At 47.0% G+C, this 104,103-nt stretch overlaps 1 protein-coding gene across 1 annotated transcript; it reads left to right on the top strand.

Annotated features, from left to right (window-relative positions):
* Positions 1 to 17,627: 17,627 nt before the first annotated feature.
* Positions 17,628 to 81,640, top strand: LOC142558474 (lysosomal alpha-mannosidase-like). Its single transcript, XM_075670606.1, has 23 exons — positions 17,628 to 17,699; positions 18,241 to 18,343; positions 19,537 to 19,686; positions 21,109 to 21,305; positions 21,667 to 21,752; positions 28,408 to 28,461; positions 30,128 to 30,179; positions 30,969 to 31,154; positions 33,673 to 33,735; positions 34,551 to 34,733; positions 36,722 to 36,868; positions 41,810 to 42,038; positions 44,211 to 44,250; positions 44,359 to 44,428; positions 45,688 to 45,819; positions 47,607 to 47,741; positions 53,085 to 53,276; positions 70,583 to 70,798; positions 73,859 to 73,977; positions 76,021 to 76,140; positions 76,746 to 76,818; positions 77,287 to 77,373; positions 81,401 to 81,640. Exons 1-23 carry the CDS (start codon positions 17,628 to 17,630, stop codon positions 81,638 to 81,640), a joined length of 2,946 nt encoding a protein of 981 aa, XP_075526721.1.
* The last annotated feature ends 22,463 nt before the right edge of the window (positions 81,641 to 104,103 follow it).

A 104,103-nucleotide genomic window follows, 5' to 3' on the forward strand; every position in this document is an offset into this window, starting at 1 on the left:
GTTTCACGGTGAGTCCAGTGCTCCGATGTACTTCTGCCGCCTTTTCTTAACATTGCGCATTCTCACTTCACTGCAAGAATGCGCAGGCAATGACCGGCAGCACACTTCACACACATCGCGGCCTATGTCTAGCCCATCTGCATTTTATGAGAACAAACAAGTATGCTGGCCATGGCTTTAAAGGAATCGTTTTGCTTATTGAACAAGTATCGCGAGGTCACGCGCCCCGGAGATACGACTAGCCCCAGTGCGCCAATGAAGAGGCCAGCTGAGGAGAACGTCGTCACGCGTTTAAATACACTGCCTACGCCCTCAGGTGTATTGTTCTCAATGTTAAGTGAAGCTTCACGGAAACAAAGTTATTCGGTATCCTTCGCGTGGGGGTGGCAAACTGTAAGAGCGTATGCCTGCGGCCAGCGCGTGGACCAGGCCTACGTGCGACCATAATCCGTTTGAAGTGCGCGCAGGAGCACGTTCCGTCGACCCGCGTTCACACTTGCACCGCATCCACCAACCTTCACTTCCCTGCTCCCCTCAAGCTCACAGATTAAGATATATGCGGTAAGGAGGGGCAGTCCCTTAATTACTCATAGCAGGCGCTTCCTTCCCATCCTTCCGCAGGGCTGTTTTTGTGTAACAAATGCATCGCGAAGTGTCAAAAAGCACGAACAATGCCCAGCTGTCAGTGACCTTTTCACCGAAAGAATATTTTAGATATTCGACTTGTCATGCTTAACAGTAAACAATGTGCACTATCTTACTTTTAAAGAGTTTTGAGAGATGGCTGAATTCATTAATGTAAACAAGGAAAAGTGATAGGAAATCATTCGCCATTAGTTATGAAATTGCCTCACTCACACTAAGCTATCATAAAGATTCCTGTTAGGGTTCTCTATGTTTTTTTTAGTGGGACTGTCGACCTAAAGGAATGCTCCCATTCTGGTACCCGTGAAAGTTTCGCCCTTCGAAACAACTCAGGATTCCAAGGCTGTACAAAGAATCAGCCAATCAGCACCTTGAGGGGGTACTGAAACGCTTATCTAAGCAATCATAAAATGACCTCACTATTAAAGGATGTCCGCTCAAGAATCTCCTTCCCCAATTTTTTTTATTCTTCAAGTAGAAGTGTTAGAGGTAGCTATCGTACCTATGCGAGACTCCCGCTCCCATTTCATCTCCACTAGCGCGCTGGGAGCTACACAGGAGGGATGGCAGGGGCACAGGACCCCACGCTAAAATTGGGCTTTTTTTTTCACAGCAAAATTGTTAGCTTCTAGTTGATCGGGATTTTACAACGTAAGTTTTTAGGGGCTCATTCCAATAACCGTTTTGGTTGGCGATGGTGTCCGCCGGAACCGCCGGTCGCAGCTGTCGCCGGGAATGAGAAAAATATGTGCAGTTCCTGCTGGAATTGAACACGGGCCCGCCTGCACAGGAGTCAGCAACTCTACCACTGAGCCACGCCAGCGCTTGTTAGCTTGCAGCTGAAGAATTTCTTGTAAACGCGTTTTAGCACGCGAGGAGACACGCGATATGACATGCGTGCCGTATGGCATCGATGCGTCCACAATATACGAGTACATTGCAGGTACATTACAGTTACCAGGTGGCACGCTGCGTAGCAGATGGATAAGTAGAGGTAAAATGTAGTTAGAGAAGATCTGAGGAAGAAGAGCTTATGGAGATGTATGCAACAATGCTAGAATAAATACATACTGTGTACCTGAATAAATAAAACTGGCTAGGTAACTATGTCCACGCCGCGTTTCAAAGAGTATGCCGATAAATGATCACCATGATCCTCATCATTAGCATCGTACTGTGACACTTGCCACGCGATCTGAGATGCGCACCGCGTATACGTGCACACTTTGCATTGCAGTTGCATACTATTACACCAGGTGGCACGCGAGGTAGTAGTTGCATAGGTAGCTGTACAAAGGTAGATAGAGAAGGTTTGAGGAAGTAAAAGAATATTAAGGAGATGTATACAAAAATGCCAGACTCATAAGCATCTATAACTCACCTAGTTAAATCAAGCAGACTAGGTGACTGTCACCGTCCCATTTCAAATGGAATGCCATAAAATCATCATCGTCATCATTATCATCATTAGCCATTTATCGTGCCATTAGTCAAGATATGTGACATGCGCGCCGCATAGCGTCTATACGCCCAAACTTTGCATTACAGTTTCGTTATATTTCACCAGGTGTGCCGACATGTAGCAGTTGCATATAGAAGTTGTACGCTGCATGTAGGTGGGCCTGGTTAACTCAAGCAGGCTAGACGACTATTTGTCGCCACCCCGTTTCGAAGGGGATGCCAATAAACTGCAATCATCATCAGCAGCATCATATCGGGCCACGGGGCAAGAAATGTGACATGTGCGCCACGTATTCTGGGTGCCTGTGCTTACTCTTCCGTACACGTTATAGTGCCTCCTCGTAAGGCAAGAGGTGCTGAGGAAGCGAGTCGTAGAACTGCGCGCGCGGCTGGAATCGGGCAGCGTCGGACTCAGCGGAGCGCTGCACAGAGGGCAGCGCAAGCCGCAGTTCCCCGTCGACTACGGTGGGAGAGTCCATTTTGTTTTCGCGAAAACGTCGCAAGTAGAGTTTGCCACGAAATTTCAGCCTTACCTTTACAGTCGACATTTCGACGTCGTCGCAGATCATCGTGCTTTTTGCTGGTTGTCGTCCCTCAAAGACCCCGTCTGGCCGCCTCGCGCGATTGGACCTGCGTTTACAGGAATACGTCATCAGGGTTGGCTACCGCTCCGGACGCAAACATTGCGACGCCGACGCTTGATCACGTTCACAAATTCCCCCCGACGTCGACAACGCTTTGCCCCTGACGTCCGCTCTGTTACCTTTGGACATCACCGACCTGGCTTCAGAGTAGCAACAGGACCCGCGGATAGCCACTCTTCTGAACCTTCTAGAGAATCAGAAGAACTTCAGTTTGGCCTAGTTGGTGTTTACTGCATATCATCTCCTAGAGAATCCTGTCGGACTACCGGTGTCTCGTCCGCTCCGCCGTCAAGCATTACACTTCGCAATTACTCTACCACTGAAATTACCATTGCACTGGCCGCAAGCGGCTTGTAGTGGTCCCGCGCCAACTACGTAGCGATATCTTCGCTTTATTTCACGCCTACCCGCAATGTGGCCACGGCGTTGTGTCCAAGACCTGTAAGGCGGAACAACGACACTGGAAAGTCCTGTCTCCATTGCGTGTCGCGCGGTGAGTTCGGCGATCTTGCTGAGCGAACGTTGTTGCCACCGTGTTTCTGGCTGACGCTTGGCAAGTACAATAAGCCTCGGAAGAAAGTGCGGTAGCCTGTGATTGATCATCTCTTCAAATAGCTTACGAAGATGGCTTGGCTTGTTAGCGCCATGGGCCGGTAATTTGCCGCTGAGGATGGCTCTTTCCCCGGTTTCAAAAAAGCGGCTGTAATAGTCTCTTTCCCTAATAATGGAATGTATCCCGTTCCGCACATTTAAACACGATCAGCCTCCATTCCACCGTATGAAAGTGCATGTAGAGCGAGGCTGGTGAACAGAGAAGTACGGCCACCGCCACGCAAGTGCCACCACCACACACAACGTATGTCGCGCGCGCACGCATGGGTGCGGAAGTGCACCATACATCCTCATTCGTCTAGGCCTTACGATAAGCGCAAGTGTGTTATTGAACCAAATTAATGTTTAAAAGCAAATTGCATCAGAAAATGCGTAAAATCTGACATACGTCACAGTCTGCAGACACGATAGCATCGGATTGTAATGCAAATATACGAGAAAACATAACTCTCTTACACGGAGCTAAAAGACAAAACCCTTTTCCATCTGCAGTTTGGAGTCTGTCTGAGTGGCCGCAGCTTGATGGCGGTACCGCTGTTGGACAGTGTTCGCCACAATATCAATTACGGTCGCAGCACACGCTATGCGACAGGAGCAATGGACATAGCGCCCGCGCGTCAAGGACGGACCCATTGTGCGCGCACGTTCGTCACGCGCGAGCGCACGTGCCTAGAAGTGCCGCACACATATTCTTGTAGGCCCTCAGTCTGGCACAAGTGCGTCATTGAAACAACGGAATTCCTCCACGTAAATTGCGTAAGCAAATTCGTAAAGTACGATTTACACACAACCTATGGACGAGATACCATCGGATTGTAATTCAAAATACGAGAAAACATAATTCTCTTACGCGGCGGAAATTCAAGCACAGACCTCTTGTCCAGCTGCCGTTTGAGGTCTGTCTGAGTGGCCATGGCCACCTGTGTTTTGATTTAGCACCCCATGATAATCCCGACCAACTAGAGGCTGACAGCTTCGCCGTAAAAAAAAAAAAAAAAAAAGGAACACCAGTACTATCTCCGTGTTAGGGTGAAGACGTCTTAGCACTAATTCTATCATATCCCAGTACAGATGTCCCACAGGCCCTCAAGGAAGCTCTGAATTCCACTACATCAAAGGGAATATTGTGCCTTCTATTTCTACTGCACCTGCTATTCAGTACACCACTTTCTACTATTTTCTTGTGCTTCAGAAATGCTTCGATGTAATTGATTCAACTTGACACAAGCTCGAAATGTTGCCCAAGAACGCTGGCTTGCTCTTAAAGGGAATTACCTTGATCATCCATCAAAGGAAGAAAGTAAGACGGCCGATCTAATTTTCTCAACCTGTTCCATACTTTTCCTTCTATAAGCATTTATACTCTAGACGAATGCTTCCTAGTTTTCTCTTCTTGTGATACGTCGCGTTCTTTTTCCTTGCGACTTGCCATGTTTGAAATTTACGAGGTCTCGTGCGGCGAGGAACTCGCGTAGTAGAGGCCCTGGGCTTTGTTTTGTTTCTTACGTACATGCCTACTGTTTTGTTTCCACCATGGTAGGTGCCATTTCATTGGTGCGCCATTCCTTTGTGAAATACATTCTAAGACAGCCTTAATTGTAAAAGTCTTAATATAGGCCATCGCATCGTTTATACTAAACTTATTCAGAGCGTTTCGAGGGAGACGGTTTATTTGCTTAGCCCTTCCCTAGGCTGCAGATCGTTCTTGCCCTTGAGGGGCGTCTGGTGGAGGATCCCGTTCCTTTGTAGTTTTGAGGTAGATATGGAAGTCATCACTGCCATAAGGGTTTATAATGGCTTTCCAATCTAAGCTGGGCACTAATGCCGCGGATGTCATGCCTAAGTATACGGAGCTGTGTGTTTTGATCGCAAGGCCGTAAAATGTCGTCTCTTTCTTGTTTAACAGGCGTGCGCATAAAAATCAAAGGAATTTTTCAATTAACCACTCTCTTGCATCGCACCGAGAATCTCCCGCAAGATCATTGTGGGCATTAAAATAGACAACCAGTATGCGCGGTTCAGGCAGTTCTTTAAATATTCCCTGATTATGTTCCACGAGGTCGATAACTAGGCGCGTTCGAACGAGCTGCGTCATTCCTTCGACGTCGGCGACGCTGGTGCAACTATAGACCATCACCTCCAACGAGGCGCTAGATGCCCCCTCGCGGTCTACATTCGATAGTGTTTCAGGTCGTCCAGCGTGAATAGAGGCCCCAGAGCCCGCATGTCCAGAGGCCTTCAGGTACCATTCCAGGTGGCGGAGCGGTACTAGCAACGTTCACCTCTGGGCTGGCGGCTACCTTGTGGGCCTACTGTACGTATAATCCGAACGGCCGCAAAAGGCCGCTTTGATGCCGCCGCCTGACGTGCACGCCACCGCGGCATGAACGGATTCTTGCGACAAGGAGAGACGTTCCCGCGTCTCTTTGAAGGAGATGTCCTCTTTTTGAATTTCTACGCAATATGTTTTTTTTTTTTTCAGGATGAACAAGACGAAGAGGGCGTAAAATGTTCCCTTTGGAAGTTTGCCGAGTGAGGTCTGTTGGCACAGTTGCTGGAAGGGTGATCTTCGGAAGGACATTTCGCACAGATTCGCAGCTTTCTGAGCCAGGACCGAATCTTTGACAGTTGAAGCTTGGGCGAGAGTTCGCAATGTATGACCTCACACAGATGTTTGTGTATCCGCTTGGAGTGTTTCAGGGGGTGTACTGGAGGCAAAGGTCAAGATTAGACGTTCAGAGGGGGGGGGGGGGGGGGGGGGGTTCGGTGTTTTTTCATCTTATTTTGATTCGTTGTACATTAATGACGTATCTGTCTTTCCATCCTTCAAGGTACTCAGCTTCGCTCCGCTGTATTAGATCTTCTCCAGACATGACATGACGGACCGTGTTTAGGGAGCGATGTTTAGTTGCAGTAACAGGGATGTCTTCCAACGTCACAAGTTTTGAGAGGTTTCCAACCAAAGTAAAGCTTGTGTCTCACGTCGAAAGGGGTTTGCCACTTGCCATTTCTTGTAGCCCTATAGTTAGTCCTATAGTGTCACTTAAGCACTGAGCCCGAGAAACGCTAACAGGGTTCTTACTGTCTTGCCAGAAATTTCACTGTGGATTACATGGAATGTCGGGCCGGTTTCTTTTATTCGGTAAATGAAAGCAAATGTTTCGCCGGTGCGTCCTCTTCTTGATATGCAATAGTCAGGTAGTGCAGGTAAAGATGCCATAAAGGCTCATGTTTATTCGGTAGTGACAGCAGCCACTCACCACATAGCATAACAAGATACGCTAAAATGCCTTTGTAAAGGAATTGCATGCGCCAACCGTACATCCCCACTATAACCTCAACTGAATGAATCAAGGTGGGACACATCACACCAGTTTAACCCTAGCCACGGGAAATTAAGAGAAAAAGAGATGAGGGAAGAAGGAGCCAGGAAAAATTAAAGAATAGAAAAAGCAAAGCTGCTGGGAGGGGTAAATGAAAAGGCGGCTGTCGATTTCCTTTCGTTTTTTCTTTCTTCTTCAATATTTCCATTTCAGAAACTCTCTCGCGCTGTATTCAGGTTTGTAACACGATCATAGCACGGTGTTTCTTTTATTGTTGTTCTTTTTGTTCCTCCCCTTCTCGATTTTTTGCCATAATTGCAACCTTGAGCAAGGCGATCTGCGCTGTTGTGCAGGTGCGTCAAACTAGCGATCTTCGAAGTCGTGCGGTGGCCCTCGTGAATGGCTTTGCGGTGCGTTTGATTGCGTCGCGCGCATTTCTAAAGCCCCGCCTCTGTAGTAACCTTGGCTGCTGTCACGGAAGACGTCGCCGTTTCCGTCGACAGTGACGTCAGCATTCGTCATCTCGCTTTCTTTTGCGAGATGACGCAGCAGTTCGTCATGACAATGATTAAAACTCTACGGACGTCCGCTCTTACACCTCGTTTCCTGTTTCTTTGCGGCGTCACTTCGCGTTTGATCATGATAGAAGTTATTCTTCTTTTCCCGAGAGACTGAAAATCCATCTAACGCTAACGTGCTGCATGAGTTCGCAGTTTCGTCTTGTGGTTTGCCTGGAACGCTACGTGGCCCCATTGTAGAAAAGTTACTGCATCTTGCCCTGTCGCTAGTCGAGCATTCTCCTTACGAGTCTCCAAGTGGACTGGACCATAATATTTAGAAAATGGTGTTTGAGCAGGTACACTCGAGAACAACGATCTCCAGATATAAAAGCAGATATCAAATATCGTCTAATTTGTAAACAAAGATCTATGTCAAGCTTGCAGGCAGTCAATTTGGCAAAACAAGAAAACCTTATTTACGTTATTTGATACGTGAATGTAATGCCGTTAGCCGCAGGACGTCTATTCAATTCAGATGCTTCTAATAAGGTGCGACTGGTTCCAATAACATGTACAGTCGCCCAAATCTTTAACTGGTGTGCGGAAGCGGCGACTTTTCCGTGCGTCAGCGCCGTTTGACGGGGCGAGGCTGGAAACAGTCTGAGGCTAAGCGCATGCGGACAAAGCGCGCTCAGCTGGGCCCATCGTCTACTAGGCTGTTTCCAGCCTCGCCGCGTCATACGGCGCTGACGCCCGGAAAACGCCCGGAAAAGTCGCCGCTCCCGCACACCAGTTAAAGATTTGGGTGACTGTACAGTTCAGTGTTTTCGGTTTAAACTGAATAAGAAAAAGAAAATGCTAACACAGGTGCCGGAATCCATCGACCGTTTTTATTATCGTGTCGGCGGTTTTCTACTGTACGAAAAGGATGTTTGGAAATTACGCTTCGTAATCTAGGACTTACTCTCTGCAATGCAGTTATACGTTCACTTAGAGCAACGGCATGAGGATACAGCCGCAGGAACGTTTGCTGAGCCATTTATAATTTCCCCTGTGATACAAAAAGGTTTTGTTATTGCTTCTCATTTTCCATCATTGATTTATTTCGCCTTCAATAAGTTATCAATTTAGAACATTCACACTGCAATGACAAAGATTTAGTTATAATATTATTAATGTAATTATTCAAAATTCCTTTTCCTCTTTTTTACGCTTTCACCTTTATTTTACGTATTTTTAATATCAAGTTCATGTTAGTATTCATATCTATGCAAGGTTGAATCCAATTATGGTGATTTACGCGCCAAAAATACGATTTGATTATGAGGCACGCTGTAGTAGGGGACTCGGGATTAATGTTGCCCACCAGGGGGGATCTTTCAAGCGCCCCAATTCACGAGACACCGGCGTTTTTGCATTTCGCCCCCACTGAAATTTGGCCGCCGCGGCCGGGATCTATGCAAGCTTGGCCAACTTATTGTGCATTGTTTAATTTCGTTTAATTTCTGCTTCTTTATCATGCTCGATTATTCATTTACATTCCTTTATTTTTCTAAATAATTTTACCATCCGGTTCGTGGTCCATCCTTGTTTTGATGAAGCACGGGACGAAAGATCAATGATTTTGCTGTGTTTTAAATTATTTTTTGATGAACGTTTGTGCCACTGAATAAGACGTCATCATCATCATCGTCATTGTTGTTGTCGTCGCAGTCACCACGCACAGCTGTTTCCTGAATTCCTTGGTGTTACTCTACACACTGATACTCACAGTGTCATCCGATATAAATATAAATTCGGGCAGTTATTCTTTTCAAATATTTGTATCTACAAGTTCCCAAGTCGAAAAAAAAGCCATCCCAATGCAACCTGAACTATATACTTTTGCAGGTATAAGATAATTCACCTATTAGTACGCCGCGTTGCCACGTCGATCGTGTTTGATAACACCTGCCGAACTTTGGGCGAATGAAAGAGCCCTGATTGCCCGCGAAAATATGCAGCTTGGTAGTGAAGGCCTCCGATTAATTTTGATCAGCAGGTGTGGTTTCTATCTTTCTTTCTTTCTTTCTTTCTTTCTTTCTTTCTTTCTTTCTTTCTTTCTTTCTTTCTTTCTTTCTTTCTTTCTTTCTTTCTCTTTCTTTCGTTCTTTCTTTCTTTCTTTCTTTCTTTCTTTCTTTCTTTCTTTCTTTCTTTCTTACGCCTGCCTAGCCTCTTACGCCTGCCCAGTGGCCTAAGTTGTCAAACTGTTTGGTCCTCTAGGCAGGCGCTCGTGGTGGTTATGCCATCGTGGTCGCTGCGTCCTCGTTGTTCCAGCTTTGTCACGCGACTCTCGTCATGCCGTCATCGTCACGTCATCGTCTTCATACTGTCGTCATGTGTTCACTGATATACCGTCATCGTGATGCGGTCGCGCTCACTCCACCGTCGTCACTCCACCTTCGTCATCAGGCTCTCGTCATGCCGTCGTCGTCATACAGTCTTCGTGCTACAGTCCTCTTCATGCCGTTGTTGTCATAAACTCGTCGTCATCCTATTATCATCATACAGTGGTCACATCATCGTAGCTATTAAGGTATCGTCACACAGTTGTCACGCATTGTTGTCGTCATGGATTCGTTATCGTGGAGTCGTCGTCACGTCACTATGGTCATTCTATGATCGTCATTCCACCGTCGTCCCACAGACTCCGTTCTTCCCTAAGTGTCATTCTTTTCTGATGATTCTGTTGCAATCATGCTGTCATTTAATGATGATTATGATATCGTTGCTATTCCATCGTCGCTATAGCATTGTCTTCAGAGAGTCGCTATTATGTATCCGTTGTCATACCGTTGTCGACACGCTGTAGTGGACGTGCCATCATCGTCATTCCAAGCTTCGTCATCCACTTGCTATCATACCGCTGTCGGGCCAGCGTTGTCATGCACACGTTGTCATTTCAATGTCATCAAGCCGTGGTCATCACGCGGTGGTCGCTATACCATGTCATCATTTCAGAACTGTCATGTCATTATCATGCAGTTGTCCTCATACCACCTTCGTCGTTCGATCGACATCACTCATTTGTCATTCCATCGTGGTCACTGCGTTGGGGCCACACAATCGTCGTCAATGCGCCGTGCTGATGAGCGACCTCGGTAAGCGAGTGCCACAGCAAAGTGTGTTGGTGCCAGAAACGGTGCATGTCGCATACAACAGAAGCGACCGAAATCTCGGAATTACCACTTCAGCTTTCAAATAAACGGCAAGCTAAGCAATAGGGCGTATCGCCCCATTGTCTGAATACTAAGCGCATTACCGACGAAACTCATCGTGAGATGGGTTCTGCTATAACTTTTGTTTCCGTTTAGTCTCAGACCGGTACCATAGTGCTCAAGTAGGGCGGAAACAAAAAAAAAGAGCAGACAGAAGCACACTGCGAATGTCTTTGGTCGCTAGAAGCCAGAACCACTTATCGTGAGACATATAAGCAAGAAAACTATCAAGCTTGCAAGATAGCAAAGCGTCGATTTCCTTTTCAGCAAAAGTACTAGCATTTTGAAGTACACTACCACACGTGTCGGATAAGGTTGAGTGCTGTTACTAATTTTTCAATGCAATAAAAGAGTCTCAAAAGTTGTGCATGTTGCTGTCGTTGCTTGGTGTGCGCAGTTTGGTATAAAAAGCCATTGTCTGTTCTAAAAAAGAAAGGTCACAGTCTTCACAATAACGTTTGAGCAGCGCGCCAAGTTCGCGCTCTCACATCTATGTTCCTCCACGTCCATGCTACGTCTACTGCTTGTAACGGATCACCAACGAGCCCAAAATGCTTAATAGCACATGTCCCGCTTTTCCATCCATGTCCGCATTCGTTAAGCGATATGATACTAGTCAGAAGAATCAAAGGAACTTCGACACTGGCAGAAACCAACGTGAGCTGGCGCCCTTTGCCTCCTCGCTTTCCAACACCTCTCTTTTTCTATTCTTCTCGCATAGGCCCTCCGGTGCCTAGCACGTACAGGCAGCGCAATACAGAACACTGCTCGCGGTATCGCATGAACGTATGGAAGTGAGCCCGCCAAGTCCTATCGGCTTTCTTCGTTCCGAGCGAAGTGATGAATGCGGTGGGCCTGGCGTGTCTGCGGCGACCGCTGTGGCTTTTGTGGCCGTTTGTCCTGCTGCTGATGGTATGGCAAGTTCCTGGGAGAGCCCGAGCAGCCAACCAGTGCGAACTAAGGGTAAGAACGAAAAAAACATTATGAGCCTTACAGTTCCGGACCTGCACAGCAGTTTATAAGGGCCACCGTATAGTGAAGGGGTTCTGGTTAAATTTTATTACTTGAGGGGCTCCTTTAACGTGCACCCATCCTTTGCCACACGAGCGTTTTTGCATTCCGCATCAAGCGAAATGTGCACCCCCCCCCGCCCCCTTGGCCGGGAACCGAAACCGCGACTTCGGGCTTAGTAGTGAAACGCCAGTTTCCGAACCACCTCGGCAGGTTGCAGATATAATAACCCACTTACGGCTAACTTGCCCGACAAAAGACTGCGCATTAGTGATTGTATACTCAAGCAAGCCCTCGCTTTGGGCTTCTCAGCAGCCTTCAGCGGTTTGGTTGTTGACAATCTTCTAATCACAGGCTTATTCGCAAAAGCTCTAGCTTCAAGTTGACCTAAAGTTCACGAAGTGGTTTGTTCGAGATTTCTTTTTACCAACGGGACTTCTCAGATTACACTTAAATGTGATCCTCACGTTCAATGCGAAACTTTTCAGCTGTGGCAAAGCTTCGACGGCCTACTTGAATACACAGAAGCCATAACCACTAAAACATGTGTCCAATGCGAAACTTCAAGGAGCACGGACAGATAATTTTAATGCTACGGAATTGCTACCTTATGCTTCTCGCCAGTAAGACACCTGGCAAGACCTGGAAAGTTGAGAACCACCAGACGGATGCTTCTGAAGGACAAGAAAAACATTCACAACAGTGGCACCAATTTTCAACTGTCAAACTTTCTTCGTACTTAGTCGAGCACCGCTACAGTTGTGAGAGAGAATGGAGTGAAGTGCTAAAGGAGACCACTTCGCAGAAGGCACTACCTTGTTTTCTCGTAGAGCCTACAGTCAATGCTTAACTCTCACGTGTACTTTCGGTAGGTGAACAAACATTTTTATGAAAGAACAAAACGTATATTACTGCGCGCTAAACCGATATTTCATCATTCCAATAACGAAAACCCGCTCGAAAGTGCGCAAAGCATCATCTACCATAGCGACTATCTTTCAGCTGCGTCGGCAACGCATCGGGATAAGACTACGTATGTGACGTAGTAGTTCTGCGGAAACCCGCAAGGTGGAGAGAAGTAATGAATAAAGGGAAAATCCGACATCCACCCGTTCGTAGCAGTTGCTACAAAGGAAACGCATGCGGGTTCCTCGAAAGAAAATCCTCAGAGTTGAAAAAAAACACTTCCCTTTGCTTCGTGTTGTCGACAAATTCGACTTCGCCCTGCGATCTGCTAGCCGCCTGGTTAGCTCAGATGGTAGAGCGGCTGCCCCGGAAAGGCGGTGGACCCGGGTTCGAGTCCTGGACCAGGTTGAATTTTTCTTCAACTCTGAGGCTTCTCTTTCGAGGAACCCGTATGGGTTTCCTTTGTAGCAACTGCTACGAACGGGTGGATGTCTGATTTCCCCTTTATTCAGACTACGTATATTCGACACATTTATCGACTGTCCATCTCTGGCTTCTACATTAAAGTGGACGGTACGGGTACCGCATTAAACTCTCTTTTTAGTAGTGCCGCGCAGCAGAGCTAAGGTTACGAGACCTGCGAGCGCAGGTTCTTGAGCAGCCACATGTAATGGCATAGTTCGGAACCCTATGCTTGAATAAATGGCCTTGACAAGTGGCTTTGTCGGCAGATGTTTACTTGGAAGCTTTTTTGCGAGCCGCAGCTGGTGTTTATTGCACGATGTTGCTTTGCTCCTTATGAAAATATTTATTGAGGCTGTATGGTACTGAAGACAGAGTTCTCCGTTTGTTCGAATGAAATCCTACACATTATTTACAATTTAAAAAGTACAAACAATTAATTGATTTGACAGTGGTTAGATTCATACGTGTAGTCGGCACAGCCCCAACACCGCGGAGGACTTCCGCCTGGCTAGCGTCGCGTCCTTAGCGAAAATGGCGTCCGCCGATACACTTCTGCGGTATCGTTTAAAGCTGCTCTTTGACGCGAAAGGAACGAATAGATGGGCGTTGAACATGACTGGAACAGTGCGAAATGAGTGCGGCAGACGTGCACGAAGTCTGAGAAAACGGCTGCAGCAAACGAATGTCAGCGAGAGCACCGTGCGCAAGTGTATGCTGCAAGGGGGATCAAGAGATGGCGTCTCCATCCCGTGCGACAATTGCCCAGTGCTTCTTCTGCATTGTCCACTTCCGTTGTCTCTGCAACCCCCCTTCTCCACGGTATCTCATAATATCCTGAAGATGCATGCCTTTTCGGTGTCAGAGAGGATATGGAGCGAATGTTCGGCCACTGCTATCACAGCAGCTGATCTCGGTACGCAGTTGCACTCAGTTCGTAGATGCTGCCACCGCGTACGCTGCAGAGCTCACCGCTAGCAGACGACAGGGCCCGGGAGAACACCGTTAAGATGTGTTCGCCTTCCTGATTGGTTGAAGAAGCCTGTAGCTTCCACAATTGTGCACCGAACCACGTAAAGAGAGTATCGTTTTCAGGGCTCTTTCGCTTGACATTTGACACGCGAAGCCAAACGGTCCGAACAAACACATATTCCCTGGATTTCCAGTGGATATCAGCACAGTATTTCCAATGATGTTCCAAATATATAGTACCAAGCAAGGCATTCACGCCTCTTTTCAGCGTAACTTAGATGAGCAGTCGTTGCAGCATCTTTTGTTATGGCGTTGCAGTAACTTTTCACTCAGTAATTCAAATTGAACAAAAGGAAAATGTTCGTTGTTCATTTACTCCGACGGCGCGGGAATGACAGCTACACAGGCGTCGCCATGCCGAAATCGTAGGTACAACAATAATAAAAGACATTATATGAGATAATAATTTAGGCTAAATAATGAAATAATCTAAGCCTTAAGCAATCGCTTACAATAAAAACAAACACTCAGTATCATCATCTTACTATGTAGACTAGGTAGCGCCAGAAGTATAGATCTAACAACTAAGATGGCTTTGTATTTTGCCAGTGTACACGTTGCATTGAACTAAAGTACGTGTACCTAGGCAAATTGTTCTAGCGCTTAGAGGAATCGGATAAGTGTACAATTATTGTTAGGTACATTGATGATTTCATTGTGCTCTTAGATAGTCCCTTCGAGTGCTTACAAAATGCGTGTAATTACATTTCATCATTAATACGCAATCGCCTTCGTCTCTTTACAATAATACTGTGAAATGCCAGCAGATGGAACCATTAGATTAATTGATGTGGGATCTATGTTTACTGGTCACCTTACTTGTTGGTCTTATAAACCAAAGGTAAGTAAGCCACCTCCCTACTTTCACTCCGGCCATTCTAAGTTTAGAGGAGCATAGCAAATATTCGCTTTACTAATGGACTTATGAAATCATGCCCGTATTTATTGTAAGAAGGTTTCCAGCAGCAAGCTTCCCGGCTCATAAAAACAGGCTTTGCTACCCACGCGATGGTGTCGGTGGCATAAGTCTTACTCCGGTGAGTACAAGTGAGTAAGCGAGTAAGTGAGTATGCGTAATACCGTAACTTGGTCAGCGTTTCAGAAGAAAAATGTAGCGATTCTTTCCTACATCCTCCAAATGTCTCACAAGTTAAGGAAGGTAAAGCAGGAGGAGGGAATGTACAAGTCGATTTTTGGGCATCCAGTAAACTGGGAAGCTTGCGTTAAAGAAAACGAGATCCCGCAATAAATGTCAAGGAGGGATGTAAAAAAAAAAGCACAGAAAAGAATTTTTGACTGCAATACGTGGGTGACCTACCGCATACCGTTGTCTTGCAACCGCCATTACATCGGGCAAACAAGGAGTTGCAGAAACGAACGGCTTATGAAACGTAACGTAACCTAACGTAACTTTGGATGGATGCATGGATGGATGGATGGATGGATGGATGGATGGATGGATGGATGGATGGATGGATGGATGGACGGACGGACGGACGGACGGACGGACGGACGGACGGACGGACGGACGGACGGACGGACGGACGGACGGACGGATGCATGGATGGATGGACGGACGGACGGACGGACGGACGGATGGATGGATGGATGGATGGATGGGGACGGACGGATGGATGTTATGAGCGTCCCTTTTGGAGCGGGCGGTGGGTCGCACCACCAAGCTCTTGCTATTATGCTGCCTAATTTCCTACCTAGATTAAAAAAGAAAAAAAACGCTATGAACTCCCACAACCAAATCTTCTGACCCCCTATTGCGAACTTTGCTTTTCTACGTCTCCGTTTTTGTCGCTCCCCTACTTTTCTTCCACCAATCTTCCAATCACCTCTTACTAATCTCTACTGCGGACATGTTTATTTTTCCGCTGCTCTCGCTGAACCCAAGGGCTTCAAGGAAGCCAGTGGTGCCGAAATCGACCGCTGGGCAGATGTCTTCACATTCGAATCAGACATGCTCCAACGTTTCCCTAGTTTTACCGCAGCAAGCACATGCTTCTTCTTCCTTCTTATATCTCGCTTTATAGGTGCATGTCCTAAGGTGTCCCGATCTCGCTTTTCTCTTCGGCTTTCTTCCAGTTGAAGTTTGTCAGCACCAGCTCCTTTCCACCTGGTTCTCTTTCATGCTCTTTTTGTCTTCAAATAAAACCTCGTCACTGCCTTGGAAAGATTAGGCTGTTATTTTTTTATGTAATTTAATGCCGCTTCCCCTTCCAAGTTGTTTCCATCTTCGTCTAGGATATGCTGTTGTATTGTTGTTGACTTCCTGCCTAATAATTTTATGTGGTTGCAATATACTCGAGGTGCAGCCTCATTTTTCTCACGTATTTCTGACAACGAACGCTAACTTTCACCTTTTATCTTTGCTTGCACCGGTATTTGAACCATAGACTTTTCCTTCCAGTATATTTAACATTTACTGGCTACTTCATCCTGCGGCAACTCCACCTTCTTTGTCTGCCTGTGCTCTCGGGATGCTTTCTGTCGTTCGGCGATCGCTTCTCGTATCTCCCTGTTCCATCAACTTTTCGGTTTCTTTTTCCCTTCTAACGAACATGTTGTTTCTCTTTCCGTATTTCTGTCGTTATTACACTTAGAAGCTCACTATATTGCCACTCTTGGCTATTTGCCAAGTTCTTCCTCGACTCTATTGACTATATTTGTTATTTGTCCAGCGTTCAAATTTGGACTGGCCATTTTGCACTCCTTACTCTTTTTCCCAACTACATATCCCATTTTCAAAATGATATGTTTATGGTCACTCTCTATGTTGCTATACCCTTCCTCATCAATAACCATTTGTCTCAACTTATCATGAATTCCTTCTGTCATCAGACAGTAATCAATGGTTGATTGCCGCTTTCTTAGTTCCCACGTGATCTGCTCTTCACACTTAGGTCCTGTATTCACGATAACGAGGTTATGTTGCTCACAAAGGTCTAGCATTGACTTCCCGTGGTTGTCGGTATAGCCATCTAAATCCTGTATGGAGGCATTCATGTCACTTAATAGCATAATCTCGGCATCATTCCCGAAACCCTTCATATCAGCACTTATGCATTCCACTAACTCTTTATTCTTCTCTGTACAATTTTTTCCGGTCCACAAATACGTAACACCCAGCCAAGTTCCTTGTCCCCCTCATTGTACCTGATAACCAAAGATGCTCTTGACATTTCGAATTTACTGTTTTTCATTTTGCTTCCTGATGGATGAGCATTCCGACTCCCCCTCCCTTTCTTACCGACTTACTTCTGTGCACGCTTCCCAAACATAATTCTTAATCACCTGCGGCTCTTCCGAGTCTCTAAGGTGCGTTTCTGTAACCGCATACACCTCTATTTGTTCTCTAACGGTAAAGTTAGAAAAGCGCCGCCTAATCGGTTCCTTACGCTTCGCTGCCAGAGATGTGGGTGCCAACCACCTATATGACAAAACAGTTGTGGTACGTACAAATAAGTGTGAAGTCACTCATAAAATAATCGAAGCTGAATAAATTGATGATTTGGGTAACATATGGGTTAGTAAACCTTGTCTAACTTTGGCAGGCAAAGAATTATGCATTCTTGCGCATGCCGTGGTGGCTTTTCTCTTTGCTGAGTTCTTTTAAATGCTTCGTCAGGGTTTCTTTTTTTTTTCTTTGCATTCTGAGTAGGTTCACATGATATGTAACCTGGTAGGCAGAAGGTTCTTATGTTCGGCTCGGTTGAAGGACATGACATGACAAGAACTTTATTTGAGTCCTGAGGGACTGAGATCATGGAGAGCAAGAACCGAAGGCTCCCGAAGATCAAGTCGGTGGCTCCACCCACGAGGGGACCGGGAGATGAAGTCCTGCCGCAATTTCGTGGGCCCTCTGGACAGCCTGGAGTTGAATGTGGAGATTGCTGCTCTTGAGAGACTCCTGCCATTGATCTTTCGTGATGGTTGGAGAGGCGCTAAGGGCTGGGCACAGCCAGAGCACGTGTTCAAAAGAGCATGAGTCATGACCACATTTGGGGCACGACTGTTAATGGTCAGGATCTATCCTATTAAGAGACCGAGGAGTGGGATACGAATGGTTTGGAAAGTCTGAGTGTGCTAGCCTGAGGATTGTTCAATTTGGGGTGAGGGGGATTATACGTTATTGTTGATAGCAGCGCCTGCGAGTCCTCCATCTGCTCTCTATTGTCCTCGTGTTTTGCTACTCCTAACTTCCCTTCCGTTTGTACAGGATTGCCTATTCTTTGTTTCCCAATATTCTAAACAAAGCGTAAGACTTATTAGAAATTATTTCGTGCACATTTCTATCGAGACAACGTTCGTAGCTTTCCTAAATTTGGTAAGGTTGGTTCGACGGCACAAGACATTTCGGTTTACGTTCTACTTGCAGGGCTGCCCTCAGCCTAAGCCGGGGCACATCAACATGCACGTTCTTAGCCACAGTCACATGGACGTCGGCTGGCTGCAGACGGTGGATGACATATACACTAATGGTAAGCCTGCGCGGAACCATAATATTTCTTTTTACTACCCAGTCTAGAGAAGAAAAATAAATTTCGTAAAAAAATTGTGACCATTTGATTTCGTGTTATTTTATATTATAATTACGCTGTGTTGTTAGATTTATAATAGGAAGCTACAAGAACAACCATTCAGCTTCAGCCTGCCACACTGCCGTAATGTTCTGGCGCATGAAATTTCCTCGGAGTCTAAGAACCCCCCGCAAATACGAACTACTGTTTGACGCTTTGCCTAAATAATGCTGAATAATTACTGGGCGATGCATTTCACATGCACAAGGGTTCAATCGCATCTTGTGCGCGTTTTAATGCTGCCAGAAAGTCAGCGTCTTCTTCGCGAACTGCTAAGTGACTGCGGTGTGCTTGCGAAATACGAACAGCATCCGCAGTTACAACAACTGTATTATATTTCCTGTGTGAATGTGTATATATCTTGTCTTGTATTACCTCTTGGCCTTCAAGCGGCACCAAGCAGGTTTCTTGCCCTGTGTCCCATCACTCGATTTGTTTTGTGTGAGATAAATGTTCACTTTCAACTTCAACTAACAGGTCCAAGCTATATGGTTTATTATATGAGTTATGAGGCATTATGTTGTTTTAACATATTTATTTGACGAAAGCGAGAACGCACTCTTGCACCACACATATTGCTCAGCACTTCATAAAAGAATCAAATTGTCTTCCATATCTGTCATCTTATTTTCCTCTTCCCTGCCGGCCTAAACGCAGGGCTAAGTTTGTACATATCATATTGATGGGTCGCATGTTGATGGTACTATTTGTTTATTCCAGCTCGCGGCACTTGAAACGTGCGTTACGGGTGGTTTCGTCGTATTGGACGACACAGAGACCTAGACCAAACGAGTACTTTTTTTCTTGTTTTCATTCTCGAGTGACAAGTCACTGTTTCAAATAAAAGCTTATCCAACCATCCATCCATCCACCAACCATCTTTCTTTCATTTTTTATACGGTTCCGAATGCATCTGATTGCAAACCTAAAATTAACATTTCTTACCTTCCGAGTTCCGTAGTGTTGTCCAGAGTTTACTTTGACAATATATTGAACAACAGATCCCAGCAGGTTAAAAGAATGCATCTCGTGTCTGTTACAACGGACCGAAGACATTTGCGGAATATGGGCAAATGACCGGCCCTTTGTTGCAGTCGTAAGGAACATCTACAACTCGACGATAAGAGGACTGAACCAGAACTCCCGGAGGCGCTTCGTAGCAGCGGAGAGCGTCTTCTTCTCTCGCTGGTGGCGCGAACAGTCGGACGAAGTCAGAGGAATGGTGCGAGACATGGTTGACTCGGGTAAGTTATTCCCTTTAAAATTCAATAACCAAAGACACTGCCAGCGGGAACTTCTTTTAGCGGCGCTATTCGATGGCTGTCGTGCTAGTTTGACAATATTAGGGTGTTTTGGAATGCGGTTCCGAGTGCCCAAACTCCTCTGTGTGTCTAGTGTGTGGTTTTTTTAATTTAATCGCTTTATTTTAAACGCATGGTAACGTCCCCGCAGAGAAACCCCAGCTTCGGTGCGCTATTTGGCTACCCTAGTTTTGGATACCCTATTTCTAAAACTCCCTGTTATGTCTAACTGCATTGGAACCTGCACCCAATAAACTTCCCACGTTGGCCCATTAGGGAGCCCTAGCGCGTCAGTACGCGCATTACAGTTTAAGAAACAGTGGAACGCTCGAGAGGGACACGTGCGAAGCTCCACTTGTGGGCCATCTTCTGACACCGACGTGAACATTGCCCAATCTTACAAGGAAATGCGCAGAAGTATAATTGCCACGGCCGCGTTTCCATATTTATTGGAAGGTATCGCCAGCAGCCACATGTACGAAGTAATTTTTACTGTTTTATGTTTGCCCTTCTCTGGGAACAATATGACGATATGACGATACACAAAAGCGTTTTAAACGCACGTGGTTGAAGGAAGCGTCAAAAGGTGGCTCTACCAGAGCTGCTGTCGGTGACGTCTCCCCTTTGCGGTATTCTGTAAACTATAGAGCGTTCACTAACAGCCTAAGGCTCTCTCGTGATTGCCCCATGGTCTTTGTGCTTAAGATGCGACGCGAACAGACCTTATAGTTTCCGTGTGTGGCTCGGTTCCCCTTCCTCAAGAGAACGGCCGACAGCCCCAATGCGTAACCCCTCTGATTGCCCACAGACAAGTTATATGCGGTGTGCTCGATAGAGGGAACAATGCACTACTGTAGGAACATAAGTTTTCGGGACCAGTGCTCTCAAAGTAATGCGGTGTAGAGGCCTATATCTGGACTGCTCAAGTTCCCAAGGCCTTCGGGCTTACAAAGCAGACTTTGAGAACACTGCGTCCTACTGTTGGACTTGCTTTTTAGTTCTACCTGAGCTGACAGGTGTAATAATATGGGAATGAGTTTAACTATAAGCATGGAGGCCCATTTCATACTCCATTCCTAGCCTTCAGCTTGCTCCGTCCTTATTACTCACCCTCAAGTACAACCTCACGTACTGTCAAAGTCCAAGGGCACGTCCAAAATATACAGATGACGGGCTGTACCCCGGGCTCTACATCGTTCGGGCACCTCTTTCGTCCTGCCTTTTTCTCTTCCCTCACCCCTGCCTTTCATGCAGGGTATCCAGTCGCTCACCTCCAGTTAACCTCCACGCCAACTTTAGCCATCGTTTCTCCCGCTTCTCAAGTTTAACGGCGCCTAGTACGTTTGCTTCGAAATGTCTCCCCAGGGCGCCTTCAGTTCGTGGGCGGCGGCTGGGTGCAGAACGACGAGGCGGTGCCCCACTACACGACCATCATCGACCAGATGACCCTGGGCCTGCGCTTCCTGAACGACACGTTCGGGCCGCAGTGCGGCGTGCCCAGCGTGGCGTGGCAGGCCGACCCGTTCGGACACTCCGTGTCGCAGGCGTCGCTCTTGGCCAGGGTTGGTGCACACCACTCCACGGGGCTCGCGCACTGCCCAACGATACAGTAGCGAAAACGTTGAAACGGAAGCACGTGATTACGACCAGCGCGTGCAACGAAAGCCCACGAGGAGACGAGTACAGGCGATTACTTATTCCAGCTATAGTCAACCTACCTTAATATTACATATTGTTCACATGTCCGCACTATTATTACTCCTTACTGTCTTATAGAAATAGTCTTTGTAGGCAATCATAGGAGGACCCCCAATAACGTGATTTTCTAAACTGTGAGACTTACCCCTGTGATATAGTTAACCATGTATATAGATAACGCCAGAGATGCAAATTGAGCTGCTGTCGTTGTTCACGTCGTTACAGATGGGCTTCAGCAGCCTCATGATCGGCCGGATAACGTTCGACCTCAAGGACAAGTGGAGCCAGTCTCGCTCCCTGGAGTTCGTCTGGCAGGCGGACCCACCACGACAGGGAAAGTCTACTCGCATTACTCGCACGCGCCATAGCACCTGCTCGCGTCAACCCTGATGCAAACATAGGTGGCGTTCACGTGTATGCGACAGTAGCATGTCGCGTTATTCAGAGAATCACGGTTAATCCCTGCGCGACAATGCTTGCATATGGTGCATTCTCCTTCGTCCCAAAGAAGCTGCAGGCTGCTTCCTTGCAATTTGCATTTCACCCGTCAGGTGGAGGAGAGCTCACGGAGGTAGTCGTCTCTCTCTCCCTCAGTACGACGCGTGAGGGTTTACATACACCACGCGATACGACTGGACATCCGTATCGAATCGCCCTCTCCTGCCGCGTCAATGCGATTTGGTTTCTGCAACGGGATTTGCTCCCCGTTCCCTAAAGGGGGGGGGGGGGAGGCGTACTGAGCAAATGCAGATCATGAAACTGTTTTCACGTTCTACAGGGGAATTACGATTCGTCGCTAATGCAACGCTTTCGACACGGAAGCCCGAATGGAGCGTTAGCGCTGGTGATAATTTACATACTGCCTCAATCTAGTCTGATGGCGGTGAGCGACTATACTCCAAGTCAGCGCCGGTGCGTCCCCCGACAAGCGATACCCGATGACGCATACTTCTTTTTTTTTTGTAGTTTTTATCGTAAAAGCAAACAGCTGTTATGACCTCAACATTGCGCAATCGGTCTTGTCGCTGGTTATCTGCGAGCAATCTGTCGATAATATGGTTTTCAGTGCCATTAAAAATTACATGCTGTTTTCAGTGCTTCTCGCAAACATCGGTTTTCCTGCTCTACTGCAAGGGACTGCACGATAGTCGTCGTAAATGCGTAAGCAGTGAGAACAGTAGTAGCTATATATGGGGTGATCTTATTGTTATGTTCCGCGGAATTTTGAAATATCGCCTGTCGCAAGTTACGTAATTATAGTTCTTGAGCTTGATTATTCAGAGAGGCGCGCATTGCTTGCGCAAAAAATAGAAACACATATTCAACTAGTTAACAAATATTCACTGATGAACTTCCTTATTGATTACTTTACGGCACATCTTGTAATTTAATATTTCTAGCCGGTGAGTTTGCAAGGCGCATGGACTTGGAATGAATTTCCAGAATGACAGCAGTTTGGAGAGATCCGCCATCAAACTCGCCATAAAGAATGTACAGTTGTTCCAGTTCCTTTATTTAACAAAACGCAGTTTTATGCACCTAAGCACAAAAGTAACTGGAACGCCCATGTATTTTGTCGGCCAACTTGGGAAATAACATGTGCAAACTAATGTCATCCTGGAAATTCATTTCAAGTGAATGCCTCTTGCAAACTCACCGTCTACGATTTGTGAATTGCAATATGGGCCGTAAATTAAACTTGTGTTACCTAATTGAATATATCTCGATTTATCGTGCTAGTAATGTCCGCATCTTTGAATAATCTTGCTTAAGGACAAGAATTATCTGCCACAGGCGATTAAAAATGACGGAATAAAACACGGGGTTTTACGTGCCAACACCACCATCTGATTATGAGACATGCCATAGCGGGGGACTCCGGATTAATTTCGACCACCTGGGGTTCTTTAACATGCGCCAAATCCATGGTGCACGGGCGTTCTTGCATTTCGCCCCAATGGAAAACGGCCACAGGGGCCGGGATTTGATCCCACAACCTCATGCTTAGCAGCTCAACGCCAAAGCCACTAAGCAACCATGGCGGGGGCTCTGCCCCATGGGACGTTCGAAAATTCCGTAAGACGTAAATATGGTCACCCTTTTTACACTAAGGTCTGCACAATTAGCTACACTGATTTTATTGCGATAGCAATTATATGGACACTCCAGGCGCATTTCTGCCGTCAGCATCGCCGTCGCCGTGAGGTTTCGTATGAGTGAAAGCGTGTGAGGGGAAGCAGGCGAACGCGGTTCAATCTCGCGTGCGCGAGCCAGGAACGTGACCCGGATGCGTGCCCTCTCGTGTCGCGCGCGAGGCAGTGGGGGGGGGGGGTAGGCGAGGGAGTAGGGGCAATCTACTCCAGCGGCTGCTAGGGTACCGCGATGTCCTCCTCGCCTGCCGCTCCGTACAGAGTGGAGACAACCGCGGCGTCTACTACGGCGTTCGCCACGCGAATTGCGGACGCCGTAGTAGACGCCTTTGGCGGACGCCGTAGGGACGCGATGCCGGTGCTCGTGTGTCTTGAAAGCGACCTGCGACGTGGCTAAAGTGCGCGCCCGCGTACGCCTAATCTTCAAAGCGATCTGCGATGTTTGAAGAGTGCGCGAAGCACCGGTAGCTTCGTATGCGCTGTGCTTTCGACGTTTCGTTCGCGTTGAAGTGAGAGATGCATGAAGGCCGTTTCGCTTGCTGCTGCTGCGATTCCGCACTTCAGAATTTTAACCGCATGCTTCCGCTCATCGAGCGAGATCTGTTCATGTTTACCTGTGCGCGCGTGACATCATGCTGGTTATATTAGTTAAAGCACGCTGGCAGGCTAGTTCGTTTGAATCCATGATAGAATGTGAGCGCGAATGAACAAGGACGTCGAAAGAAGCAGACACACAATGACAGCGCTGTCTCTATGTGTCTGTTTCTTTCTACGTACTTGTTCAGTCCCGCTTACATATTCTGTCATTGTCAATTTAGTCAGTAAGCGAATGCTTAAAAGTTTACATGGCCGACATAACTACTATCCTTACTTCGTGCAGCTATCCAGTAATTTGCTATCGCAATCGTTGCTTCGCCTTTCGGACGGAACTGCGAATTTTTTTTATCAGCTTATCGGCAAGAAAATTAGTCATTCGGATAAAATATTTACGCTCTTAAGAATACTAGTTTGTGCCACGGCTGAGGTCCTTGCCCTTAAAGCGACACTAAAGAGACATGTCAAGCCAAACCACATCAATAGATCGTGTCGAAGTCTATCATTGTTTTCCGTGGCCACTATATCACTTTGTTGCGTAGCATATCCTCGCTGTAGGCCTCGATGCTGCAATTTGAACCGCCTACGCCAAAATGGACGAGATGACGTAATCTCCACGTGATCTCCCTCTACCTCTACCGCGGTTCTCCGTGAATCAGTAAGTGTTGACGTTTCGTGAAAGATGCCACAGTCTAGAGCAGGGGACGCAACTACGATTTTCCGCTTTTCACCATTTTCTCGCTCACAAAAAATCTGTTCTCGCTACGAATTACGAATTCGTTGTAACACAAGCCCAATCTTCTATTCTAGCTCGATTTGTTATTTTCCTTTAGTGTCCCTTTGAGGGGTAAAATTGAATCAATGATGAGGACGAATAACTTTTTTGTTGGCTTAACTTTTACCAACACGAGAACAAACAGTACGAAAACTGCATGAAATAAACTTTCATAGCTATCACTTTCGCACACTCGTGTCGGATATTTCATCGCGCATCAGATGGTAACTAAAACCTCCTTATAACGAAGTTGAATGTTTAGTCAGAATTACTTAGCTGAATTCCTTACTTCGTTATATTCATTATTGCGAGTGTTGCACTAGGAATCTATATGGGGATTCCAAGATAAATTTTACTTACTGCGTTATACCCATCATTTTGTTACAACCCCTTTCGTTATATTGAGGTTTGACTTTGCTGTCAACTACGATTTCTGTCACAGAATCTGTGTACTTTGAGCTCCTTGTCGTGCACATTAAAAAAAAAGCATATGCAAATCCAACACACATCTTGCAATCTACCAGAAGTGAATCTTTCGTGAAGCGGTTAAAGCAATGCTATAAATTTGTCCGTTTCATACCTCCGTCTTCGGCGTGAAGGAAAATGGCGTGCGCGCGTGTCTCCAAACGCGCACTGATTCTACGCAACCTGACGCACGCGACGATTCTCTCAATGCGCTATGCTCCGTTTCGTATATCAGGTGAAACGCTGTAGACGCTATAGAGAGACTTTTAATGCGTCAGCATTCATTGGAGAGTACGCCAGCAAAATGGGTCCGTCACGCGAAAAGTGTAATGCCTTGAATGTGCATAAAAATTCGCAATTTGCGAAGACATTTGAGTGATGTAATGGAGTAAACGTAAATGATTTGTAGCTTTATAAGTGATGAGGAACAATTGAAACCAAAAAAATATATTGATCAGAAAGAATACCCATATGATCAGACTTATGCATACGCATAGGGATACATCGGTCTCCCCTATAATATGCATGGGGAAGCCTCCTCGCGAGCAGTTTTTCCTAGAGAAACGAGATGGCGCTTTCGACGACGTGCCGCACGGCGCCTCAGCGACAGCCCACCATTGAGAAACAATTACCACTTCCTCCTTGCTTCTGTGCGATCAGCTGTCGGAAATGCAAGCGAGATTACGCTAACGCACTCTGCTCCATTCATGCCGCATTGAATTGTGTAGACTGAAGTCGTGTGCAGTAGTTGGCTGCGAAAATTGTGACTGGCATATTGAGAACTGGAATGAATCTGTGTAGCCAAGTTCGCGGACCATTGCTGCAACCGTCCGTGCGTGTCATCCGGCACTGAGAGGTGTACGGCTTTCTTGGAGGAAGCAGATTTCCTCACCCACCGGCCTTGTATCGCTAACCTTCAAAGAAAGTGCAAGGTAAATATAACTGGTAGCGAAGCTTCCATAGAAGCCCATACGTTCAAAACATGGCGGTTCGTCGGTAGTTCATGGGGCTTAGCGCCATCTGTACGAAGAGGCAACACTTACACAAAAACAATGATACGCCATATTCGTTAAAAACAGAAGTGACGTCATCTTGTTCTCAAAGGCGCGAGATTTGTTTTGGTGGTCTGCCCTTAGAGTTGTACATTTAAATGCCCCGCCATTCATTGAGTAATAGGGTATGTCAGTTGCCCGTTTTTAAGACTATAGACGTTTGTATGCCAGCGCCGGAGAAAACTTTCTTCGATGGTTGCTTCAAGTTCTTCTGGTAGGTAGTTCCACAGGAGCAGTCGTATCTTCTGTAAGGTTGGGCAAGCTAGCCTGACAGGCTTCCTTCTTGCCTCTGCGAGGCATCTTCTCTTCCATATTATGTACATAGTGCATACCAAGACTAGGTTGGCGCAAACACGTTTATTTTTCTTCTGTTTCGATTGGCCCTCTATTCCGAAAGTCCTCGAAGCAAGACGCCAAACAATTTTGGATGGCGTCACACTCGAATAAAGCGTGTGTGGCAGACTATTTTATGACAAATTGGGCATCGGTCCCTCGGCACTATGCCCAGTCTATGCAAACGCTGCCTCGTAGGAAGCACTTTGCCATTACCTCTTAAAATCAATAATGTGCACCTCCCTCGGGAGCTTCGGACTCTTATAATTCATTCTTCTTTATTGCATGAATCTTCCCATTTTCTTCGAGCTTTAATTTATGTTCCAACACGGTCTCGGTGATCCGGGCCGATGAGTCTGTGCTGTTGGAGTTGGAGGACGATCCCATCGCTAGCATCCAGTTGTAGGATGTTGTCGGACGACCTCACCGCTGCCACCAGTTGAAGTGGTTGTAGGTCGTAGAGAGGAACTTGGGAGGAACCAGGCGTACAAGGTTTATTTACAGTATTTACATTTTAAACAAGAGATACATTCGACAGTCGAGCGGGACTCCTAAATGGAGCCCGCAAGACGAAGCATACAGCAAACGAGCACACAGCTCCAAACGCTCAGCACGAGCACACCTTAGCAGCCGACAACAGCCGCTTATAAACACTCCTTTGGTCCCTAGTTCCCTAGGTGAAAGAACCGTTCGACCATTCATCCAAGTTGACCCACCGGTTGTCCATTATCTTGAGTCTTGAAAGGCGCGTCGGTTCCCCGAGCTGATCCGGCAGCGCGGCTGCCGGTTGCCCATTGTCTTGCGCCTCTAAATTCCATAGCTGCCTTTCTCCTGTAGTCGCCACGAGTGTCAGCAGACCGTGACGAATCCCGGGGCCCACGCACCGCAAAGCACCCCCTTGCCAGGGAAGCCCCCCCTTGCCGCCGAGAGTGACCATGAAGACCTGGCAAATCAACCAACAATACGTTGTGCGCCAAACGTTGCCCGCCCTGCTGTCGTCACCGATTCTCCGAACGAGGCGCATGGTGAATTAGCGCTGTCGTCCTCGCTGGTTCTCCGAAGGGCGCCAGCACCGCGGGTGGATCGAAGCACGCGCAGTGGGCTGAAATAGCTTTGCAGAGCAGTACCCTGCAGACCGATCCTAACAGATCCTCCATGTTCCGGAAAATCTCGCCTGGCCAGTGCTGACAACCGCTGGGCAGGAAGAGAATCGCTGGCGAGCAAGAAGATGGCTTTGCTCTCTGCAACCCATGCGCACTTGGAATGCCTTCAACCATCTCACAACAACCGGCACAGAAGAGTCGATCCCGGAAACACAATACCACTCAGCGTGCAAACACCCGGAATGAGCTGTTAACCCACCAGGCTTCCTATCAAAATTTCCATGCAAGACACTCAACTGGGAACCCCAACTTTTGCCCCAAAATTTCGTGCCGCCAAAGCGAGCGTTGACGTTCCCCCTGAGTTCGACCAAACCTGACCGTCGCGTTGCACAAGAGGAAAGGTTTACGCAGAACTAAACCGAAGGCTCGCTACCACCAATACCCGAACATAAGCAGCCTAAGTTCACGAACAGCTTGTTCTTATCCTATTGCAGTGGCGTACTCATCGCACGTACTGGTGCCACTGAACAGTCTAGTCAACTCCACAGGTACGTTTTGGGTAAAACTAAATTATTTTGACGTAATAGTTCTGCGGAAAGCCGGAAGGTGGAGAGAATTGATAAAAGGAAAATCAGAGATCCACCAGTTCGTAGCAATTTTTCCCTTGTAATGTCTGATATTTCCTTTATTAGAACTCAATGATTTTCAATTTTTTGCACTTCGAACAAAATTTATGAGTCGGGTTAAACCCCCTAGGTTTCTCCCTTCGCAAAGAAAAATAATAGATTCAGTTGTTACGCAACTAATGAACGCTCTCCATTTTTTGTGAACAAGTGGTTAAGATAATCATATTAAAATTGAAAGCACATACATGTGAATACATTAATATGTCTCGTTTCCTCTTAACACCCAGCAAGAACCAGCTGTTGTAAAGATATAATATATTCAACGCCTCTCGGTGTTGAATGAACGAAAGATTGTTGCATTTTACAACGAAGCTTTTTGTGGCTAGGACGCAAAAGAAAAGATGTGTCCGAGATGTTGATAAAAAAAAAATCATCATGTGCACCGATCCCGGTGATACATTAGAAAGGGTCAAGCTACATATGGCACATGCCCCTGTGGGCTCGGGGACCTGCAACGCGCCCTTGAACTACTCTTGTCACAAGTGGGACCTAAGGAAGTCCCAGGCACAAGGGTAAGAACAATTGTTTTTGAGAAAAAAAAATGTTTTGTACAGCTTTTTCAAAAAGGACCTTAAAAATCCTTGCCAACAACCAACAAGCGATGGCTCAAGCTTCGTCGTCACCTTTTTAAATGCGCACGCATCTTTATGCCTACCCAACGAGGAAACCCATCCGTCCGTCTCTCCGTCACCTGAGCCAATCGCTTTCAAGAAAGAGCCGACAGCGGCGAGCGAATCGACCTTCATGCTGCCTTCAATGCGAACTAAGCGGCGAAAACAAAGCGCACACGGAGCTATCAGAATTCGGCGCAGCCCGTACCCATCGCAGATCGCTTTCAAGATCGGTCCAGCACCATCGCGCCATACGTAGCCGCTCCCGGAGTACAGTTGATCACGGTTCATAACGGTTCGACGCGGACGGATAAGGCGCTAAAGAGCGATGATGGTTTATAATGATCGGAGCGTCATCAGCGCACCTGGCGCCGCCACTCTCTGTAGTTTGCTTGCGACATCAATTCACCTTGCACTGCGATCATCAGCAGGTCGTGTCACCGCAGTGCTGTCGTTTTAACTGGTCCGGATCAAGTATCATAACATTTATAATGTGACCGGTCTGCGTGGAGATGAGCAAGTGGGACAATGCTCACGCATACTTAGAAAACTCGGAGGAGCTTTGTGTGAATATTTTGCAATGACGGCATTCGCGCAGAAACAGTTTGGTGTTTACTGACCAATTTCTGTGAAAACATTTTTTATACATGCTCAATTCCGAATGAAAAAAAATGATTTCATATTTGGAAACAAACAAACCGTGTCAACTATACGGCTGCATGCTAAGACGTTTGAGATTAGCTTGCTTTTTGTTGTTTTTCTTTTCGCGTTTTATTTTATTATTATTTGCAGCCCGTCGCTGCAGCCTCACGCCCAAGTTCTCGCTAGCAAACGCCATTGCAGCGAACCATTGACGGAACGCGCGGAGTTGTGCCAGTTTTTGCGACTAAAGACCTATTGCATCCGCATTGTGGCAGCAGTGCGTTCATGAGCCCAAGGAGCTTCCGGTCAGCCATTTTCGACAGTCCAGTTAGCGAAGAAAAAAGAAGTATTTTGTCGCATAGCATACTCTAGCCACATATTCTTGATATTTTCAGATATAAGGAACCTGCGCCGTACGTCGAGCTCATGTAAGGGCTTTTCTTGTTGCACTTAACTACAATTCACCTGTTAAATATTCTAATTCTGCAGCAAAACTGGTGCCAGCTGGAGGGTCCTATTAATTTATAGGTTATTGTAACATGCGCTGCTACTGAGGCCTTAACCGGAAGTCTTCTGGGAACCCTGTTTGTAAGCATGACAAAGCTTCCACAGCGTTGCATCTGACGTATGAAACTGTGCGTAGGTGGCGTTCGCACGAAAGTATGCATGGGATTGTGGCCTGACATGCAATAAAACAAAAAAAATAGATCTCGCCTAATTGCTAGAACATAGGGCTGTTGGGCTGGAAAACCAAGGTTCTATCCCACCATCGGGCACGTAACTTATTTTTTTTAAATTGTGAGCTATTCGTTAAGACAGCAGTGGCACCCAGTACCTACGATCAGGAAATTCCGGGACGGTTCGCAAAGAAGGCTTCGCTTTAAAAATTTGTTTACAGCCAGAAAGGTAAGAAGTGTGATGTATCCATTTGACAAACCAACACCCGGAAGGCTGCAAAACTTTCCGTTACTGCGCCTTATCCTTGGTCCTTCCGGAAAGCCTAACTGCTCTACAGCAATAGAGCGGGTGCCTCTGTGAATAGAGAGAGAGAAAACATTTATTTGGACCGTCCAGGTTGTTGCTCTTGAGGTCGAGTGGGTGGTGTCCTCATTCCAGGACTTCACTGGCCATGGCTCCTCGACGCACCTGCTGGACGAGAGCCTTTGTGAAATGAGTAACAGGAGGGACGTCCGAAATTGTGCAGGTGGAGATGGCGGCCACATCTTCGCGTGGGTGCCGGAGAACACGTACGTTAATCCGAACCAGATCTCCTTTGGTCCGGAATACTGCAGCTATGGAGAAGTAAGTGTTCCACGTATCTGCACGATTTAATTGCATGCCATGACGAATTTAGCGCGCACTCGCGAATGGTATTGAACGCACATCGCTGACGCATACAGCGCACGGAGTGTATAGTAGTGTAGCCCTTGTAAGAAGGACAAGAAGGAACTCTTCACCAGTAATATGAACAATAAAATTCTCTCTGAAAACTCTATTTTCAACTGGGTGGCAATAACTCTATTATTTAAACGGTGAGAACGAGGGAAGCCAAAGGTGTAAGATATAGTTAATAGAGAATGTACATGAAGAAGTTGCTGTTTGGAAACTATGGGCGCTATAACGTAAAGCTATTCCCAGCTTTTCTACTCCAATTCTACAATCAGCCATCCACGATCGGTGAAAAATTTTTTCACGCCAACCCCGCTTCGCCTGTCTGTCACACGACGTCACGAAAACAGCGAGGATGCCCCATCTGATATGATATATGCACACTGATTTTGCACAATTAGGCCATACGAACGAACAATAATTCTTTCTGATTCGACGCCTTTTTCCCCATTAGCCCTCTGCTATTGGTCATATGTTTCCTGGCTGCGTACACTTCGCCTGTCTGTCATGCGACGTCACCAAACCCCAAAAACTCACCGCATCAAAGTGACATGTGCGCGTTATATCGTAGAAATCCAACAAACTGAGACACCAAGGACAACATAGGGGAAATTACTTGTACTTACTAATTGAATTAAAGGAATGATAGATTAATGGCAATGAAAGAGGATGAAAAAAACAACTTGCCGAGGTGGGGAACGATCCCACGTCTTCGCATTCCGCGTGCGATGCTCTGACCAATTGAGCTACCGCGGTGAAGTTTGGGTATTTATGTTTTTACTACAAGAAATAACCTTGGTAGTCTTAGCCAGCGCCACCACTCAAGGACCTTGGCGGCGGATGTGGCAGCTATGTAAATGATTGCTAACACGCTTCAGAGGTATACCAGGAGTCTATTTGCCTGCTCCTCTTAGTGATCAATCATTCCCAACGACCTTTTCACTTCAGTGCTCCAACGCAAGCTGCGTTCTTCGTCTCCGCCATCTTATTTTACGGCTGCAGCTGTACAAGACTCCTAGATGACTTCCAACGTGGAGCTCCTAAAAAGAGGCGTGAGAAACAAAGTTATCGATTACTGGCTAAAGAAGCCGCGCAAGAAAGTTGTCTACCTTATTTAGGTATGGACAAAATTTGCACTGCCGTTAGGGGGAGCAGCCATCTTTTTTTTTTTTTTCGCGGACAGCGGCTACGGGCAAAACGGAACGAAAGAACCGCAAAAACTCTCAGCCTGTTATTATGACATGCTTGCCGCTAATGATCGTTCACCGTGGCTTTACCGCCACCGACACCCTTCACGAAGTTGGCAGCCCAACGTTGGCGTCGCTGACATGACAGCTGGCGACTGGCGTCGATATTAAGCGCGCAGGCTCTAAACGCAGGTCGGCGAGAGCGACAAATTCTGGTCTATACTCAAGGCAACGTTTACCGTTTTAATTACCGGTAATTACGCGGAGTATAACCAACCTCTCTATATCGCTTCCATTTATTAGGAAAAGGCGTTTGATTCAGTAGAGACACCAGAACTCACAGAGACATCGCGTAATCAAGGAGTACAGGAGGCATAAGTGAATATATTCGGAAATATGTGCCAAGATTCAACAGCTACCTTGGTGCTCCACAAGAAAAGTAGAAAGTTACATATTGGTTACGCGCGAAGGAGACCGTTCATCACCCTTACGGATGAAAGGGACCGTTTACTTTAGGTCGCGAAGGTGAGCACAAGAGTGGCCAGCTGGTTGATCAACTGAGCGTCGTCCTCTTGCTTTTTTACCGCTCGGGACCGCAAGCACGTTCACCGGTCTTCGTTTTCCTCACGCGTGACAATATCAAAAAGGGGTCAGACAAGGAGACGCAATCTATCCAACGTTAGTCACTGCACGCTTAGAAGTATTGAAGCTATTAGACTGGGAAACATTGGGAGTGAGGATCAACGACGAATATCTCAACGACCATCAGTTTGCAGGTGATGTTGTCCTTTTCTGTAACGCTGGGTACGAATTACAACAAATTATTGAGGACTTTAACCGAGAAGGCGCAAGACTAAGGTTGAAGATTAATATGCAGAAGAGAAAGGTAATGTTGAATAGCCTAGCAAAGAAGCAAGAGTTCATGACTGGCAGTCAGTTTCTATAATCTGCGCAGGAGTGATAACGATTTGAATGAACGATAACAATAATGATAACCGATAACAAGATTCGTCGACAACAGAACCATCGATAACGTTCGAGAAACTTCCGATACATGCGGGAGCGTACCGCGCTGAGCGATAACATTTGTTAAGCGGCGAAAAGGGCTCGCCCGTAAACGATAAACGAGTCCACGCGTCAATGTTTCTCTATCGTGATCATCGGTAAGTTTTTAGTAGCATCTTCGAGTAAATTTCGTGAGGCTGATTTTGGGATAACGTTTCCTTCCCCCTTTCCCACTGCAGGAAACCGACGAGCTCCCGGACTCGAAAACGCCGGGCCTCCTCATTATGTACGCGAAGAGGCAGGTGCGCAAACACGCCACAACCATCAGCGTGCAAACACATCATTGCGAAGCTGTGCAAGACTTGCCCGATTTTGACGTTTAAGGTTCCGTGACACGTATTGAGCGTATCGAACCTGAGAGGAAGAGAGAGGGGGGGGATAGGAACTTCAATGAGCGAAAGAGGGAGAGAACGTTAAGTTGGACGAGTTGGTATGGATTAATTTTGTCGTAGAATTCATCGCGCACAACGCGCTCAATTCTGCGCTGATTGCGCTGATTCTTATTATTCTTTTTTTTTAGATCCTTTCGCTTGTGCGCGCTGAGTTCTACAAAGGAAGACGCAACCTTAAGCGTCGTGACGTTACCCTGCTACTCCACGGTGGGGAAAGTGGTTTGGGGGTGGGGGAGGGAGAGACGACAGAATAGAAAAAAAAAACGAAGGTGGTACGTCGAAAACGATGATGATAGCTGCTGCGTAGTCAACTACCGTTTCTGTGCAACGAGCACGTGCCTGCTTCACGGCGCGTGCCACTTCGCGGACAGGCGACGAGACTCAGCGAGGCTTAAAAACCTCCTTGTCGAGGCTACAGTAGCGCAGCCAGGAGAATATCTCACGAAGCTTCGAGGGAAAGAAACACATGTACCGAGACATGTTCATGTTTTTGGGTCACCTGTCTCTGGCTTCAACTGCACAGTGTCACGCGCACGGCAGGTCTTTTTTTTCTCTCTCTCCTCCATGCTTGCAAGCGACCACGTTCGTATCGCACGTCCTGTTTCAATAATTTGTGAAGCTCACTTTTCTTTTTTTTTACGTCTGGCTTCGATGCGCACACGCAGGCGGAAATGTACACGAACGACACAGTCGCCATGATGTCCGGCGGGGACCTGGCCTTCAGCCGCGGTGACTGCCGATTCCAAAGGCAGGACGCGCTCATCGCCGCGGCTAACGAGATGGCGCAGGCGACGGGACACCGAGAACCCGTCCACGTGGTCCACTCGACGCCCGCCTGTTACATCGAGGTTGGCCCGGTCCCCTTAATTTCGCGTCTGTAAGAACGACGCGACGTAGCACGGTGGCCCGCGCGCGCCGTCGTCCTCGCATTTATTCGGCGCGATCGAAGCGATCAGCACACCGGTGGCTGTGGCGTCCGGCCTGGTCCAGCCCGGCCAAGGGTGCGAGCACGTTCTGCAAGCTCGTGGCTCGTGAACCGCGTGACCGAGATGCGCGTCGGGGATTGTGACGCATGATGATGATGGATGGCGACGATGATGACACTGTGCTTTTACTTGTTAACGGTGCCGTCGCTCGGCAGTGGGTAATTAGTCCATTTAGGTAGGGTTGTCGGGCTTATAGGTACTTATTGACAGTTTTAGCTGCCTACGTGGGGCTGCAGACACGTCAAGCCGCCTACTGGCACCTTCTTTTTTCCGTTCTCCTCCGTGTGTAATTTACATGGTAGAAATAAAGATTTGATTTGACTTCAATCAAAGCATATCAAAAAATAAATTTCGGCTTAGTTTCAAACCGACAAGAGAGTTCTCTTTCTAGAAAAACATTCATCTGGTTTAGTGGCACATGATGCTATAGGGGCCTAGTCGGGCTACCCGAGCTGTCACCGTTCTCGCCGGCACCATCCCATTCACGTATACTTCATCATCATCATCATCATCATCATCATCATCATCATCATCATCATCATCATCATCATCATCATCATCATCATCATCAGCCTAGTTACGCCCACTGCAGGGCAAAGGCCTCTCCCATACTTCTCCAACTACCCCGGTCATGTACTAATTGTGGCCATGTTGTCCCTGCAAACGTCTTAATGTCATCCGCCCACCTAACTTTCTGCCGCCCCCTGCTACGCATCCCTTCCATTGGAATCCAGTCCGTAACCCTTAGTGACCATCGGTTATCTTCCCTCGTCATTACATGTCCTCCTCATTACATTACACGTATACTTATGCATTGCCAAACTGGTAAAATAATATTACGTACGAAGGAGAAAAACGATGAGGTGACATAGGAATCCTGACTTTTCGGTTACGTTTATTTTAGCGGGCGCGCAATATTGTCACATTTACAGCTGGAACAGGCGGGGCAAACTTACGCGATGTTCAGACCTTGATTCATCTTTAACTGCGTGTCATTAAATTGAGCAGAGCAGACGCTGTAAAAATCGATGATGTCACGGCAAGTCTGTGCGGAAATTCAGGGCGTCGTCGCCATCCACGCTTCATCATTCTTTTTGAGCGTCTTTCCCTATTTATCAAGCGGTTTCTCGCTCTAAGAGTGGACGCTTTGCTATTGGAGAAACGTAATTTATAAAAAGCAGCCTGACCTCGTAACGCCCAAACATAGTTCCACATCAAGAGCAATTAGAACTTCACCTTTATTTCTCTTTTTGCCGCGGAGAGTGCATGTTTACAAAAAAAAGAAGTTGTCAAATGGTATTTTCAGCTATTACCTAATTAGCCCAGTATTTCATAAATGTTAACTGGTCCGCTAAACTCTCCACAAATGAAAACTTGCTCCGGCCATATCAAAAACACTTAAGTTGTGCGTAACGTTTTCCTTGCCTAAATCAGAATATCGAGGTATCAAAATCGCCTAGCATACGTATAGGGAAAACACGGGGAAGGTGGGAGATGGAAATTCAAGACGATGAGCAAAACGTGAATAAGGTGAAAGTGGAAGCCAATGTTTCGACATGTGGACTTGTCTTTTTCAAGGCAAGTGGTCTTGAAAAAGACAAGTGCCCATGTCGAAACCGCTCCGTTTTTACCTTGTTCTCGTTTTGCTCATAGCATGCATATAGTACGCTACGCTGCGAATTACAGGGCTAACATGGGATTGATTGATTGATTGATTGATTGCTTGATTGATTGATTGATTTTTTTGCAAGAAAATTCACCTTAGTGTCCGTATATATGTTTAATGTCCCTTTAACATGCGAGCCAGAATTCATCACATCTTGTGCCGATACATGGGTCTCTGTGCGAAGGCGCTGAGCACCAAGTCTAGGACATGGCCTCGCTACTCGGGAGACCTTCTACCATACAGTGACCGGACGGGCCGCACCTGGACGGGATTCTACACCACGAGGCCGAACCAGAAGATGTTGGTGCGATACGCGAACGGGTTCCTCCAGGCAAGTATGCAATTAGCCGGGAGATAACAGTCAAAAGCTTTTTTTTTTTGACAAATGGGTTGCCCGGAAATCTGCAGAGTGTCAGAGCATCTCATCTAGGTGACATTAGCACTTAGCTCTAATAGGGCACTGCAATGGTAGCCATTTCGGTCTCTTCGAGAAGCAAGCTTTGCGTTTGGCCAATATTCGTCCGACAGTGCCGATTCAACTCAAGGCAGTTGCTATACATAGCTTGCACTCACGTCACTCCTACCACCCTGTTGGAGGAGCAGCGATGTCAGAAGCTACGTGTTTTGACGTCGCACAGCATTTCTGCCAATTTCTGCCTTGGTTCTGGCACAGACGCCAGTAGCGTTTCGACGGCGTCTCAATGGCATTGAGGCAGGTTACTTTCATGCCTTTGCGTCCCGAAACAAGACCACGTTGACTGAACAGTAGTGAAGTTGAACTTATTCCTGGTATACTTGGCGAGCCAGCGTGCATAAGTTACATAACTCAGCACGGTGTGCCCGTCAAAGTGGCCTTAAAACCGGCAGGGGCCATCAGCCAGACGATAATGCGCCTATGTGGCGCGGTAAAGGCGCGCGTGCACAAGGTTACCGCGCGTACAACAATTAATTGCTCGCAATTCTGAGTACGATAAACTGACGCCATCCTAACCGTCATGTTGGAGACCCAGCACCACGAGAAGCTGCGTCCGTGATGCTACGTGCAAGCTATTAGTTGACTGATTGACTTGCTCGTTGATCCTGCGATTGCCCAAACACTAGTCCTGCTCGGCGGATCCTACTCGGCACCACCCCCTGACCGTAGCATTCACTTCGATGAGCAACACCTTGGCCGCGAAAGATACCCCAGTGGCAGGCTCAGGCTTAATTTCTAACCATCTGGAGTTCGATAAACGTGCTCTTACATTACAACAAAAACTAGGTATTGTTAGAACACAAGCCTGCGTCCGTTTTTCTGCGATTCGTCACAATCAGATTGTGGCCTCAGCTGCTGAAAGGCGAACGTTACATCGTTGTGCTCAGCAGCACACCTTCGTAGCCACAGATCCAACTCGGCGGAAGAAGCAGTCGCTGCACCACTGCTTCTATTAAATTGCTTTTGTTGCTTGGTGCATGCCGTTTGCAATTTGAAATAATGCGAGCATGGGCATGTTGGTATGCCATTTAGCCTCTTTGCGCCCGAAAATACAACGGGACACTGCGAGAGACGTAGACAAAGAGACATTGTATTTAGTGTTACCTCATTGCTGCATTTTACTGGCACTATATGTCAATTTTTATAAGTTGATGCAATTTTGTCGTGATATTCCCGCGTTCCCAATGATTCATGTAGATCTGAGGGTTTCCTTTATCCTTTGAAGAGAGAAAACGATGCTTACATTCGTGAATTTCCTAATATATTCTTTCTTTTTCCTTACGTGCAACTGCAAATGGACTCACTTATCCAATGCCTCGTACGCAGCCAGTGACGCATCTTTATATCTTAAATATATGTGACGACAAAGTTGAAGGATGGAGACGACGCAGAGCGAGGCCGAGTTAACCGACAAGCCGAAAAATCATGAAGCAAGACGAAAATCTTGGAATACCAGGGAAATGGACAAATATTAGGGTACTTATATTAACCTGCTAGTTGAGGAACGTGCAAATTGTCAACAATTATGTCGGATTACTCCATTAGCGTCTCTTTGATTGCCCGAATAGCAGGATTTGTACGTTAGCTTAAAAAAACAGATTTGTAGTATTTGGCGAGCTGATGAACATTACCAATGCTAGTATGTGTCATTCATAATTCCGCCATTAATCACTATTGCTCTCTTTCTGGCGTCTTTTATTTTGTAACGCTTCATTCAGTAGAGGGGGAGGGGGGGAAGAAACCTCACTCTTTTTAGGCATTACCGACTTACTCACTGAACGGTGTTTTCTTAAGTCGGGTTCGAAATAAACCAAAAGGTTGAGAGTTTACTTATTTAACACACCGTGGTTATTCGAAAACTGGGTAACGCTTTTCTGCTTTTTTTTTGTATATACTACTGAAAATGAGCTATCGACCTATATTTCTGAATAAAGCTGGCAACAGTGCCGCGTTAACGGAGTTCCGTGCGCAGCACGGAAGCGAACAGAAGCAGAAGCTCACGTGACTCGTGCATTTTCATTTCACTGAATAAATGTTTTACCCTCCTGCTCCTCTTCGTCGCACATGCCGTAAACTCAGTCTGAACTATTATCCAGACGAGCTTTACAAAAAAATTGTGCCTGTCCAACACACTCGACAGAATCGAGGACGAATGTGGTTGTGAATGCCGAGAACGCCTGGGAAACATCCGACTTCTCTGGCTGTTCCGACGACGATGCAGCTTGTGAGATTGACTAGCGAGGTTACATTGCCGTGCTTACGACAAAAATATGTGTGACGTGTTCAAAGTTCTTCGTTTTGCTAAAAAAGAAAAACAAAGAAGACTTTGATCGACCTGTATTCGAATTAACATTTTTGTTTTTTTTAATTTCTCCACAAGTTCAACACATAAGGATCGACCTATATTCGCATAAACACGTAATTCAGTTGTACGCCCGCGTGACCCGCCGGTGTGACTTAGTGGCTATAGCGTTGTGCTGCTAAGCACGAGGTCTCAGGTTAGATAGCCGGCCATGGGTTCGTGCGCTTCGATTTAGGCACACGGTGAGGAAACCCAAGTGGTCGAAATTAATCCGCAGCCACCCACTAGGGTTTGCCTGATAATCATATCGTGGTTTTTCGCATAAAACCCCCGGATTGAATTTTTTTTTTCATGATGGACTAAAACTGTCAGTAGTACAATTTCAAGATTAGAATTACTTCGTATGTTTTACCGCTGTCATAACGTTGCGTTGTGAACGTGCTCGTCGTGGTTTTCGTTGAAATACCAATATTGTTTTTTTTTTCTGTGGTGAACAGGCCAGCAAGCAACTGTCCGTTCTTGGACGCGGTGACACAAGTGCTCACGTAAGACACTTGGGTAAGCGGAGAATGCACGAGATAATAAATTGACACGTTCTATTGCATCGTTATCACGCGTCGACACATTGACACAAGCGTAGGCAGAATCGCTTCACTGACATTGAAAGCCGCTACACAGTTTCGTACCAAGATTTCTAAGGGAACCCTAACGCTAAGGGAAAATAATATCATTATAGTGGCAAGGCGAAATGTTGTGCTTCGTGTTTGCGAGGCATACCAATGTTCTGCTGTCTTCACTTTTCACCGATGATCGCGAGCCAAAGTAACTACTGGAGAACTATATAACTGTTAGGTGCCGGCACCATGAAGTTCACTATAGCACAAGCCGACCTCCATAAATGCTGCGACAATACCGAGAGTAAGGAAAAGCTAATATTAGAATCAGGGCTGGGTAAATATACCGTGCAATTGTATCATCATACGATACAAGATACTCAGGCAACAAATACTTGAGATACAGATACAAGATACTAAGACAATTATTGTATTCGATACGTTATTTTCCATTTGTATTTTAATATAGGTCGATACATTCGCACATTTCTTATTATAGATCTATATAATGTGGCAGCAAACGCGTATGCGAGAAATGTTTGCTTAGAAATTTCTTAGCTCCGACTAACCTTGTTTTATTTGAACAAAATCCCTGTTATGATCAAAATTTTTTTGTCTATCTTGCTCGAAGTATACTATTTTCATTCCGAAACTATGTATTGGGGTTGCGTTAGCTGCTCAACGTGAAAGCTCTTTATGCGCTGCGCTGTCGTTGCGATTGTTGCTTGTCGCTGTTGTAATTGATGGGAATCGCTGCTAAATACAAGAGCGTCAATAAGAAGCCTCTGCACGATGGCGCAAATACCGCTGTGGACTTTTACCTTATCCGTAAACTTATTACTGTTTCGACAATACCGGGTTAAGGACAGGTGCACAGCAGCAACAGCGCTGGTAGCAACATTTTTACGCGCAAGCTTAGCTGGCCAGCTCTTCAAATCGCCGAATATACGTTTGAAACCACGAAGAAAGCGAAGGAAGAAGGCACCTGGAGATAAAGAAAATCGCGCGCCGGGGAAAGTACGAAGTACTTTCCCTAGACGATTGTGTAGGTAAGGTTGAGCGAAGCAGGGATGGAGAAAAGAGGCGAAGCATCGCGGAGGAGGAAGGTAGGCGGAGGCAAACTGGGTTGACCTCCTCTGGAATTTGCTACAGGTTTTCCTTGCGATGCACACGTACTGGGTTCGCCTCGTGGTAGCATCGCCCTCGCGTGCCGTACCCTGGGTGTGCGAGTCAAAGTGTGCGACGGTGAGTCGACGATAGCGGCTCAATCTCGCGTGAGCAAGGGGAGGAAGCGCGCCGTATTCCTTCGCGCGCATGGCACCATGACACCGGGGACGGGGAGGAAGGAGGCCGTTGTACTTCGGCCGCGCGATCACGTGGGTTTTATCTTGAAAGCGATCTGCTTTGGGAGCACAGTCTAGGTGGGCCGATGACTCGCAGGTTTGCGTGGGCCGTGTCCTCACCGCTCAGTTTGCGTTGAAGCGATAGACAGCACGAAGGTCACTTCGCTCGCTGCTGCTGCCACGATTACTCCCGCCAGCGTTTTGACTGCGAGTGTCCGCGGTCGTCGAGTGTGGAGTGTTCATGTTTGCCTGTGCGCGCTGAGACCAGGCCAGGTAATTTAGATGGTAAGTGAATGTTTACAACGGGGCGTTCTACTCCGGCGGCTGCTGCGTATGGCGCGGCCGCGCGAGCCCTGTCTTGAATACAATATGCGATGCGAACAGTGTAGACGTCTTGACATTATCTTTGAGTAACGTTATAGATACATAAAATAATTTCAGTTAATCTGGAGGTAATTACGCTGGGCCCTATGTTAAGTTTTGACATGGCGACGCCTTTGCGGTTTCCACGTAAAATTTCGCCTGGCTTTTCCTGTAGAGTCAGTATTTTAACATTTACGCTTTTCTGCAAAAATCTGATGCGCCTACTAAGTCTGATGCGCCCACCGGAGCCAAGGGAAACAATGACCGAGTGATTCGCAGTAGCACACAGAGACGGCGCCACTGTGACCAGACAAGCACGCCAGAGTCTGGAGACATCCCATTTCGCGTGGGCCACGAGAGGGCCATCTGGGGACTTACGCTTCTCGGAATCTGCCTCTCCCTAGGTACGACAGTTCCATGAAGGAGACCGCACACTCTGCTCCGTTTGTTCGTAGACGAGCTGCGCTGCGCGACTGCGGGTAAAATCTGATGAATAAGCTCTCTTTCTCTCCGTTCATTCCCGCCATCACTATACCGCGCGAAATACTCTGGCCTGCCAGGACAGGATGTATTAGCTCGTGCGCGCAAAATGCTGTGCCTTCACCTACAACAACAAAAAAACATTTTTCTTAACATTACATTCTGAAACCTCGCCTGTCCGAACTTTGCTCCATTCAATATACATTTTCGTGACGTCCAACAGTCGTCGTTTCTGTGAAGTACCAGAAACAATTGAACATTGTTTTATCGGCAACAGGGACGCCATCTTATCTTGGGACGTGCTTCGACATACTCCTCACAAAGATTTTGATTTAGATCGCCCTTCTACGAGATATTTGGTGCCAACTAGTCGTGGCAATGTACCCTTTGGCACGTTTCTATACTCACTGGAAAGTATTGCCTGTGGAAAACACGCATGTTGGATCGAAATGCCAAACCCCCTGTATTTTCATCAGCCACTCGTTTTATTCAGATCATCGTCCAACTGACAGATCTATACGAACAAATCAAATTTCGTCCACATTGATATTCTGTATTGGTGAGATGCTTATCTATATCGCCATTTCAGTGTTTCTTGTGAAGACTGACCGCGACCTGAGCAGCGCGTTTCAAGGACGAACAAGAACACTACGTTGTTCTTTGCTTCGTCGCCCTGCAAGTAGGTGTTACTTCTTGCTTCGTTCATCTGCTTGTTTCCTGCAGGAGTAATTCGTGCCTGAAACAAGTACCATGAAGGAAAAAAAAATCGCCGGAGTCACGCACGAGTCACGACCAGACGGGAGGAACCACGTGTTAAGAGCAGCACGGGCGCGCTGACAGACGGTCGTCACACCAACAAATGCGCAAAGTGCGAAAATTCGTTGAGCAGGGAAGGGGAGCAGACGAACACGCACACAGGACCGACAAATATTGCGAAAAATTGCGAAAATATTGCTTCTCGAGCAGACAGCTGGATCACTTATAACGAATTATGGTACACAACGCAAGCGCTCAAAATCAGCGGCGACCATCCGAAGGGCGCAGAAGGGAAGCGAACCTTCGCTCCTGCAAGCGAACCTAAACGAGCGTAGGTGCACGACATGAGAGGTGAAACAAGCGCCGGTAATCCGCCCTTCGAACCATTACAGAGGAGGTAGGATAGAAAATTACTACCCCGTGACCCTCGGACCACTTTGGCATTGTCGTGTTGTGGTTTGGTTTCCTACGCGTTATAGCGTCCGGCTAGTTGAGAAGTCAACGCCTGCCAGAAGCCGCGGTTGGTTGAATGCGGCAAGTAACGCAACGCATCGCCTTTAGAACGCGTCGCATCCATGTAGATGGCGGTAATCGGAAAGGCGAATCACATCAATGCGCAAGGAGGGGTTTAGATCGAAATGTTTTAGCCGACTCACGCTGCACGAGCGTCTGCGTGTTGAATCCATGGAGATACAGAAAGTGAGACGGCTGCTGCCGCCGTCTACCTTCCCGCTCGCCGTCGAAACGCCCTCGCTCGCCAAAAACAGGTTCAGGCTTGCCTCGAACGTGGCTGGATTCACCATGCGTAAATACTGTCCCATAGCATTACTGTTACGCCCCAAGAAAGTCGCTGCGCAATACTGTTGCACTTACGCAAACGCAAGCTACACATGCAGAGTGAGCGTTGAGTTGCCTTAGACTCGCAGGGGCTCCCAAACTTTCTGGTCACTTCTTTTCTTTCCTCCTCACCGCTCACCTTATCCACAGACTCGCGACTATTGTTACGATGCATAAATCGGGCATACGAACTGTGGATGTGGCAGTTTTAATTGCTAAATTCAAACTCTGATGCAAACATCCACCGAACGGGAGACGGGGTCGCGTTGGTTTTGACTGGCTCGCGGAACCCTAAAATACCAATCGCGGCGCCCCTGCATTCCGCAGATCCTCAGTCTGAGAAACCCGTGCCGTACGACATTGCAGTCTGGTTTTTCTTCTTTTTTTTTTTTGTAGTGCTGCCGGAGCTCCCCTGGCATCCGCTACGCGTAACTGCATGCGCGGCAACTTCGCGACAACTTCGCGAAAGCAACCACGGTGACACTCTGTCATTGTTCTTGCAGGCGAGGCCGTCGCCACGCTGCTGCACCACGACGCAATCACGTGAGTCGCCAGCATGTAGGCTCCATTGTCGCTCGTGGGAGCGCCCTGACCTTCGAGCAACACTGTGTGCTCACGCCAGCCACATTCCCTGCACCGTTCCGACTCTAGGGGCACGTCTATGGATGAAGTCGCCAAGGATTACACCGCCATTTTATCCGATGGCATCAAGTCGTGCGAGGCAAGACGATTTCCTTGCTTGTTGCGTTAAGTAACAGCCACGTCGAGCTGCGTGCGTTCTATATTCAAAAAAAAAAAAATATGCGCGAACCCCTTAATAATGCTTTGCTTTTAAGTTAATTCTAGATCATCTGTTACTGTTGCCTTATTGTTCATTTATATGCAGCATGTAGCAAAGTTTCTAAACCGCCCTGTTACAGTTTCATTGATGCTTAATCATACATAACAAATGGCAAAGTATCTATAAGGGGCGCCTAACCCATACAGCCATACCTTTATACAGGATTTCTATCTCCCCCCCTAACATTCCTCGGATGCTGACTAAACGCTGAACTTTGAATTTACTTACGGCGCGGAGTGTTCCGCTCTCAGCGCTCCCATGTTGCGTAACGCGATATTAGCACAGTACCGATAGTACTATATATAGTACCACTGTAAATGTGTTGAGTTTGGTATCTGAAAGACGCAGGTACGCGTTTCGTGCGGTTATTTCACAGCGTGAAATATACGCGCGGATTCCGCGTAATGCGACGCCAAAAATACGCCGCCAAGAGAGAGAAAGAGAGTAATATACGAAGGCAGGGATGTTAATCAGTCAATAGTCTGGTTGGCTATCCTACGCTGGGGGAAGGGAGAAGGGGAAGCGAGAGAAGGGTAAGCGAAGGTGTAGATACGTGCAGGACAGCGCTTGAAATCTATAAAAGGTTTCATAGTATATATATATATATATATATATATATATATATATATATATATATATATATATATATATACTATGAAACCTTTTATAGGCCTGAACAATCTACATCCATTGCAGTTACGAAAAACAGGAACACACACAGCGCCTGCCGACCAGATAAAGCGGATTCCATTTTCCTTGTGTACAAAGCATAGCTGGCTATTCACGGGAGAATAACGCTTCCAGATATTTTATACGTTGTTTTATATCTATACTGTGGCATCTTGAACACCTTGAGCATATGCTGCGCATGTGTTAGTTGATGACGTTTTTCTTTTGCATTTGTGCTTCTTAATCCTGTGATTTGCTACGTACTTCTTTTTTGCACTGATGTGAGACGAAGGAGCCGTCACTGCATTCTGGTCCCAACAGCCCCTTATAAAGTCATGTCCATTAAAAAAAAAATAGGGAAAGAACAAGTCCGTAGCGTTCCGTACTATTTTCGAACAAATTCGAGCGCCGAGTGAGGTTATTGACCACGTAGACGTAACGTGCAATTTTCCACACGCGTCCTCCTGCAGCGATTGGTTAGCACAGCCTTGGTGTCACTGCTGGATCCGGGAATTCTAAGGACCGAGGAACTCGCCAAGCGGTTGGGGTACTGCCACCTTCTCAACCAAAGTGACTGTCAGCACACCGCAGCTGATCCCAAGGTAAGCGACGCCGACGTTTAGCGGCTCTTGCCCCGCAAGTAGTGCTTCCGCCCCCCTCCCTTTTTTTTTCAGGTCAAGCTTACATTTAGAACTCAAAACGATTCTGCGGTGAAATTCCATTATTAGACTTGCCGGAAAATATGAACAGAAGCTAATTGAGCGCATTTCTGGTCGGTCTCAAGTCGGCAAGTATCTGCAGTCACTTACAGACTTCGGCCTATATTTACAAGAACCTCTTACGTTATATTTGTTCTTCAGAGAAATTTTAGCCAATCCTGATGCAGGACATATTATTAGCATAGGCGGTTGGCCAATCACAACGAGCCCTTACTAAAGCACGGCATGGCGAATAAAGCTTGTGGTGTGTACCTTCAAGTGTGCGTGGCAACCATTGCTATCTGTGCCTGTTACGACAGTGCATCCTAGTACAACGTCTAACACGGTTGGCACATTTCTGTTCATGAAAAGCAAAGACGCAGACACTTTACAATCACATAATATTTTTCGATCGTCAAGTACTTGTCAATGTCTGCAGAAATCAGAGCACGTCATTGTGCTACCGTATAATTATTACGCGACAAGAAATCGAACGTAAGATTCGAGATCAGGAGAAATACGATCTCTTTATATCCCTCTATTTCCCTTCCCCAGTGTAGGTCAGCAAACCTGACGGGCCTCTAGCTAACCCACCTGCCCTGCCTTTCTTTTCTCTATCTCCCACAGTAACTAACAATAATAGTTGAAAACTTATTCGATTGGTGAATCAAGAGCCAAATTCTTTTCATTCATAAGAGCCAGTTCTAGTTGACTGGCCACCTTCCGTAATGTGTGAATAATCGCCATTTGCTGACGCCTGCTGCTTATAAGAATAGTTCTAACGCGTTAAATTATTCTGGAAATACAAGCCCAGGAATCTCAAAATCTAACCTAAACTCCTCAAACGTTATGAGGCTGGGAAACACTTATAGATCTGTAACGATTCAAAGAAGGAACTCTGAAAAATATATCAGTAAACTAATGTTGTAGGCGAGATTTTGTCGCCTGTAATTAGGTGCGTCTTTATAGGTATTGTTCAGTCATAGATATTGTTGCGGATTATGGCAAAAGGCCGACACATATTTTCTCACTGGCAGCATACGCCCGTGATACCGAAGAAATTAATCATTTTTCTTCTTTTTTTCAATGAAAGTGTTTACGAAAATGCAAAGAATTATTCTCTCCAGAAAAAATATATCAGTAAATGGGAGACTCAGTTGCTGGTATGGCGTCACCCACACATCGGGCGCGGAAATCGAGCGTTCGCCGTTTTCTCCGCTTGCAAAACAAAGAGTGCACTGCCGATTTGGTGAGCCGTGATTCTTTCGCAAGTTAAGCTAAGAGTAGCTAGCTCGGCTGCGTTACCGAGAAAGTAGAATATCATTTTAGTCAAATGGAGAAACGTTTAAACGTACTCGGTGGTTAGCTTTAGCATAGCTTGACCGGCAGCCAATGGGCTAATTTCTAGACCAGCACCGACTGCGTATGGATCAGCCGCATTCGCACAAGCAGCACAGCTCGGCATACCAGCTCACGAGTACACTGGCTCTTACTCCTCGCTCCCTAGTTTGAGCTTCAGCGTGTACCGGTAAATTTGGAAGGACGTGAGCATGAACGCGAGGATAAAAGTGTGGGCATAAATGGGTACCGGTAACTATCTTTCGAGAGGAGAAGCCTAGTAAAACACCACGCACAGTTTTTGAACCACTGTGTACAGTATAACAGACTTCTGACGAAGTTGCTGCCCTCAGGCCCCCCAGTTCGGCGTCGTCATCTACAACCCGGCCAGTGTTCGGGCCTCGCCGTACGTACGCCTGCCCGTGTCCACCGACAGTTCAGTCCTCCTGAGCGTCACCGGTCCAGGAGGCACCAAGGTCGAGTCACAGGTAACGTAGTCGGTTCCAGTTCGGTGGAGCGACCATAAGAGGGGCATTTCCGGTGCGTTCCAATACTCGCCGTAGACTGCTAAGTAGGCAGCTAAGCGATCATCCGCCGCCTTAGTTATAGCTTGACTTCTAAGAAAGCCAGCAAAAAAAGGACAACTTCGTGAAGCCAGCATCGAAGTCAAACACGATACGGGCTGCTTTTCTGTCCAGACAAGACGGTGGCTGAGAAAAGTGCTTGAAAAATAGAGAAGGACTCTTGCGCAGAAGAAAACATTGTCACGCTTTTTTATGAGGTAAGTAAGCTACGTAGCGTTTCTTTTTATAGGTTCACACATGCAAAGGGTTAACATACAACGATAATATGTGCATGGTTATACTGCGCTCAGTTTTACAAACACGATACTAAGGAAGGACAGGACGTGGACGGACGAAGCGCTTCGTCCGTCCACGTCCTGTCCTTCCTTAGTATCGTGTTTGTAAAACTGAGCGCAGTATAACCATGAACGTTCACCAACTAGCCCCCTTCATTGCTTTACTAGATAATATGTGCTTTGTTTTTCAGCCTTTTTCTCGTAGATGCGAGGTGGTGTCAAGTCGCAGAGATGTCTTCTACATCCATCGCATTACTAGGGCTCCAAGCTGTCTTCCTAGCTATCAATGTAAACTGCTTCCAATGCTGTCGAAATATAAAACGCACCCTCTGAAAATCACGAATTCACATTGTGTAGTCATGACACAATGCTTTCATTCTTTTAACTCGGTTACTGTGCAGAGCCGTTACTATATGTGTATGTAAATTTTGTAAGCGTACTGCTTAACCTCCCTGTCTTTCCCCTATAAGCTTTCTCTCTCTTTCTCTCTTGTAAGCATAGTAGGGGCGTTCGAACAGTGACGTGTCCGATTGAGATACGAATATTTTTTTTTTATTTTCATTTCTACCCTGTACACTAGACGCTCACGCCAGGAACTTTACAGGAATACCGATTCAAAACTGACTGCTTTAGGTGATTAAAAAATGGAATAGTCTCACAACACGTGTAACTATTCCTGCAACAATTTAGATCATTTCGTTTCATTACTCGAAAGCTACTTACATGTTTTACAGAGATGAACTGTAATTCTCTAATTGGTCGCGTGTACTCGTATATAACATGCTCATCAAATCCTGTATTACTTTTACATATGTATTTAACTAGCGATGATGCTGGAAGGGTCTTGCAATACATGTAACAGGAAAAAGTGGCAGGAGAAGTGTCGATTTAATCAAATATAGAGAAGATGTAATGCTTTAAAAACTTGCGGTTCTTCATATGCAATGACTCATGACTCCAAGTGCACAGCCAGATCTGGTGCGCTAATATGAACTAACCCATAAGAAGGGAGACATTTCAAAAAATGAGGAATTATTGGCCTGTTAGCTGGCTTTCGGTATTGTATAAAATATTCACTAGCAGACTTCATGTGCTAGCACAGGAGATCACGCTCTCTCTATGGTGCACACAAAACAGCCAGACCAACCGGAGCAACCGTCAATACCACCTGCCCTCTTTGATGCATCTCTGTATGCCGACTGGACTCCGCCGAAGAGCGGCCACTCTGCTTTATCGCTTATAGCTAGGAGTGGCTTTCACGAAATCTTACTCATTTCGCATTAGAATGGCCGACAACGTTCTCTGCAATGCCTGTCTTTGCGAGGAGACGCTAGAACACATTCTGTGCAACCTGTCCTGAGAAAAATGTTCAGCGACAGTCCCTGGCATCCGTTCTAGCGCACCATGACACTAGACCATTGTCACTCGAAACGGTTTTCAAATGTCGCCGATAGAAGACATCGCAGCTGAAGGCGACGAAGGGACTATTTCGGTTTTCGAAAGAGATGGGATTGGACAAGCGGCTGTGACAGTGATATCACATACCACGCAAGAGTGATGGACTCTAATTGACGATGTGTGTGCTGTGCTATGTGCTCTCTCTCTCTCTCTCTCTCCCTTCCCCATCTTTCATTCCCCCCCATCCCGCTCCCATGTGTAGCGTAGCAAACCTGTTGACCTAAACTGGTTAACCTCCCTGCCTTTCCTTCTCCACTCTTTCCTTCCTTCCGTCACTAAGATAATATCCGATACAATTAAGGAAAAACTTGACTTCAATCAGCCAAGAGAACAAGTTGACTTCAAGAAGGGATTTTCTACAATGCACCACGTGTCACGTCATCCATCAGGTAAATGAGAAATATGCGGAATAGTATCAACCTCGCTAATGGCTTCCCTCGATTATGAGGAAGCACTGGATTCAGTAGAGATACCAGCAGTCATGGAGTCCTTGCGTAATCAAGGAGTACAGTATGCATACGTGAATACCCTGGGAAACATCTAAAAAGATTCCACAGCCACCTTAATTTTCCCCAAGCAAAGTGGGAAAATAGCTATCGAGAAAGGGTTCAGGCAAGGCTGTTCACGATATGCTTACAAGAACTTTTCAAGTTATTAGACTGGGAGAGATTAGGAGTGGGGTTTTTCAGATGACGTTGTGCCCTGTTCAGTCACACAGGGGATTCATTGCAACAAATGACTGAGGACCTTAACCGTGAATGTGTAAGAGTATCACAGCCCAGCACGCGACCTCTACATCCCAGCACCTGCATTTCTGCTGCATAGCAAAGCAAGCAACGCGCCATGTGCGCAAATTACGCATCTCGGCCCGTGGCGGCGGCGGCCGGTATGCGCGGAGGCGAGCGCCATCTGTTGGTGTGGCAAGAAACCCTGCGGCAAGCGCGGAAGAAATACCATCACAGCGCCCGGAAAGACTGGAGAAGAGGCAAAGAAAGCCTCGCTTTTAAAGAATAAAAACGGGTTGGAATGCACGTGGCGGGCATCACCAAATCCTGACTGTGGGCTAAACACTACCGCTGAAAAGAAAAGCGCACAATCAGTGCATTCAACAAGTGTTAACATATAACAGAAACAGAAACTTGGAGGTTAACAATGAAGTTCGAGAACGAGTTAAGGACTGCGCAAGGAGCGGTGCAACGAGAAGTGTTAAGAGTAACGTTAAGAGACAGGAAGAAAGCGGTGTGGATCAGAAAGCAAACGGGGATAGCCGGAGTTCCAGTGGACGTTGACAGAAAAAAAAAAAACACGGAAGTGTGCAGGCCACGTATTGCAACCGGCGGACCATTAGAGTTACAGAATAGGTGCCAAGGAAGGAGAAGCGCAGTAAAGGACCGCAGAATATTGGGGGGGGGGGGGGGGGGGGGGGGTGATGAAATTAGCAAATTTGCAGGCACGAGGTGGAATCAGCAAGCGCAAGACAAGAGAAGTTGGAGATCGCTGGGAGGGGCCTTTGTCCTGCTGTGGACGTAAAATTAGGCTGGTGAAGATATATTACTACTGCCTCTACCATATAGATGTCGCTTCGTATAAAGCTCAAATAATAGAATAATAAACGTATTCCTTACTTAAACACTCGCAATTTCTTGTAAGGTGTCTGTTGTTTGTGTTAGTGCTACGTATTAAGTTATAATTAAGCTGTATACGACTTATTTTTGTACGTATACTCCCATTTCTTTCACTATATGATTATTATGTATGTTCCCTTGCTGTTAAACTCCTCGTTGGGATTGGCAGTACATTTGAAATAAATAAATAAGCAAATTTCTATACCCAGCGAAATATAAAGTTTCTGTTGACTCCGCCTGGCAAAAAAAAAAGAAAACCAATTTTAGTGACATTATTTGATACATGCATATGATGCCGTTCACAAGCAGAAATCCGGTTAACTGAGGAGCTAACAAACGAGAAATAAGATTTCCCTTACCTGGCGCGCCACAACGATGCAATGAAAATAGGGACCATCCCGTCACCTGAAGCCGGGTTGTGCTCGTATAAAGAGTGAAGCGTACCTCTATATAGCACCGCACTTTGTTTTAAATAAACGCAATGGCAAGACTGATCAAATAGTAAGATTCTGTGCCTAAATCGAGGCAATAAATTTGTGTTAAGCAGACTAAAAGTGAGATATTTACAAGCAATGGCGTGAAATTACTGTGCGGAACCGTCCCGGTACCTTCTCTCGGGAAACTGTATACCGCTGCGCAACCACTGCGGCTGCATGCGGAATTCATGACGACGCACCAGAATTGCTGGGAACACTCCTCATTTGCATCACTATTTCAGCCTTTAGACTACAACTGTTTTGTGCTTTATAGTATGTTCGAACGGAACTAATATTCGTCAAATTCGAACAGCGATTTCCCGAACCAAATGCGAATTGAGTAGCAAGGGCTGTTTGATTAGCATTCAAATGGACGAATGTGGACTTACCCCTAGAGCGGGTTTATATACATCTATATAGCTTAAATCATGTATACTCTTCGGCTACCTGGAATTCCTGAAATATTTGCCAGTTATGGAAAGCAAATGCTGCGAGTTAACATTGAGCACACTTCTGTAATGAGCTTAACAGCAGTGATGACGTAGACTTTGCTTTTATTTCTTTAATGAAGCCTGTACATGTGACACACTTGTACAAGAATCTATTAAAGGTTCTAAGGGACTACTTTATCTCCACCCATTTTCACACTTAAGGAATTGTGCTTTGTACACATAGTTAGGTAACAGATGGGCACAGTTCCGTAATTTTCTATACTTGCGTGTGCGCACGCTGTTCGTATTCTGTATATCTGCTTTCATGAATATTCCGATAAAGCAGTACGTCTACCCTCTCTCTCTCTCTCTCTCTCTCTCTCTCTCTCTCTCTCTCTCTCTCTGACTTTCTTTTTTGGAGATGCTGCCCCAAGCTGTCAGTTATGGGGGCGGCCACCTCTTTAGGTTGCGTAGTTTAGCAGCTTTTATACACTTGCTCCTTCCTTTCTGATAAAATAAAGAAAACTTTGATTTGATTTTAACGAGTTCGCCTCACCAGACGCGTTCGTCTCACTTCATCGAATATCGCTACCGCTTCTTTTCCGGAGTGCAGCAGCTTTTGACTGCAATTTGACTGTTTCTTTCCCAATTGTCGCTTTCGATGAATGGTCTGCGCTGGGTTGTGCTGCTTGTGCTCTTTGATCTTTTCCGCTTTGTTTGACATGTATATCCTTCACGTGCAATAAAATCCTCAGTTATTGCAGCGCCATACTCTCCGCAGCCTTCTGTCACCTTTTGTGTTCCGTTTGAGCTACACTGTGAAAACTGCTTTCACAGAAGGAATGTACTGGAGCAATATAAACTCGCACATATCAACTTTCTGATTTCGTCCTCACGCAATCCAATTAGCCTTTTCTCTCTTTCTTTCTTTTTTTTTTGCCTCGTGAATTTGGCTCGTCGTAGTCACCAAGCTTCGCCGCAGGTCGTGCCGTTGGCACCCCACCGCCACAAGATCCCGGAACGCCAAGGCACCGCCGAGTCCTCGTTGGTGTTCCAGGCTAACGTAGAACCTCTGGGGGCAACCATCTACCACGTGAGGAGCGGAAGGGCCGCGGCAGAGAAGCTCAGAAACTTTCTCGAAATCCACGAGCAGGACAACTACATCGAGAACGAGGTATGCCGGAGGTGTCTCCCTCTCTATCTCCACTGCGCAGTGCGGTAATCAATCTATTAGCAACTTGTCGTTTATTTCACGAAACGGGCAAACGAGCGGCAGATGAAAGCTGCCATTTGGCAGCTTGACGAGCCAGCAGAGCTCATATGCTTCACAGAATGCAGATTATAACTTGAAAAAGAAGTACGAGAATCCCTAATACAATAACGCAGTAGTGAAAATTGTTTTAGTAATGACGCTTTATTCAATAATACTAAATTAAAGGACAGCATGTTTGCGCCTTTATTGGTGCCCGCAACTCCGCTTCGAAGGGTAAGCAAAACTTAAAGCATATATATATATATATATACATATATATATATATATATATATATATATATATTGAAAATTGAAAGATTCGTAATAATTCGAAAGACATGGTAACATGAGCACAAACGTCGTATTAATTTCTGACTTGAAACACGTGGTTCGTGCTTACCACGTTCGGCCTTATTCCCATCTTATAACCATGCCCTTTCGTTTCCAACAAGAAAACTGTTGACAAGAACCTTAAATGTTTCGGTAATTTGGAGTTTAAATCATACGCTCGATCGATAGTGGTGAAACTGGTGGATCTCAATGGCATGAGCACTGCGAATATAATCACCGATGTTCTGGAGATCCGCGTTGGAGCTCGATGCTGTGGAAAAGCTTGTTGCTGTTGCTATTGATGTTGTTGCTGTTGTTGCTGCTGTAGTAGTTGTTGTTCTTTGAAGCGCAGAAAAATGGGCTGATAGTCCCTAGTTATTTGAAGTTCCCCAAAACCTTATCAGGCAAGATAAACTAAGTAAAAATAAAAAAATATCCACACGCATTAGACACGCGAACATGACTTAGAAGCACACGAGCAGCGCCACTATACGGGTATTAGCATCGGCAATATAGTCTAGTACCTGGGACAGTCAATCCATCCCACAAGAATTGAGGAGTCCACACAAGCCGCTTCGTGTAGACACATATACCATGTGTCCCAGCTAATTAACTCTAGCCAAGCTGCATGTTTCGGTAGCATCTTTCTACCGAGCATCTAAAGACTGGAATGGCCTTCCTCATCAAATCGCTGCCATCACCTGCTCTTCACAATTTGTTCAATACGTAACAACTTTTTTATTTACAGAATTGAATGCATTATAAAACTTGTTTGTGTACGTTGTATTCCCCCCCTTATGTAATACCCCTACTACGGGGTCTTTAAGGAAATAAAATGAAATGAAATGATATGAAAAACTGGGGAAGAAACTCCCCACTGGGGTATCGTCATACAGTATGTAGCATCCGCGTAAACCCCTTAAGCATGAAGCTTACATCTCTACCCTTAAAACCTAGACTGCCGTATTTTGATAAATAAGCAACTCCAAAGTACACCTCGCGCACTGTGACGGTCTCCCCAGTAAAGTCGTTTTTAACACCAGTCTTGTGGTTGGTAAATGTAAGTGCTGTTGCTGCGCTTTTTTTTTTCCTCGCATAATTTGCCCACCGATGTGCTCACCTGCGCTCCAACGCGTCCTCTTCAGAAGCTTCTCCCTGTTGTTGGAGACGCAATTCTCTCTTTGTTTGCCCGCGCAATATCTCGCCTGCGTTCTAACTGCACTTACATTTGGGTTTCGCATACGTCTCTGTGCCGCATTCTGATAGCTTCGTTCCTCGTCACTGAGCAGTTTCTTAGGGCGCGGCGTAGCCACAGAATGAGAATAGTGGTTAGTACACAGTTCTGCGTGATATTCGGGCTTGTGGCTCGAGACATTCTTGTAGCTTTGTTTATTAAGGCGAAGGCCTTAAGTGACTCATACCCCCGATGGTTTTGAAATAAATGCGTCGTTTGGTACAAAGGTATAAAAACTATCATCGTCAGCAATGGCTCATACCGCCCCAATCAAGCAAAAAGTGCAATGGCTGATACCCCCGTAAGGCTGAGGCTACAAGCGCTCAGCAAAGTGAAGCGAACAGTGAATACATTCATCGAAACCACCCATCCAACACACAGAACAGCGCATACGTTTCAATCCCCTGCTGAGAGGACGCAACGTAAAGTCCAAGAGAAACGTTGTTGGCGCGAGTCTGATCACGCTGTGCGAGCGCGGGAGGCCATGGCTAAAGCGTCTAGAAAACGAGCCGAAGAAGCCGAACTGCGAGGAGCAGGCTGTCGCCTTCACGTGTTACAGGAGTGTAGCATGCTGCCGAATTTTTACGCATTATGTGCCTTCAAGTTCCTAAATTTCAAAGCAATCTATACTTGTATAAACGCAGAAGACCCTATGGACACGCATAGACGCTCATAATTGCCGTGGTTCAGCCTGTCGAGGTGGTCAGGTAGAAACGCGCTCGCTTGCCCGCGAGGAATTCATAAGGTCGTCCTCTGCCGTTTGTCGATGCATGGGTAATGGTTTCAGTATCAGGCTTCAGTACTAGACGTCCTGTGTTCGAATCCTGCCGTCGGACAATCTTAATGGCGCTGATTTCATTATTTATAACGCAGTACTTAGTTTAAAATGATGAGTTTACAAACTCATATGAAGGATGAAGTTTGGGCAACTCTATGTACTAACCATGATTCCCATGCTAATTCAGGCACCCCGCTTGCAGTTGCCGTAGACATTAGCGCCAGAGTTCCCTCTATAGTAATTATTGAATGGAGTCATATGGTTTGGACCATGGTTTGGACCAAGGTTTGGACTTTGGGTTTTACTTTGGGTTTATGTGTGGGGGCACCTGGCGGCTTCCTGACAAAATATCGCGTCGGAGGCTCGTGAGTACACTAATAGGCGGCGAAAAGCGTTCAGAGGTTTGTGTACTCACAGGAATTCGTCTATACGAATCCAGACGGCACTACGGGTTTTTTGGGACATGAAACGGAAGGAAAAACGGAAGGGAGCAGAAAATACTCAATTCAGAGCATTTAACCAAAGAATGCTACGCATTAAAGAACAATAGTCAAACCCCACGGTGGAACATATAATGATAAGAACTAGGTTGTCCGTTTGTCAGACCTCTGACAACCTAACACCGTAAATATGAAACTTTTATCTTGCGCTTTTTTCTTAATCTTTTGTTTTCCTTGAACAGCTTGCCTAACTTTCGCTGTGACACCCTGTATACGAAAGTATCCGACATTTGGCCGAAGAAAAAAAACCGGCATAACTGGGAGCGTCGGAAACCTAATCACCCTTAAAGTAGTCTATTGGGACTCCACACACTTCTCCCAGCGGTGCTACCATGGTTGGAAGCATTCCGAGAAGGCCTCTTTCGGAATGGAGTTCAGCTCAGCTGTCGCTGCAGCCATAATGTCCTCTCTTGTCTGAAATAGCGCTCCTTTTAATGGTCTCTTGATTTTGGGAAACAGCGAGAAGTTGCAGGGGGCCATATCAGGGGAATATGGAGCCTGTTGAACTACAGGAGTCTGATTCTTCGCCAAAAAATGTCTGAGTCAAGTGCGAGGAATGTGAAGGAGCATTGTCGTGATGGATGCACCAATTTCCTGTTGACCATAACTCTGGTCTCCTGCGCCGCACAACATCACGTAGGCGACGGAAGACAGCCCTGAAGTACTCTTTGGTGACTGTTTGACCCTGTGGTGCGTAAGGTCCCTCTATAATATTTAAGGTAGCGACATCTGCCGCGCGCGCCACCTAGAAAGTTCCTGTAGCAGACGGCGCCCACGCTAAACCGCAGCGCCGCGGCATTCGTGAGGTGAAAAAATAACTGCATACGCGCGGAAATAAAACCTACTGGTGCCTGACTGTGGCGAAAAACGAAAGAAGGACCCGAACTGCTTAATTTAGTGCTTTAATTTCAAATGAGCGCTCCAAGAAAATAGCTCAAGAGGGCGTAATGAGGGCTTGATCGCCTCGATTCCGCATGTTTACATTTCGTTCGTTCTCGCTCAATAACCGTGCGAGCCTTGGTGATTGCTTGCGCTTAATCCCGTATGCTCTGTGAAATCTTTTACATGTAAGTGTGCTGCGTACACATAGCGGTTGCATTGAACGAAGAAGTCGTATAAAAATGAAGGCTGACAGTCGCTTGGACCAAAAACTTTCGACATAACGTCGCTCAAACGTGCGACTCTCAAAGCTTGCGACCCTCTCGGCAACTAAACAATATCCTGTGTGTGTGTGTGTGTGGAAACGAGTGCGCCAACAGTCTTCTTGCCGCTGAGTGTGTCTGTCGTGTAGCGATTACACGATGACTGCTGTGTCTTGTGGTTCAATGCTACGAGCCAGTGCAACTGTCGTGACATGATGAAGAGGTGGTATGGATCGTGTCAGCGTCTCCTCGATCGTGTTCGGGCTGCCAGCGCGATCTGATCTCGCGGCACACCAGCATCAAGCGTAGTGTGTGCGCGTGTGTGAATGCGGTTGACTGTTCTCGTAAACCGTGCGACGTCGCCGCCTAAACTCGAATCATGAAGCGCATTGTTGTGTTTATCCCTTTTCGCCTCCGTGCACCGCTAAAGCCCCGTAAGAATTAGAGGGCCCTTATACGAAACACACGCGGATTGGCCCAGCTATTACTGGACTGTGTTTTGCTGGCAATCCGTGTATCGCTTGTGGCGTTTTTCTTATGATCATTTGCAGTTGTGTATTTTTCATCAGTAAAATGGCATTGCCGACTACAGAAACATCTTCGAGTGTAAGGGAAACTTGGAAGGAACGAGCTCGCAGCTGTGTGCTTTGATATACTGTATTACGCTTTATTATTTGACGGCCAGTAGCTGTGGCTATGCAGTATTCGTTTTTAAAAGCAGATTAATGCAGGCACTTAGCAATATATTTATTCACATATGCAATGCACAAAATATGATTAGGATATTGGAAATTACTTTTTGAACATGTTGTAAAGCGCAGTTAACAACGCGCGCACAAACACAGGAAAGTGTAAAAGTAGAATTCGCTGCTTCATTTTTTTTATCGCACGTAACGGAATGCGGATACTCGTCAGCGAGTTAATGCGTTTCTGCCCCACTATTTACTTGCATGCTAGGTCATACTGCACTTGCTAAGTCAAGGGGCTCGTAATGCACTAAAATCAGTAATCTCCACAAACTTCGGCCGTCAACATTCATGCGCGCGAATGAAATAATACTGCAGCTCTGCACACACAGGTGTATACTTTCTCTCGCACCTTCGTATCGCTCTACGTTACTTTCCTCGCATAGTCGTGCAGTTACCGACGGTTCAGTCTTTCCGTCCATTTCTATGCAACCACAATTACCTTCTGGTTAGGTTTTGTTTGCTGCGCGGGATGTAAAATAACTTATTGTCGTCCTCCATCTGATCTCGGCACCCATCCGCACAGCAACAAGGCATTTCGGTCCTTCGCATCCTAGGTCATACCGATCTATTCAGCGGGCTCACAGTGAACTAAAATAAATAATCTCCACAAACTTCGGCCCTCAGCATTCAAGCACGCGAGTGAAATACTATCACCGCTCGACACACGCACGTGAATACTTTCTATCGCACCTTTGTATCGTTGTATGTTACTTGCCTCGCATGGTCGTGCTGTTACCGACGGTTCAAAGTCCGTCCGTCCAATTCTGTGTAACCATACTTTTCGTCTGGTTAGGTCCCGGTTGCCGCGCGCGATGCAAAATAACTTCTTGCCATCCTTCGTCCCGTTTCGGCAACCAACCGCACAGCAACAAGGCATTTCGGCCCTCCCGGAACGACATTATCGCAGCGATATGCATAGCACAACAGGCGAAACGCGCGCACTTCGCCCGGCGCGTAGGAACTTTCATGGCGGCAAAGGGGCGGAGCAAGGTCACATGTCACCGTTCAGCCTATCGCAGGCGTTGTCGGCTGGATCAAAGCCTGTCGGTACTTTTAAATGATTGAGGGACTTTAGTGGTGCGTACTCGTGGTGTACCACAACGCGGGAGTTAAAGAAAGCAGTCGGCATCACTTTGACATTGCTGCACACATGGTGGGCCTTCTTCAGTCTTCGTGATGTGGAATGCTTGCACTGTGACGACTGGGATTTGGTTTCAGGGTCGGACCCGAACATCCAAGACTCGTCACTAAGTGATTATGGTGTTCATGAAGTCGGGGTCACTGTTTGTGGAATCCGGCATGTCCTGTGAGACTTCGACACGAAGTTGTTTTTGCTCCACCGTGATGTTGCGTTTCGCCTGCGACACGTGGTTTTGCCGGCGCGACTGCGGCGGGGCGGCAGACATTTTGGCCCGATCGTCGTCGCCGCAACGCTCCCCGCCAGGTGTTTCCAGGCGCGACTGCGGCGATGCGACCGCAAAGGATCACCCTCTCCTTCCAGTCATTGTGCCTGAACCAGGCGATGCGACAGCAGGGGCACCCTCTCCTTCCAGTCATTGTGCCCGAACCAGGCGATGCGAAAGCAGGGATCACCCTCTCATTACAGTCATTGTGCCCGATCGGCAGCGCTACGACAGTGTGCGTCACCATTAGCCCATTGTACATTCACGTGCTCGTCTATTGAGGGGTTCCTTCTTGCCCTCAACTGCGAGAGTATAAAAACAGCTGCCCCCGGACGCCAAAAGGAGGGCTCCGATTTCTTCTGTTGAGTAAAGTGCTCTCCCGTCTCTCTACTTCGGTCAACCTGACCGCCAACTCTTTGCGATGTTAAAATAAACAAGTTGTTTTGTTGTTACCAGTCGACTCATGCTTTGCCGGGACCTTCGGATGCTTCCAGTTGTACCCCAGGCCGCCAGGCCAACGCTACCCTTGGGGCTTGCGACCCAGGTACAACCACGGGCGTCAGCGCCGAGTTCCCAACAACCGATCGCACCAGCGGTGCGATCAAAACATCTGGTTGGCAGCGGTGAGATCGCCTCCGACTTCAAACAACTGTCTGCCAGCGGTGAGATCGCGACAACGGAGGCCAGTTAGCACAGGCCGAGGTTGTCTACCTCGGTCACGTGATTGGTCAGGGTCGTCGCCGCCCCTCTGAAATAAAAGTGGCCGCTGTGCGAGACTTTCCGCAACCGCGCACCAAGACCGATATTCGGTCGTTCTTGGGTGTCGCCGGCTACTATCAGAGGTACATCCCTAGGTACTCTGATATCGCGGCTCCCCTGACGGATGCTCTAAGAAAGACAGAGCCTCAAACAGTCGTCTGGGACGAGACAAAGGAAAGAGCTTTTAGCGCCCTAAAGAGTGCCCTAACAAACCAGCCTGTGCTACGATCGCCAGACTATACAAAAGGGTTCATTGTTCAGTGCGATGCTAGTGAGCGAGGCATGGGCGTTGTACTGTGCCAACGGGAAAATGGAGAAGTAGAACACCCCGTCCTGTATGCTAGTCGTAAGCTGACCAGTCGTGAGCAGGCGTATAGCGCCACCGAGAAAGAGTGTGCGTGTCTCGTGTGGGCCGTTCAGAAATTGTCATGCTATCTAGCCGGCTCGAGGTTTATCATTGAGACGGATCACTGCCCTCTCCAATGGCTGCAGACCATCTCTCCCAAAAATGGCCGCCTCCTGCGCTGGAGCCTCGCTTTACAACAATATTCCTTTGAGGTGCGTTACAAAAAGGGGAGTCTCAACGGTAACGCCGATGGCTTAAGTCGAAGCCCCTAACGTAGGAATCAGCCTCAAAATTGTTGGTTACTGATGTTTTTCTTCCTGAGGCAGGATTTTTTTTAACATATTGCTTTTGTTTAGTGTTTCAAAGTGATGATATGCTTTCTAGTGCAATTTTTCAATTTGTGGACGCGTTCTGAGTGATGCTAGACTACTGTAAGGAACTAGGCAGTGGTATAAAAAGGGGAAAGAGCCTGGCAGGGCTTAGTGAGGGTTGTGCCGTGCTTGCTGACTGAGCGGTTGAGTTTCAGCGTAGTTCTAACGCTTGCCGGGAACGAGAACAAAAATGTGAACTCTCCCGAAGTCACTTTGCAGTGTCCCGTGCGAACCTGAACGAGAGAACGAGGCCTTCTCTGTGCGCTGCGCTCAAGAAACGTCGAGGGACGCCCCACTTCGGTTATGAGCATCATCGAGCGACATCCCTCCGGACAGCGGATGCAGTCCCCTGTCCATCGGGATCTCCTTCCCCCGGCGGGGCGGTCTGTTGCGTTTCGCCTGCGACACGTGGTTTTGCCGGCGCGACTGCGGCGGGGCGGCAGACATTTTGGCCCGATCGTCGTCGCCGCAACGCTCCCCGCCAGGTGTTTCCAGGCGCGACTGCGGCGATGCGACCGCAAAGGATCACCCTCTCCTTCCAGTCATTGTGCCTGAACCAGGCGATGCGACAGCAGGGGCACCCTCTCCTTCCAGTCATTGTGCCCGAACCAGGCGAGGCGAAAGCAGGGATCACCCTCTCATTACAGTCATTGTGCCCGACCGGCAGCGCTACGACAGTGTGCGTCACCATTAGCCCATTGTACATTCACGTGCTCGTCTATTGAGGGGTTCCTTCTTGCCCTCAACTGCGAGAGTATAAAAACAGCTGCCCCCGGACGCCAAAAGGAGGGCTCCGATTTCTTCTGTTGAGTAAAGTGCTCTCCCGTCTCTCTACTTCGGTCAACCTGACCGCCAACTCTTTGCGATGTTAAAATAAACAAGTTGTTTTGTTGTTACCAGTCGACTCATGCTTTGCCGGGACCTTCGGATGCTTCCAGTTGTACCCCAGGCCGCCAGGCCAACGCTACCCTTGGGGCTTGCGACCCAGGTACAACCACGGGCGTCAGCGCCGAGTTCCCAACAACCGATCGCACCAGCGGTGTGATCAAAACAGTGAGCAGTTTCGGCATGAATTTCCCTGCAACTCTATTCATGGCCAAATCTTCGGTAAAAATGGAATGTGCAGAAAAAGTGCTGATTCCCACCTCTCCCGCAATTTCTCGGATAGTCACACGACGGTCCCGCGTCATCACAGCGTTCACTTCGGTAATGACGTGGTCATTTCGGCATGTTGATGGCCGACCGGAGTGTGGATCGCTGTCCACCGATGTGCGGCCGTCTTTAAATCGGTTGTACCGTTCTTCAATCTGTGTGCTGCTCATAGCATCGTCACCGAAAGCCGTCTGAGTCTTCCGAATGACTTCCACTTGGCTCTCGCCCAGTTTCTGGCAAAATTTCATGCAGTAGCGCTGCTGCATTGCCTCCGCCATTTACCTCGCAATAAAAAACTGACGAGAGCACTGCGCACTACCTCACTCAAACGCTGCGTCCCAGCGACTGACGCTGTCGGCAGTCGGGAAAAAATTCGTGCATGCGCACGAAGGTTCAAGGTCGGCTTATGCAAGCGCGCTTGTTTCATATTCATCAGGTGTTCGCAATACAAAAAAAAGGTCGGATACTTTAACAGACCTTGCATACGACACCCATATTTGCACATAAACATGACTGTTTTTTGACGTAAATGTTTACGCAGCAATATTCACGTAAAGTAGCTATGCAAAGCTGTTGTCCAGCAATGTTGTGTAATCATGTCGCGTGGCGTTCGTGCGTTGGGCGTTACACAACAGCTGACAAAGTGTCGTGGTGCTGCCGTCGTCCTAGTGTCCTCATCTCGTCACGCCACCGTCGCTATCAGCGTCCCTGAGGCTATAAGTTTAGCTGCCTGTCTTGCAAATTCCGTAATTCTCCATTATTGTTATGTTCTACGGCGCTTGGAATTTTGTTAAACTGAAGCTTACTTTGCGCATGCGTTCGTGATCGTGGCTGCTGGGTGATGCGACTATCTCGCCGAATAGGTTATACTTAAAGAAAAAAATATTAATCACGTGCCCGATGGAAGTATTGAACCTCACTCACCCAGCTAAGCAGCTCTAACCATTAGGCCGCAATCGAACGCATACGTTTACCGTGAAAAGAGAGAGACAAAAGGGAAGGAAAGGCAGGGAGGTTAGCCAGTTTAAATACCGGCTGGCTTCCCTGTGCTGGGGAAAGGGGTAAAAGGAATAAAAGGAGAAAGAAGAGAGAAAAAAAAACAAGAAAAATTCACGTAGTAACGCGATGTCACGCGCAACAATAGTTAAAGGCAGTCGCACAATTCACAGGCCCTTAAGAACTTCAGCAAAGCTCTTAAGGCCTTGAGTGCCGAAACCCGTCTTGACCAGTGTCCGAGAACTTTCTCTTCTGTGAAGGGGCAATTGTCCAGTTTTCCGAGCGCGGTCACGAGCACCTTTCTTGGCACATTGTAACGAGGACAGTCACAGAGGAGGTGCTCAATCATCTCCTCGCAGCCCCAGGTGTCGCAAGCAGGGCTGTAGGCCATTCCAACGCGCAAAGAATAGGAATTCGTGGATGCCACGCCGAGTCATAGGCGGCACAGAAGTGTTGCTTCCGCTCGTGGCAACCCTGGTGGAAGACGGAGTTGCACACTTGGATGCAATCTGTGAAGACGTGCGTTCGTGAATTCACTGGTGTTCCACAGAGTTTGCGTAAGCTCGCGTGCGAGGGAGAGAAGACTTGTGGCTGTATCTGTGGGCACCATCGTGGGCCGACCGGGCAGCGTCATCCGCACTGTGATTTCCCGAAATTCTGCAGTGACCCGCTATTCACTGGTAGATGATGTGTCCCTTGTCGGTTGCGAATTGGTGGAGTAGTCGGATGTCTGCGACTAATTGCACAATTAGGTCCGTGGTTGAAAGGAAACAGCAGACTATGGAGAGCTTCCTTTGAATCACAAAAGATGGACCGTGAATGTGGTGATTTGGGACCAATAAACTCCAGAGCAGCACGGATAGCTGCGAGTTCTGCAGCCGTCGATGATGTAACGTGAGACGACTTACCGTGAAAAACGCCATCTGGCTCTTTGAGATCAGCGCCGGGTGTGTCGCATTGCGTAGCACGGATCGGTTGCGTAGCCCGCTCCAGTTTCGTTTACGCGAAGGACGTAAGAATGAAATTGGGAAATTTATAGACTTTTTATTACTCGCTTCACGAAAGCTTCCCTTCATTTAAAATCCAAGATGTACGTTGGATCTGTTTCTTTTTGCGTTTTTTTCATCCTACTCTTTCCGATGCCTTTCTCTCAGTCATTCCCGTCTGCGTACGCATATCATTGTGGAGACCGCCACAAGCACACACACACACGAGAAGCCAACAAACACTGACACCAACGACAACATAGGGGAAATTACTTGTGCTTAATAAATGAAATAAAGAAACGATAAATGAATGGAAATTAAAGTGGATGAAAAAACAACTTGCCGCAGGTGGGAACCGAACCCACCAACCTTCGCATTTCCTCTCTCTTCTCCTTTATATATATATATATATATATATATTATCGTGGTACAACGCGGACAGAAGACAAAGACAGGGAGACGTTCAAGAACAACAGGACAACCTGTTCAAAAACATACGGAACCGAGGCACGCCTTCTTCGTCCTCTCCCAAATCTCAGCCACCCACTAGACGGAGTCCGTTATTACCCCCATCGTCGTTGTCTTCTAAGTAGAATATACGCGTCATTTGTCCCTCCCTAAAAGAGCATCGCCCCGATGCTAAACCAGAAATGTCACTCGGGGATGTAAGAGTCTCTCGCATAGTTATTCGCTCCCATACGGCTTCATGCGGACAACGTGCACAAGTTCAGGACAATGCGTGCGACGCCGCGTACAACTGGCACTATCGGGGACGACCTCGTACGTGACATCACTGAGTCGGCGCAATACTCGATATGGTCCGAAGTATCGTCTTAACAGCTCCTCGGGGAGGCCTCGTTTCTGTATGGGAGTTCAAACCCACACTCTGTCGCCGACGTCATAGATGACCATTCGATGGTTAAGATCATAGCGCCCTGCGTCGTAGTCTTGCTGCTGGCAGATCCGAAAGCGTGCGAGCTGCCGAGCCTCTTCTGTGCGTTGCGTAAACACATCGACGTCCTTATGAGTGTCGTCAAAGTAGCGCGGAAGCATTGCATCCAACATCGTTCGTACATCCCGTCCGTGAACAAGGGTGAACGGAGTCATGCGCGTTGTCTCTTGTTTCGCAGTGTTGTATGCAAAGGTGATATAAGGTAGGATGTCGTCCCAATTTTTCTGTTCAACATCCACGTTCATTGAGAGCAGGTCTTCAGTTGTTTTGTTTAGGCGTTCTGTTAATCCGTTGGTTTGTGGATGGTAGGCGGTTGACTTGCGATGAGACGTTCCACTTAGCAGCAAGACGTGATCTAACAGTGCAGCCGTGAATGCGGTTCCTCGGTCTGTTATTACGACGGTTGGTGCACCGCGTCGCAGAACAACGTGCTCAATGAAAAGGCGCGCCACCTCGGCTTCTCTGGATTGCCTTTATTTCAGCGTAACGTGTAAGATAGTCGGCTGCGATGATAACAAAGCCATTCCCTGTAGTATAAGTAGGAAGTGGGCCCAATATATCCATTCCGATTTGGTCAAATGGTCTTCGAGGAACCTGGACGGGTTGGAGGAGGCCGGCTGGTTTCGACGGAGGCGACTTGCGCCTCTGGCAGTCGAGGCAAGTGCGAACGCGATGTTTCACGGTGGTGGTAAGTCTCGGCCAGTAGTACCTATGCTGCACTCTGGCCAGCGTTCTCATGTAGCCTAAGTGACCAGAAGTCACCTCGTTGTGACAGGCTTCAAGTACTTCGGTAGGAAGAGCTGCAGGAATGACGAGCAGATAGGAGGACCCGGTTGAAGAAAAGTTTCGTTTGTAAAGTACTTTCGCCCGCAAACAAAACAACAGTCCTCTTGCGAAAACTCTAGGCGGCTTCGCAGATCTGCCCTCTAAGTAATTGATCAGTTCGAGCAACTCAGGGTCGTCCCGTTGTTGTTGCGCGATGGTGGATGTGTCCAGAACACAAAGAAATGCTGAGTCTTCTTCGGTTGGAGCAGACGACTCTATCGGCGATCGAGACAGGCAGTCAGCATCCGTATGTCGTTTCCCCGACTTGTACTTGACAGTAATGTCAAACTCTTGCAACCGTAGGTTCCAACGCGCCAGTCGTCCCGAAGGATCTTTAAGGTTTCTCAACCAACACAGCGAATGGTCGTCGCTTATAACTGTGAAGTGGCGGCCATACAAATATGGGCGAAATTTCATAACCGCCCATACTACGGCGAGGCCTTCTTTCGCACTCGTGGAGTAATTAGCCTCTGTGCGTGATAGTGTTCTACTTGCATAGGCAAGTACTCTTTCTGTGCGCTCCTGCTGTTGCACAAGAACAGCTCCTAAGCCAACATTGATTGCATCAGTGTGGAGCAATGTAGGAGTGGTCTCATCAAAGTGAGCAAGCACTGGAGGTGTCTGGAAGCGTTCCCGCAAGTCGTTGAATGCACCTTGCTCTTCGTCGCCCCATACAAAAACAACGTCGTCTCTCGTCAGGCGAGTTAACGGCGACGCAATATGAGCGAAGTCTGCAACAAACCGCCGGTAATAGGCACAGAGGCCTAGGAAGCGCCTGACAGCCTTTTTATTGGATGGTACGGGAAACTGTGCGACGGCGGCAATTTTTTTCGCGATCCGGACGGTCACCTGCGTGCCTGACGACGTGACCAAGAAACTGTAGTTCCGCAAAGCCAAAGTGGCACTTCTCCGGTTTCAGGGTAAGGCCGGCGGACCGGATGGCCTGCAGAACCGCTTCAAGCCGTTCCAGATGTTCTTGAAATGTTGTGAAGAACACGATGACGTCGTCGAGGTGCACTATGCAGGTTTTCACTTCAGACCTGAAAGCACAGTGTCCATGAGCCGTTGGAACGTAGCAGGAGCAGAGCACAAGCCGATCGTATAGGCCATCTGGTGTCACAAAAGCAGTTTTTTCATGCTCTCTCGAGTCTACCTAGATTTGCCAACATCCGCTTTTTAAATCCATTGATGAGAAGTAACGTGCGTGTCGAAGCCTGTCGAGTGAATCGTCTATACGGGGAAGCGGGCAGACATCTTTCTTTGTCACCTGATTTAGTTTTCGGTAGTCCACACAGAAACGCAAACTGCCGTCCTTTTTCTTGACTAGAACTACAGGAGGTGCCCAGGGATTCCTAGGAGGTGGGCACCTCTGGGCCCAGGAGGTGCCCAGAGGTGCCCAGGGCCCAGAGGTGCCCCATTGAAGGTTGGATCACTTCGTCTTTAAGCATTTTTGTCACTTGATGTTGTACGGCTGCACGTTCTCTGGGAGCAGCACGATAAGGGTCTTGGTGAATTAGTCTTGCCGCATCCCCTGTAATTATTCGTTGCTTTGTTAGAGGTGTCCGATCGACGCTGGACGTCGACGCAAAGCAGTCGCTGAATTTGGCCAGTAGCGTAAGAAGCCGTTGTAGTTCGTGTGGCGACAAAGCAGTGCTGACGTCAAGTACAGGCGCTGGGTCTTGCGTGGCGTTTCTTCGAGTAGTGAACAGCAGCCGCGGACAACGGCAACACCGTCAAAATAAGCCACAGCCGTGCCCTTTGGAAGGCGACGTCGCTCTGTGCCAAAATTTGTTAGCAACAGGTTCGTGCGCCCTTCGGTGACATTTACGATTCCTCGTGCGACCGAGATACCATGAGTGAGCAACAACGTGGTTATTTGGTCGGCAACGCCTTCGCAATCAAACGGTACGTCCAGTGGCGTAGCTAGGTCGTCTGGCACCCGGGGCCCATAGGTCTTCTGTCACCCCCCTCCCCGGGTGTAGCTGGCGGAAAGAGGGGTGTCTTCAGACGCGTATGACACCCCCCCTCTCTCTGGCCCCTTGCACCCGGGGCCCACGGCCCCCCGGCCCCCCCTGTTGCTACGCCGCTGGGTACGTCACATGCTACCGAAACAAGGGTACATTATCGAGGTGGGATGACAACGTCGTCTTCTGTTAGACGAAAGGAGTGGTGTTGCGGCGATAAGCAGTAGAGTAAACCAGAACTCTCATAAAACGTCACCATGCGATCCGGGATGCTAATTACGGTGCCATTTTCTTTCAGAAAATCCATTCCAATAATCAAATCTTTACAGCACACAGGCAGAACGATGAAAGCGGCCACGAAAGAAGAATCGCCGATATAAATTCTAGAAGTACATCTTCCAGTAGGGATCAGTAGTTGACCGCCTGCCGTCCTTATGTGAGGTCCCGTCCATGGCGTCTTTACTTTCTTCAGGCGGAGGACGAGTTCCTGACTCATTATCGAGAAGTCGGCACCAGTGTCGACTAGCGTTGTCACTGGCTGTCCGTCCACAAACATATCAGTGTCGGCGCTCACAATTTCTTCAGTGTTTATCGGCTTCACAGCGTTTTGCAGCGGGAGTGTTGGGGGCTTTTTATTGTCTTGCGGGGGGGCCTGCAACCTTACCCCCCCCCCCCGAGGTACCCGTCTTCAGTTTCCCCGGCGTGGGCTGGGCGACCTTCGTCCTCGGAGTTCAGCAAAAGTACGTCCAGCAGGTGAAGCCATCTGACGCGGAGAGGTTGGAGAACGCTACCGACGGCCGAAATCGAACCTATCGTTGGGCACGGATTCGTCATTCGGGTGAGCCCTTCGGTTCCCGAAAAGTAGCGTCGTCGCGGCGTAGTATGGAATCGTCATTTGCACGTCGACCGTAAGACCACGCACGATGAGGTCGAAATGACGTGTCGCGATGCCAGCAATTGCGCGAAATATGGCCGGCACCTCCGCAGTGAAAGCAAAGTGGTCGCCTATCAATGGTGCGCCATACGTCGGTGTTCCGAAATTGCGGCCGTCTCGTAGCGTAGTTTTGCGGCTTTGACCAAGGGGCGGTGAACGACGGCTGCTGGTGTGACTGTAGCGGCATAACGGGTGCGTGCCTCGAAGCGTCCTCTTGCGGCGGCGACCAAGGAGCTGCTGTTGAAGGCTGGTGGTACGGCGGTGTGCTTGTGGCGGGTGGTCGACATCGGACAGCGGCGGCGTAAGTCATGGGACTCTGGTGATCTTGAAAATCGGCTGCTGGGAACGCCTGCCTGATTTCGTCGTGCACCACTTCAGCGATTGATGCTACAGGTCTATCCAACGTCGGTGTCAGAATCTTTTCCACTTCCTCTCTGACAGGCTCTCTGATCAATTCACGCAAGGAATTCTGATACTCGGCAGTCCCTGCGGCGGCATCGATTGCATTGCTGGTGGACAGTCGATCGTACTGCCTGCACCGTTGATGAAGGGCCCGCTCAACAGCCGTAGCCTGTTTGATAAAGTCAGCGACGGTGACTGGTGGATTCCGTACAAGCCCCACGAACAACTGCTCTTTTACACCTCGCATGAGGTAGCACAACGTCCTATCTTCGGTCATGTTCGGGTCGGCTCTACGAAAGAGGCGGGCCATGTCCTCGGCCAACATTGTGACCGACTCATTAGGTTGTTGCACCCGTAGCTCCATCATCTGCTGGGCACGGTCGCGTCGGTCGGCACTCGCAAAAGTATCCGTGATTTTCTGATGAAAGTCATTCCATGTCGTTAGGCTAGCTTCGCGGTTTTCGTACCAGGTACGGCCACTGTCGTTAAGGCCGAAATAGACGTGGGAAAGCTTTTGCTGCTCAGTCCACTGGTTAATCTGTGCGACGCGTTCATACTTGTCAAGCCAGTCTTCAATGTCGTCGAAGACTGCACCGCGATAGCGATTGGGAACCAGTGGATGCAGAACGGTTACTTTTTGTGGTCTGGGAAACCGGCTGCATTGGGGTGCTTGCGGTGAGCTGGTTTCGGCCATTACGAGATGTATGGTGCTGCCGGAGAGAGGTGGTTGAAGAGGGGAAAACTCCGGGGCAAGGCCTAGCAGTCGGCGACTGAAGCGATGCACGGGTGTCGTAACTGGTGACAATGCCTCCGGGCTAGATGAACGACTCCCAGTGTGTGTGTGTGTGTGTGTGTGTGTGTGTGTGTGTGTGTGTGTGTGTGTGCGTGTGCGTGTGCGTGTGCGTGTGTGTGTGTGTGTGTGTGTGTGTGTGTGTGTGTGTGTGTGTGTGTGTGTGTGTGTGTTGTATATTGCAGTTTCATACAAAGCTCCTTCTCACTGTCCCCAGCTTGCACGTCATCAGGCTATGCCCGCAGTTTGTAGCAGAAAGGAACGTGCTGGTTAACAACCTACAGAAGAGGGGTTTTCCACACGCGAGTTTTGAAGACTTAGTGCTCTTCGAAGCACCCGCAGTAGTCGGGGAGGCAGTTGCGCGACTGTTATTTTTTTCTTCGAGACGCGGAGTTGATCAACATTTGGTGACGTAACCCTTGCTAACAACGAATGCGACGTCATAGCATGCCGCGTCCAAGCTCGCCTGCAGCAACACCGCCACCTTATGGATGTCTTTTTTTCTCTTTCTCTATTCGCTTGGTTGGCCGTCACAACTCTCTCTAGCGCAGCGACATTTCTTTTTCGTTATCCTTTCATTCACGGCAGCTCACCACATGATCCTCGTCGTTGCAGAGGTACCGCGTCGAAATAGAGCCCGGCACGAGCCTGGTATCCACAGTGGTTCTGCGGAAGCCCCAGACGTCCGTCAAGCTCCGCCAGTCGTTCGGTGCCTACGCGTTCAGCGAAAATACCGCGCCCGATCATGTGCGCCCACCAGGCCACTACGTGTTTAGCGCATACAGTGAAGCTCGGACTATGGGCGACCAGGTCATACACCGCGTGGTCAAGGTAAGCTTGTTGACTTGGTCATGCTGAGACTGCTCAGGGTCACCATTCCCGAGGTCAAGGTCGTGCTTAACCCACTCATAGACTCAAGGACGGGCTGCGTGCTCCACTGAGAGCTGCAAAAATTTTTAAATTGAGTCGGATGTGAGATCAGTTGAGCGTGATGATAAACTGTGGGCCGCGCAAAAAAGAAACAGAAGGGGAAAGAACGGGGACAATCAAGCACGTTTGCCCAACACAAGAAGATGTACCCTTTCGGTGCATATTTCTGCGATGTATTTACCGTAAACGTCTTTGACGCTGCGCTGCCAGTGTAGTTTCACGTGACGAACAGAAAGCATGAATGAGCGTGACGCAGCTTTCCTGAGGGTAAAGCAAGCGCCATTATCAAACAATGATGGCGATAGTTATTTATCGTGTTTTACCAACTAGACCAAACCTTTACGCAACTAAACGCTCTCCCTAAAGGTGTACCCAGGTCTTCATTTGTTTTCAGATTGCCCGAGTTCTAATTCATTCGCTGTAGTATTTCTGCCAGCGTCGCTCAGTATTCGCGCACGATGCAGATCTGGCGCCAGCGTTCAAAGAAGAAAGGTAGTTATGGTAACTCCTCGTTGTGGGAGTAAACAGCCTGTCCTATATTAAACTTTGTTTTCGCGAGTTATGTTCGCTTTTAATACAAGGCGCGTTGACTGTTGTACTCAAGTACAGCAGCTGTACTCTGTTGTGAGGGCTACGAAAACTCTTGAACATGAGTTAGGCATGGCAGTTGAGTAACTCTCGAAAGTAAGCTGATGCAGTTACTCCCAGCTAAAGGAGTTCTAGCACTCTCTCTCTTGCAGTTCAGTGTGCGCTCCGCATTTCTCGACGCGTCTGCGAGGCATTGTTGCAGTTGGTGGCACCCAACGATATCATTTGGAGCGCGATAGGCTGCAGTATAAGGCCGTATATATAATCCCATGATCACATGATCACATGATCACATGATCAGAAGGTTGAATCACATGATCCAGCACGGAAACAGGTCAAATAATAAAAAGACGGTGCAACGTCTGACAATACGATCTACGGTGCTTGGTTGCTAGCATTTAACAACAGAGCTAACGTTGTCTGGGGAACCCGATATAATTCATGCGACAACTAACGACTTTGGGAACTGCTTAGACCACTGCCTGTCGGATCATGTTACTGTACGTTTACAAGCATGTAAAGTTCTTCAGGCACTAGAAATGAAGCACTTTGAAAAAATTGGCATTTTGGAAAGGTTTTGCTTCTTTTTTAAATAAATAACTCGGCAGGTAAAGGGTTAAAGATACGTGAACTCGAAGAAAATAAGTCTAGCCGCAACGCCGAACATTAGTTGCCTCGCTTTATTGACAGCCTCAGGCACTACAACAACATATTTTACGTTTGCACACCTGCTTAGCTACGAAAAGGGACAAAATGCACGCGTCTTTGGTGTTACACAGCACTCATAATGCACGACTAAACGAATGAAAATTAACGGGTGACCTAAAGATATCACGGCGAACCTTAACTAATTCGCGAGCAGGCAGCTTCAGGCTCAGGTGGCGAACGAAATAGTACGCTGTGCCAAGAATCTTAGTCGAACAAGGCTGGTGACCGTCGTGTGCAGTGCCTCGGAGAAACGCATGCAGCAGTACGACAACACCTGTTGCCCCGCTTTTTTGCTCGCGCCACGTCAACCTTTTAATCGCAGTTACATCACTAATGGAAAAAATTTGAGACTTAGAATTGCCCCGCACAGGGCACTACTGGTAATAAAAGCGTCTCCAGCGCTTGTCGAACGGGTGCGGCACTGCTACAGTTGATCTACGGAGGGGAGGCATGCAAGCCGCTCCTCAAACATGGAGGAGGAAGGGGAGGGCCTCCCCTTGACTTTAAGCACTGGTAAGCCATAACAATTTGTCCTCACAGATGTGCGTTCTTTGCAGCCAATGAAGCTCTGCTTGAGTAGGTTAGGTTGGGTTAGGTTGGGTTATGTTAGGTTTGCTTAGGTTAGGTTTCATTTCATTGCGACAGTACTCAAGTGCTCGAAGCCGCTTTCGTCGAGCGCACTGTCTACTGAGCTGTCGTGAGCAACAACAGGGCTGGACAGTCACTGCAATGTCTTGCACTCCACACACACTCGGAAGGCAGTGGTATTTGTGCTTATATTTCGGAGGCCAAAACAAGCAATAGTGTAGTATATGAGGATAACATTGTGTGCATCGCACTGTAATTGTTCTCGACAAAATGACGATGTATTTCCATGCAGTTCTTCGTTTCCGTGCTCGGAAAGCGGCTTCGGTGGCACATAGGAGGCGTACGTGAAAGTGATCATTATAAGACTCAAGCACGGCACACACTTACGATAGAGGATGCTCCGAGATTAAGGTTGTTGGAGGAATACCACATCGAAAACATCGACCCCTTCAACACCAATAGCGGCGTCGTGGCGACAGAGCCGCGTAGTTTACACAGTGGCCCACAGTATTCAAAGGCGCCAAGTGTCCTATGCGCACTGCAAACGCACAAAGAAAACGAGATTGCTCAAATCTCGTAGGTGCCACTGCGTCATCTGTAGCTCGTGACATTAGTTGTAGTAAAAATTTTGGTCTCAAATCCCACTTGAAGGTCCCCCCGACGGGACACACGAAACGAGTCACCGAGCGTTTAATAACCATGAAGCCTTTAACACAGCAACCGTTTTCTCACCAGCAGCCTAAATAGTGATTTTTTTTTAAAAAAAGCTGAATTAAAAAAGAAAGATGTAAGCAGACTTCAAATTTTGAATCATTTCAAATGCGACGCTGCGGAGATGTCGTGCTAGTGAACGGCGCACACAAAAAAAAAAATGTAGCTGCTTTTCACAAAACAAACAAAAAGAAGATGTGCCAACATTATCCAATTCAAATATACTTATATATTAAATGTTTACCCGCTGCGAAGACAGGATTTCTGAGGGACAATATCGGTCTGTCCAAACCGCTTCCGAACAGCAAGCATTTGAGAGTTATTGCACGGCCCACTTGCTGCACTTTCTTCTTCCATGTCTCACAGGGGCCCGTAGTGCAAGAGATTCACCAGATCTTCAACGGCTACATTTCGCAAGTGATATCGCTGCATAGAAACAGTCCGTTCATCGAGTTCACCTGGACCGTGGGGCCTTTGACAACGCTGTAAGGGTTATCACGCCTTGCGCCTCTTGAGATCGACCGGCCTGTGCGAACGCCTTTAATTGGAACACCTTTCCTATTACCTGTTCCTGACCTTTCTTTTTCCTTTTTTTTCTCTCTTTGCCTTCTTTCCAACCAGTGTATCACCCTCCGCAGTGTAGGGTAACAAACCGGAAACTCGCATCTGGTTAACCTCCCTGCTTTTCCCTCTCTGTCTCTCTCTCTTACTATGCCTTGTGAGCACCGCATATAGCGCGTGCGACGTTCAATACTTCGTGATTACGAACCTATTTAAGAATGAAATATTGTCCTTCGGTTCAGTATACATCTGCCTAAAGAAATAAGTGTATATACGTCGCGCTTAGGACCATGTTTATTTATTCTTACTTTTTATATTTTTCATTTCTATTCTAATCCCACTGAATGCTCTTCCTGAAAGGTGTTATTGGCTCACATAACTGCGCTTGTATTTACACCCTAAAGGTGTCAGCATGCGACAAGCTTATTTACGCCCCTTCGTGTGTGTAAAATTGTTTACTGTACGGACGAATTCGGCCTGCGTTCAGAAAACTTTTCTACGTAAGTGCCGTTGGCGATTGCTTATCGGCCCGGCGATCGTATCCTTACCACAATCGTCACTATCATGCCTTGCAGGGTGCTGGGCGCCCGTGAAAGAGAAAAAGTGTTCGAACGCGGAGTCATCTGTAGTAAATACGGGCCTACGACATCGAGAGCTATGGTTTGGTCACAGCCGGCACTCGCACGGTCTACCAGCGGTCGCACGGTACCATGTGGCATCTTCTGGCACAGGAGGCTGGGATAATTAGCACAATTAAGCGCCTTGCAACGCCTGTGGTGGCGAATAAACTGCAGAAAACCTTCTAAGCTACACTCCGTTCCTCGAAGATGAAGGCCCTGCACTCTGCGCCGTTCTAAACGAGCTAGACTGAATACCTTTCTGCCTGAACAAAATCTAGGGATCGTTGTCTCGCACACCACAGCTGCAGGAGTACACAGAAGACGCGGCTGCGATACCCGAAGCCAACCGGACTGAGCGACCGTCTGTGACACAGGTCTAAGAATTCAATTACCTCAGTGACTCCCAGTCGAGTGCACATCAACTCGGAATCTTCTATTTTTCTCTCTATTTTCTTCTCCGTTTTTCCCGTACTCTCACTGCAGCTTAGCCAACCGGACTCCCTTATGTCTCATCTTCCCCCCTTTCATTTATTGTTTTCTCCCCCTCCCTTTATTTGGCGCATTCCGGAACAAAGACATTAGCGTAATCCCTTCATGAATCTTTAGGGATCCGTAATTTATGGGTGACAAATACTAAAGCAAGTTTCGTGCAGTAACATTTGTTTTGCTCGTCGTATATCAATTATATCAATTATATGGACACGCCAGATCAATTTTCGCTGTTGCTGTCGCAGTCGCTGGGATATACGATACGAAATCCAAATGCGATAGGAATGAGGGGCGCAGTGGCCGCATGCTGCGCGCTTGATGGCAGGCGTGCGAGGGCGAGAGTCACGTGATCGACTGCGCGTTAGGGAAGGAGAGCACGCGGCTTCTCCTCTAGTGCGGCCGTGGCTGCGCGTGGCTGTCGGTGGAGCCGAGGCTGGGCTCATGCGCGCCTGCCTGCGCGCCGTATCTCGGAGGCAATACGCGGCGGGTGCAAATTGTAAGGGCTTGTCGTGATGACTCGTGGCTTCATTCGAGCTGTTTTTCTGCGCTTAGAAATTGAAGCTTCGGAAACTCCGCGAGGCGAGCGGCAGCGCGAATAATTCTCTTCTCGCTGCCTGGGGCTCCTCACCGCCCCAGCGTTGTGAAAGCGAGCGCTCGCAGTCATCGAGTGCGATGTCTTCGTGCTTGTCTCGGCGGACGTGAGATCACGCTTGTTTGGTTAGAAAGCGAATGTTTACTGCAATGCATACAGCCTACACCAGTACGGCGCTCACTTCGAGTAAATGTATGATACTTAGCTATAGATATCGGGGCTTCATCTTTCGGTCGAAACTACAACGGTTTTTTTTTCTTTTTCAGCATGGATAGCGCGGGCTGGACTAAGAAAACCGGCTGCGACGTAGTCAGCCAGTTTGAGAGCAACCTCAACAGCTCGGAATTTTACACGGACAGCAACGGCTGGAAGAACATGCGCCGCATGTGAGTGTCTCGCACGACGTCCGGTGTCCAGCCACTTCTTTCTGGCAACCCTCACAATACATGCATTGGATAGAAAGTCTGTGCAAATTCTGTTAATCTATTTCTGTGACGTCTCACGAATATGTGTAGGCTGTCGCGCTGTCATGCACAAAGCTTTTTTTTTCTTTAACGGGCCTTCTATGCGAGTGAAACTAATTGAAGGTTCTTAGCGACCACTCAAAAGAAGCTTTCAACAATGATGTGTTAAGTTTAATTATCGGCTTGCGACAATTTAAATACCTATAATTTATATAGTTACGGCAAATATGTCGATGCCAGCTTTTGGGAAGCATAGAAAACACTATAAATTTAACCCACAACATAACCGTTACTGACAGCATTCATCCCAACAGTCTGAGTACAATACTTTTGTATGTTTCAGTCGTCTACGACTTGCTAGGTTCTAGAGACAGCACTAAAAATAACATTGCGCTTTCTACTAAGCCTAACTCATAAAGTAATAACTGACAATGGGTTGTTCCAGTAGCGACATTATTTTGCTTTTATGAGTCGAAGAAATCAAATTTCTCAATTTCTCAAATCAAATTATATCCGCTGCCCCGCAGAAGGACGCAGCAACCATACACGCTGCCGATTCCGTCCAACTACTATCCCGTCACATCGTGGATATACATCAAGGTACGTTTAAACTATGACACCCTTCTTCCACCCTCTCCCACTAATACCCAAACCAAAAAGATCAAAAATCCGGGGCCTTACGCGCAAGATTGACGATCTGATTAGGAGGCGTGTCGTAGTAGAACACCCCGCACTCATTCTCACTACCTGGGGTCTTTCAACGTGCACTTTAACCAAGGTAAACGAACATTTCTTTTGCATTTTTCTATCTTCGAAATGCGGCCGCCTCTGTCGAGATCGAGCTTAGCAGCGCAACGCCATATCCACTTGGCTACCAGGGCTGTAGTCTTAGAATTGAGTGAAGGTAATTTATTGCAGCTTTGTAAGGGAAGGGAACGCTATTAGCGTATAAGGTTTATTCTCATTTGTATCGTATACTATGTAATAAAGCAGCACCGCGTCAGCTGCCTTTTGATATATGCAGTTATTCGAACCAGCAAGCTGAAGGTTATGTTTCGGCTCCCGCAGGACCGAATCAAGGGGCTTCAGATGATGGTTCTACCGGACCGTCCCCAGGGAGGCAGCAGCCTGCGCTCTGGACAGCTCGAGCTCATGGTATAACATGCTTTCCACCTACCGGTTTACGTGTCACCTAAATTGCAGCGAGTGATATCCTTTCCCAGTGCGCGGAGTTATCAGGCACAGGAGCGAAACATGCCCTCGGATGTACAAACATACTGTCACGTTGCGGAAATCAAGGAAACACACGTAAACGGGAATTTAGAAGTTCTTCAGCAAGCAACGCAACGTTACACCAAACAAGGTGGCTGCCGAGACCGATCCCACCTCGACACACTTATCAAATCGTCTCCTCTTTGTCGTTGGCACCACTCTTGGTTATAACAGAGATTTGGCTTGTCCGTTAGAGTATTGTCGCTTGAGGAATGCACGGTTAGAGGAGAGGGGCACACCAGCAATAACGCTGGTATAACGAACACTTACCACGAATAACTTAACCAGAGAGCGCACTAAACTAATACTACCGGTGACCTACCACATTCTATGATAACCTTCAGGTGCAAGTAGCCTTAGGCCAGATTTTTATAACTTGATAAAGTGTAAGCTTGGGTGAGTTCGTTTGCACAGAGCTCGTGTCCTCGTTTATTGCGCGGTGCAGACGTGTAGATCTAATGTAGCCTTGTAGCGCGAGTGCCAGGCGCGTCGTTACTCTCGACACTAGGGCTTTCGTCACTCTCGACACCGTTACTCTCGACACCCCCACTGCCATCGCCTTCTGGCGAGGGCAGCGGGGGCTCCGTGAGACGGGAGAAAATGGCCGCACTCGCGGTGCGTATTCGCACAGTGCGTTTTAAGGCGAAAGACCTTATGTGCCCCACGAAGCGGAAAGTCAGGCGTTAGCATCCTATATGGCAAGCAAATTGCCACGTGACCAAGTGATGACGTCACGTTCCCGGCGCTGGACCTGCTGCGGTGAATCCCACGGTTTTCCGAATTGGGCCAAGCCACGGCGTCCGTCCGACACCGCGGCTTTGACCACTTAGAAAACAGGTTTGACCCACGTTCGAAATTCCGACCTGACCAACTCCCTAAATGGACTGGGCCCACCCCAAAAATTTGGGTGGCCCACCGTCAAAATTGACTTTACCCAATTCGAGCACATGACCAAAGGAAAAGTATCGCGTGGAAGAGTCACAGAATGCTTTCGCATTCAATTTACTTAAGGAAATTTAAGTGCCTCTGTGACGTTTGGACGTCGTCTTGCGACATCTGCTGAGCTGTTTGTTTTATACGTGTCCTTATCGCATATGCTGAGCGGGATGTACGTACAAAGGTTATTCGTCCAGGCGGCGCTGTGCCGTCGTTGGCTGCAACAACAACCAGCGAAAGAGAAGGCAGCCCATGCAATGAGCCCTGCGACGTTCACGGAGGTACAAGGCGCTCGTTTCCTTGTGTGTGGAGTGTGTTCACTGCTCAAGTTTCTCGCGGCGCCTGAGGAGCGACACTATAGCATAGTGCCTTTAAATAGGAATGACTTCGTGCCCAGCGACCTTGCTCGGGTCGTTCAGTCGTCGTAAACTGCGCGATAATGTGCGTTCTGCCTTCCCGTGCTGAGGGCCTGCGATGACATGACAGTGCCTTTTACGAACTTTCGAAGTTCTCGGCAACATCCAGTATATTTGAGAATGCCGTACTGACAACTGAAAATTCGTAACACTATAAGATGTAGCTGTGTGGTTTTCTGGTATTTAAAATACCATATTCTATAAATAAGGGGAAAAAATCTATGACATAAGAAGCACCTCCCCCTCAGGAGGATAAGATGATGACATCGTCTGTCATGGCGCACCCTACTCTGGCCTTGTTTAACACGTCGCTGCTTGACCAAATGTAACAAGGTGACGGCACCGGCGTTGGTACTGCCGTCCGCGTCTCCGGTAACCCAGTACCGCAGTACTTTTATACGGCGGAAGTTCAAGCTCTCTGATGTCACGAAACCACCGCGTGTCGGCATTGTAAACGCTGTAAAGGCTGTACGCTGGCGCCGATTTCTGGTTAAATAAGAGTCACGACGCGGGAAGGATAGTCATGGCACTGCAGAAGCGTCCTTTCAACCTCACCTGGTGCCGCCTATTGGTACTGCATTCACTTGCACGTGAAATTACTCAATCCCCAGCTATGCCATTTCTGGCCATATTCCTGCGCGTTACACGACCAAGAGTAAAAGTTAGCTTGACGGCAGCCGTTTCTTGTTAAAAAATATTCGCGGCTGAGTACTTCTCGTATTCCAGAAATGCCATTTCATTGTACCGCACACTTTATTACAAAAATCTGCAGTAAGGGCACGCGGCGCTAGTTTGTGCAAGAGGATCTAGTATTGAGCCCTAACCAACTGAATCCGCCGTGTTAACTGAGCGGCCATGACAATGTGTTGCTATGGCGTTCCGAAAGCCATTAGAAGCGTTGTTTATTCCTGCAATTGTTAACTAGTCAGCACGTCGTGACAATGGTTGCCATGTGTTTTTCGTACGGCGCTCAAAGGCGACAATGATAAGCTCGCAATTTATTTTATTGCGATAACAATTATACGGACACTCCAGTCGCATTCGCGCCGTCGCCGTGATGTTCTCCATAAAGTTCAAGTGCGATAATACCGCGGCCGCGCGCCGTATGTTGTCGGTGCGAGTGCAAGTGACAAGGTTGGTGGCTCGACCTCGCACGCGCTAGGGAGAAAGGCGGGGAGGAAGCGCGCCGTCTTCCGTCGTGCTCAAGGAAGAAGCAGGGGGAGGCATTCTAGTCCGGCACCGGCTGAGTATACCGCGCGGCTGAGCACGGCCACGCGGGCCGTATCTTAAAAACCATCCGCGATGCGTACATAATCCAGGCACGCCGTGGGCAGGTGCTTCGTGTGCACTGCGCTTCACGCCGCATAGTTCGCGTTGAAGCGACAGGCAGCACGAAGGGCAAATTTGTTGCCTGCTGCTTCCGCCCTTCCTGACGCCAGCGTTTTGGCACCGAGTGTCCACGGTCATCGAGTGAGATGTGCTTATGTTTGCCTGTGCGTGCGTGACACCATGCTTGTAAATTAGGAAACGAATGTTTGCAAGTTTAATACAGCCCATTAAACTACTATCTTTCCTTCTTGTAGCTGTCTCTAATAGTGTGCTGTCGCAATCGATGCCAGCTTAACTCTCGATATTAGGACGCAGGGAAACAATGAAAGAAATTCCATCACAGCAGCTGTGTTTAGAAGATGCACCTTTTCGCCTATTACAAAAGTCGCTGTGAAAGCCCACCGTGACATTCTCTCTGCTTTCCTCTCAAAGCACATTTCAACACAAGTGTAGCGTCAGAGAAGCAAAAAATAGTGATATTTTGATGGTGGTAACGTACGTGGGAGGGCCGTTCTTCCCAAGATTTTTCGTAAACCCCCAATGCACGCACTTGTGCCTAAGCGTGTTGATCTTGTTCACTTTCTCACGCAACTAAGTGTGACGACGTACGTCGCTGTTTGTTTTCCTGATTGCTTGCTTGTTTGCTTGTTCTTCGCTGTTGTCAGTCGTCGTTTCGGAGGCAGAATCTATTTTTTTATTATTATTTTACAGTCAAGCAGAGGTTACCCATCTTTGTATTATTATTTTACTGTCACGCAGCGATTTACGCTATACTTTTGCGCGGCTATTTGGATTTGTCGTCGACTTCTGCCTATGTGATAAGGCCAATTACCGCAAATTTTCTGTCCCCTTTGTATTTCACATGTAATTATTGGGTAAGCAAACCTAGAACCAGCAATTCTTTACATCCTCGTTATGTAAAACATGGCACCGTAAGCGTCCTTAGGGCCGGCTATTCCAGAATTCCCAAATATAGGTATGAATAACGCGGAGAAAAACAACCAATAATATGCAAAAAAAACTTAACACGCGTTAGACACGCAAAGACGGGTCACAAGCACATGAATAGTGTCAACATACAGGCATTGGGGGCGGCTGCATGTACGATCCCGTACCTGGACAGTGGCGAAATCGGTCTATTCTCTATTCATTCTGGGACCTGCACGTGTGATTGGCAGCTGGCGAATGACGTGTTCAGTCAACGCGAAACGTGAGCATCCGTGATGCAGGTGCATCGCCGCCACAGCACCAACGACGCCCTCGGGGTAAGCGAGAGCTTGCAAGAAATGGGCGCTGACGGTGCTGGCCTGGTGGTGAAAGGCACCCACCGGCTGTTCTTGGGATCCATAGCAGAGGCGGGACCCTTGCTGCGGCCGCAGGCACTTCAGCTGGTCTACAGACCACTCCTTGTCTTCACTCCCGCCGGATGGAGGCCGAAGAAAGAAAAGGTAATCGTTCGTGCTGCGTGAAAACATCCTTTAGACTACACGCCTTCCGCTTCTATTTTAGTGTGGAGCGTAGTTTGCATCACGTCAGGCACTTGTGCGGTAGTCAGGTTCCTGTCTCGCATCGTTTTATGACTCAAACCTTGTCATTCTCGACGTGTCGCATATGATATGCTGAATTTGTTGCCTCGAGGGGCTGATTTGAGCGCGGGAAGCTAAAAGGGATACTAAAATAAAATATAAAGTCGCGATAGATCACTACATTATTCTGCTACAAGTATATCACCCTTCTTTTTTTGGGCGCTAATTTATCGATTTGTCGCGTAGGAAATTGCCGCCCATGGGTTCCGCTACTGCTCCTCAATTTCAAACTCCCGCGCCACGATCAACGAGTTGACGTAACCTCAACGCGACTCTATGCTGCTCCATGTGAATGATCAAGTGCTGACATCGCGTGAGAGTTGCCGTAGTCTACAACAGGTGGCGTCGCTTCTAATTTCCATTATCGACAAACTGTCGCTTAGCACTGTTTTCGCTGCGAATACTGAATTCCTTATCACGGATGCGTAATATTTCACTCTAGATGGAAATAATATTCTTCTTTGGCGTCCCGTTAACACAAAGCTCATAGTTGCGTTTTCGACATGATGTTGTGAAGTTTCACCAGTGGCTAGTTCGACAAATGAATTAATTATTAAATACTTTAATATATTGTATGTAACTCAAATGACCTTTCGTTGCTTATTTTGTGCGTCCAAATATACTCTCTATGGCCACAAATGAAGTTGAACAAGTCGCTTCATTTTTTCTGGGTGTGGTACTGCGTTTGAGCATCAACGGATCGATGAAGAAAACAATTAAAGAGACGCTAAAGGCAAATACTAAGTCGACGTGGACTGTTTAAATACCATTCCAGAAACCTCGAGACGCTTGTTTCCTGCCAAAAAAAAAAAAGACTTAGTTTACGAGAAAATTGTATCTGAACGGTCCGAATACCTTTTTCGAAATTCAAATCTCGCGCCACCTAACCGGAGGAGCGGTGACGTTGCTTAGGCCATCAGCGCCCTCTGCTGCCGTCGGTGAGTAAAACGGCGCCCGACAGACGGCGGCACCGAGCCTAGACAGAGCAGCGGATTCACCGCTGCAGCTGCTTTTTGGTCAAGTGGCGCAGACCGTGCGGGCATCCCGCGACACCTTGTGCGAGTTTCGCGAATCAGCAAAACCAGCGCAGCACTACGCGATCAGGGAAGTATTCAAACGCGAAAGCGTGGGCGGCGCAGAATCGAGCGAGGACGAAACCTTTCGATTGCCCGCGCCGTTGTCAACGGAAATTCCCTTTTCCGTCGGCCATTTCCCAATGGAATAAGTTTACTAACGATATTGTGTGTTGCAATAACATCAACTCTTTTATTAACCGCATTCAGTGTATTGACTTTTCAGCATGGTTTTTTTTTTATCCTTACATTTCTGTACCACTCCTGCACGGGCCGTGAAGGGCCTGCAGTATATTAAAATAAAACAAATTTCCACGAGTTCTTTTTTCTAAACATCAAATGGAACTGCAAAAGTAGCTTTTTATTTCATCTGATTATGCAATATGAGCGTGTGTTTTCGCAACGAGTAGTTGAGTGCTAGTGACAGAAATTAACTCAGGAGTGCTTCGTCATCGGGCAAATACTTGAATGTCTCAGGGAAGCCTCTAATCATGTCCGGCATTTACCTCAATTTCTCGATTATTAAGGCTCTGGTCGCGATAATATTACTACGGGGTAGTATTGATGCCTTGGAGATTCTCGAGCACTAATCTTTCACTATAGATTGACTCAGTGTTTGCCTTTAGTGTCCCTTTAAGGGTCCGTCGTAACGAATCAGTTTGGAACCCGCTGCATAAGAACCGGATTCATGTTGAAAATTTAGTACTAGAAAAGACGAAGACAAATGAAGAACGCGTCACGAATGGTGTGGGAATAAAAATGAGAATATTTTCGTCAGCCAACCCTCTAAAGAGCTGTGCGAGAAAGTGCTGTCTTCTTGGAGCAGGATGACTACCACATTTTCGTATCTTGGTTCAGTGTGCGATAGAGCCCTGTTTTGACGTCAAGATCATGCTTCTTCTAGTTGTGTTATCGCTGTAATAAGTTTCCTCTCCGCATCCATGCGCAAGTCTTACAACATTTTTTTTTTCTCCTGAAGTAAACCTTCAGTTGTCAGAAAGCGCTCGTGGCACGTGTATTCTTTGTCTTCGTCTTTTCTAGTGCTAAATCTTTAACGTGAATCAATACCGACTTGGTCAGTTCACTCTCCATAAGAACCGGATTCTTTATACACTTAGTAACAAACCAAGTTCTGTCTGCATTATAGTCCGAATACGCACGTATGCTTGGCGCGCAGAAACCGTCCCAAAGTGCTACTTGTCAAGAAATAAGTGTGCATGCGTCTGTCGCCTACGAAATAAGTAAGCCACAGTCTCATACATGTACTTCTCTCATGTTAATAACAACTAGTGCTGTAACACGCTTGGAGCGTAAATCATGTCTCATAGGAACAGTGGACCATTGGCAAAAATATTCTGCGCCCGCACGCGAAAGGTTCTCCAACCTGAAGTTCTCACATGGACGGTTCACCACTTTCTAAAAACGCAATAAGTCGTGGTGTAACGACTCCAACGCGCGTTCCTTTTTCTTCTTTGTTTCTTTTGCGACAGCAATTGCATAGGCACTCCTGACACATTTGTGCCGTCGGCGTCGCCGTTATGTTCCGTTAAAGTCAAAGGGTAATAACATCGTCACAACCATGCCGTATGTAGAAGTGAAAGCGTGCGAACACGAGCCAACGATGATGGCTGAATCTCGCGCGCCGAAGGGAGGAAAGCGGGAAGGAAGCGCGCCGTCTTCCGCCGCACGCAAGGTAACGGGGAGAAGGGAGGGAGAGGAGCCGCGTGGGGCACGGCCGCACGGGGCCATGCTGGCCGTTATCTTGAAAGCGATCTGCGATTAGTGCAGAGTCTACATGCGCCGAGGGCTCATAGCTTCGTCTGCGTGCCGTGTTCTGCTGCTAAGTTTACGTTGAAGCGACAGGTAGCACGAAGGCAAATTCGCTCGTTGCTGCTGCCGTGCTTCCTCACTCCATCGCTTCGACAGCGAGTGTCCGCGCTTATTGAGGGAGATGTGTTCATGTTTACTTGTGCGCGCATGACACCATGCTTGTTCATTTAGTCAGTAAGCAAATGCTTACGGACGTTTATGCGGCCGATAAAACTACTGTCCTTACTTTGTATCGATGTCTATTAATCTGACATCGCCATCGATGCTTCGCCTTCCGGGCGAAACTGCAACTTTCTTTTTTTAACTTGAGACAGCATAAGTCAATGACGGTTTATTACGGGTAATGAGGGCTGACAAACCAGCGAGACCAGCGATGAAGAGCGCGCGTTCTAGGCCACGTTATCGTTATCTATTGAAACGCAAGTGACTCAGCACGACTGCATCTGGCCGGGAAGCAGTCAAATATCACCGATAGTGACAACGGGGATATGCCTCGTTTTCCAGTAGAATTTTGCAGTTCATCCACTGCCCGGAAGAGGTCCGCCGATACTTTGCAAATCGTGATACTTTGCTTTCACAAGGTAGACAAAGAAGTTTTGAGGAATAGAAAAAAGATTTAAGGAGATGTACACAAGAATGCTTGGATGAAAAGCATGTGTAACATGCCTGATTACCTCAAACAAGGTCGTGATTTGAAATGAAGAGTTCGACGAAGACACGTCACGTCAGAATTGCGCAAAGTAAGATCAAATGGACGCCGACCAAATACATAAAAAGAAAAGAAAACAGGTTTCGGGCTCCCAAACGGGAGCCTTGTTCGCCTTGAACAAAGGTCCCGTGTGGTAGTCGAAACGTCTCGTTTTCCTTTTCATGTTTTTGGTCGGCGTCCGTTTTACGTTTTGACCACGGTAGTCGCTATTCCTCACTGCCCCGCTTCAAAGGGGAAGCCAATAAATCATCATCATCATCATCGTCTGTTTTTCTAATTAAGCAAAGGCGCGTGCTTCCGCGCCGGAGACGCAGGACAGGTACGCGTGAATAATTGCAAACCTTACCGCGGTCCTTCGCCTCAACGATTTTGCGCCAACGCCCCAACTATATCTTTGAGATGATCGCCCCATGCTGATGACGATTATGGGGATGTTGATGAAGTAATTGCATAAGAAGACGTGAATAAATTGTAACATTTCGTAACACGGGTCGTCAAGAGCGCATGCGCATGCTCGCTTCCTTTACGGAAACGCGCCGGCATAAAATTTATTTTTTTTTAGAATTTCATTAACCGCTTCATATCGATTCCAACACGTGCGTTCGATCGGGATCATCTTTCTTTTTTCGCCTATTTTCCTCGGCCTCTCCCTAAATAAGTGGCCGTTTTCACGATAACAGCCTCGTGAACTTCTTTCTGCGCAATAACCGCTTAAGCAAGCGATAATGCAATACTGATCGCGTTCCTATAGAACGCTTTCTTTCTGTGCGCTTAGTCTCAGACTATGCGGAAAGCAAAATATTGAAAGTCTTTTTTTTTCCTTTTTTTTCTTTTTATTTCTTTCTACGGGACTGCTCCGGGTTTTACGACGAAATGCTGATTAGCTGAAAGCTTAAAATTCACCCATCATCCTCCGTGTCTCATACAACAATTGAACACTGTGGAGAAGCGGGCAACCTGTTGACTGTGGCCATATTTCATAGTGAACGATTTGATCAATCAAGCCTGTATTATTACAGGCGTAGCGATTTTAAGCATTGTAAGGTACAATTTGACGCTAGTTTTACTAATGACGTTAGCTTTATACTTCTGCATAGAGCAAAACAGAACATATCACCAGAGTTAAGGCTCACGATTTCCGCCGATAACCAGTTCTCTTGCTTCATGAATGCTTGGAAAAAGGCATATATTTAAGAATATATATTCTGAAGAGGTGGTCCTGAATTTTGCAATTGATCATTTCTTTTCATTGCAATTATTTTACTAGAACTTCTTAAAGCAATTCTTTGCAGTAAATATTTTCTTGTTCCATTACATTGTGCACATATCTTTTCTTTAAATTAACATGACAAACATAACAAAACGTTGGTTTTGGTTAACTTTAAGCCATAAGTTTCACAATGAGGTGCTTTATGTAATGATATGAAACAAACTTCCTTTTTGTCAATATCTCATATTGATATTAAGCGAGACATTTTTTTTTCTAAATTTGGCCTTCTGAACCGCACTCGGCATAGTTCAGTACTAACACTTTCCCGCATGGCGCAATGGCTCTCAAGCTTCAGCAAATCAGTATGCACAGAGTGGGATTGTAACGTGAATTTCCTCAGCACCGGAGGGCCTGGCCGTTTTGCGTAGTACCAAAATGTATACCATAACTATCGTCCTTGCCTTGCCTTCCTGTCGTTCCTACCAGAGCGTGCCAAAAGCCGGGAGGTAGGACGAGTGATATCGCAGTTCTCTTCTTTTATTGCAGCTTGTCTTCTTTTTCTTACTTTCTGTTCAATCACAGCTGTCTTAAAAAGATTATGGAATTTAATTCTGGGTTTTTATGTGCCAAAACCACGATTTGATTATGAGGCACGCCGTAGTGCAGACTACGGAATAATTTTGACCACCAGGGAGATCCTTAACGTGGCCCCCCAATGCACGGGACATGGGCGTTTACACATTTCGCCCCATCAAAATGCAGCCGCCGCTTCCGGGATTCGATCCCGCGACCTCGTGCTTAGCAGCGCAGCACCATAGCCGCTAAGCTACCGCGGCAAGTAGCAATAACTTGAGAACACACACCTTAGTGCGCATTATGGATGTCTAATGCGCATCGAGTCTTTATCCCAGATCACGGCACGAGACAACAGCCTTTCCGCAAAAATACACCTGGAAATTAGTTTCCGCGAGGCTTTAAATAATCATGTCTTTTTTTTTTTTTCGCGAGAAAATGGAAGATGGTGGAGGAACATTTAGCTTGGAATGATCCCGTAATCGAGGGATCGCGGCATAATAACCGGCCCTGTTTAAGGCGTGTACAATGTGCTCCAGAAACCACAGTGACGTCAGCTTTCGTACTTTCCAGTTCACTGGACTACGGGCGCCGCTTCCAAGTACAGTACATGTGCTGACGCTGGAGAAGCTCTCGGCAAATCGAGTACTCCTCCGCCTGGAACATCTCGCCGTCACCAAAGCGTTCGTCATGCTCAATGTCACGGTAAGTGGACGCGCAACTACAGAGTTCTATAGCTTGTCCGTATCGGTAATCACCGTTCACCGGATGCCGAGTTACAGGGAGCAGCCGAGTTGGCGGCGCCGTCTGGAGGAGCACAGTTTAACCAGAGGGCACACACAGTTGTCGCTGCAATAACTAAGCATATTCTACCTATGTGCTGGTGTTACAAAAGCACCGGTAGCGATGCAATGAACAGCAGCTCCTATCGTTGTTTTGGTATTCCTTCGACGACAACACCCGCGCAACAAAATAACATTTGGCAGAACTCATCTCACGACGACTGCCAACGGTAATGTGTTTAGCATTGAATCAATACAGTGACACAACGTATTGCCGTCATCGGTACGACTTATGTATGAGGCGTGTACTGCAGCGGGACTCCTCTTTCGCGCTTCCTTAGGAACACCTGGCGCCATCTAGTGCCGCCGCCGCGAAGCTCGAGTGGCCTCCAAAATGCACGGCATGTCGGTCCCTGTGAACGCTTAGAAAAGCGTCGTGCGGCAACGGGGATCCTCACTCGCGCTATTTTGTTTTCTGGGCGCGCTGCACCACCTAGCGGAGCTGCCGAGACGGCCGCGAATGGCCTCAGAGACCAGAAGCGTGCGTGTCTCGCCGGTGCCTGCGAACACTGAGAATTGTTTCCTCGCTTGCCGCCCATCCTGTAGCACATACTCAGTGATCCAGGTTGGTTAGGGATTTGTTGAAGAGCGGCACACACCCAGTGTATTTGAGGCGCAGCATCCTAAAGGGTCTGGTCGCTGTCCTTGAGGAACCCTTGTGACGTGGGTTCAATTTCGTTCGGCATTCGAGAGATTTAAGCGAACGTTTTAGTCATCGTATAGAGGCACATTCCCAGGGGCACCTAACTAGTTGTCTGAGTTGGCGTCGAAGACATTCGTTGAATAGCGGCACACGCTAAATGGCATATACATAGTGACCCAAGATGGCATCAAAAAGGTTCATCGAAGAGCAACACTAACCGACTCGCACATACCCAGTGCTGGAAGTCGGCATCGAAGAGTCTCATTGAACAGCCGCACCTACAGTGATCCATGTCTGCGTGAACAAGTTTCGTTGAAGAGCGGCACATAAATACATAGCCCCCGCGAACTGCATAAAGCACCCTGAGAATGCTAACGCAATGGATACGTTTTACGCGTCGTTGCACAAACGTCACAGGATGTCGTTTCCAGCGTTGTTACTACAGCCCACGTTTACAGTAACCCCGTATTTCCATAAAGAACAATTCGTATACTAACAGGCTAAAACTGTTTAACAAAGAGTTTCAGCTTGTTCGTAACGTAATTGGAGTTAACGGAATGCTGTGTTACCGTGGCATATAAACTTGAGATTCTAAACCTCTACTGCTTATCTCGACTGCTGACAGGTTGATGCTTCCGTCCACTTTAAATCCAAGCGCTTCTGGAAGGTCTCGCTGGGTGAATCCCTTCGCATTCCCTTAGGATGTGCCGAATGGTCTCGGGATTTTCGCCGCACGCATGCATGATCTGGTTGCGAATATTCGCTCCGGTATGTTTGCTTAATCACGCACATTACTCGCGCCATCTTCTGGTGCAAAGTTTAACCAGAGAGGACAGAGAGTTGTCGTTGCGGTGAATGACCACATTCTAATCATCCGCTACTGAGATCAAGGCATTCGATAGCATTCAGTTGCGTTCGTTTTTATATTTCGTTTGGCGAGAACGTCTCCTGGGAGACTCGAAAATTGTTTCACGCCTTGTTGGACAAATCGTCGCAACCGGCATATCTTACTGCCTTTCAGGTTTACCGTAAGCTGGAATTTCCGTACGTATATGGACAAGGTAAAACTCTCTAATACGCAACTTTGTTTTTGTCAGATCTGCAAATTCCTGAGATGAAAAAGAAAAATATGCAGATACACCCAACTTGTTGAAATTTGAGAAGCGAAGCTTTCTTGAAGCGGTTGAATAAAGGCCATGCAAGTCATTATATTCTTCACAGCGGTTTGAACCACAGCGATTACTTGCCTGCCAGTGCATGTAGACGGCAGGACACGGAAACCATTTTGCCCGCGAGGAACGCGTAAAACGTGTCACACTTCGCGTGAGCAAGACCTCGGAATGGCAAACCAAGAACATACAATAATATATTCGTTGCTGGCTGATTAATGTTACGTATATTTTAAAGCATGCGAAGCAAAAGACAAAATAATATCGTTTTCTATTTTTCCCAGAAAACGAATACAAAATGCGGGACTATCTTCAACAGCGGCGCAAGAGGCCTGCTTTGGTGTCGCAGCCTTCCCTTCACAGCCAAGAAAAATTGGTCGCGAGCAATAGTGTCCTACGAAGTTGTCTGGAATTCTGAAAGCCACTCGTTTAGATTCATCATCATCATCAGTCTGGTTACGCCCACTGCAGGGCAAAGGCCTCTCCCATACTTCTCCAAATACCCTGGTCATGTACTAATTGTGGCCATGTTGTCCCTGCAAACTTCTTAATCTCATCCGCCCACTTAACTTTCTGCCGCCCCCTGCTACACTTCCCTTCCCTTGGAATCCAGTCCGCAACCCTTAATGGTCATCGGTTATCTTCCCTCCTCATTACATGTCCTGCCCATGCCCTCCCCCCCATTTCTTTTTCTTGATTTCAACTAAGATGTCATTACCTCGCGTTTGTTCCTTCACCCAATCTGCTTTTTTCTTATTCCTTAACGTTACACTCATCATTCTTCTTTCCATAGCTCGTTGCGTCGCCCTCAATTTAAGTAGAACCCTTTTCGTTAGCCTCCAGGTTTCTGCCCCATACGTGAGTACTGGTACGAGAAATACGTGAGCTGTTATAGACTTTTCTCTTGAGGGATAATGGCAACCCGCTGTTCATGATCAGAGAATGCCTGCCAAACGCACATCAGCCCAGTCTTATTCTTGTGATTATTTCAGTATCATGATCCGGATCCGCGGTCACTACCTGCCAGAAGTAGATGTATTCCCTTACCACTTCCAGTGCCTCGCTACCTATCGTAAAGTGCTGTTCTCTTCCGAGACTGTGAAATATTACTTTAGTTTCCTGCAGATTAATTTTTAGACCCACCCTTCTGCTTTGCCTCTCCAGGTCAGTGAGCATGCATTGCAATTGGTTTCTCGAGTTACTAAGCAAGGCAATATCATCAGCGAATCGCAAGTTAATAAGGTATTCTCCATTAACTCTTATCCCCAATTCTTCCCAATCCATGTTTCTGAATACCTCCTGTAAACACGCTGTGAATAGCATTGGAAAGATCGTATATTCCTGCCTGACGCCTTTCTTTATGGGGATTTTGTTGCTTTCTTTATAGGAAAACTACGGGGGCTGTGCAGCCGCTATAGATATCTATCAGTATTTTTACATACGGCTCATCTACACCCTGATTCCGTAATGCCTCCATGACTGCTGAGGTTTCGACTGAATCAAAGGCTTTCTCGTTCATCAATGAAAGCCATATATAAGGGTTGGTTATATTCCGCACATTTCTCTATCACCTGATTGATAGTGTGAATATGGTCTATTGTTGAGTAGCCTGTACGGAATCCTGCATGGTCCTTTAGTTGATAGAATCTAAGGTGTTCCCGATTCTATTTGCGATTACCTTAGTAAATACGTTGCAGGCAACAGACAGTAAGCTGAACGGTCTATAATTTTTCAAGTCTTTGGCGGGCCTTTTCTTATGGATTAGGATTATGTTAGCGTTCTTCCAAGATTCCGGTACGCTCGAAGTCATGAGGCATTGCGTATACAGGGTGGCCAGTTTCTATAGAACAATCTGCCCACCATCCTTCAACAAATCTGCTGTTACCTGCAGCTAATCTTCTGTTAATCGTTTAGATTACAGTCCCCTAAAGTGATTTATATATGTCAAAAATGTTGGAAGCGTTTCATAAACTTGAAAACTCCAAGAACACGAGGTCACGACTAAACGTGTAAGGAATGCTTATGTATATAGGGGAATAATTGGGCTTAAAGCAAACTTTGTTGCGCTATGTATTAAGTATTTGAAATAAAGTACGGTGCTTGTTTAGGAGTGTAGTCTCATGGCTTTTAATAATAGCGGTACCTTTGCAACTTAGGCGACTTATTTTGAGAAAATATATAGAGAAACCTAGAGCATGTGTCGATCCTAAAAAAGAGTCTTTCTTGCGAATGCGCGCAATAATGGTTAGAATCACACCTGTACTTTTCTTACTTCTTTCGCTGTTTTCATGGCTGATTTTCTGTTATATTGAAATGTGACGTTAACAGTCTATTCAAATTTTGCTCTGGCTTTCAAGCAAGCGTTTACCCTTTTTTTTTGGGGGGGGGGGGGGGGGTGATCTCGTTTTGCAAAAAAAAAACATGGCAGTTTTACTCGAAGGGCGAAACATAAGATAGTAGTTCGCTATTTTTGTGGGTTGGTAAAGTTAGTCCTAAGTAATCAGAATCGGTTTTATTGTGATGATAAGACAGATTACAAGATGTTAATATACTGAAGGAGGTCCCGAAGTCAAAGACTACAATGGGACCTCCTTTATGAACTAAACGTAGTCATACCTGTGGTTAGCCGCAAGTGTCAACACGCTACGCCTAAAGAAGTAGCACTGTCGTCGCACTGAGCATGCGCAGAATGCTACGGCAGCTTTCGCGCGTTGTGTGCCTCCACTGCTTTTTGAATTTAGTGTGAGGCCCTAACGCCCGCAGAGGCGATTCAGCGTAAGAAACATGTCGGTGCCTTCCAGGCGATAGCCATGTTTGCCTGAGAAGATTTAAGATTAAAGGCATTCTCTGTGACTTAAATGTTTGGGTGTAGTCGCCGCGCTGCAATGGTAAAAAAAAAAAAATCTGAGAAATAAGTCAGTCAGGATAATAAAACCTGGCCAGGACGCATTTAACGTTTCAAGAATGTAGCGTCTACCTAGCATTCCGAATCACTTGCGCGGAACATCACGGCATTCCTACCGCCCTCGCTATAGAGGTCTGCAGTGCCTTGAAATAAAATTATGATACTTTGAAGTACTTATCGGCAGACTATCACATTTGGTGACTGAATATCCTTGCTAGACGTAGTTTCAATGCATGGTTTATTTATTTATTTATTTATTTATTTATTTATTTATTTATTTATTTATTTATTTATTTTCATATACTGCAGTAGCCTCTGGAAAAGCCATAGCAGGAATTTATTCATCAGATTTCAACATAAGTTCGCACAAGAACCCACAGAATAAAGAAAACTAAAATTAGATAAAAATCAGATAATTCAAAAGGCGGAAGCACATAGAAAAAGGACAGGTAATTGAAACACTCGCGATACAAAAATTTTAAAAGTATGAAATTTAGATAACAAAAACAGCATGAACAGTATCGATAAATCAAACAAACACTCAATTGCGAGATAAACCGGCACACAGCAGGCAAAAAAAAAGAAAGAGCGCGCTACTACGTCCACACATAATTCGGTAATGGCGTCCAAACAGCGTTCACGAGGTCAGATCGGTGCTCCTTACAAAAGCAATGTTCCACCATGCCAGATGACGCTTGTATAGCCAATGGAATCATTTTGTCGATTGATCCTCAAGCTCTTCAAGTTCTTCAAGTTCTCAGTATATGCCGCTTGTTTTCTATGTGCGAAATTAAATTGAAGAAGCGCGAACTTCGAAGTGCTAAATTTTTTGCACCAAGGCATCGCTTAGCCAAATTCTATGATGTCATCTTTCCTCTTGTAGAAATCGCCATGCTTTTACTACTAATTACACACGTGTGTGTGTGTGTGTGTGTGTGTGTGTGTGTGTGTGTGTGCGTGTGTGTGCGCGCGCGTGTGTGTGCGTGTGTCTGTGTGTCTGTGCGTGTGTGTGTGTGTGTGTGTGCGTGTGTGTGTGTGTCTGCGCGTGTGTGTCTGTGTGTGTGTCTGTGTGTGTGTGCGTGTGTGTGTGCGTGTGTGTGTGTGTGTGTGTGTGTGTGTGTGTGTGTGTGTGTGTGTGTGTGTGTGTGTGCGTGGGTGTGTGTGCGTGCGCACGGTAAGGATCCTCCTCGTGATTAAAAAACTAATCCGGAGTCCCCTCACTACGGCGTACCTCGTAATCAAATCGTTGCTTTGGCACGCAAAATCCCGGAATACAATTCAATTCGATTCAACATATTTAATTTGCGATTCTGAATCATTGAGTTAATTAGTGATTCAGTCGATTATGCATTTCGATTTCTTGTGCGAGTAATGTAGTGCACGCTAAGCAATCCAACTCAAGGACTACAATTGCGCCATTTTCCAGGGGCAAAAAAAAATTATGTACCCTCTAAAAAGAAAAGCCGTACGTTGCCACAAGTGTGTCAGTCGCAGCGCTCCTTTAATTAAAGCCGTCTCCGACTTCTACTTGATTTGATTGATTGATTGATTGATTGATTGATTGATTGATTGATTGATTGATTGATTGATTGATTGATTGATTGATTGATTGATTGATTGATTGATTGATTGATTGATTGATTGATCATTCGCTTGATTGATTGATTGCTTGAGTGTTTGATTGCTCAGTTGCTCGATTGATTTATTGCTCGATTGAGTAATAAATTGATTGATTGCTCGTTTGATTGATGGATTTATTTATTGATTGATTGATTGATTGATTGATTGATTGATTGATTGATTGATTGATTGATTGATTGATTGATTGATTGATTGATTGATTGATTGAGTTGCAGCGGATGTTGGCGGACCACCTACTGAAAGACCTGCAACCAGTCACCCTGGCAGCGAACCAGTTCCTTCCGAACGCCACGCGAGAACACTGGCCGACGGCGAGGCCCGGTCTACAGCGACCCCACGTGGAGAGCATACGAATGACTTCTCCCGAGGTTATGATAGTGCCCAGCACCGGCGACAGCGTAGTCAGGCTCAAGCCGCGACAAATAGTCACGTTTCTGGCTACCGTAGTCGACGAATGACTTGGCGCGGGCGAAAAAACGCGTAGCATTAAATGTATTGATGTTATACGTGTGTATTTATGCCTACCATCACTCTCGAATATTGATAGAGTAGATTAGAGTGCATTAGCGCCTTCGAAGGGAGCGGGCTGCGCGCACGATTGTGCACGCGAAGGTATGCACTAAAATCAAAAACGCTGATCGAAGTAATTATAACTGCTCACATACATCTTGGAGCACGTTTGCTCAAAGGCTTCCTGCTAGCTTTAATAACATGTGTAAATTTTTCTAGTAAACCAACTTGAAGAAAAGACAGCTAGCTGTTTGCTATCGGTGTCAGTATGTCATCCCGCAGTGCGTCTGCTTCATTCATTGCTCTTGACAAAGTTTTACAACAGACATTTTTCAAGTATGCTGGAGAGGAAATTGTTGACGTTGTGATGTTTGACGTCTATGTAGAAAGTTCCCGCATGTAGTCGGCATACTGTAAGCTTGGCAAAACTCACAGAAGCAAGAAAAGCTGTTCATTTGCCCGGTTACAGTACACTTAATTGTTCTGATGATGCAAAATCAAGTGAAATTAAATGTTGAATTAACGAAAAAACTGGCGCCTCATGGGGTTATTTTACGTGTGAAGTCACATAACCTTGTTACAACGCCCTGCGGGGCCCATTAAAAGGAAGTCAAGGTGGTGGGATGATGCTTATATTTTTCTTCCCAATTATAGAGTTCTTACAGAATTTGTGTTTAGTTCAGTCCGTCATGTCCCGTTCTCTCACAAAAAGAACTAAACTGACATCTGAAACCATGTGCAGAAAAAATAATTATTTTCTGCAAACATTGCAACAACCAAAAAGAAAAAAAAACGATATAGATTACTCACTGAACACGGCAAATCGAACGTTCCACCAGCAGCGGTTCCGTTAATCGTTTAGCAATGTGGTTGCATGTAGCGATACTTAGCACATTGGAGATAAATGGAAACATACTGAGTATACAGTTTACCCGCCGCTATATCTTTCTTTTTCTTTGCTTCCGCAGGATCGAACTGAATAAACAAAAGAAAATCAAAAGCGAGTACAAATATGCACACCGTAGCTGAGAGCACTATGTACGCATATCTGACACACTTATGCGCATGCAGGACGAGCATCGTTCATGAACAGTTATGAAAAGTTTGTGAACAGTTCGTATATGATCAATAAAAAAATTTCTCGAGCGGATGGCACGCAGGAAAAGTACGGACACAGCACTGCATCCAACTTGCTGTATATACCTGCATGCCGTCGCCCCGTCGCCAACGAAATTTTGCGAAGATGAGCTGTACCTTAATGACAAAAAGTTGGTGTTATTTTCACAATGCATGTAATATACCTGAACTCCTTCTTTTGGTATTCTGTATGACACGAATGATATGGACGACGTTTAGAATAGCTGAAATGCAACCGTGCTAACGACATTTCCTAAACAACGTGTCCGTGAGCACGTTCTGAGGATACATCACACAAAAGGAATTGTAGAAAGTGCAAAAGGTGCTGTTTTAATGCAGTCAGCATTCGTAATTAGGGTACTTTATGCGCCCTCCTGGAACTGACTCTCTGACTACCTGTCAATTTCTTTAACCGTCTTTCCGCCGGCCTCGGTATCTGGGTAAACCACGATTGAATGGGTAGCGCACAGGGATACTATCTATGCTGACGGAACAGGGTTCCAAACCAACCGCCGGACCAACCTGTGTCGCTGGGTACGTGGCACTAAGGACCTACGTGCCACTCTTCAACGAGCCTCTCTGACGCTATGGGTCGCTGGGGATGCGGCACTGGGTCTGTACCCCTCTCTAGTTGTTTTTTTCTCTCTGACGCTGGATTGGAGCACTTAATATGTGCCACTCGATCTGCGCTGCTTCGTACGGAACCTCTTTGATACCAACTAGGGTCACACCGTATGTTACGTTGTGCAGCTCCTCAATGAACCCCCTCTGACGCTAACTTCGGTAACTATAGCACGTGCCCATTGGTATGCGCCGCTTTACAATGACAAAAGTCGTCCTTAAGATTGTCAGATGCTCCGCGGAATCGATCCGGCGCCAAGCGCGGACTTTGAGGCGGCGTCGCTAGAGGGCAGTAGCGTGTGCATTAAGGAGCGTGAGAAACGATGCCGGCTGCATACTTGTTTCGCCATCGGCAATACACGGTGTCTCTACATTGCTTCAGTGCTAATCGCAATAACACTGACATTCAGTGTGAGACCGGTCCTGCCAATTTTTTTTCGTAAGTTCAAGCACGTTTAAGAAATATGCTTTATTGCCGGACTATTCGTTTGTTTGTGTGTTTAGTTAATATCACTTCATGTTATCATCATTTGCTCATTGGACAATCTATTGCGCGCGGAGATGATGCTGCCGATACGCAGTGGCCAACATTTCCAGTTTTATCAAATAAATCACTCACTCAAGGCAACACCTTGGGGAGAGCCCAAGGTATGGGCGCGTTTTCTTTCGGCCTCAAATGTCCGATGAAGGCATTTCAGTGCGAGGCAAGGCAAACCCACGTATCGCATATCACACATCACGTATCAGTTCGTCGAACTACAATGACGGTTAATGTAGAGGACACTAGCCCACACATTTCAGATACGATAATTCTGGTACAAGATTGCGGTATAATGAGCGCCTTGAAATTTACGACAATATGACAATCTCGGAGGCCATGCTTTCGAAACCCGTAATAGTTTTTGATCTACACATTCACGATGCTTTCATATTTACGTAGTTACCGCCGAAAGCTACGCTAAGTTTGCCCGGAAGCAACGGATTGGTAACGTTTCATCTTGAATATTTGCACAGCGCGCACGCCGGTGCTTTCACTGTCGCGACTGCGGTTGTGCACGTCTTTTTATTGAGCGCAAAATGATGGTAAAGCATAAGACCCAGCTAACTAGCGAAGTTATTGAGGCTGAAACGGTTAAACGCTGGGTGATATGTGCATTAGCGCAGCTTGCGTTGCGCTGTCAAATCATGATTGAATTGCTTACTGTATTTTAAACCAAATGCCAGGCATAACGTACTTCAATTATGACAGTTGATATATATCGCGGTAGTTATTCTTGCATATTAGTCTTGTGCCTTGCTTCCTTCTTGTTTTGCCAGTGTATAAATTCAGTTTTTTTTTTCATAAATCTAGTTGGAAGTCAGTGCTTTTTTTTTTTCATAAATCTAGTTGGAAGTCAGTGCTCTTTCACCCTGCCTGTCCCTTTTCCTAAGTACGTGTGCGCTGTGAACATATTCAAGATACAACTACATGCATTCACAGAATGCGTATTCATGAGCGAGATAGCGGAATAGTGACAGATATTGTCACCTGGGCCTTCCTGCCCTATAGCACTCGCTTTCAGCCTGAAGATGCTCAGAAAGACGAACCTCAAGCTTGAAGGACAAAGCGCTGGCAAAGCGACGAAGTTCGCAAACAGCTTAGTGCAGTATCCGCGTGGTACAAAGCTGCGCACACTTCTTCACACATTTTTTTGCTCCCCCCCTCCACTCCATTTTTCTTCTTATTTTTATATTCAGCATGCCAAGCGGCAGATCCTTCGAATTAAAAAGAAAGAAAATCTGTAGAAACCATCCATGATTATTGTAAATTTGAGCGAATAGAACGAACGAACGAACGAACGAACGAACGAACGAACGAACGAACGAACGAACGAACGAACGAACGAACGAACGAACGAACGAACGAACGAACGAACGAACGAACGAACGAACGAACGAACGAACGAACGAACGAACGAACGAACGAACGAACGAACGAACGAACGAACGAACGAACGAACGAACGAACGAACGAACGAACGAACGAACGAACGAACGAACGAACGAACGAACGAACGAACGAACGAACGAACGAACGAACGAACGAACGAACGAACGAACGAACGAACGAACGAACGAACGAACGAACGAACGAACGAACGAACGAACGAACGAACGAACGAACGAACGAACGAACGAACGAACGAACGAACGAACGAACGAACGAACGAACGAACGAACGAACGAACGAACGAACGAACGAACGAACGAACGAACGAACGAACGAACGAACGAACGAACGAACGAACGAACGAACGAACGAACGAACGAACGAACGAACGAACGAACGAACGAACGAACGAACGAACGAACGAACGAACGAACGAACGAACGAACGAACGAACGAACGAACGAACGAACGAACGAACGAACGAACGAACGAACGAACGAACGAACGAACGAACGAACGAACGAACGAACGAACGAACGAACGAACGAACGAACGAACGAACGAACGAACGAACGAACGAACGAACGAACGAACGAACGAACGAACGAACGAACGAACGAACGAACGAACGAACGAACGAACGAACGAACGAACGAACGAACGAACGAACGAACGAACGAACGAACGAACGAACGAACGAACGAACGAACGAACGAACGAACGAACGAACGAACGAACGAACGAACGAACGAACGAACGAACGAACGAACGAACGAACGAACGAACGAACGAACGAACGAACGAACGAACGAACGAACGAACGAACGAACGAACGAACGAACGAACGAACGAACGAACGAACGAACGAACGAACGAACGAACGAACGAACGAACGAACGAACGAACGAACGAACGAACGAACGAACGAACGAACGAACGAACGAACGAACGAACGAACGAACGAACGAACGAACGAACGAACGAACGAACGAACGAACGAACGAACGAACGAACGAACGAACGAACGAACGAACGAACGAACGAACGAACGAACGAACGAACGAACGAACGAACGAACGAACGAACGAACGAACGAACGAACGAACGAACGAACGAACGAACGAACGAACGAACGAACGAACGAACGAACGAACGAACGAACGAACGAACGAACGAACGAACGAACGAACGAACGAACGAACGAACGAACGAACGAACGAACGAACGAACGAACGAACGAACGAACGAACGAACGAACGAACGAACGAACGAACGAACGAACGAACGAACGAACGAACGAACGAACGAACGAACGAACGAACGAACGAACGAACGAACGAACGAACGAACGAACGAACGAACGAACGAACGAACGAACGAACGAACGAACGAACGAACGAACGAACGAACGAACGAACGAACGAACGAACGAACGAACGAACGAACGAACGAACGAACGAACGAACGAACGAACGAACGAACGAACGAACGAACGAACGAACGAACGAACGAACGAACGAACGAACGAACGAACGAACGAACGAACGAACGAACGAACGAACGAACGAACGAACGAACGAACGAACGAACGAACGAACGAACGAACGAACGAACGAACGAACGAACGAACGAACGAACGAACGAACGAACGAACGAACGAACGAACGAACGAACGAACGAACGAACGAACGAACGAACGAACGAACGAACGAACGAACGAACGAACGAACGAACGAACGAACGAACGAACGAACGAACGAACGAACGAACGAACGAACGAACGAACGAACGAACGAACGAACGAACGAACGAACGAACGAACGAACGAACGAACGAACGAACGAACGAACGAACGAACGAACGAACGAACGAACGAACGAACGAACGAACGAACGAACGAACGAACGAACGAACGAACGAACGAACGAACGAACGAACGAACGAACGAACGAACGAACGAACGAACGAACGAACGAACGAACGAACGAACGAACGAACGAACGAACGAACGAACGAACGAACGAACGAACGAACGAACGAACGAACGAACGAACGAACGAACGAACGAACGAACGAACGAACGAACGAACGAACGAACGAACGAACGAACGAACGAACGAACGAACGAACGAACGAACGAACGAACGAACGAACGAACGAACGAACGAACGAACGAACGAACGAACGAACGAACGAACGAACGAACGAACGAACGAACGAACGAACGAACGAACGAACGAACGAACGAACGAACGAACGAACGAACGAACGAACGAACGAACGAACGAACGAACGAACGAACGAACGAACGAACGAACGAACGAACGAACGAACGAACGAACGAACGAACGAACGAACGAACGAACGAACGAACGAACGAACGAACGAACGAACGAACGAACGAACGAACGAACGAACGAACGAACGAACGAACGAACGAACGAACGAACGAACGAACGAACGAACGAACGAACGAACGAACGAACGAACGAACGAACGAACGAACGAACGAACGAACGAACGAACGAACGAACGAACGAACGAACGAACGAACGAACGAACGAACGAACGAACGAACGAACGAACGAACGAACGAACGAACGAACGAACGAACGAACGAACGAACGAACGAACGAACGAACGAACGAACGAACGAACGAACGAACGAACGAACGAACGAACGAACGAACGAACGAACGAACGAACGAACGAACGAACGAACGAACGAACGAACGAACGAACGAACGAACGAACGAACGAACGAACGAACGAACGAACGAACGAACGAACGAACGAACGAACGAACGAACGAACGAACGAACGAACGAACGAACGAACGAACGAACGAACGAACGAACGAACGAACGAACGAACGAACGAACGAACGAACGAACGAACGATCGAACGATCGAACGAACGAACGAACGAACGAACGAACGAACGAACGAACGAACGAACGAACGAACGCACGCACGCACGCACGCACGCACGCACGCACGCACGCACGCACGAACGAACGAACGAACGAACGAACGAACGAACGAACGAACGAACGAACGAACGAACGAACGAACGAACGAACGAACGAACGAACGAACGAACGAACGAACGAACGAACGAACGAACGAACGAACGAACGGGCGAACGAGCGAACGAACGAACGAACGAAAGAAAGAAAGAAAGAAAGAAAGAAAGGAAGAAAGAAAGAAAGAAAGAAAGAAAGAAAGGAAGAAAGAAAGAAAGAAAGCAGCTAAGCCTTGCACTGCCGCGGTGGTGGCTATGGCTGCCAGCGGATCTGCGTGCAAGAGCAATGGTTCGAGGCGCAAGATAATCAAAACGGCGGTGTTGGCTTTGATCAATGCTGTTTCGGACCTGCGGTCACGGCAAAAAGTCCGGAAAATCGGACAGCAAAGGGTTCTTGCGTTTGAAATTACAGATGTTCTTATACATTAACATACATTAACTCTATGGGGCACGTGGTGTTGCCGCGAAGCTGTCCGAATTATCGGGCATCTCCCTAAAATGAGGCGTCCAGAAAATTGGTCCTTGACTGTTCACTGGAAACTCCTCCAGCCGACGACACGGTGTCAAAGACAGTTCGTTACGATTCCTCTCTTTTACTCGACCCAGCACCAGGGCAACTTTCGTTCCCGTTCAATAAAACGACGGCTAATTTTCCCTGACGAAAGCACCAATTCCCTGAGTTTTCCCCGAGTTCTTGCAGACTATTCAATATCCCCGAGAATTCCCGGTCTTCCCGGTTGGTAGGCACCCCGGTAACTTGTCTTTGGCGGTGGGAGCAATGCAACATTGGGCTGAAGGGGCGTGACTTGTCAGTGGCAATATTTGTACAATTCCCATGAGCACAATTTGGAATTGGGGTTCAAAGGGTTAAAAGTGGAAAGGGCCCACTGTCATAGAACATAGTACGCGCCCTTTTAAACAAACACGCATGCAAAACTGTATCAGATGTTGCTGTGCTGACTTTAGCCTTTCTCACTGTTACTTTCTTGTGGCTGACACTTTTTTGTTTTTGTTTTACCGCGGTTACTTGACAAAAGTGAGAACAGGGTTCTACTGTATAGACAAGGGAAAACAAAGCACATGTTTCTGTGTGATTTCTCCTAAAATTGTCATACTATAATTTGCTGATATATTTTAAGAACGTAGTACATGACAGACATTGAGAAATTAAATCCAAGAATCCCACAAACTCAAACTCACTCTTACCCAAGCCAAAACGTTAACCCTTCTACTGTTTAATATTGATGTAGTAACGTTAGCGTTGCATCATAAAATGCAATGTTTGATCTGTTCTTTTGCCTTTGATTTTTTTAAATACTTTGTGAAGTCACTACAGTTGGTCTGTCAAGTATTTGCTGTGAACTCAGGAATTTTTTTTTCTGTACTAAAACCTATATACAGTAGAACCATGCTCATACGTATTAAAAAAAAAGAAACGTGAGAAGAAACGTACTAACTGGGAGAACATAGGATTCAAAGTAACTAAAAAAATGAGTTGCCTCTCCCATAATCGAGAGTAGATGTAAGCATGAAGGGGCAATCGGCAAAGCAGAATGGTTGCAGATGATAGTCATAATCTTAAAATGAGTGTACCGCATGATTGCAACGGCACACCCCATCACACCACACCGCACCACGCCATACCGAGCACAGGTCCATATGGACGCTGCCCAGCTAGAAGGAAGAAAACCGGCTGAAGGAGGCACGACAGGCAGTACGCATTGCCCAGCTAGAGGAAGAAAAATGCCCAAAGGAGGCGCGACTAAACGTCTCAGCAAATCTCAATTCTTGCTTCGTGATCTCGGCGCAAGAGGTTACGTCTTGGGCCACCACTGAGCAAAGGGCTGGCTTCACCAAGTGTTTGCTTGCCAAGCTGCGGTTACTGTGCTAAGACACAGGGACAACAAAAGCAGAAAAGGACAGGACGGGTAACCCTAGTACTACAAGATGGACTTCCACCAACTAGCCCATTTTGCTGTTCTATTGCTTGTCAAGGCTGGCTGCGTGACATAACGCTCTTTCCTAACTTTTTCCTTCCTCCTTGGAGGCAAAGCAGTGCATCAGACTCTTCCGGCACCACGCCATGCCGCAGCTCGGCGAGTGCAGTAGATCTGCAGCAAATTCCATTTCGCAGTGCATGGTGCCCTATATCTGCCTTTTGAACGTCGCTATTGAAAATGACGGAAGCAATATTTTTGTAACTTGTTTGGGCTGTAACTAGCATATCTATAGTGGTTCTGTAAAAGGGGTTGGGGGCCAGAGACCCCATTTTCTTAAGTTTTGACTGGTTGTTTGAATGATCTCGTTTTTTTCTTGCAACTTGCCCAGACAACAGTTCTTGCTTTTGGCTTTACTGCCAGGCTTTAAAATACATGAAGTCACTCTCTTTCATTTGATGTGTTTATACAAAAAAGTGTGTAAGCTTGCAAGGGGTTAAGGCTCCTTTGTCAAGCCAAAAAATGCTTCCTGGCATGATAAAGTGAAGACTTGTGCATTTCAGTCTGGAGTCGCTCACTGCACTTTCAAAAG

This window comes from Dermacentor variabilis, chromosome 9 (genome assembly GCF_050947875.1).
Source record: "Dermacentor variabilis isolate Ectoservices chromosome 9, ASM5094787v1, whole genome shotgun sequence".
In the NCBI taxonomy this organism is placed as follows: Eukaryota; Metazoa; Arthropoda; class Arachnida; order Ixodida; family Ixodidae; genus Dermacentor; species Dermacentor variabilis.

Excerpts from the sequence above, each read along its gene's own strand:
- LOC142558474 (XM_075670606.1), top strand. The coding sequence starts at position 17,628 with ATGGAGAGCAAGAACCGAAGGCTCCCGAAGATCAAGTCGGTGGCTCCA. Across the intron at positions 36,869-41,809 it reads ACGCGAACGGGTTCCTCCAG|AGTCAGTATTTTAACATTTA; the intron begins GCAAGTATGCAA and ends CTTTTCCTGTAG. Across the intron at positions 45,820-47,606 it reads ACACCGCAGCTGATCCCAAG|GCCCCCCAGTTCGGCGTCGT; the intron begins GTAAGCGACGCC and ends TGCTGCCCTCAG.